Source organism: Pollicipes pollicipes, unplaced genomic scaffold (genome assembly GCF_011947565.3).
Source record: "Pollicipes pollicipes isolate AB1234 unplaced genomic scaffold, Ppol_2.1 Scaffold_7261;HRSCAF=8764_pilon_pilon_pilon, whole genome shotgun sequence".
Taxonomy (NCBI): domain Eukaryota; kingdom Metazoa; phylum Arthropoda; class Thecostraca; order Pollicipedomorpha; family Pollicipedidae; genus Pollicipes; species Pollicipes pollicipes.
In genome coordinates this window covers 37923905-38060583 of record NW_023597054.1, presented here as the reverse complement: position 1 = coordinate 38060583, position 136679 = coordinate 37923905, and the positions used below count along the sequence as shown (strand labels likewise).

At 47.8% G+C, this 136679-nt stretch overlaps 2 protein-coding genes across 3 annotated transcripts; one reads left to right on the top strand and one right to left on the bottom strand.

The window, feature by feature from the left end:
- Window positions 1–9447: 9447 nt before the first annotated feature.
- LOC119112906 (lysM and putative peptidoglycan-binding domain-containing protein 2) lies at window positions 9448–31073 on the bottom strand. Its single transcript, XM_037237212.1, has 4 exons — window positions 30879–31073; window positions 17231–17420; window positions 15539–15833; window positions 9448–10570 (listed from the first exon to the last, which is right to left on the bottom strand). Exons 1-3 carry the CDS (start codon window positions 31025–31027, stop codon window positions 15549–15551), a joined length of 624 nt encoding a protein of 207 aa, XP_037093107.1. The 5' UTR covers window positions 31028–31073; the 3' UTR covers window positions 9448–10570; window positions 15539–15548.
- Window positions 31074–59995: 28922 nt separating this feature from the next.
- Window positions 59996–118683, top strand: LOC119113168 (putative G-protein coupled receptor No18). Of its 2 annotated transcripts, none has more exons than XR_005095839.1 (2): window positions 59996–60035; window positions 60250–60577. XR_005095839.1 is itself a non-coding variant. In XM_037237519.1 (2 exons), the coding sequence occupies exon 2, from the start codon at window positions 115521–115523 to the stop codon at window positions 116742–116744; it is 1224 nt and encodes a 407-aa protein (XP_037093414.1). In that variant the 5' UTR covers window positions 60001–60035; window positions 115494–115520; the 3' UTR covers window positions 116745–118683. The 2 variants fall into 2 exon arrangements, 1 of the variants encoding a protein (XP_037093414.1); XM_037237519.1 differs by lacking the exon at window positions 60250–60577 and adding an exon at window positions 115494–118683 and having other exon boundaries at window positions 60001–60035.
- Window positions 118684–136679: the final 17996 nt, after the last annotated feature.

Sequence of the window (136679 nt, the reverse complement as noted above, 5' to 3'; positions counted from 1 at the left end):
GAGGCTGGCCGTGCCCGGCTGTCATGGCTTGGGGCTACGTCCTGTCTGGGATCGGCCGCTAACAGCCGGTCGTGTGGCTGCAGCGTACGAGGAGGCGGCCGCGGACCCGTCCGCCTTCCTGGTGGAGAACGGCCGACCACCGCCGCGGCCGGCGCCCTGAGCCGGCCGTGCGCCGCTGTGATCCGAGAGACGGGGCGCCGCGGCGCGCCGAGAACGCCGCGCATCGGACGGCGTGCCACTCAGAGCTGTGCCCGTGGACGAGTGCCAGAGAGCGTGTAGGTATGTGTGCCGTTCGCCGCCGCGCGGGGCTCTGCGGTGATTGTGATCGAGGACGCCGGCCGTCGCGCAGTGCGTGGGATGGCGGGCGCACGCCGCCGCCGCCGTCCGCACGGGCCGTCGCGCGAGAGCGGCCTCCGTCGTTCCGTGGGCACCGGTCTCATCGTAGCGCCTCCCCGAGCGGCGGTCTGCCGGCACCACTCCCAGCCGGGCGCCTACCTGAAGTGAACACTCCCAGCCGGGCGCCGGTCTGGAGCGAACACTCCACCCGACTCGACTATCCAACCGCGCTTGTGTCCCAACGCGTGTCCAGTGTCGTCTTCACAGCCGGCACGTGGATCTTCTCCCCCCCCTCGTGGACTCGGCCCCCCCCGCCGCCGTCTCCTCTGTATACCCCCCCCCCCCCGGCGCCCTTCCCGTTGCACCGCCCCGCGCGCCCAGCCGTCCATCTCTACACCGGTTCTGGTCGTTCACCCGTTGTACATGGGCGCCCCATCCCGCTGTGCGCCGCTGCCTGAGCGCTGGGCTGCCGACTCGTTCTGTCGCGCTGCTGTCGGCATGGTCCAGGCGCCAGCACGGGGCCTGCCACCAGCAGCAACGCCCTCTCCTTCCCCATGGTCCATGACAGAACGCAGTCAGCTGGCGGAAGCCCAGGCTGGTCCCTAAATGTCCTCTGGTCCCTAAATGTGTTGTTTTTTGTACGTCCGCCGCCGGCCCGCCTAAGTTGTGTTCAGATGATGTGCACCAGTTTGGTTTTATGTTGCTTTTCTGAAATTTGGAACGTGAATAAATATCGCATAATGTTTGGTTTTGTCCGGCGGCATGTTTTTCGTCGCACGTCAATGCATGATAGGACAATGCAATGTCCCAGGTTATGTAGGACGCCATCTACCGATACATGCACAATATTCTCATGAAATCCCTATTTCAAGACTCTAGGATTTCCAGAAAGTTTAACAAGATATTGTTTATATATCACCGGATAGTTACAAGAAGTAAAACCGTGACGACCAGGACAGCAGTCGCTATCATCCGTCAGTCACGTTAATCCGTCATTGTCTCGATACCATTGTTGAGGTATCAGGACACGTCCTTACACGATGGAACAAGGCTACGTTTAACAAACATGGTATGGTATATTACCTACATCGTTCATGGCGAGGAAGTTAATGGACATGGTTAACACAATCCAGCACAAGCACATCTCCCTGTGCAGACAGGTCAGTTTAAAAAAGATAACGAGACGAAAGATGTTTTAGACTGGATAAAAAAGCTTTCATATAATTGTAGGGGATATGCAGACCCCATGATATTCAATGGCGACTTTTGGTAAATATGAAGTGTATCTGAAGTCCTAAGACCGCGAAAGATGACGCATCGCCCTAACGTGGAAAACATTTCAATGTGAAAGCGAGTATCGCAGGCAGATGAATGGTTTCGGAGAGGAAAGAGCTGGGTTAGAAAGCATGTCACCTGTACGGTCAGACCTTCCCCAATGTTGCTGGACCCTGCGGTGCAGACCGTGCAGGGCTAAGGTCAGGTACGGCGCTCCACGCGAAGCGGAGATACGGATATGTTTATCCAGGCACCTCCATTCGATCGGTTATGTGGTGTCTACGTCAACTCATGATAGCACAATACAATGTCTTTGATGTGTTTATAATACATGGTAGGCAACGCATGACATTTAAAGCGCATACGAGAAAAATATTACGGCTACCTATCCACACACAATGCAAAGAAAACACAACACAATGTAATGCTAATACATATCACCTGAACCCTCGCTCGCTAAACAATGTGAAGCGAGTCTGCTGCGTTACTTCCGATGACAGGTTACTCCAAGCAATCGCGGCCCGGTAGAGATTACGACGGGGGAATTCTGACCGTACCCTGGGTAGCTGCAGCCGGCCACCCTCTGAAGCACGTGTGCGGCGGGCGGACGCGTCAGAGCGCCGGCCAGCCACGCGCGCAACAATTCGGATGAACAGGGGTCAGTGGCGAGATGCCGCATGGTGACATCACGATCGGTGAGTTTTTCCCGGATGTAGACCACCCTAGTCCTTATGGCGGTGTATTCACACTGTCACGCCAGTTATCGTCAGTCACAGTAGGGATGCCGCCCTCTTGCTTTCTGAACGCGCTGTGTTCGCGTTGGCGTGCGATTTCCCCACACGGATGTACGGCGACGCTTGCGAGAAAAGACGAGACTTCCACAGGAAACAGCCTGGTACACAACGGCTGTTTGTGGCGGAAGTCTGGGAGGTGCCGCCAATTACACAATAACACCGCTCGAACACCGGAGGCTATACGTACATTCTGCGCTGGTGGAGTCGATGGCGACTGCCAGGACCGTGGACGCTCTGTGAGGATGAGATGGATAGGGAATTTAACATAGAAGTTTTGGCGCCGAGAGACTAGATGACAAGTTCAGTCTTAGATAGATTAATTGTCAGTCTGTTCTGAGGCGAACCACTGCAATGCCACGCGGAAGGGGACATTGGACACGAGTTTTTGGGAGTCTGGACGTTGTTCAACATTCGGCACCGAGTCACTGGGCCGTCGTTTGCGTACATTACAATCTTGCCATGTGGCGATGTGGTGGGCTGCGTCATTGGGGAAGATTAGGAATGGCATTAGCCCCAGGATGGATCCTTGGACCACTTCGTGCGCCACATCCAGTGCACACAACCCACTCCACACAGTCTGGGCACGTCCCCGCGTCACGCTGAGAACCAATCCGAATAGATGCCATACGAGCCGAGCTTGTCCAGGAAACAGGAGCATGTTAATCTCCTCCTTGGATCGCTCATGAGGTTTAGTGTCATGAAGGGACACCAAGTTATCGTGGTGAAAGGTTACCAAGGCCTTTATTTCGGGACACCATGGCCTACGTTTTCAAGAATTTCTGCGCCTCTCACCCTGACGAAATTCCTAATCGGCTCGTTCTTCGCGAACTTACGAGACGGTTTCTGCTACCACTACCAATAGGTCAATGTTCGTGGCATGCCATGTTATTTGGGTGGTATTACGACTTAGACATCGTGTGCAAGTTATGGTGCTTACGTTTAACCATTCGCTGCGTGGTTCGATTCTCGCAGTAGCCACCGTTTTTGCCAAGATGGTAGGCAGGCGTCGCTATAGCCTCAGTAGCTTCGTAAAGCTGTAATGATGCTGAACCATTCACTGTTATGTCGGCGATCCAGGTAAGGCAGCTCCCTGCTGATTTCGTTGTACATAAATTGACATTAGCCACGGCGCGCAACAATCGTCTAAACGTCTGAACCTACGCGAGTATGCCAACGCGCCTCCGTCTCGTCAATTTAGATAGATTGGCAGCTCTTGGCTTCAAAATAAATTGGGCAGAATTCATGCACTGTCAGGGGTTTTTGCTTCCTGCCATAGCTTGTAGGTGACGGCACAAGATCTGTCATCACTGTAGATGACCATCACACCATAACACCGTGGATGGCGGCACAAGGCAGCCCGATTCCTAGATGGCATCACTCTTCGGAGCGACATAACAAAATCCTGAAATGATGAATTGGGAGGCGACTATCATGCAGCGTAGCATTTACAAAAAAGTGATCTATCCCAAAATAATAAGATTAAGATGGAGTAAAGTAGATTACCCCAGAGGATACCATACAACAGTTATAGGACTCGCCCCGATCCTGCATACCGTGGCTTTGCCATGGAATTGCGAAACGTGGTATTGTTTGCAGCACCAGTAGTCCAGCTGCTGTTTACATTTTGAGGCCATTTTCTATTTGGTTGTCACGGTGATGGCAAATGTGACATATGACAATGTGTTAGGCATTCCCCCATTGGCGGCTATTTTTGACTCCGCTATTTTGGTCCGCCACCTCCTGACCCTCGGAGATGTTTGACCCCTGTTGGTGACGTCATGTAGCGTAGCGTCGTTTGGCTGACAGTAATAATTTCCATTGTTGCATTGCCCTCCCCGACTGTTGCTTGTTCACATGGCGCCTGGGCTGCTGCGGTGAGAAGACAGCGCACGATCTAGTGCCGCATTCTGATCTGATCTGATCAAATGCCGATCTAGTGACCGGCATTTGTGTGAGCCAGCCGCCGTGTGGGTTCAGTGACTGGTGCTGACCCACGCCTCGCTGGCAGGCGATCACCCCCAGAGACTGCCGCCGCCGCCGCCCTGCCCGCTCCGCCTGCGGAGAAGATCCGCCGCGGTGAGCATCACACAGGCCACAGTGCTACGGCCCGTCTGGGTCAGGTACACCGCCACCGTCCGACACGCCCCGGCCACGTGGCACCAGCCGACCGATGCACGCCCTCCACTGCCGACGCCACGTGTCGCCACGTGCCTGCCCGTGCATGCCGTGCGGCACGGCCGTGGTGTATCGGCACGCGCTGCAGCCGTGTGCTGCGAGCCGCAGCTGGCTGGGCGGAGGCGTGTTGATCAGCGTGTCTGTGCAGCGGGAGCTGTGCGGCAGTCAACTGCTGACAGGCGGCTCGATAGCGAGGTCTGACTGCGTCCCAGCCTGCCGCCGGTGGAGCGTCTGTACTGTGCCGTCCCAGGTTGGCGGGTGACGCTGAGGCTGGCTGGTGCTTGGCCTGGACGATGGTGTCACCGGCCCGACAGTGGTCTGCTGTCGCCTGTGCTGGTCTGCGGGCCACCTGTCAGTTGCACGCGCAGGGAAAGCGTGACGACTGATGACGGACGTGCCGGAGCTGTGATGGCCGCACATCACCGAGCATCGCACGCCTCCGTCCCGTCCGACGGCTGGCTGCCCGACACCACTGGTGCAGCCGTCGCACACATCTGACAATGCTGCAGTCACGGCTACGCAGCAATAGTATACACACGGCAATGCTGGGGCAGCGGCGAGACGAACCTACGACCCGCAGAGGGAAGCAACCAAACGCCCGAACAAACCTGTTGACAGCTCCATGCTCCGAGCCTATGACACAGATTGACACCAAACCTTCATAATTAAATGCTGCTTAGTCAACAACCTACTCTTTCCATAATATGGCGACCTTGTGGCAGGTCAAAGGTCACTTCAAATGCTAACAAACAGAAAAACAGGGCTGCAGATAACCCCATGTTCCGAGCCTATGGCACTGATCAGCATCAAACCTCCACCACTCAATGCGCCATAGTCGAAATCCTATCCTGTTCAAAACATGGTGACTTAAGATCAGGTCAAACGTCACCAAAAACTCCGAAAACCTCCAAAATTGGCTGTTGGCAACCCCATGCTTCGAGCCATTGACACCCATGCGCTTGACACCTTCACCAACCGATGCACTATAGTCGATAACCTAGCCTTTCCAGAACATGGTGACTTTAGATGAGGTCAAGCGTCAACAAAAACTCCAAAATTCCAAAATTTAACCAGCACCATAATTAAGCCACCACTAGGATTTGACTACCAGAAGGGTAGGATATCGGCTATGGCCCATCGACTGGTGGGAGTTTCATGCCGATCGGTGCCAAAGACTCAGGGCACGGGTTGTCTGCAGCCAATTTTGGTGGTTTGGGGCGTTTTTGTTGACGTTTTACCTGACCTAAGGTCACCATGTTCTGAAAAGGATGGGATATCGGCTATAGCGCACCGATCGGTGATGCTTCATGTCGATCGGTGCAATAGGCTAGGAGCATGGGGATATCTGCCCATGCTGTGATGATGGGGATGTCTGCATGCATGGGGATGTCTGCCAAAAGCCGTAGTTTAATCACGGCTTTTTCGAAAATGCCTGGAAGCATCCCGATAATAAACAGCTGTTGAAAAGATGAAGAATTGCTTTCAGTGTGACCCAATAAGATAACTTGAATATTTTTGCATTTATGTTGCCAACTCCAGCTCCGACATTGTTTAATTCATAGATAACAATAATCAATTCCTCCTCATTAGTGGGAGGGGGGGGGGGTGTAGTTCATTTCATTTTCTACGTTTGCGATGAGTTGGAGTAGATTGAATGATGATTTAGGAATCCTGTCCTTTAATTTGTATCCAATCTCAGGGAAGAAGTAATTGAATGATTCTGCGATATCCTGACCATCTGTGATAATTTTGTCGTTAGTCTCACTAATCCTGGTTGGATTTGCATACTTTTTTGCTTCGAATTGATGAGTGTGCAATGTTTTCCATGTTTCCTTGGAATTATCAAAATGTATAATGAATCTATCACCATAGTATTTCTTCTTGACCAGTCCAAGAGATGTAGTAAAGATGTTGCGGTAAGAAGTGTATTTTCCATTATTTTGGGGATTGGGGTGCTTCAATTTCTGTCCAAATAAGTAACTCGTATGTGTAGTTGAAAGAAGAAGTGGACGTAACACAAATAGTTCGCATGAACGCTTTTTTCAGTAAAGAATTCTAAAAACATAGATTGCCGACTAAGTGGCATCGAACGATGAAGGCTTGGTATCGACCGGTGCCATAGGCTTGGAGAAGGGACTGTCAACAGGTTTGTTCGGCCGTTTAGTTTCTCCCCGCAGTGCTATCGGCTTCTCCGAGGCTGTCGAACATTGGCTGTCGCGTTGCCATCGTCGACGCTCTGCGGGCTTCTCATTGGCCGACTAGCCAATGACGCCGGCCGTCTGGCTCGATCTCACTGGTTACTATTAATAGCCGGCTTTTATTGGCTGACCTTGGAAGCTTGGGAGGAGCCAACACACGTTTACATGGTCGGTATGTGGCCGCGGCAAGGCGTTTTGATGGCAACCGGACATCAAGTCAAAAGCCAAGAAGTCAGAGCACAAAAAGTGAAGTGAGATCAGGTCAAATGGAAAAAGTCAAAGAAGGCAAAAGTAAAATGGAAAAAGGCAGAGCCCAAAAATTAAAATGATTTAAGCGGATTGATAAAAAGTCAAATGGCAAACACTAGCAAACATAAAACTCCATCGCAAAAAGTGAAACATTCATCAAGCCAAAATAACAAAGGCCGAATGGGAAAAACTTAAAAGGACAACATATCAAACGAAAAAAGTTCAAATACTAAAAAATCCAGAGATAAAATGAAGTCTCTGTTTTGGATCAGGAAGATTTATCGTGTGTTGAGGCGGCCCTTTTCTGTCTCGAGACAACTAATTTGTATGTCATGTGACTTTTGTATGCATGCGATCTTTTATGTGTGCATGTCATATGATCGTCTTCATGTGACCCTTTTCTCAAAATGTTATGAATAAAAGTACTAGCGAGACAGACAAACGGCTTTTTAAAGCGTGTTAAACATGTCTGGAGCTGGTGCATATGAAAATTTTGTGACCACAGGTCAACGGGAAGCGGCATGACCTAAAACCCAAATCATAGGATATCGTTACCGCATCGGTCGCTAGACAAGGATGCATTTACCCCATAAAAGGTTATGATCTCCAAATTGGATTTACATTTACAACAGCTGCTTTCCGCTGCTTCAGCTGGCTCAGTCACAAAAATAGCTGCGCACCGTAACACGGTAGCGTTTACAAATTGTAATATGTGCCTTAGATGTCCATTTTTCCTTTGTCAGTTTCAGTGACCCAATACATGGGGTTGCCTATATCTTCTAAGAACACGAAATCACTGAGAAACGTGATGTTCCTCCACATTAGGGAGGTACGGTAATTTCTAGGAAGTTGGAACAGAGAATGGCGATAAAGTTGTTGCGTTGGCTCCCTTTTTCTGCCCGTCAAAGCTCAACAGACTCATTAGATAGTCTCAACCGGGAAGCCCCTCTGCGAGGAGACCCAATTTTGTCTAGTAGGCCCGAAACCACCTGAAAGGTTGTTCCCTTGCTCAAAATGCGTGGCACCGCTCATGAGAGGAATATTCCCTTATCGCTATGGCTTTCTGTGGTTGAAGGGATATAAAGCGGATAAGCCCTTATGACCTCTGACCGCTGACCACTCGCAGCAATCGAACGGCACAAATTGTCAACGTCGTTTTCGTCCGAGATCATGGAGAAAATTGTACTGCATGGCTATACACAAAGTTCAAATATTTCCTTCACTGTTCAAACATCCAAGTCCCTAACATTCGAAATTGGCCAAGCAGGGAAAATTTCCAAGCCTGTGAACCGTCATTATCGTTAATCGTTATATCTAGAACACAAGAAATCATGTTCCCGTTTCTGTTTCATTACCACGGTGTGCTCTACTATGAAGAGGGCGATTGACACACGTGTTTGCAGAGGTAAAACACCTTGACAATGACCGGGGCCCTGTTAGCGTGCTGAGTGATTCATTGGTAAGAGCCGTGGGGCCTTCCGCATTGGAGTTCCGCTCTTGCTATTCAATACGGCTCTCACCGTTGTCGGGCCCTTTGAACAAGTCAGTTTATTAAGACGCTCGATGCTCAGTGCCCCCCCCCCCCCCCCCCTGCACTGGTACAGGGCGATTCCCACTTACTGACAACTGCAGGGGACCACACGTTCCTATCGGAGGCACCGGAGGCACTATCTGACAGCTCGGACACCCCCGAGCCTGGGTGGATCCCAGTAACATCGGTCGCAGGCGCGTCATAATTTCAAGACCCTATATTACTGCCGGGAACTTACATGCTCACATGCAGTCTCATTTCTCGATCACACAAGGCCCTCCGCATTGGCTTTAGTATCTTTCTGTTTGGCCGAAAGGCACTGTGCCCCTGCCGGGGGTTGAATACATTTATCTACCGGGGCATCCCCGACCTTTCAGAAGCCCCCAGAATGGTCTTAAGTTATTCTCGCATGTTCAGAGGAATTTGCGCTGTCGACGGCGCAGACTACAGACCCTATATGTTCATCTGGCTCGATACCTTCGGCTCGTCTGTGCTGGACTTGGATCTTCCCGTTTTCTCAGAATCAGCCTACCCCTACACTGTTGACAGCGTTTCTGCTGCGGCTCACCGTGTGCAGTAGTCTCGGAAGAGGCACAAGGATGCACACACCGCCTTGGCGATTGTCAACTCGCGACCCAGACTACGGCACATGGTCATGGAACATCGGCGGAATGTCCACAGATGTCGTGACTGGCACGGTTCCTCAATGTGGTAGTGCGGTGGGGCAGTGACATCACTGCCCGAATGCGGCAACCAGTCAAATGTAAGGGTAACATCCATTGGCACACTTACGGTTAAAAGACATGGACCCGCTGCCTCATCCACAAACATCTTCGATGATTGTACTGTGCTACAGGGTACGGGGAGCACTGATCAAATGACGACCGTATTATGGGTAAAATATCGTTTATTGCCTTGGATATTCGCTTCTTAGCTTGACAACCGCCCAGGAGCGTTCAGGCCCCTTGAGGCGACCCGAACCACATGCTATAGTTGGCATGGCAGCATGCTGTCATATCCGTTAAGCTCAGCGCATCATCGCATTAGGATGCCCGGCATGTACACACAGCCTAACAACAGCCTTCCTCGACATCCACTTGCCTGAAAGCCGCAGGCACATGAACGTCGTGGACACGGATGTCCGTCACTTACCCGAATGTCAATGGTGACGAACTTAAACCATATGCCATCTCGGTTTGAAAGCCGGGCACGCGTGTGGGACATACCGGGCACGTGTGTGCTCGGCATGCCCCAATACAAGCGACGTGCATTCGTTTGCGGCAGTGGTATACATTTCGCGCACGGCAGCAATACGCGTTGCACATACCCTACAATGAAACGGGTTTCTTTAAACTTCTTTCAATTTTACAACGATTCCACTCAGTCTCCACCACCGACACGCTCGCTCGCTGATACGGATAGCACTTCCAGTCGTAACCATAGCAACGACACACTAGATGGCATGAGCATTGCATCCAAACAAACCAGATCCAGGATGTGCCACGCCCCGCTTGCGGCTGGATGTCTTAAATCACTAATAATGAAAACACCGCAGATGAGTAGGTTTCTAACACATTATTGCGTAAAATGATACTTTCCCAGCTAAATGCAAAGGTCGACACTGCATGAACGGCATATTATACCCACAGTAAGCGTCACGCGTGCATGAGCGGCGGCATCACCCGTTCAATCCATTATTCATTGAATGATAGCAAGCATACCACTCAGTGAAATATAATCTTCCTCTAAATCACGACAATGCATGCAGTGTTACGGCAAAATGTAATCCACCGGTCTACCATGCCGCACCCTTACAAACATGTATATGATATGCACAAATGCATACCGACTCCTGGATTTCTAGCCTGGGCTTCAGAGCAGACATACGGTATGCGCTGGGGCTTCTGCCATGTCTTCTCCCGTCCTGAAGCACTGGCGTTCTGCCCATCACGGGTGACCTCGCAGCCCACAGCTCATGAAGTAGCGTTGAATCCGTGGTGGTGCCCGCCATCCTGGAAATGGGGAAAGGAAGAGCGAATTACGCTCGCGATCACCTACAACAAAGCAATCACCTATACAACTAAGCAATACAATATAAGCGATACAACTAAGCAATCACCTGCAACACAAAACATGCAGGGCTGATTGTGAATGCATGTTACACCTGGGGTCACTGCCATCACCCATGGAAGGCAGGCGGGGCCAGCTGACGCAAGGGCCGCAATCTCCGTGCAGTGTGCATCAAACCGCTCGTGCAGTTTTATATCGTGCTCTACGCTCACTGCCGGGTTTGCTTGTACGGGTACGACAGTAGCGCAAGACTGGAAGGTCGCAGAATAAATGCGGGTGCAAAGCGGCAAGAAATGCGGGCGCTCAGTTCGTCAGTCATTATCATGCCGCGAACGGAGCCCCGTAGCGCTGAAAGACTTCACAAAGGTTGAACAAGTAATGCGGAAAGAAATGGGGGCGCTCAGTTCGTCAGCCATTATCATGCCGTGAACGGAGCCCCATAACGCTGAAAGATTTCACAAAGGTCGAACAACCAGGTGTGCCGTCAGCTGCGCGACATGGTGAACCAGCGCATACCATTTGGTGCGAAATTGCATTTCATCAAATGTCCAACCTATTTGCTCGAAACAATACAAACCTAGCCAGCGCCAGGGCATACAATAGAGCACTATCTCCCGAATGCTCAAATATGGTGGTACAAAGCACGGTTTCTCTGAAGTCGACATTGAAAAAGGAGGTTAATACATGTTTTGTGAGCAGTTAGTGGAAAAGTAGTCTAGTCAAAACGAATAGAGGTCTATAAAATAATCTCAACACAAGTGACCAGACTCAGAATTTCAGCGGACATGGAACCAAACATGGTACTAGACATGCAATTTTTCAACCCACCACCCCGCCACATTTGACCCGCAGGAACCCGCGGGCTTTTTGCCGGGTTATGGGCCAGACTTAGCAGCCTTTTGCGGGTCAAAGATATAAGCAAGCAAATAAATGTTTTTTTTTGTTAGTTCCTAGAGCCAATGTTCCACATTCACATGGGGTTTTGAACAAGGTAGTCGTTTTCATGACAATTCCCTGCAGTTCAACGCTATGTCCTATTTCAGACATCAGTTCGTCTCGTTTATAAGCTACATGCCGACATGGCTAGTCTGGCAACGGCTCTGACGGCATAGAAGCCTTCTATAACGCATTAAGACGATAACCCATTCGGGAGCATATTTACTAAATAGTGAAAGCGTGTTACTTAGAGCAATCTTTTGCGCTCAAAAACATTCCAAAAGTCGCAAATCAGCTTCCTCCATTCTACCTAATGCTTGCCTTACAGGGAGTGTTCCACATCTATATGGGGTTTTGAACTGAAATAGTCACCTTGAAGACTTTTCGGTGCTGCTCACAACCCTGCCATTCTCAAACCTAAGGCCTTTTAGTTTCTGGACCACACACCCGCGAAAATGAGGAAAGGCATATCGGAAAGAGCATGTCAAGGTCCCCTTGGCATTCATGACGTCATAATAACGTCACTGAAATCCTGTGATTTCATAAGCCATGCGGCGATCCACGCCAAGAAAAAAGTCATTGTCGTGGTGTTCATATCTGGCGTTGGTGGGCGAGATTTCCAGATATAACGGTCATCAACTGACTCTCAAGCAATGCTGTGTAAGGTACGACGACGTAATCAAATCATGACCCATTGAGAAGGACATTTACTTAACATAAAATTGTACTGTCCCACAGCAGTCTTTTCCACTTAAAAAGGATACCGTTAGTTATAAGTGAACTTGTCTATCATATCTGATTGATTCAATGTCCCCAAATGTGAAATATTCCCTTAAATATCTTCACATGTGGAACACTACCTATCCATGAGACCTGGATTGTGGCAAGAGGGAAATGTCACGTGGTGTTTATTCCGTTCTGTTCATGCACCTTCGTACGGATAAAAAGCACCACATAAGAGCCTGAGTTTGGTTTCTGAATACGAATAACACGAATATGGCTTTGTAGCTACTGCGACGCATTCAAATGCTGTACTGCAGGCAGTGAAAATGCAAATTGTGGTGACCGTGGCAGGTGACAAATGCATTCACTTTCCTAGAGCCGCATATTTATTGTGTCCATGTGGTGTAATGAACTGAGGAGGATTCCCACAGCTTGAAATGTACTGCATTTTTCCGTTTTGCCAGTGCAGTCATAAGCTCATTCAGGTAATTCAAGAAACCTAGCCTGCGACATACTGAAAAGAGGTACGATGAAGAAATCTCTGCATTTTAGATACATGCCATTGTAAAGAAGCGAAGTTCATAGACGGCAGAGCGAACAGTCAAAAACATGTCTCTGTGACTTTAGACGGCATTTTTCGATGCCATTTTCGGCCCGGGCTCTGATCTCTGCATCCTCACTGGTTATTCCATTCCATGTTATTTCGGCGTCGCCGAAGGCAAAGCCTCTTGATGAAACCAGTACGTATTTTGCTCCATGACGGACTATCTCTTGCATGTGGTCCGCGAGAGGCATCAGGCACGTCAGAAAATGTAGGATGTGCCTTGACCAACTGACGCATGCGTCGTTTTTGCTTTTTGTGTAACAACATCGGCACGTGATGGCGCACCATATACTTTGCCGTGTCCTGAGGCCGGGCGCTTGAATTTGTAATCGACGTATATGTCTGTAGCAAGGCTGCACCGTGCCGGAGCCGCCAGCGAGGTACATGACATCCTGCTGCCCAAGCAAATCCACGCATTTAGGCGTCGACAAAGGTTTTCATAGCTGGCAACGGAGTGGGTGAACAGACCTATTCGTGTCGGCTCGTCCTAAACATAGGTAATATTTCTGTCAGCACAACACCATTTCCGATCTCCCATGATCAATCACATCAGCACATAGACCCAGCGACAGCATGGTATAGAAGGTAAGCATTATTTGATGAAATTGCCACTGGCTTTAAATCTTGAGACGACTTAGGTTCAACAGAAAAACATCGACTTAGAGCAAATAAGAAACAGCCACGTTTATGCCTTGAGCGGAGGACCTAAGCTTTCTTTCCGTGACTTGTCGACCGGACTTGCGTCGCTACGTCGGACGAAAATGTCCCGGTCTGAACACTGTCAAACAGGTCATAGGGATCCGCCAGTCAGAGCTGAGGTCAACAGCTCCAGCTACCGTCTCTCGGTGACGTCGCCACTGGTAGGACTGCATTGGACGACACACATCTCATGCACTACTTCTGCAGCTGCCTTGCCGAGCGGCCCCGTGAAGGACTTCGATCCAGGTGTCACACTACCGGGCTCCGTAAACAGCTGTCGCAGACTGAGCTCGTTTGTACGCAGCTGGCGCAAATGAATCAGTGAGCAAGCTTCTTGTTGACGAGTTCAAACAGCCGGTAAATACCACCAAAGCGTGCAGGGTTTTGTGCTGTGCCATCACACCCACGAACAGTCACGTTTTCCGCTTTACTCGCAGGGTATTGCCTGGAGTTCACTGAACTGGTCCATTGCCTTCATACATTTAAGGGATTTAAGGGTCCGTTGTATTCTATGCCGGGCTCGGCTATCACAGCCACGTGCTCTTCTTGGTGCACATCTCCTCACTGGCATCGGTGAGATCCTTCCAACTGTCAAAGCACAGTTCAATTAGGCAGACGATTGGATTTAGTCTATGGTTATTCTAATATAACCTGGCTCAGGTAAGCCACAGATTTGTCATCCATTCCTCCGTTCGTTCCTACTACACTGATGGGACCGGTATCCATCCGAAAAGCATTATCCTCAGCTCTGAAATACCCAGCGTCTAATCCCCGTGCCGTGAGATTGGACGAAAAGAATGTGCGGCCGGCTCCTGATGCGAGGGTAGCCCTGCTCACCAACAACCAGGCGAGACGGGCATGAATGCCTAACTTTTCAACAACTCACGCTGCTAGCAACTGACTCTTGACAACAAATAATACGTAACTTGTCCTTCTCGCGACACCACAAAACTGGTTCGGCACAGATGAACATGTCGATGTTTCAACCCTTCCACCATTGCTGACCCCCTTCGTCTGTTTACACAGGACGGAAACGAAATGGAACGGTCCACAAAGTCCTAAAACGTGGTCTGAAGCGTCAAGGCGTCTTGATGTCCATTTAACAAAGAGAGGGGATTTTGAGACGTGTGGAACGTGAGTGTGTTCCGCAACTGTAAAATCTGGTGCGTTGTAATGTGCGGGTGAGTATTGTCAGGATCGTCATTTTGTATATTTAAGGTGGGCCAGGTCCGCGGTCATTCTACAAATTTAACAGCACGGCTTTGACAAAACATCGAAAATTTCACCTAAAATCGTGTGAGCCCCCAATCACTGTATAAAACCACACCCTTGCGTGATGCTCTCAATGGTCATCTTATAACAACGTGCTGCCCTATGACACCGGATAGAAGGGCGCATTTTCGAAGCATCGTTAAAGCTGTTAAGTCAAATTGCTAGAATTACTGCGGTGGGGATCTGGGCCGCGTGTAATATACAAAACAATAATCCTGCATTACACGTCCACACAGCGCAGCAACACACCAGATATGATCGTCGCGCGACAAACACACGTTTCGAAATCTCCTCAATTTGTTGTGGGACATCGAGACGCCGGACAAATGAGGCCTTCGAAGCTTCTTCTCACTAGTTTCGTCACACGGTTAAGGCCAATGCGACAAAACTAACCTTCTCAGCCGTGATAAGTTCTCACGGCTTTCAGCTGAATTTTCCTCGTGCTGCCAGGTGGCAGCAGCATCGCTAAGGTACGAGGAATAGGGACAACTGCAATCCATCTGGCGCAGGCCTAGCTACCATTGCTTTGAAAAATTTGTTCACTATCGTGTTCTTCTTGTTATGGCGCACCAAGTTATCACCGGCCCTGTGTTCTTAGAAAAGCATGTGTGGTATGGCACACCCTACAGGAAACACAAATGACTGACACCTTCTCAAGTCCCAAGCTCCAGCTTACCATTCCAGTGTTACTCCAGCTGCAGTCGTGAGACGTTTCTCCGACTGCTGGCGATGACGCTGTCCACCTGCTTCAGGAAGTCGGCGGCGGTGCGCGAAGGCGGAGCGGCGTCACTATCTGTTGGCGCTGCCCCAGAAACCAGACTGCGACAGTCGGACGAGGCAGGGCTGCTCACACTGTCGTCACTGTCTGACCAGACGGAGCTCGGCTCCAGCGGCACTGGCACTAGCAGCTGGCGACGCACGTGTAAGCTGTCATTTGTCCACAACTTGTTGGTCCGCTTCAGCTGTTCCATCTGCCAGACATTTAACAAGATCATAGTCCAGATGGGTCATATGATGTAGGGCTACCTGCTTCATTTGCCCCACCAGAATACACCAAAAATGCCTCAAATCTGCATGAATAATGTGGACAATTATGCAAATCTTGCTAACATCTGACCAAAAAGTGTGCAAACTCATTGTACCATGCGGTTGTGTTTTTAAGAAAACTCACACTAAGAAAGGGTGACAAATGTTGGCAAGCCTGGCAGTTCCAAAAACATTAAAAACCATTACCAACTTGAATTGAAAAAATGACCAGAAGATATCTTAAGCACCTTCACTGTTGTTGAAAAAGGGTCAGTCCCATGGGCTGAACCGGACGCAGGTCATAACAGAACCAACACCACCTACAACAAAACTTTGCCTGAATTTGACCATTCTGACACTTGTCCTAAGAAGGATAGCACGGGTCATAATCAAAATGGTGGCAACACACCAAGTTTGATGTCAGAGAATTCATATCTTATATACCTGGGATGCAGCACACATTTGTGTTCAGAAGTGCCACATTATGTAGCCACCACAAAATACATTAAACAATCAGTCTTTTAAAACATTTATAAATCCAAATGGTGGCCAAAAGGCACCTGGATCACCCAAAGCACACAGCAATCTGTTCTGCCCAAAGTTCAAAAGCCCAAAGTGGGTGACAATGCAAATAACTATGTAACAACTGGGTGACAAAATGAAGTGGAAACACTGGCCTGGGTGCAAACCCACTACTTTAATTCAAGCATGCCACTGACCATATTTTAGCTGTTGGGCCTGTAACCAGCCTCGCTTGATTTTGAGTACACAGAATATGTTCAGTGCCTTAGAAAATACTTCAAAATCACCTCCACAGCCATGAGTTCACAAATGCATGCTTGACATCACTTTAGGTTGTCATCCAAGGCAAGGAAAAAAACCAGAAGCATGTTTTTTATGAGGCAGCACCATCAACTAGCCGTGAATTTAACTCACATGTATGCAAAAGCTTTGCAGCCATCACATTACTCAGCCTCTAATGATGTTAGAAATAGCAATGCTGCTAACAACAAAAGCAAAGACCAAAGCGTAAAACCATCCACGAATCATACATTTAACAAAAACATTCAAGTCTACACATTTACTAGTGTGTAATATGCTAATAACTGATCAATTAAGCCACGCAAAATTGAGTTGTGGAAATTGCGATGGAGGTTCACAGCTTGGTCATCCACCACCACATGATTTAAATACTTGTTGCAACACAATACTTGTAATAATTGATCTTGGATACATTAATATCAAACTGCATCCTATGACAAATACCCCGTATGGTCACACACAACACTGGCATAACGCTGAAGACACACAAACCCACCGCGCCAGAACCGCCGCAACCTACCGTAACGTTGTGTTTCAAGGCAATGCCTTGCAGTGTGTCGTTGTCCTGCACGTCGTATCTAATAAGCCGCTCAGGCTTTAGGTTCGATGTAGTTCCATATTTTCGCTGGCTGCCGGAAGCTATCAACCACTGCTCCTCCCCGAACGAGCACGCCATACCCGGCGACCTCAATGTATCAAGTGGTATCAATCTGAAACAGCCAGGGAATTATCACGTTTACAAAAGAAAACTTCATCGCATGGAGTTTCTGCGCTGCCCAGCAGCAGTTCAAAATGACCTTACGCCATTGAGGAATTTCTTCGACTCATGGGGCACAGTTCAGTCAGCTAACATCCAAGATGAAAGGAATTTGTATATTCGCAAGGCCGTAAGCATAACGTGAGACGCGTGCAAATATTGGGCGGCCCGAGGAAGGCGTCAACACTCCAGGGGTGTTACTATCTTAAATCGGTTGGGACCTTAGAAGATAACGTTGATCTGACCTACCCACAAAGACTGATTTCTCCCCGGATTTCAACCATAACCAAATATTTCAGATGTTAGGTATGTTTGTAACCGACCGATATGATCTTTAATGAGAGTACTTTCCCATTTCAAACCCATGTGAACTCGCAGCTTTATAAAAAGCTTAGAATTATGTGCATTCTACCGCAACTTTCTAGGGAGACGGTCCTATATCATGACCGTCAAAAGGTGTTGTTTATTGTCCATGCAAAGTTATTAGAGGCACAAAAGGTTAATTTCACGCGGAATGACATGGCCTGACACATGAAAATAGAGCGGAATATGCACATCATACATTTTCTGTAGAGAGACGAGGAAAAATGCATCATGTCATGCGCACTGCCAGAAATTTCCTACACCTCAAAGTGAATGATGCGATAAGCTTTATCCACATGGGGGGATGAGACGCACGAAGCTTTGATAGGATGAACTAAAAAGCTCCGCGGTACGGGAATAGTCTAAGTCCTTCATGACTAGCACGGCCCCGTCACCACAACCAAGAATATGCGCCGCCGCCGCCATGGAAGAGTTTCTTCGCCGCCCTGAAGCGACTTTTAGAAGATTGCCCTTACTTTCCGATCAGAAGAGGCGCACACCCCCAGTACCGCTGCTCCTTCGCCCCCTCTATCCTCCCCTACATGACTGCTATGGTGCTAAGATGGAAAATATTTTTTCATGCTATAGAAACTAAAAAATGAATTGCCTTTCGTCAACATGAAATGGACTTCGTTCGTTGACAAAGGGCCATGATCGTCATGGCTGCTTAAATCGTCTGGCCCTCGGCACGGCCCCGGTTATCATTTACAAATATTTACAATCCCGCATAACCACCGTTCAAACTAATGGAACGTAAAACAGTCAGCTGGCTAAGGCAAGGGCTCCCTTTGCACTGATGTCATCAAATGTGGCGTAAGTGACGTCATACAAGCTTTTTTCCTTTTTCGATAGGCCAATGCAAGGCCCCTTTTTCCCTCGACGGACCCTAAATCAATTCCGCATTCACTTCCGGCATAATGCCAGGGAAAGATTACGCTAAACCGGTTTATGCTGTCCGGCGCAAAGCAAGGAAGCAAGGCACGACCTTGTAGAGCTGTGTGATATTACTGAGTCCTGGGAAGTCCTAACTAAGAAAACCAGGATTCCCAGGCAAAAGGGGAAAATCTGCAATCTCTGCCAAATTATGCAGGAAAAACCCTTTATTTAGATTAAATTATCTAATCTGCTGTATTGTGTAAAAACCCAAAGAGGAGACCGAGCAAATCAGGATAAGAATCACCGAGGAGAGAATGGAGGTTGAATGGAAGCCGATTAGCGTTGGTGTAATTGATGAGCGGTTGTCTTGATCGTTCGTATACCGGACAAACGAGGAGGAAGTGGTCTGCTGTGAATGGGATGTCGCAGCGATGACACAGCGGAGGAGGAGTGTGCTCGAAAAGGTGGTTGTGGGTGATTTTGGCGTGACCGATACCCAGTACGGCAAACAGCACTTCCTTGAGGCGATTATCTTCATTAATTGTCGGCAAGTGCTGAAGCACGGGTTTAATTGGGCCATGGTGTTGATGAGCGCGTTGATCCCATTCGGGTTGGACAAAGAGACGAAAATGTAAATTAATGACTGCAAGAATATCAGAAACGAGACAATGAAGATGAAAACATTCCAAAAACATGAGACTTCGTTTTGCTTCCTCGTCAGCAGAGCTGTTTCCATGAATATTTGCGTGTTCATGTATCCAGAGAAGTGTAACGTGAGTTTGTTGAGGAAGGGAGCAGAGCGTTCGTCGTACGCCGTCTAAAGCTAGGCGGGATCAATTATGAAGAGTGATAAGAGCTTGTAACGACGAATGAGAGTCGGTGCATATGACTGCCCTTTGTACGTTACCTTGCTTGATGTGGAGCAGGACTGTCAGGATTGCTGTTAGTTGAGCCATATGCACGGTATTATAATTTGGCAGGCGGTTTGATTTGTGGTAATCATGATGTACGAAGGCAGCCCCTATGCGGCCATCGCGTCGGGAGCCGTCAGTGCGAAGGAAGGTGCGCTGGTCTGTGCTCAAACTACCTCTCGTCTCACGCAGTTTGAAGTTGCGACTTTTGGAGTGTTAAAGTATGCTGCTGACATCCCCAGGTGCATCACTGCGTGAAATCTGGGGCCGAATCCGACGGACGCGATACCCTCGGTGCTCCATTGGTTTAACACGGGAAGCGCGAAAATTGCAGACTGCTAAAAATCGCCGAAACCCGAGTCGAGTCTCAGTTTGTAGCTTGAAAAGCGGGTGGTCAGGGCGAAAAAGGGATGAAAAACATTTCAACGCGAAAAAGAACAGAAGGGTAAAGTGACGCGCGATGATGCGCGCGGGCACGCGTGCGCAAATGGCAGATTAGACGGTTTGGGAGTGATTTTTCAGGGTTGGTGTCAGATCTCGCCCACCCGAGCGGATAGCGAAGTGAAGCAGACTGCACCGTGCAGGTGCGTGTACCGGCTGCAGATTATCCAGACAGCCCGACATCGTCAGACACATAGCGAAACCGCAAATCGACCGGAGAGCGGTCAACGTCGCATTTTTTGAAAACAGTCATAACAGCCAGTCGGCAGTCATCGATGTCTGTCATTCAAACAACATGAACAGATTTGGGATGTGCCCTTTTTGTCTGGATTTTTAGACTAGTAAAAAGCTATCGCCTTTTCAACGAAGTACTTGTGCAGACTGATTTTGAAAGCACTGAGCTCATGCTGGCAATCTTCACTGGGAAGCTTGTTCCAACGGCCCTTGTAACCTATTGACTTGCTGACGTAATAACAAATTGACCCTAATGTAGCGTTGCTGATCTGTCGCGTGACTCTGAACACGGCGAAATGCTCCAGTGGCATGGCCTTTAAGCCCCAAAGATTTAAAAGAACATCGCAACTTTCGTAAATCTCGTCTTAAAGGCAAATGCCTAAGCAAAGGGAAGTCAAAAAGGTCATTTCTTTGTCTGTTTGCATCCTCTTTCACGTCCAACAATACTTGTCATAATCTGAAACCCAAACTAGATACAGCAACTCAACTTTGACTTCACACATGTTTTATTATCATATGCACTGATACGTCTTAACACATCGACGAGACATAAAGCTATGCCGTCTCGTATAATTTCCATGTTATCTGCAAGCACGTAATTTTCGAACCGTGCTCTTCCTCAAGAACATGAGCAGAGCTCTTGACATATTAAATAACAAGCACATCTCTTGACTCCTGAGGGTGAGCACAGCTCAAAATGTTGAGTACCGTCCATAAAATCGTTATTTAACCCTACAATTTCGTTTATCTAGCACCTTCTGGCACATTGAAGATCGTTAACTTAACATGATAACTTTAAACTCACAGTGCCGAAAGCAGGTGATCTGAAGGCCTTTCATTTTAAATCAATAAGAGACATAAAAAGTCGGGCTTAAGAAGCTTAAGAACCAAGTCCCCTGCATCCCCCTGAAAGACATCTTGAAGTGGATGTTCAGAGATGTTAATACCACGCTTTAATGCCATCATGACAGCCAACACTACAAGGTGTCATCAAAATGCCGTTATGAAAGCCAGAATGGTGATATTTCATAACAGGTACCGTTCAGAAAATTCCGTGTGGTGGCTCAGCCGACCTTTTATGAAGTCTGGGCATTTCCAGGTGGTAGTTTTCCGCGAGTTTGGATCACCTTATATCACCGTCAATGAACCACTTTGACATTTAGATGTTATCGTTTTCATCATTTTGAGTTTTAAAATTTGAGAACGTTGTGGGAAATGACAAGAAGACATTAGCAGGCACTTCCCGGCTACGACATTTATATTCCAAGTCACTCCAATTAAACACCATTCGATTGCAGACTTGTTTTTAGTGATCGTTTTCATCACAATGGTGTTTTAAGTTGGAAGATGTCACTTTGCAGGTTCGGAGCTCGCCGGTAAGCTGGGTTTTGAGCTGACACAAAGTACTGCAATCCTACACGTACATACTTCACCGATATAAATCACGATGCCTGTAACCCCGCCAACCGCTGCATCACCGGACTTCTGGCGCTTCAGACGACACGCTCAGCGAATAAAGCACGAATATCTTTGGCTCAGCAAATGTGGCTGCATCGAGGTGGGGGAGAGGGGGAAGTGTGGCAAGAATGGCGGCGTTGAGGTGAGTCACGCTGTCCATCACCACTTGCTTCGACACGAGCAGGAGCTGGATATGGTTGTCTGGTTTGTGCGACTGATGCCTAAATATATCCTCGGACGGCATTATGTATAAGTCATCATGTCGACACCAGCATGGGTGGCCACGTCAACGCATTTGTGCGACCGTGTCTCTGGCGCCATCAGCTGTGCCTCTGGCGTCGTCAGCTTGGCGCCGTCGGCTGTACCTCTGGCGCCGTCAGCCGTGCCTCTGGCGCCGTCAGCCGTGCCTCTGGCGCCGTCAGCTAAGGCTCTGGCGCCGTCAGCTGTGGCTCTGGCGCCGTCAGCTGTGGCTCTGGCGCCGTCAGCTGTGCCTCTGACGCCGTCAGCTGTGCCTCTGACGCCGTCAGCCGTGCCTCTGGCGCCGTCAGCTGTGGCTCTGGCGCCGTCAGCTGTGCCTCTGACGCCGTCAGCTAAGGCTCTGGCGCCGTCAGCTGTGGCTCTGGCGCCGTCAGCTGTGCCTCTGACGCCGTCAGCTGTGCCTCTGACGCCGTCAGCCGTGCCTCTGGCGCCGTCAGCTGTGGCTCTGGCGCCGTCAGCTGTGCCTCTGGCGCCGTCAGCTAAGGCTCTGGCGCCGTCAGCTGTGCCTCTGACGCCGTCAGCTGTGCCTCTGACGCCGTCAGCCGTGCCTCTGGCGCCGTCAGCTGTGGCTCTGGCGCCGTCAGCTGTGCCTCTGACGCCGTCAGTCGTGCCTCTGGCGCCGTCAGCTGTGCCTCTGGAGCCGTCAGCTGTGCCTCTGGTGTCGTCAGCTGTGACTCTGGTGCCTTTACGGCGCGCTTGCCAGTTGTCGCAAGAAATGCTAGTCACAAGGCACTTAAGAGTCCGTCTGTCGGCTTGAGCCCATTGGGCTTTGCTTAGCCTTGGGCTACGACTTTGTTTAACATTATCCTGTGTCGCCTTCTGTGAATAAAAAAGTTTCGTTGAGAATTAGGTACTCTGATTTCCGGGAAAAGTTGTACCAGGAATGTACGCAAGATGCTGGGAATCTAAGTTGCGCGATGACAGGAGGAGCGGATATTCTGATGGAACAGCAGTGCGCGCTCGTACCTCCCGTAGGTTACAGACGGATGCAAAGTACGCCAAAATGAGTCCTAGTAAGTCCCTGAACTGCTATCTGTAATGTGATGGACATCTGCCGCCAATTTTCTGTGGAAAAATGTTTTCCACAAACCTCAACGCGTCGCCCGCCTGTCTGCCACTCAACATCTCATTCTCTAGTTTTGGTGGGAAATGGTCTAGTCTCTATTACGTGCAGAACAGTAGAGCAGTACCTATCGTTACCCAAGGCGATGTGGTCAATGACATATGCACAGACCATTGTAGAGCAAGCAAACAACAAATGCGATTAGCGGAAGCATGAACGTGGGAGCAGGGGGCCAGGGGGGCATGCCCCCCATTTTCCAAGGTGGGGGGGGGGCATGTTAACTGGCCTCCCACTTTTCAGGTTAAGATTTATCTGACTTATTTTCGCACTAAATTAAACATGCATGCCGATTTACCTAGTTCACCAGCCATCTCCCTTAAGATGCGTCATCTTTTTCGTTTGCTCATTGGCCATCGCTTAGTGTTCAGCCGCAAGGCCGACACCGCACGGCCTGGAGACTGCAGCGCCGGGCGTTGGGGCTGTTACTGCTACGACTTGCGAGCGAGCATGCTGAAGACCATATTACGTAGTTTTCTTATCAGTAGTCAGCTCTGACAGGATCTTGAGCATTTTGAGACGAACATGGGTTAGCCATGTTAATACAAATTAGGAACTCCATTTCATCTACAATCTACAGTCACGGAGAACTCAATATCCCTGAAGAACACAGAAAAACACGGAACTGAAGTCTATGCGACAACTATCGGACTACCTGCGGTGATCATGGATGTTGTTGCGTCAGTGAGGGTTACTGTGCCGATCCGGGGCCAACTGCGCGGGTCAGAAGGCCTCCTGTGTCAGGGAGAGGAACAATGTGAATATGATATATGTTTCCCATGACCTCCGGATGGACCAGGAGATCCCGCCCCGTGCCACCAGAATGACAGCCAGAAGACACTTGGCAATGGGACGGAATGGCCCTTCAGCCCTTGACCGGAAACGGTAATGTACCTGGCGTTCTACTCAAGAGGCCCCTTGCCCGGAAGGAAATGAGGGGTCTCATTATTGTTGGGTAAAGGGGTGTCTCATTATTGTTGAATAAGGTGGGTCGAAATGAGCTTAAAAAACAAGCAAGGTCATGCCGTGCTTGCCCGAGAACGTTCATTTTCTCAGAATGTATTATTGAAACAAATAACATAAAAAGGCTTGAACATGCCCGCCCGCAACCTCGAGAGCAAGGACAAGGATGGTCTGGGTTGCAACTGCCGTAAAAGCGAAAAGTTTCGGCCACTGCAAGTGTCACCAGACGGCGGGCGCCATGTCAATTTGTCTTCTGGATAGATAAATAGCTGCAAAAACACGACAAATAGAGATTTTGCCTTCACTCTTCCAGTTCAGCCACCAGGTTCAAGCTCCACTTCGCAGTGCTTTAAAGGCCAATCCGTTCTTTTCATCAATCCAAAAATTCACACGTGTAATATGCGCTCAGACTGCCTTCTAAACGTAAAATCTGATGCCATGAAGCGCTCAAGGATAATTTTTCACAAGCGTCGTCATTTTCGTCCATCCGTTGGCCACAACTTAATATTAGCTGCTGGCCACGCGGCTACGGAAACTGCAACGCCTGGGTTCGAGGCTTGTGCTCCTGAGATTTTCGAGTGCGCGTGCTTAAAATTAGGTCATACAACTTGTATTACTAGTCGATTAAAGCGTTTAAAAATAATCACTTCAGAAGCGTCGTCATTTTCGTCCACCGGTGGGCCACGGCCAAATATTAGCTACTGGGCTAACGCTCCGCGGACTTTGGAGATCGCAACGACTGGTGTCAAGGTTTTTGTTGCTAAGATTGGCGAGCGCGCATGTTAAAAAACAAGTTACACAAATTGTATCACTAATCGATTCTGACTGAATGGTGAACATTTCCAGACAAGCATGGCTAGGCCATGTAATGCACATTGGTGACCACTCGATCCGCAATCAAATTTTCATCTTCAAATCTGGACCAAACATATCGATCTACTACCTACCTTCGCGATGTCCTCAATGTCTGTACTGCCCAGATAAAAAAATTTGAGCAGGCATCTGAATTCTATCGGTTTTGAAAGAGTTAACCAACCATTGTAAATTAAGGGCGCCGGTGATTTCTTCTATGTAGTCGTTCAACGCCTGCTTTCTGCAGGTTATTGACCTCAAAATACAAAAGAGTTGAGCTCACGGCAACTCCTGGTTTCTGTTATTGTTACAAGGAAGCATAACAATGAAATGAAGAAAACCCTGCTACTTGTTAACGAGTAAGCTATATCCGGGGATCTTTTTCCGGGGGGGGGATCACTATAAGATGGGCTTTTGTCAACTTTGTGTTCCCCTTGGCAAGGCTCTGGCTACGCTCCTGCCTACACACAAAAGTAGATCAAGTCGTACACGTTGCCTGATGGTCATTGAAGTGTCCGTTGGGCCAATTCACATATAAGGCAGACAGCTTCTCGGAGGCTATTTTTCTGCGATGGTGTGGTGTGAGGGAAGATAATTCTGGAAAGCATACTGTTGCAGGTGTCCAACACATGTTTCATACACCATGTGGTAGTAACGCTTATCCAAAAGTATGCAACAAAGCAGCCATACGATCAGTTCGCAGTCAGTCATGCGGGAGACGCCCGGGCCCGGGCAGTGACCACAGACGGCGGACAGGAGCAGGGCCCAGATAGGGAACACATGACAGATGGGCCTTATTATGTGGCTTGATTCTTTAAAAAGAACCTCCAGTTTTATGGCCTTTGTCACATTGTTTCTAGCAATTTCAAACTACCGAATTTGTTTCCGCCTAAAATGATGTGACAAATCTTATCTCTTGAAAAGCAGCCAGCGAAATAAAGGCGCATGAAAAATATGTCTCGCTGTGTGACATCGATCCACTTTCAAAATTCTCAGCAGCCTATATCCAGGCCATATTTTGGCATCTACACTGTGGAGGCAGATGATTTCTCAATGACCCAAAATGCCTACCCGCTCGTGGAATTTCGTCTCTCGAAGAAAGACAATGTTAAAATGGACGAATAATGTAAGGAATCTGGATAGCCTTATTTGTCAAATGACAGATGAGTCGAGTAGGCAAGATTGTGCACGAGTGAGAAACAGCTCTAGATGCATGTCTAGCATAGCAGCCATGACACTTGAAAAAAGAGTGATGACAACCTCCATTCCTCCCTCCTCCTCCCCCCCCCCCCCCCCGGTCATCGGGCGCGCTTTTCAGAAAAAGTTCCTGAAGTACACCCTGAGCTTGCACCCCCCCCCCCCCACTTTTTGAAACGTTCCTACGCCCATGGGCCCAATATGTGAAGGAGTTGGAATGGCATAAGCACGTGAAGTATCTACAGGATATTTTGTGGTACGAAATCAAAATGAAGCAAAAATTGACGTCTTTAGGCAAATTACATGCTTAGTATAACATAATTTCAAGCAAATGTCCTATATTTCCTGCATCCATAAGTCCTTCTTCCCATATTCATTGGCATTGGGGGAAGGCGAGGGGAGGAGCACAGAGGTGCTCAGCTCAAGTCAGCATAGGGGCGCCCTACGAAAGTCTATACAGTGACGCCCCTGCCCCTAACCAGGTCATTCTTCGCTCGCATGACCATGCAAATGCCAATCTTGTTTTCAACATCAAACGTGCTGAATAGAAGAAAATCGGCGCAGCCTAATGAGGCTGGGGAATATCGTCTATCCACAGCAAGCATGGTCAGGTATGGTTGTACCGTTTGGCCCCGCTGCAGCTGGCTGGTGTCTGCGGACAGACTTGGAATGCATCGAGCGGGGAACGTCTGAATTCAGTTCGCTCCCATCACCGGGTCCATTGGCAAGTAGCCAAAGAGTGTCACGTCACACTTGGTCTGGCAGCCTGGTTCTCAGCGGGCACCCGACACACAAGGGCGCTGGCGTCGGCCGGTGTGGGGAACTAGGGCTCCCTCAGTTCCAACTCTGGTAGCGGGTGGACTCCGTAAGCTTTCATTTCAAGGTTTGGGGACCTTGCCGGTACGTGAGCCCCAGCTGCTTGCCCCTCCCGCTCCCCCCCCCCCCCCATCACCCGCCTTCTCGCATCCCGTTTTCTCACCCCTCCTCGATCCCGTTTTATGGGGGTTGCCGTGTCTCCTCGTCCGGATCCCCGGGCTCATCAGGTCTGGGTGGCTGAGGACCGCGCCGTGCGGGGCAGTCGCGGCCCGTCCTAACACTCCGCTGTCGCCAGAATATCCGGGGGCGCCGGGTCAGTAGGGGCGACACGGCTCCAGCGGCCTATCGACTGCGCTGCGGCTGCACACTCTTTGCGGATCTCCGCTCGGGGCGCCTGACCGACCCCAGCGGCGTAAGTGGTCAGGGAACGGCGGTGCTGAACCACGGTCAGGACAAGGAGGGGTGTCTCCGGTTACATCTGGCCGTGTGGGGTGTGGTTCGATCCGTATAGCGCCGAAGTAGCCCTAGCGGTGACCATCCCCGAGGGAGCATTGGACCGGCGCCCAATTGACCCCCGTGGTAGGAAAGGAGCCCTGAGTTGCTGAAATGAAAAGCGCATTGCATGGTGTCTTCCACAAAAATACTGATCCTCCGAAGGGGACCAGGCCTCACTGACTGCAAGGTGCAAAAGAGAACATGTTCTCCCCGGTCCAGGAATCCTAGTCTTTAGCAACGAAGAATTTAGGCTGTCATCTCTGTCAACGTTCCAACGACGGAGCAGCCACGACAGGTTTAGCAAGATCGATACGACAAGCTTCAGGATGGCAACATGGAAGTGGAGTATGCCAGTAGTTCAGCGGTAAGCCAGGTCGTCGCCGCGACAAAGTTTACTTACACTGTTCAGGTCGAGGAAAACAGGCGCGAGAAAACTGCGTCCATGCTTGCAACGACACACGGGACAAAACAACACCTCCACGGGCGTCGTGAACTGTTTTAAATTGCGCGATGTCTGTGGGGACGAGAAAACGGAGGAGGTCTCGGAGTTTGGCGTGACTTCCGCTCGCAGGATCGTTGTCAGGATGGGAGAGAGATGGAGCCCACCAACAACCTCATCCTCACGTCTAGTCGCCCCGACTTGTCCTCTGAAGGACGCATGGGTTACATCCGCGCCAAGATTCGCCTGTTTGTACCCAACGCGATGCGGAGCTACTAATGCCAACGATTGGTCACACGCAACCCCAATGTCGCAACCGCCTCGCATCAGATGACGTCACAAGCACGTCGCTGAGCTCGGCACCCACGTCAACTCGAGATACGGTCAATATGACGACATCTGCGCGACACTTCCCTCAGTGACAAGGTGACAAACATTTGGTAGAAGCTCGGTTCTGGCACACAAGTGCATACCCGACACATTTACAGCCATGCACTGAAAATAACGAGCTAAGCTTCGTGCATAAGCATTGGTATTCCGCCTTCAGTCACCTCCATTGCTCGGGTCCGAATGAAATGTAAATGACGAAGAAATTCGGGATGTGATGGTTAAATGCACAGCACCTTGATGAAACCATCTCACAAATCAATCAACTTAGATGTCAAAGGTGGATCGGCCATGCAGGCTTTTGAAAGGGACATCATACGCACGCTGAGGTTGTGGTTTCAAAGTCGAACATTCTGTCGATGTTGCTATAATGTCGAGAATGAGCCAGAGAGACAATCTATATGAGCCCACAACAAAACAGCGGGCGCATAAGGCCAAAGACGATTACGCATGGGGGCTTTCATGTCCTTGATGTCTGCCGACACTGGCAACTTTGCGGATAAAGAAGACAGCATTTAGGACAGTTAGAGCACTGACGTGATCACGTGGAAGAGCAGACCGCATTCGGGAGGGATGACAGCCATTCAGACGGGGTCTCATAACGCGGGAACGGTACTCACAAGGCGCTGTGGAAGATGCAACTCGGCAAAGTGGTCCCACGGGTTCCTTCAGATTGACATTAGAAAGGCAAGCAAGCCCTCCTCAGAGACAAGGACGGTACCTTGGCGATAACTAAGCCGGCGTAAGGATCCCAGCCATAACGTTCCTTTAGATTGGCATTAGAAAGGCAAGCAAGCCCTCCTCAGAGACAGGAACGGTAGCTTGGCGATAACTAAGGGTGAGAGTTACCCAGGATTTAAGACAGGATATCTTGCTACACGCTACCGCCCCTTAACCTGAATGGCACGGGACGCAAGTGTGAAGCGGCCTGGCTTGTCAATATAAGAGAATAGTAGCAATGCAAAGGCGGTCAAATACCCCAGTTTGGCAGTATATCGGGCAACGGTCTTCACTCCGACCCGCCGCGTGCCGCGTGAAGGGATTAAGAGGGGCAGCATTGTGGGGCTGAAGTTGATTAGGAATGCGATGAATAAATGCAGCGTATGGTGATCGTGAGACGAATGCGTGGGAACATGATGAAAGTCGGTAAATTATGAGAACGAGTGGAAGCAGCGGCTTCTCCGCATGGATTATAATTACAGCTCCAACCAACTAATGTCTAAAGCCGAAAACATGCTGGGGGGTAGTGGGCGAGATGGTCTGCAGGGCTTATCGTAACCCAGCTCATGTCAGGCGATTGTAGCAGGAGAGGAACCACTGCACGGTCTTCTCCTAATATCATGTTCCTGAATATCAACCTCAGCCTCCATCCCGAACAGTGAAGTTACCTATTTCGGTCACTTTGACTGAACAGTTGAGATGCCTATAAACCCTAGAACCACCCCTGTTATTTTCACGAGGAACAAGTGACTGCCCAGAGGGATTTTTTCGGAAAATTGCAACTATGCAAAACAGTTGAATATATTGTACGCTGCAAGCGCACATCGTTGCAACGCAAGCAGTAACACAGAGTCGCAATTTCTATATCAAAAGGCTCGCTGTGAATCCTTAGGTGTACTTTTCACTCATGAACGCATACAGTACAATGATCTGTTCAGCCTTGCGGAGCTGCTGTCGGCTTATTGGAACACCACGTAGGGTTTCTGAAGCACCCCGATAATATGCGGAATGATACGCCGCGGACATCGACATCGAGCAATACCTGTAACGTTTTGTCCCTCCCTGCCTTGGTGTCCTGATGTCAAGGTTTGACTTGCCGTTTATGAGACATGAAAAATCATGCAATAAGCAGACGCTCTTCTGGAATATGAATATGTGCTGTTAACCATTCCAGGTGGTCACACACTCCCTAATGGGCAGGATCACCAGTTCGTGCCCCCCCCCCCCCCTCTCCCGCCCGCCAACCTGTTTGACCCCTGAGCCTGATGTTGAGGCGGCCGAAATGATGCACGGCTCCATGAACATATCAGCGGTCTGGGAAGTGTGATGTTCACAGTTTGGCTGCTCCATTCCTGTGCCTATGCACTGCACGAAAAAGGCACCTGAGGTTCTTGCTTGGTAAAGTTACCAGTAAAAATCTGGTAGAAAGAATAAAACTGCCCCATCATGGCCGCGGTATAAGGCCTCTACGTAACTTTGACTGGAGGACCAGCTAATTATGTCAGACTCAAACATATCCCTGATTTGATGACTATGTCTTTGATCTGCTTAAAGACGATTTGTCATTTAAAAAATGCTTTCCGACGAGAAACCAACATTAATGACGTCTCATGTCAATTTCCTTCCATCCCCTACCCGCGACAGATTTTTCCATGACTGAAGGACTAGAAGCTGCCCCGTACCAGTTCACACGCTAGAGGAGCCCCTTCTACGGCGGTGAAAAAATAAACGAGGCGGTGGGTTCAATTAGGCCGCAACAGGTCGCCTTGAAGTTTTATCTCATATGCTGGTCGCTTGACACATAATAATTAAATTCACGATATTGATATTTATTCAAAAATGTAGTTGGTGCTCTTTTCAGCGTGCGAAAAATCCACCTACTGTGCATTGAAGACGTCCAGCTCCTCGCCGTCCGTGCAGCTGTCGCGTCGGCTGTCTGCCAAGTCCTCGAACTTCAAGCCGCGCACGGCTGCCAGTCGCAGCTGCCGCATCTCCACCTCGTCCTCGGCGTCCCCCTGCAGGCTCCCCATGTTCAGGCAACCGGACGCCAGGCGCACACCGAAGCAGGCCGAGAGCAACTCCAGGGCGGCGCGCTGGCGGCGGCGGTGGCGTCGCCTGGTGGTCAAGGCAGCCCGTCACGCGCCCGGTGCCCGCCGGCGGTGGAGAGAGGTGGGACGGGGGCCGGCCTCAGCCCCCGCGCTTTCGCGCCGGCCGGCCAGACAGGTATGGTATCTCGGCGGGGCCGCCGCCGGTCCGTCGCCGATAGCAGCAGGCGAACTTGAACCCCGCCCCGGTGCCGGTGGTCCGATCACGGGCGAGGGCGGACAGTGCCGAGCTGGCGCCGCTTGGCTGTGGACGAGTAGCGCCAAAGCCTGGCGGGTACAGTCGGGTCCGCTTTTTACGGCCGAGTGGCCGGCCGTCCGGATATTGCGACACGTCGGCTGGTGTGTGAGGTGACCATTGTTACAGACGCATCGGCCGCACTGTCCGCGGCGGCTGACTGGGCGCCGGCGGCGGCCGGTGTTGGCACCCGCCGTCGAAACGAATGTAATTCAAAATCCCGTACATCCTTCCGTGGCTGTTGCATGGAGGGACAAACGCAGCAGGCTTGATTCATTGGTGAACCAAGCCATTCCAATTATTCTAAGGAGCATTACTGCTCGCCTCGGAAGTCTTCCCACCCCTGAATGTGGTCCATACCAGCCTCCAGGCGAATCACGCCGCTTGAGGAGGGGTGAAAGTGACGGCGCTGTAGGCAGTGGCGGATCCAGGGAAGTGCAAAACGAGAACGCCCAAAGTGGCCCCATATTTGCGGCCGGATAAAGCCATATTGATCCGTCAGGGCCAACCGTAACCTAACCTAAAATAAAAAGCTCACCCCCCTTCGTATTGTGGGCGAACATCAACTCCGCCCGTTTTGTCAATTCCTTTCTTTCTGTGGCATTTTTTATTTTATCATTTCAAAGAAGTGATTTGGTATAGGCAGTACTGAGTCAGCATTAGGAGCTAAATTGCACCTCACGTGGGCAACCAAACGTTGAGGAGGCGGGCATGCAAGGCTTCAACTATAAGGAGCCATGGCTGAAAAAACGTGGAAAGACGTCGAGCAGCCGAAGCGGCCAGCGCGCGCCAGTGTTTGCAGTGCGCGGAGCTCTGTAATGAGAGAATCCCACGGGCGCACCAGCGTTTGCAGTGCGCAGTGTTCTGTGATGACAATCCCACGCGCGGTGAGTAATATTCCCTATTTCCACGGCGCGGTAAAAGTCGTATCAAGCACCCGCAGCGCTATTTGTGATATTTTAAGTTTTTGCTTGCTCTGCCACAACGCCAATTCTTGGCATTGATATACACATCGATGTTAGCCATGCGTTTGATTACATGGGCGTCCGCATTTCTCTTCCATTGCTGGAAGATGTTTGGGACTTGATCTGTGCCTCGCTCATTATGTGTTGAGATCCCACCTCTGACCATCCCAAAGTACGACAATCGGCGTTGCCATGCAGGCGACGAGAGCCAGGTGTTGTGGCGGAAGACTGACTTTTATTTTACCGTTGTATTGAAGCGCTTAGTTGGGCAGTTTTTCCGTGAGCAAAAGCATGCATTGCATTTGTGGATAAGTAGTCCTCCTGGGAGTGTTTATCCGGGCTAGCTCAGCTGGTAGAGTACTGGACTCGATATCAGAGGGCCCTGGTTCGAATCCCAACACACGCACACGCACGCTTCTCATGCATGGCGGTCCTTTTACTTTTTATTTTTTGGTTCTACCAGATCGGCATTTTAAGCGCAAATGCCATTCGATTCTTTCGCACCGCAGACTAAGAGAGGAAGCCCTCAATGACCAGCGAATGCCGCCAACTTATCTGTAATCGTAATAATGGTGTTCGATTACCATGCGGTGTCGATATCGATACCATGCGTCAGGAAATGACGTCACAGTATCAGGTGCCGCTCAAACGTAAAGGTTAGGCACCATAACCTGGCGGCAGGGGCGCAGCCAGTCTTTGTAAGAGGGGGGGGGGGAGCGCAGGGCTCACATAGGGCGCCTAATGGGATTCCCCTTACAAAATCCCTGGATTTGGTCGTCTTGATGTCGAGGGGACGCGGTTTCCCATATCCTAGCTATGTTTTTAATTTTTTGACTCAAAGAGAAGCGAGCAAATGTACCAGAAGACACAATTTTGTATTGGGAAGTCAATAAACTGAAAAAGCGGGGGCTAAAAACTGCATGAAACAAGCCGTCGTAACCATTTATTTTACAGCGGTTGAGTAAACTCCGTTTGAACTTGATAGAACTCAGAGGCTCTCTGAGATTTTTCTGAATTCTACAAAGATATTTAGGAACCCCGTGAACGTTTGGTCGACCCATGATTTCATCAATGGATTGTTTAGATTGATAATAGAACCGATTAGCATTTACAGCATCGCGAACCTGTGCTGGAATTTGTTGGTGGAATTGGAAGAGTGAATGCACATTCTGCTTGTTGTGTTGCTGTAACTGTTAATCTGTTCAAAGGGCATCCTCAAATCGCAAAGGTGAAATGTACGCCTCAGTCTTTTTTTGAACGGTACGAATTGATTCGGAAAAAAACTTTCGGAAGCATGATTTCACCACGACCGTTCCCGCGCACCCGGCGCCCCTCGCCTGGTGTTACCTTCAGTGGTAAATGCCGTTCGGTTTTGCGGAAAATGGAACGTCAGCCATAGCTGTTTTTGCTTCTAAGACTGCGAGGCAGGCTGCAGATAGGCTCGAAACGTTTAATTGTTTCCATATGTAATTTGTTTCACAAGTCGATTCTGAAAAAGGATGGATGTCCTCAGGAAAACATGAGCTCAGGGCCTCCTTCTCTTCATTTTTGGCCTCCTTTCCATTTACTCCATTGAACGCTAATGAAAGTCCCCTACCTTTTTCCAAGCAAGGGGTCCCTTTGAGTGAGAAGGTCACACCTTATCATTCCCGGTCGAGGGTTGAAGGGCCATTACATCCCAGCGCTGAGTGCTCACCGGCTGCCATTCTGGCGGCATTAGGTTGTAGTCCCGTGGTCGATCTGGAGGCCTCTCGAAAGATGCATCACACATAGTTCCCCCCCCCCCCCCCCTGACGCAGGGAGGACCATTGGGTGGACCGTTCGTTGGGTGAGTACAGTAGATGAGTTGGGTGCTGGGTGAGAAGTACGTCGGGCGGTGAAGCTGGAGGTCAGAATGACAAGAGGGCAGCATTTGGCGCAGTCGGTTGAACCTTCGAAGTCCTGAGGTACGCATCGGTAAGAGGGGTGGTCTGCCTATTGGACGCGTGACCCATGATATAGGAGCTGCGAGGCGCAGGGCGTTTGTCCGGTTTTGTTGTGCTGTGTGATATGCTGAGCGCTTAGTCAGTACTGTCTACCACGATGGTTTCTGCACTGATGTGTGTCAACATGAGCTATGATCCCTGTCACGGATGGTCAAGTTTTCGGGAAATGGAGAGTGGCCATGGCGGTTATGGGTTCGGTGCTTTGGGGTGCACGGCGGAGGACTTGGTGTGCACTACGTGCATATCGAGCAATGTATTTGCTGCAGGCATGACGTCAGAAGATTCGTTTCGATCGATGCTCAGGTCAATAACCAAATCACAATACACAACGCAAAAGCCCACGCCGATTGGTGGGATGACCGCCCCGTCCGCCGCGCGTGTCCGTCCAGGTGGCTCAGTTGGTTAGAGCGCCTGCCTTTCCGATCCACCCACCCGCGGCAGGGTGGGTTCGAGTCGCTTTGGGGTGCTCGCTACCTGCCCTTGACAGGTATGGCCTGCGGCCGGTGGCAGCGGTCGCGCTAAGGGTTAGTTGACGTCAGAGGGCAGGACGGGCCGTGCCGGCCATAGCGGGACGTTAAGCTCTCGCCACTAAATTCTGTCCGTTGCCTGAAATTGGGCGATCCGGATGGTGGATGTCAGGGCTCACACAACAAGCACTGCTTAGCGTGAGCGCTGCTCTCAGAAAACCATCCATCCAAAGGATTCGGATCAAATTTAAACAAAAAAAGACATCGCAAACCTACGGTTTCCATAGCGCATGGCCCGCCGACAGCACCACCGTGCAGCGCTTCACATCACTAACAGTGTACGCCCGTCGACACCAGATGTCTCTAATATTTGCCGTCGGCTTGTCATACACGCCAGCTACAATTCTACGCAATTGACTTATTTACGGCATACTGCCGTTTGCTTTGTGCCTCTGAAAGACATTGCCTACTGCAAGTGTCGTTGGTCGGGAGATGTTCACCCGGCTATGAAAAGCTGTACTTCTGCCAACGGAAGATCGTTACCGGGCTTTGGACGCCACGGGCCCATCGGTCAGGTCTGACAGCGGTTCGAGGTAGGCGAAGCCGTTGGAAGTTGCCTTTCCAGGTCTTTTTTACATCCTTAGCGTAATGGAGATAGCTGGGGATCTGACCAAACACTGTCATTTCTGTTTTGTGGCTATTTTCGATAAACTTGTTCAGGTTGTGAGTTTAAGCCCACCTTTGAGTCGGTTCATTGTCAATCTTAAAAAAAAACACGTTGACTTGTGACTTATATCAATACAAAAGAACGCAAAATATGCCAAGGAAATGACACTATCTTTCAATTACCATTCTTCATTGGGTGGCTGACATATAACTACATGCGTGCAACACACAACAAATGGCTACCGTAACATAAGGTACCTCAACACTTGACCTTTTCGAATTTACTGCGGGACATTTCCACACGGAAGGGCAAACCGACATGCACTGTGGGTACTTTCAGCACTTAAGTACACACTATGCAAAACCACAGAACCTTTGTGATGTTCATGTCATGTATACACATGACCAGACCCCTTGCTAACTAAAAAAAGGCGATGTCCCAAACAAAAATGGTGTCTCTAAGTTTTCGCTCAAGATGTTCATGACCATTACATCACATTTTGTTACAGTTAGTACCTCAGGAAGGACATCAAAATCGCTGTAAGCATGAAGGCGAGCCGAACAGGGTTGTTAAAGTTCTCGAAGGCAGCGCGATAACGGTCTCAGGATCGCTCCCTCACAAGGCGTATGTATTCCCCCCCCCCCCTCCCCCCCAACTGGCCCGCGCAGGTGACCGGGACGGCAGGCAGCTGACTTGATGTACTACGCTGTTGCACCCGCAGGTGGGATCAAAGCCCGACGCGCAGGGACCTCGCACTCGCGCACTTTCCTGGGACAGATTGGGGCCCCGCATCAGTGTGAACGAGGTGCTGTTTTGACGAGCCCTAGGATGTCCATGCTATTTCGCGGGCCACGCGCTTCTCCTCACCAATCGCTCCACCTTCCTACATAGTTTGTTGTCAACAAACGGGAGAGATGACTGTTACATCCGGTTTGCTTTGTTCTCTGCACTGTGTTCACTTGAAAGCTGTATCCTGATGTAATAAAGATCACAGATGTTGTGATTTTTTGTAAAGTGTATCTTAGTGTGTTTAGTGTCCACAGTATGTGAACAGATGAACAAACATTGCATTAAAATCATTGGGTTACTAAAGTCCAGGCTGTGGAATCCAGTAGAGAGCGCAAGTTTTAAAAATCGGGCTGCAATAATGAAATGAGTTTAGCATCGTTAGATTTGGACCGGTCGGTGCTTAGTAAATGCGAGGGGTCTAAGTGCAGGTCAAAGCAGGCTCGGTCATATAAACACTTTTAAATGTCATCTCTCGTCAATCCATCCGATTTAACCGGCCTTAGCTGTGCAAACAAGACTATCAGACGCGTTTTTGACACTTGCCCTATCGGGAGTTCTTAGTGATGACGAGTGGCCTAAGCAGCACGAAGCGACGCGTGATTTTTGCTACAGACGATACCAGAGTCCTATCAGGTATAAGACAAACCATGCGCTGGGGCAGCACCTCTGGCCTCCCTGGGCGCATCGCGCCTGCCGTGTGCACGAAAGCCGTGCGCGAACCCGACCACGCCTTTGAACACGGCTTCGACTGTGGACGGCCGCCTCATCCAGTGCGGGAGTGTTTGTCGACTCCTCCACCGAATCTCTGGGAGGCGGACTGTGCCGACGATGCGCGCCCAACAGACGCGGCCGGGTCTGGTGCGCCACGTGGCCACGAACAGCCCGCTGCGGCGACGCTGCGGGACGTTGGCCATGATAAGCCAGCATCATCCGTACCCCGTGGTGCTCCCTTCCGACTCGCTGGTCCGCCACGCTAGAAAATATTTCAGTCTCATCGAACTAGAGAGCCGACTGGAAAAGAAGGCTAGTGGTGCACACAGCATGTACACCAAATAAGGTTATGACTGTAAGGTCAGAAGTAGCGAAATAGTGGTGTGAAATCAATGATGTCAACGATGTAGAAACGGAAAATATCACGGGCTACAATGGGGGTTCTGCAACAATGTGACATTGCTGACCTGGTGATTTTCACATTGGCTTGGGAATTTTATAAAGTTTGAACATGCCAGGAAAAACAACTGGTTCTGAGCCAGGCCAAACTAAAGCAAATGTCTGTTTTGATTTCTGCATTCACAGTGCAGAAAGCATACGCCAGCGGGCAAAACGGTGACGCATAATGAAAAAGCCAAAGCAAGCATGGTTTGTTCTCAAAACTGAATTAATGACAAGTGTGTAGCCCAATAAATATCCAACACAATTGCAAGGTGCCTGCTGAGTGCCACAGAAAAGCATTAGCATGCTGGGCACGTTGTCAAAAGTACAAAGTTATTACTATCCCTGGTACATCTACCAACAAGAGCTAACTGTGGAAAACCTTGACATACGTTGATGTTGTTAGTTGTTGATAAATGTTGGAAGCCTGCTGAATCTGTTTTTGCTGCTCATCAAGCTAGCTCAAATGCGTGAACTCATGTTGTAGCAGTGCACCCCTGCACAAGAAAACAATTTCAACTTTATTCATTCTCACTTTAAGTCAATGGTTGACACCACAGAACACTTGTGTGTATTCACTTTATGTGTGCGACATCCATTTACTCACACTAAATGAATGTCACTTAAATCATTTTTATGATCGGTATAGCAACTGGTCTGCCGCTGCAAGACAAAAGCCCTATCTCCCAGTTTTGTTTAGCATGAAATTGTTCAGAAAGGCGAAAAGGGGTTTTCTGCCGTATTCTGGGGTGAAGTATGTGGAGGTAAGAACATCATGACCGCCTTGACATGGTGTATCCTAAGATATAATTTTGAGACGCTTAAGCCTGGGGTTTTAAATTAAGATGCAAAATGTTTTGCATTGAGGAAAGAGTCGTCATTGGTGGGAGAATCTGGCAGGCAAAAAGCCGTACGTGCCAGAAAGCCGTGCCTTGGAATTTCTCTATCGAACCGTGGGGCGGATTTTGCAGACAAAACGCCTTATCGCCTAACTTTGTACATATTTTCCATTGCGTGGGGGCAATCATGGCTCGAGATACAGGCGAAATAATGTTTCAGTGTCGAACCTAGAGATAAAAATCGCTGGGCCCAATGACCCGTACCCTGCACGACCCGGCCGGGTCGACCAGGAGTTTCGAGAAGTGATAAGTACCGAGTCCGGTGACCGTTCTCTTCATGCAATGCATTATGTGAGGTAATGCCACGTCCGGCGCTTGCAAGGGGTCGCACGTGGGACCCCGAATTCAAACGGAGTACTGCGTTGCGGGCGTGGGGTCTGTAAGTGCATGGATCTGAAAATTTCGCCGGATTGCCAGCTTCAGTGCAAGCTGTAGAGTTATTTGAGAGACTGTTTCATACCTATCCGATGTATTACCAACAGATGCAAACATTAAGCAAATGCAATGACACCGCAGATAGCCTGATGACAATAAGATGTATCACGCACCACCTTTCGGCCATTGAGCCTCAGGATGCTGGATTAAACGGAACCGCCTTCGTGCGTTCCGCTCATGAACTGAATACCCGACGAATGCTGATAGAGAAATCAACAAGTGATGTTACTTGTTAGTAACACGTCGTGTTACAGGAGCACAAAACCAGACACACAAACCACATCACACACATCCCGTCGCCGTCGCTGCACGTGTGCACTGAATGTGTCCCCCATTCGGCACATTCCTCTTTACCAGGTTTCGGGAACCCTATGCTCATTTCAGCCATGGTGCGACGATATCTTGTTTCTGAGCACATTCTGGTGCCATGCATTTCTTGAAAACATTTGAAGAGGATGGTTGTATTCAGATCCGGAGGCAGGTACCGCCGCTGCGGAGCGTGTAAATACCTATAATGAGGAGCACCTTGTTTTAGTGATATGATGCTCGATGCTCGGACCTGTTCAGCTCGTTCCTTGGGGTCTTCTTTCCTCTCCGATCCATGGGCCTGCTGGCTGGGGAGTGATACTAGTGAGGACTGGCTTGTCATTGCCGTTCTTTAAGCCTGAAGCTGCAAGGAAATATGTCTTGCAAACGGCAACAGCTTTCGGTGCCAGTTGGGAGATGCCACCGAAGAGCCCGTCTTCTTTTGTTTTCTCTTTGCTCATCTGATTTCGACCCGCTCATCCGATCCGTTACGTGGCGACGGTACTATTCACATCCACCCGACCACGACAGTGTGTTTACTGCAGCATTGATCTCTTCTCCCACACTTTCCGGAACTCTCAGAACACATTTAAGTTGACAGGTACCCACTTACCCACCACCACCCACAGGGCCCGCCGGCCCTGACAGGAGAAGATGTTTGGTTTTGAAACCCTCAATTTTGCTTTGAGGAGTTCGTGCCTTGTTTTAGGAGGAGGAGTTGCCTTGTTTTAACTTGCGTGTGGGCAGCGTTCCGGGCTTGCAGGTTTAGAAGGCCAGCGTCGTGACCTTGCATGTGTGGGAGGCCAGCGTATAGGGCTAGATCTGGGAGGCCAGTGTCTTGGGGTTGCAAGTCTAGGAAGTTATTGTCCAGGGCTTGCAGGCCTAGGAGGTGAGTGTCTGTTTGGTATGGATTGGTCCCGAACGCAGTGAAACATGTGGACTGGAAGTGACGGGAGAAAGGAAGTGGAGAGCCTCTTTATGATATGCGTTTGACGCAGAGATGGGAGCGTTCTGGCTGCCACTGGTGTTGCTTATGACAGAAAAGTCGACCAAATGATTCCTACCAAACAACATAGATATGCTACAAGTAAATCAGGATAGCTCACTCGAACCATTGCGACATCTGACGTAATGCTCATTTCAGAGCTCCGCGCAGTCACTGTGACAGTTGCTGGCAGAGTAGCCTCGGCAACCGCCAGAATCGCGGTGGCGGCAACCGGCAAGGTGGCGGCGGTGGTACCCGGCAGGATGGCGGTGGCGATAACCGGCGGGGTGGCGGCGGCGTTACCTGACAGCAGGATCACGGTAGTACCTGGCGGACTGCTGTCTCCAGTACGCGGTAGAGGGGCTACAGTAGCCGGCAGGGTGACCACAGGAGTTGGCAGGCTGGCAGCAGTGCCCGCTGGAGGGGCCCCAGTAGACGTACAGGCTGGAACGAGCCATGCTTTGGTATCAGGTATATTTGAAATGCGAAAACAATGGATGTTCAAGGCTGGATGCTGGTTCATCTCAACCAGGAAGTGAACACAAGAGGTTGGGAACAGCTGGCCGGTCGGGGGTGAACGAACACAGGCAAGCACCACGAAACAGTGGTGTGCGAACTGTTCAAGAACTGTCGGCAAACACAAAACCTCGGTTGTTAGAAAACTGATGCCAGTTTTAGCAGTTACGCAACAACCCAGCTTCCGTGACAGCACGGTCAAAACAACACGTGTAGTGCGACTTGAAGCATGTTCAAGAGCCGCATAGTTTAATACGTACCGGCCTAACTGACATGTGGGTTCTAGTTCTCCCCTCTCGGCGCTCAACAAAAGACAAAATATGTTGTTTCTCATGCATTATTCGTTAGTCTCTTCGCAAATGGACACGCTAAAGATAGTCGGAAATGCTCTGCAAATGTGAAAATAGTGCACACGAAACGCTACTCGTGGTTAGTTCATCATAGCTGTGAAATCAAATGAACTGCTTGGAAACGTAGTTAAACGAGTGGGTTTACACTAACAAAACAAGTTGGATCAATAATGTAAACGCGGGTACATTTAACTGGAAGCAGATGACATTTCCTCAAGAAAATTTTACAAATACCTTACGCTGAGCTTCACACCAGCTATTTCCCCAATTAACTATATCGCAGCCTTGTGCACGAACTGCTTACCAAAAGCCAGGGCAGGTTGAAGACTGAAGAGCTTAGCATGTAACAAGGCGCGAGAACTGAGCGGGGGAGGGGGGCAGGAGGAGAACGACCGAGCCCCAACCTTCTGAAAATGCATCATTGGACATGCGGCGTTGACTGACAAGTGACTATGAATGCACAAGTGACTTGCCAAGTCTGGCAAGTCCCCGCATTACTGCATTCTGGGTGGGCGGCGCTGTGACGTCACCATGGAACTAAATCATATGGCACCAGCGCTACGGCGGCATGACAACGCTGTTTTTTACGGGCTGGTTTAAAGATGAATATTTTCATAAACCGTGTTTTACGGCCTGGCATATTTAATGAAACACTTTCAGTCGGGAAATGGCTTTGCTTGCACTACACCTGCAAAATTAATGCTGAAATGCGCTTCCCATCCCCCGACAGAGGGATGGGGTAATCCATTTAGCAGGAATTTTTTCCGAATTTTTCTGGTCGGAAATGCTTAGAAACAGTTTGCGTAAAAGAGTACAACCTACAATAACAGCAACAACAACATAGGATCAAAATGAGATACGGCTGGCCAGACGGGCTCGCAGCACCCTGGTACGACATCGAGAAGTTGAAATGCACATGCTGTAGCCTTAGGAGAGGCGTTGTCATGGCGGATGCAGGGCTGGTCTACCCTAAGGGAGGTAGTGAGTGGTGAACCCCGGTAGGCGTAAATGCAGCGCCTGCCATTTCAGGTCAAGATAGCAAATTTCCCGTAAAATGGGACGATTTCTGGCAAGTTTTGCTACTTCTGCGAGTCAGGGTCGTGGCCATATTTCAGCACGGAAATAGTCTTGGGGATGTATTGGGGTAGTCGAGGTAATATTCCCTGCGCATCGTTTTCACCTAACCCATCCGCCGTTATGAATCTGCAAGTTAACCAACGCCTGGGAAGATCATAGCTCAGCAGTGGCAAAATCCTTGCACCTGCCCCGTCCACATTACCTTATTTCACATTTCCCTTCATATAAGTGCTGCAGTACAACGATAAATGGAAATAATTGCCCATTTATATCTTTTATATAAACGCTTATACACCATATGCTTTCATTTACGAATAGATATTCATTTTACCAAAGGCATTACATCTAAATATTCACACGGGTTGACTACCACGAATGTGGAGCGGATACTGGATCTAGAAAACGTCACCTAGTAGAAGCTATTTTTGGAAGCAGATCCAGGTATTGATCTGTCTTTAGAAGGGTTTAAATGCAACATATACTGTCTCATTTCACTTAACATTGAAGTAAATATTTAGACCAGGATTTTCATTCAGTCCACTGGCGAAATCTATGTTTTTAGACATGTTACTAGTATCTACCAATCTTTTCGTAGCATCAACCAACAACTACACTACGGGCTACTAAGTTTTAGCCCCATGGTGACGTCACATTGTGCAACCTTTTACTCTAGTAGCCTTGACATCTAGTAACGAACAAAAGACAGTTCATGCGATCATAGGCGTAGGAGCGTTTCAAAAAGTGGGGGGGGGGCAAGCTCAGGGTGTACTAACTTTTTCTGGAAAGTGAGCCCGATGACCGGGGGGCGGGGGGCGGTAGGGATGGGGGTTGTTATCGTTCTTTATTCAAATGTCATGGCTGCTATGCTAGATATGCATCTAGAGCTGTTTATCACTGGTGCACAAAGCCATTTGGCAAAAAAGCTATCAAGCTTCCTCAGATTATTCGTCCATTTTAACACTGTCTTTCCTGGGGAGGCGAAATTCCACGAGCGGGTAGGTATTTTGGGTCATTAAGGAAGCATCTGCCTCCACAGTGTAGATGCTCAAGTATGACCTGGATATAGGCTGTTGAGAATTCTGGAAGTGGATCGATGGCCCATATTGCGACACATTTTTAATCCGCCTTTATTTCGCTGGCTGCTTTTCAAGAGGTAAGACTTGTCGCAGCATTTTAGGCAGAAACAAATTCGGGAGCTTGAAAATGCTAGAAACAATGTGACGGAGGCATAAAACTGGAGATTCTCTTTTAAGAATCAAGCCACAAAGCAATGCTCATTTGTCATATGTTCCTTATCTGGTGCCCTGCTCCTGTCCGCCGTCGGTGGCCGCTGCCCTGGCTCGGAGGTCTCCCGCATGACTACTGCGAACTGGTCGTATGGCTGCTCTGTTGCATACTTTGGGACCAGCGTTACTACTTCATGGTGTATGAAATACGTGATGGACACCTGCAACAATATCTTTTTTCCGAATTATCTTCCCTCACACCACACCATTTCAGAAAATAGCCTCCGGGAAGCTGTCTGCCTTAGGTATGAAGTGGCCCAACGGACACTTCACTGCGCATTGCGCAACGTATACGACTTGATTTGCTTTTGTGTATAGGCGGGGGCGTAGCCAGAGCCTTGCCAAGGAGGAACACAAGGTTGACAAAAGCCCATCTTATGGTGATCCTCCCCCCGAAAAAATCCCCAGATATAACTTTCTTGTCATCAAGTGACACAGTTTTCTTCATTTTATTGTTGTTTTTACCTTGTAACCGGAACAGAAACCGGAGGCTACCTTGAGTTCAATTCTCTTTGCATTTTGAGGTCAATAAACTGCAGAAATCAGGCGTTGAACGACTGCATGGAAGAAATCACCGGCGCTCTTAATTTACAATGGTTAGTTGACTTTCTAAGCCGATAGAATTCAGAAGTTTTGTTAATTTGATATCTTGGTTCTACAACATTGAGGACATCGGGAAGGTAGATTGCAGATCGATATGTGTGATCCAAATCTAAAGATGAAAATTTGATTGTAGATCGAGTGGTGACCAATGTGTATTAACATGGCCAAGCCATGTTTGTCCGAAAATGTTCACCGTTCAGTCAGAATTAATTAGCGATACAATTTATGTAACGTGTTTTTTTAACATGCGCACTCGCAAATCTTAGGAACAAAAACCTCGACACCGGGTGTTGCAGTCTTCGTAGTCCGCGGTGCTTTAGCCCAGTAGCTTATATGTAGCCGTAGCCCACCGATGGCCGAAAATGATGACGCTCCTGAAATGATTACCTTTATACACTTAAATCGACTAGAATACAAGTTATGTGACGTAATTTTGAGCATGCGCACTCAAAAATTTTAGAAACACGAGCCTCGACCCCAGGCGTTGCAGTCTCCGTAGGCCGCGCATCGTCGGCGTAATAGCAAATATGTAATTGTGGCCAACGGGTGGACGAAAATGTTTGTGAAATAGTATCCTTGGACGCTTCATGACATCAGATCTTTTATTTAGAAGACAACCTGAGCGCATATTTCACGTGTGTGATTTTAAGACTGATGAAAAGAATGGATTGGCCCTTAAAGCACCACGAAATGGGGCTGGAATGTGGAGGTTGAACTGGAAGAGTAAAGGCAAAATCTCTATTTTACGTGTTTTCGCAGCTATTTGTCTGTCCAGAAGACATATTAACATGGCGCCCGCCGTCTGGTGGCATTTGCAGTGGCCGAAACTTTTCGCTTTTACGGAAGTTGCAACCCAGACCATCCTTGTTCCTGCGCTCCAGGTTGCGGGTGGGCATGTTCAAACATTTTTATGTAATTCGTTTCAATAATACATTCTGAAAAAATAAACGTTCTCGTGCAAACATGGCATGACGTTGCTCGTTTAAAAAAAAAAATAATTTCGACCCGCGTTATTCAACAGTTATGAGAGCCCTCCTCTACTCAACAATAATGAGACCCCTTATTTCCTTCCGAGCAAGGGGCCTCTTGAGCAGAACGCCAGGGGTACGTTATCGGTTCCGGTCAAGGGTTGAAGGGTCATTCCGTCCCATCGTGAAGTGTCTTCTGGCTATCATTCTGGTGGCACGGGGCGGGATCTCCTGGTCCATCCGGAGGCCATTAGAAGGATACATCATATCACATTGCTCCCATCCCTGACACGGCAGGCCATCTGACCCGCACAGTTCGCCCCGGATCACCACAGGAACCTTCATGGACGCGACAACATCCCTGATCACCGCAGGTAGTCCGATAGTTGTCACATAGACTTTAGTTCCGTGTTTTTCTGTGTTCCTTCAGAGATATTGAGTTCTCCGTGACTGTAGATTGTAGATGAAATGGGGTTCCTAATTTGTATTAACATGGCTAACCCATGTTCGTCTTAAAATGCTCAAGATCCTGTCAGAGCTAATTACTGATAAGGAAACTACGCAATATGGTCTTGAACATGCGTGCTCGCAATTCATAGCAATAACAGCCTCGACGCCCGGCGTTGCAGTCTCCAAGCCGTGCGGCGTCGGCTTTGCGGCTGTAACATTAAGCGATGGTCAATGAGCAAACGAAAAAGATGACGCATCTTAAGGGAGATGGCTAGTGAACTAGGTAGATCGGCATGCATGCTTAATGTAGTGCAAAAGTATACCAAATGCAACTTAAATCTGAAAAGTGGGGGGCCAGTCAACATTGCTGGCCCCCACCTTGAAAACTGGGGGGCCATGACCCCCTCGCCCCCCCCCCCCTCTGTTCCTATGCCAATGCATGTGATAAGCCAAAGGCGTAGCCAGGGTTTTTACGGGACCGGGACGAGGGCGATGCCCAGCGATGATCACGCTGATTTTAGCCCTGTGCAAGGAAAATCTTTGATCTGACAGGAACACGCAGGCCTGCTCTGGCCTCCTCCCCGAGCCCTGGCTGCGCCTCTGTAATTACACAAGTGTAACCGGCAGCATGCACAATCGCCACGCAACTCTAGTACTACTCCTGATAATGCGTGTTTTGTGCGATGGAAAATGCATTGTTATCGAGAGCACTTCTGGCAGGCAAAAAGCCGTATGTCTGTTCGGATGCGGGGTTTTGCCTGGCGGAAGACTTTTGTTGCCGCCAACACACAGTGGACAAAAGCCGTATGTGCCTTCTGTGGTGTGTACGACTTTTTGCCTGGCTGAAAACGTACTGGCGACGTTTGCCTCCCACACGCCATTGTCTGTTAGTGCGATGCATCTTTTTGACAGAGTATATACACCTATAATTCAAAACACAAAATGCGCGTAAGTTGACGCTCACCGCCATCAGATGCGTCTTTGCGAAAGCTTCGAAATGATAAAAACAAAAATTGATAAAAATCGAGTCACATCGAGTTTTTGCCTCGTGACGCCAGGGTTGTAGCATAATTGTCTTCAGCACATGATGTTTTTCATGTCAAAATAATTTTGATTCCCTTTACAGAAGTTACAATAAAGTCATTGCTAACATGGCGGCAGAGATAACCTTAAACGTTTTTCTGTCAGCCTGGGCAGGGAGAGGACAGACGGGGTCAAAAGCCAGTAGCAAAACATCAGCAGCAGTAGTTTTTTGCTGTCATTTTGTTGCAAGCCATCCGAATGCCAACAAGTTTTCAAGTTGAAGCATGACCTGGAGGCATAGTTCTAAACATAGAGCTCTAGAGCCTATAGAACACCATTATATGTGACGTTGACATCACAACGTAAAATATTTGTCGCCATCGTCCCAGCCGACAAGAATGGCACAGAATGCGGGGTGTGATATCATGAATGGTGTAAAAATACAATTGTTCTGGTACCGGACACCCTGAATACGCCGCTGAACATATCATCACATATGCAAAATAGTTATCATCTAATTTCCACTTTATTTAATCAATTTAATTTAATTTAGCTTAAACTTCGTTTAACGCAATGTACGCCAGGTTCAGGGTTACCTCGTTTGGCACCCATCATAATCCATTGTACCAGTGGATGATAATGTTCCCCTCAGACGCCCCAATCTGGCCGGACAACATCGTCGGAGAGTGCACGCGCAATCAGCTGATGTATGGCAGCTTGATCGTCCAGGCGAAGACGGTCAAGCTGCCAACTGTTTGGAACAAAAAGGTTCTTATTAAAAGAACCTTGAATGGTAGAACGAAGTATTTCAAGCTCCCAAAAGTGTTTCAGCGGGCTAAAATCCGCGACTTTCTGCCCCGATCACTTTATGTCATCTGAGCTTTCTGATGGGGTAGTTTGAGAGCAGCTCTTTGTTGGCATCTTGGAAAATTCCACCACTGAAACCTTTTTGTTCTCATCTGGCAACCGCACATTTACGCGGATAAACATGGCTACTATTCCCCCACAGATCCGGTCAACAATGCGGGCTGATCGGTCGGAGCGTCGGTCGGATCCACAGTCACCTCTCTGCTTAATGGTCGTGTTTGATTCGGCGGAGGAATTCCTGACCGTAGCCCGCTTGCTCGCTGTCTCCCCCCCCCCCCCCCCCCCCCCACCGCCGGGAGGCCCCCGATCCTGGACGGGTGATGGAGATAATGAAATAAATGTAGATGTATGCATGCACCGCCAGCACGCGTGCAAAATCTTATGACCTGTAGCTTGCATCTGTAGTTGAGTTGGGTGGGGGGGGGGGGGGGAGGATTTTGCGTCCGCCAACAGGCTGGGTATAGGCGAGGCGCGGTGGATGCCCGTGGCGACTGTTATGGCGGCATTTTAAATGGCTTTGAGTGTGCCAATTTTTTGCTAGAAATGACATAAATGATAAAGGCCGGCCAGTACGGATATTCATGGATAGTTAGGTGCTAAATAGATAGTCCTAGATCGGTTTGATCAGGGTGGTGTATGGGCGTAAGAGTGCAAGAGTGTACCACGTATAAATTTGTGTGTGCACGGTATGGGGCGCTGACATGTATGTTATTTTACCTGATGATGCAGCCGTTGTTTAGTAAAACGCGTCGCGAGCTATTGTAGCATCTATTTGCACACAATCACGCCCGCACGCACCCCCGCACCACGCACACACACACACACACACACGCATATATATACATATGTATATATATATATATATATATATATATATATATATATATATATATACATATACACACATCTACTACCACAAAATAAACCAGCTTTCTGGCCACCACAGCATTTGCGCCGCAGAGTTAGCCATAATTTATTCTTCATCACGTTATGTAAACGACAGAATCTAGGGCGAACGGTTATATGTCCATCTTTCCGTTCATCTATCCAAGTAATAGCCTCTATTCACAACACATTTCATCCCGTCATTGCACAAATCCGACTGACATTTCCTTTTTCTGCGTGATTGCATCATCTTCCTCAGGATATCAGTCCACATATGTATGCGGCGAAGTTATTTGGCGCATGCCGCCCAAAACAATCACTGCTATTCCACACTGGCAATCATCTTCCTTGCTCAATTCCTGATATGTTTACCGTACTCAACACCACTGATGAGCAATTACTTCAACGTGAATGGGACCAGCGCGCACTATCTATGTACAGCCTCGAATCACGACCCGAACGCTGGAACAGCACGGCGAAACCACATACCTGGAGGGGGCCCTGCTGCCGAGGCTTCTGGTAGGCCACCGCAAACTAACACTCCTATATATCTTTGAAGGGGCATCGCCTTTTCTATGTGATTCCTGCTGCACTCCATGCGCCGTCGAACACTTTTTGCTCGCATGCCCCGCTCACCGACGCGTACGACGACCACCCGTACACTTCACAAATACACATACGCACGCACGTACGCACGCACGCACGGACGCACGCACGGACGCACGGGCGCACGGACGCACGCACGCACGCGCGCGCGCACACACACACACACACACACACACACACACACACACACACACACACACACACACACACACACACACACACACACACACACACACACACACACACACACACACATATATATATATATATATATATATATATATATATATATATATATATATATATATATACAGTCAGGGGTCCTCCCACTGCGGCAACGAGGTCGGTCTGGTGGTGGCGATTTGGTGTTTAAGGGCGCGTCGGCATCGGGGCCATTTTGCGCCCAAATGACGTCGGTCTGAGGTCGGTCTGATCCATCGGCTGAACCCAGGGGAAATCAGTTGCGGCAATGTAGCGATACTGGTTTATGCGCTGTCCTGTCCTGTATTGCATGTTTATTTAGCTGTTGAAGTTGAAGTGTGCAAATATGCGAGCCCGCAGCGTTTCCGTTCATTTGCCTTTGCATCCGGATAAAGTTAGCAAGTTAACGCAACGTGGCCTACGCTATCACTAACTTAACGCCGGATGGCTCAAAAAAGTGCTCCATATTTGCATAGGATTTTTGATTGAAATAGCCATTTTAAACATCGTTCGATGCAGTTCAAAGCGCTACCCTTCTAAAGGCCTAAAACCCTCCAGTTCCTGAGCCACACTCGCGAAGATGTGCAAGCTTTTTTCGTTCAGGCTATTTTAAAGGGAATGTTCCATATTTGTATGGCGTTTTGAAATGAAACAGTCATCTTCATCCTGAGGACATTTTGATGCAATTCACGGATATGCCCTTTTTAAGACCCAGAACGCTCTGGTTCCTGAGTTACACACCCGCAAAGTACGAAAAGGCTTATTTTCAGTTATTTATTATTTCTCTAAGTATTTCACATATGTGTTGCGACAAGTTTAAATCTTGTTTTATTAATATATAGCAATAATATATATATATATATATATATATATATATATATATATATATATATATATATATATATATATATGTATATATATATATATATGTATATAATAGCAATTAATATATAACAACCAATAATATATATATATGTTAATTACATCAAGTTATAATTTATGAATGACGGGTAAAAACTTATTTAACAATGCCAAAGGACTGTCTACGACAAGAATGTCGTTGCACCACAATGGTTGTATCAGGGTTAACTATTAATTGCATGAGCAATGCTAAGCAAAAAAAAATCACAGTAGCAATAGCAATGCTTTGACAATTAATGCATGGCAACGTTACAAATTTATTAATTTTTGCATGACACTACAGTTCCAGTTACAAACAATAAAGAAAATGTTACAAATTTATTAATTTTGGCACGACACCCCATTTCCAGCCAAAAAGAATAAGGACAGTGACTACGGTACACGTTACATTATATCAATGTCATGACTACAGCAATGCGCGCAACGATGGGTCGACAACGAAGTATTGACAAAATCATCAACAGCAAAGCAGCAACAGCAGCAGCACAGCATGTCGTGCTTTGATATTGATAATCTGCCATAAAAGGTGGCGATCGCTACGTTGAGCATGTCAAACAGTCCACGAAAGTTTTTCCTACGGCCAGCACCAACATCAAAAATTCACAAATAACCCGCCCGCCAATCCGCCCCCCCCCCCTCCCCCCCCCCGACACAGGCCCGCAACGAGAATGGCCGGTGGGCGTCAGCTTTCGTGTGTTTCGAGGTATTCTTTAGGTCCGGCTGCTTGATGCTATCAGGTTTTTCTGTCGTCACAAACCCATTTCATGACGCCATCAAGCAATGACATAATGGGACCATTTTTACAAATTTTGAAATTTTGCTACTTAGCGTCGTTTTTGAACCTTTGAAAGCTTACCAATAGTTACAAGGAAGCATTTCCCATTATATCTGATGCCTAACTCAATATCTTCAAATGTGGAACATCCCCTTTAAGTTACTTGGTTACAAGTCTTATTTTCGTAATAACTAGAACCCATGTCCAGCTTCTTGCATTATGTCGCACAAAACGTAATTCGTGTTTGAAAATTGCATGGCCTGCTCAACATAGGTTGAGCGCCAATTGGCGTCAATAATACCTAGAAGCTGCTCTCACGATTGCTAGTCATGAACGGTCCGAACATTATATTTCTGTTTTTCTTGAGCGCCGCCGGCCAATAGAACGGAATAACTTGAATGGTGTTTCTAGGTCGTCTGGATGACCTTGAAATAGTCTGCATGAAATAGGCTGTACATCTTTGTAGGCGCGGAGCTCAGAACTAGAGGGTTTTAGCTCATCAAAAGGACAGGGACGTGACCTGTACTGAGCCATATGTGAAATGGTTATTTCAGTTCAAAACCCATACAATGTGAAATATTTTTCTTAATCAGAAAATTAAGTGAAATGCTGGCAATTTCCGCATTATCCACGACGATCGAATACCAGGCACTCTTTGGTCCCTGCCGCATTGGAAAGCAAACAAAATGAGCAACTCCCTGGCCTGCTCACATGACTTACGTGGCTTTTGAGCGAGCTTTTGGCCTTCAGTGCAATGCATTGCTTTTAATCGTTGACGTACAGCGGTTCTTAGTGCCTGTTGTTTGCTCCGATATTACCTTGATAACTATATGTGTCGCAAACAACGATGTTCTTCTTGTATCGCGAAGTCATTTTTCTATCTCTAAATTTGTGTTATGATTGGTGCTAGTTCCGAAACGAACTGGCCGGTGGCATAGATTAAGTTGCAACGTATGTTACATTTCTTACATATTTCAGGGACATGAACTGCGGTGCGCATTGCAAGTGAAAAACTACGTGTCATGTTCAAATGTCTGTTATTCGCGACTCCTGTTATCCACACAAACGCGTGTCTGTCCCCGATGTGAAGGAGGGGCAAAGGGAGGTAGGGACACTGGGATAGAGAGCGGAGCACTCCTGGTAACCTGTTCTTGGGTAACGTTATAGAAAAAATAAAAAGATGTAAGTGACCTGGGACATATAAATTGCCTGCAATGAACATGTTTTTTCTCAACAGATTTACATCAAGGACTGTATGCGTGGAGAACAATCTGCCGCGTATCTAGCTAGCAATAGTCGTTTCTTAGGCCCAAATTTTACACAAAGGTTGGTACAGACTGTGAAATTAACCGATGCATCGTACTCTAGATACATGGCGTCATTATTATTTCTTTGCACCGCGTTCATATCTCGTTGGCATTCCTGGCTTCCTTTCTTGTAATTGCGACTCGCTCAGGGCATTAAGTATTAAAATAAAATCCACATTCACACATTTGGGCACACGGCAACAATTTACATGCACGCGATAGGACTCCCCTCAGCCATCGCCGTAACGACAAAACCTCACTTGCAATGTGGCCTGCCAATGTCACTTCACCTCGTGACCCCGACCCGTAACCCTGGTGCGCGCGCGTATCCCCACCCTGCTCGTGGCAATCCCATCCCACCTTAGCAAGGTCCCTTAAAACTAGCAATTACATGGCAGAGTTTTCACGCTTAGTTCGCTTCTGACGAATGTTGTAGAGGAGTGGGGAAGGGGAATAGGGATGAGGGATGACAACAAAAGTAGGATGCGGTACTGCAGCTCTTCGTCTCAGTTTCTCCTCTCACATGTTGGTGACTGCAATCGTCGAGTGCAGAGCGTATCTGGGGCCACTGGGGCCCGCGGTGCCAGAGTGCCGCTTTTCTCTGAGTGGGTGCTGGTCCTCCTCGAATGTGACGCTCCCGCGGGTCTTGTTCCAAAAGTTCTCAGCCCCCTTTTTCTCAGCTTCCGGTCGTGTGGTTTGTTCGCTCCCAATTGGGCCCATTTCCAGGGCAGTTTTGCATGGGCTTTTTCTTGGGCTGTAATCGGCACAGAGTCTCGGATGGCGGGCGTTTGGCTTGCTCGGAGTGATGCCCGTCCTGGATATTTTTTCCGTCATGGCGGTTCGCTCCACACCGCTTGGCTCGGACTCGGGCTCGGGCTCGGACTCCGAGCCTGTCCGGGGGCTGGTGGTCGTGTTAGCTTGCTCTGCTCTGCTCTGCTCTGCTCTGCTCTGCTCTGCTCTGCTCTGCTCTGCTCTGCTCTGTTCTGGTCCTCTGCTCTGTTCTGCTCTGCTCTGATCTGCTCTGCTCTGCTTTGCTCCGCTCTGCTCTGCTCTGCTCCTCTGGTCTGCTCTGCTCTGCTCTGCTCTGCTCTGTTCTGGTCCTCTGCTCTGCTCTGCTCTGCTCCTCTGCTCTGCTCTGTTCTGCTCTGCTCTGATCTACTCTGCTCTGCTCTGCTTTGCTCTGCTCTGCTCTGCTCTGCTCTGTTCTGATCCTCTACTCTGCCCTGCTCTGCTCTGATCTGCATGGACCCTTCCTGACCGTCCTCTGGCGGTCCATTGACCACGTCGCGGCGCGAACGCGCGCGCCGTGGGTCACGGCTGAGCCGGATGCCTCGCTCTCCGGTTTTGTCCCTGCACCGGACATGCCTTTTAGCACTTCAGCGTCTGACGCAGCCTCGCTGGACCACCCGCTGCACTGCCGCCCACACGTCTCGCCCCTTATTAATCTCGTCGTCAGGCCCTCGGCTGCTCTTCCGCCGCGGCCTGCGCTCGCAGACGCCTTGCTCGGCCTGCTGACCCATCGCTGGCTGTCTGGCTTACAGACAGGGTACCAGTCGCTATAGAGTAGGAATTACAGCTGAGCAGGGAGGGTGGTGCAATAGGGACGATATTAGCGAAATAATATATAAACACGCGGTAGCGGTCAAAATGTCCGTCCCGGTGGCTCAGTTGGTTAGAGCGCCTGCCTCCCGATTCACCCACCCGTGGCGGGGTGGGTTCGAGTCGATTTAGGCGCTCTCTATTTGCCCTTGACAGGTATGGCCTGCGGCCGGTGGCAGCGGTCGCGCTAAAGATCAGTTGAGGTCAGGGGCAGGACGGACCGTGCCGACGGACCGTGCTGAGCATTGCGGCACGTTAAGCTTTCGCCACTAAATTCTGCCGTTGCCTGAAATTGCGCGATTGGATGGTAGGTTTCAGGGCTCACACAACAAGCACTGAGCGCTGATCCCAGAAATCCATACATTCAAAGGGTTCGGATCAAATTCATTATATATATATATATATATATATATATATATATATATATATATATATAGGCTCCGCCTTACAGCATCAGCAAACTACATTTGGTCCTCGACCAGCGTTCAGTGCAAGTTTCGCACACGAATAACGTTTTGGGCAGCATACTGCAGCAATTTGGACAGTCGTTCGAGTTATGACGGAAATAAGGCTTGGAGTCCAATGACTTAAAAATGGCGCCATGACGGAGTAAGCGTATGCTAGAAGACGATGTAAAGTCACGGGCAAACATGCAAGGACACCACGAGAAAGGGTCAAAGGGTCGAAACACGAGGACATAACAATACTCGGTTCAACGTACGCCTCCAGCACTGCCACACTTCGGCAACTAAAAGCACTGCGAGTGAGTCAGTCCGTCCGCTGCTCAACCGGCGAGTATGGCAGCGACATGCGTCATAAAGACGTTCAAATAAGTAATCAAATGCTGACGCTTTGAGAATCATATTAACACTGAAATTGGATTGTCTGGAGCAGGCTGCAACGCTGAAAGTGAATGTTTCGTGTTTGAAGATATTGAAGCAAGCACCACATATGATGAAATAAGCTCACTTTAACTGTTGTTTTATTTCTAAGTGGAAAAACCGCTCTAGACAGCACAATATCCCTCTTTAGTAAATGTACCACTCAGGACGTTTGATTGCGTCATCACGCCCTGCACAATACTGATTGGAACCCAACTGACGGTCGTTGTATATGGAAATCGTGCTTACGAGTATCCATATGAAAGACGTGACAATTACACATGTATTGGCCTTGATTGCCGCATTGCTAATAAAGTGGCAGGATTTGAATGACGTCATTATTATGACGTCGTGAATGCCTGGGTGACTTTGAAATAGTCTTCGCTAAGTGGTCTGGACATCCCCGTGAACGTGTCGGTCAGAAACTGCAGGCGTTTGGGCTTTAAGGGAAGGGCTGTGAACTGCACTAAATGATCTTCAAGATTGCTTTTCAGTTCAATATCTCATATCAATGTAGAGCAATCCCTTTGATAGCAAGTCAACAGTAAGTAATGAGCTTATTTCATCTTGTCTTATGGGTTCCTCAATGCCTTCAAAAGCGGAACATTCCCTTAAAACTCGTGCCGGCGAGAAAATATTTCGATCGCTACTTCCGCAGCGCACGTCTTGGAACTGTAAACAACGCAGGTCAAGGCCTACGCGTTGAGTTGTTCTTCGACAGTTAGCAATGCAATCGTTCTTCGCGTGTCTGTAAGTTTTGTGTCGTTCATACCTGGTCTGACTGTACCGATCGGGCGCCCAATCCCCGTGCACATGGTCACATCGCAGCGTCGAGAGAGCCCGCACGCCTGGAATGCACGAAAATCTCTAGACCCCGATCGCAGACATGCGTGTATACATTTACATATCTTCCTATAATCTCATAAACTCGACCTATCGATCCAGATGCCTGCATGTCTAGAGATCTGTATGTACAGATCGCACATTCACAGAGACAACCAACCGCAGGTCTATAGACTTGAAACAACAGCAGATTTAACGGCCAGTTTATGCCGTGTCTTTAGATCAGGAACAACGGCATCTCGTGCGAGTGTATGCCGGCACGGAACTGGTAGTTGAAAAAAGACGTGCTGGTCGTGATTTGTTGCGCAGAAGCTTTTTTTGCGTGGGAGAGGGACACTCCAGTGTAGGGTCAAACAATGATTGTGAAGGAGCATATATCATTGCCCTCATATGTTATACATTGTCAGTCACTAGCAATATCCCAGTGATACATCTCCATCAGACGTAAATATCATATATTCCGACAAGACACCTAGGGTGTTAATGGCCCCCTTGGTAGAAGACTACTAAACAGAACAGGTGCATAATCAAGACAGCATTCGATTTTTTTTATCAAACAATGTCAACTTTAAGAGTCCTCAAGAAAATGGCACGAAAATCAAGATGATTCCTGGGAAACGAGAGAGAAAATGTGGTTGAGAACCATCGCAAATTTCTGAAATTACCGTTCAGTGGGCAGTCTTAAGCGATGTACTGTTCCGTATCACAGGCGTTCAACGGAAAACCCTATTTCCTTGCCTGTAGTTATTTCCTGGTCTCGCATCCTTCAAAAACTTATACCAAAGAAATCGATGAGGATGGCTTGACGGTCACCTAGGCATCGGCAAAATACATGGTAAACTGTGTGGGAGTTATTATTGGTTTGTACCGAGGTACCGAGGTTCCGAGGCGTAGGCTCATTATTTGAAAACTTGCGTAGCCTGTAACATGCGACAGTTACGAGGAGAACGGTGCCCTCCCCAAAGCATGTATATTCCAAAATACCCTTCCGAAAGTATTTCCATATACACTTCTGGACCATTTTCGCATAACTATAATAGTAACCGGTACATTATTGACATATGGACATGCTTTCCGGATGACCTGTGTTGCTCGTTACCAAAGAAAAGTGTTCATCTGTGATACACATTCTTGTTGAGGATAGAATGCCGTCATGCCTGTCTCCGTGTGATTATATCAGACAGCAGGACTTCTGTAATGCATTTATTGAACAAATTCTCTCATTCTTCAACATCAAACATATTCACACCCCAGTGTACCATTCTCAGGGTGATGGAAAGCGTGAGAGGTAAAATATGTGCGAGAGATGAGATGTTGCATTCAAAACGATGTGCCAGCTTCACTTGTCTGCTATTCGCAAAGAGATTGTCGTACCAAAATTCCCACCATTCTTTCCACGTAAAGAACAGCGAAAAATGACAGCATAAAATTAGGTGCATTTTCCCTCATGTGTGGTCGCGATCCAGTCCTGCTCATGGACACTTGCATCTCTTCCGAGTTCAGATGTGAAGGCCATAGCTATTCCCTCGCAATGCTTGAAAACCTTCATCGCTCTTATTTCTAAGCTGTAATACTTAAGATCAACCCCAGCTGTAATCTTCCACCCCACCCCCTTCCCATGCCACTTGCCTTCAGAAGCCCAGAAATAATACAAATTGGACAATTTTTTTTGAAAGTTATGGGTCGCCTGTAAGGTAAACGACCCCGGTTCTGTCGGGCCAGGTAAATCTGGCTTGATGTATCAAAAATGATTAGGTGCACACTTTAAGGCAAAAAGCAAAGCGCTGAATGTAGGTCCTTTGTAGGACTTCTTCGAAATCTCTTGGCTGGCCGATACAGACTTGAGATTTGGGTGTAGAGAGCAGGGTGTCATCTTTTTTCAAAGTAAAGGAATGAGGGGAAAATGGCAGCTCTAATCGGCAAGCAGCGCCATCTAGCTCCACAGACCTAACAAGATTTAGGGACAGGGAAGTTAATTCATATATAATGCAGTACTGATAACTGCAGCTAGTCATTTTCCAACAATATAAGGGCTGCCTGGGTTAAGCACAGCAGCAACAAGGAGTTTCTAAGCCATGACATGTTATTTCATGAGTGCTTTGAAAATATCAACTGAACGTTGACTGGATGCAACGAATGAGGACCGCTGGGTACCTAACCTGCCACCATACCTGGAAGGTAAGTGAGATCCCTCGCGTCCAAATCCCCCTGGGACCGAACATGGCCAACTATTACCAAAGCAATGGGCGTGAAGGCTCTAGTGTACACCCCACGCTGCTTGAAGCAAACAAATAAAAGTCAGTGCAACATTTGAGGCATTAAAGAAGGGTTTGGAAGTGTAACATACACACCAGCCCCTCCCTCCGTATGGAATATCTTGGCAATGCCGCTGGCTATGATCAAATGCTAAGCTATGCTAATGGTGTGCCCCAAATGGCATGTGCGATGACATATTTCTTTACTTACACCAGTGCTAGAACTATAAGAGCATCTTCATCAAGTGTGTGCTGGGTCACACTTGACGTCAGGAACTATACAAGACGTATCAAGACGTACCTGACTGGCATTTGACAGGGTCCATATGCAGTTTCCTGTTCATTTGGGAGGCTTCGGTCACCCCACCCCCAATATTTGTCCGCTTTTAGCCAAAGCTTATTTTCCTGGCTGGACCTATTTAGAAAAAGCACTGTTAATTTCTTTGATGGCGGCTAGTTGACCCAAGGCCGGATCTAAATAAAGATGGATTTTTTTCCACAACCTGTGGTTTAACTCCCTAGACTTCAACCCCCTTCCAAATCTTTGCTTTTCATTATGTGGTGGTCGACGTGGCTACCATTTAAACGAACTTTTTTTCTTTGATGGCGGCTAGTTAACCCAAGGCCGGATCTAAATAAAGATGGATTTTTTCCCACAACCTGCGGTTTAACTCCCTAGACTTCAACCCCCTTCCAAATCTTTGCTTTTCATTATGTGGTGATCGACGTGGTTACCATTTAAACGAACTTTTAAAAAATAATCCGGGAAGCCCGGAGATTAGTTTTGAAACAATCAAAGAGCCTGCCGATCAGTTATAAAGCGGCAAAGTGCCTCGCTGCGGGGGAGACAACACAATTACGGTCTTAAACCAAAAGGATCTAGGACAATGTGACTAGGATTGACAGAGAAATTCGTAAATTGAAAAAAAAATAATGGAAAGACATCACTGATCCTGGGTGGAGACGTGCATTTCCTGAGAGAGGAGAGGAGAGGAGAGGAGAGGAGAGGAGAGGAGAGAAGAGAGGAGAGGAGAGGGCCTTTTTCCCCTGAGAAGAGAGAAGGCTCTGCAGAGACCAAAGAAAAGCTGTTGAGATCATCAAGGAGAAACTCAGCGTGGAAGTTACGTGTGGTATCGCGGCATGTCATAGCCTAGGAACAAAACGAGAGTCATCGTAATATTCTGACAAAGAAACAGTCTGTCAGACCGACTTTGAACAGAAGTGAGAGATCGTCAGAAGAGTCACGTCTTGGTTTTTCCGAACCACCCGAACGACTCGCCCATCGTCGCTGGATGGTCAGTTGCCCTACTTCATTTGAGACGAACCGTTGGTGTGTTCAGTGCCTAAAATTGTCTTAACTGTAGAGCATCGTGCAGCGAGTTTCGTGACCACGGCCACGACCTCTGATTCTTCGATGATAATGCGTAAGCTGGAGCTTTTCCTAGTGCCACCCTTAGGCCGCACCGTGCAGAGTGCGTGAATGATGACTGGTAAAATAGACAACAGCCACAAAAGTTGAGAATGAACATTGTGCGCGTTTGACACGATGACCGTTGACATAGGTCATAGTTAGTTTTTGCAAAGTAATCCAGCGGAGTTATCTTTTTGTGGTTTTATTCCACAAATCTTTACGACCTCCAAAGCGTATATGTTGATACAATTTTGTGTATTTTTATGGGTGCTAAGGACGCTAAAAGCAACATGGTCACCTCAAGTTCTAAAAGTGCCTCGGACATTTATCATTACCCATAGCTCAGCGGAACCTGGTGTTGTGCTAGGTGGATTCCACGCATCAGGTTTCGTCCAGACACCAATTTTCAGTAAAATCTGAGACATGATCGTGTAAGTCGTGTCGCGCGGATGGAAAGGCTATACGAAGTGATCCCGTAGAAACAGAGATGATCCTGCTCGACCAACCGCGTCTGTTGTTACCGCGCCGCCATTTCCTGCTTCGTCACAGATTGCATCTGGGTTGCAAGAAAACTGCGATAAGGTCAAAACCACCCTGGCGATAACTTCTGCTGACGTCAGGCGATGACGTATATCGGAGAACCGGCCTGCCAACTGAGGAATTCTTCAGATGCTCTCGATGGCAAACGGGTTAGTTCCAGTCAGCGGGTGACTCGTTACCTACGACGTTCGAAAGGAGGCGGTGGTTTCCCTGCAGAGCTTCGATGTTGTACCTGCATGCATGTCAGACGAACACTCGACGCCGAGCTAGCCCGTGGAATCACAACATTGAGGCCATGGTACCCAGTACCTTGCGTCCAGCGTAAATCAATGCCGTAGCCATGGTCCGGCGGTATCAAACAAACAGCCAGATGGGCCAGCTTCCTGTCTTCTAACGCAAACGCGGTCAACGTACGCATCGCCGGCGCGGAGGAAGAGAGCCTCTGCCTTGTGACGGACGTGGCACATGCCGGTGACGTCCAGGTCCGTCTCCAGCAGAGCCTGATCGCTGGCCATCGACCGCGCGGGAGGGTGCGGCCGGTTGCGCGGCAGGCCGGCGCTGGCCGCGCGGGACGAGGCCCGCCGCACCGGGGATCGCCGTGATCGCCGGCGCCCCTCCGATCGGTGCTCACTCCGCGCCGCGACCCGACGCAGCGCGTGTCGTCGTGCTTCGACGCCGGCGGAGGTGAGTGGCGCCGACGATCACGCCAGGCGTGCCGGCTGGGACGGTGTGTGGATTAAACGGTAGCGATTGTTACGGTTAAAAGATATATGGTTTTTGAAATGCTATGGAGAGGTTCGCCCGAGTGCCGGAGAAATGCTCGGGCCTGCTGGGAAATGTTTTGCAGATGATTTTGATAACAGATGAGCATTTTCCTGAAGCAACTTTTCGTTGCCAGCTGATGGATCGCAGAGGAAGAACTGTTGACGGAGCTGGAGGAGGGGCGTGGACGTCGTTAGGGAGAGTACGAGATGTCGCGTTCTTCCCGTTTTTGAGCATGGAACTCGATATTCCAGTGGTCTCCTTTGTTTAACTTTGTAACCAAGTGAGTAAGTTGCGGGCACTTGGCACAAGGCGAACATCTTATTTATGACAAGACCTATTCATTTAGTTTTGAAGTACTTCGAGGTCCAGTTTTCAAGAACGGCCACGGTTTGCGTTTTCTGGCTCATATTTATTGAACCTACGTGAGACGGAAAATGTTACGCCGTTTGTGCGAATGCGTACGGTCGTTGGGCTAAGTCGGTCGGCCCATGCCAATGAGAAAATAAAACAACCGACGCTCTATTCCCATCGTGGATTTATTCAGTGTACAAATACGCACCGAACAACGCAGCACATACCGTAGGGGAAGTACATGCCGGATGTTGTTAATACTCATCGCTGCAACAGGAGATACTATGCCATAGCCATTAAAACGCCTTCAGCTCAACTGATCAATTAAGACCAGCAGCGATGCACGCAGTTTCTTTTAACGTGAGTAAGATTTTTACATCAAATTTAATACAGCCGTTTTCAGGCAGGTTTCTGTTTGCTTATGGCTTCATAGAATTGCTGTGAAATTAAAAGGCAAGAAACAGAGTTACAAAATGAGTTGTTTCTGACTGTGCAAGGTGACGGCACAATTTATATCGCAATAGATACCGCATGCATTGCGAAATCATGATCGGGATATTATATGGTATAGTTTATAACGCATTATTGTTACATTGAAGATATGAGTAAGCACACACTACTGGAACAGAGCGCGGGGGGGAGGGTGGAAGAGAGCTTCTGAAACAAAGGACGACACTTGACAAAGAGCTATGAAACAGAGCATGGTAGAGGAAAGCATAGCGTGTGAAAAGCATAAAGCATAGCGAGAGCAAGTTTGTACGCCCCTCATTTACGTGCAATCCGCTCATTGGTTCATCATAGGGTTAGTTACAAACCATATGGCGTCGAGGGGTTGCAAAGTTAGATTTGGACATATTTGGGAAAATGATGGCTTAATGAAAGGCGTTTAGGGAAAAGCACGATGCCGAATTTCTCTCAATGTTCTAATTTATAGGAATAAGACCCACCATAAGAAATCAAACGTGCAACTCGTCCAATGCGTGATAGGAGACACGAATATGACAAAAATCATCACGGCATATGCATAACACATCTAGTCGTGCGCTGCATAAATGTTGTGCCGGTCAATATCTACTAATGTTGTTTTTCACTTTAAAACATTTCACTACATTAGCGAAGCAAGAAAATCAAACTTTGGTAGCGATTGGACACCAATATAATGATTATTCGTTAGGGAAAATTATGCTCAGCCTGCCCTATAGCCAACATTGCGTATTGACACTTTTTCTAGTCAACCATCTAGTACTTGTGTAATCCGGTGGGCTCCTGTATGCCTGCATGTCATTTTCGCAGCGTGTTTCTTGCCAACCACGACGTATCATTTCATACAAACTCTATACGAAATGCATGTAGTCGGAACTGCGTACAACGTGCTTACCGCTTAAGCTTCGAAGAGTTGCGTGTTTCTGTCGTATCATATGAAATATGAAGAACGGCGTCTTATGGTTGAGACTGTGGCTTGGAAGTGAGGTGGACGGGCCTATTTACCAGTAACAGTTTTCCAACGGCCACAGTCGTCTAGCATCAGCCTCGGGATGTGACGCGACAGGGAAAAGGCAGACCCCCTCCTCACTCATGAATCTGGGAGGATCAATATCTCCATTTGAGAGTGCATCTGTTCTGGACGACTTCCGTCTGCCGCGCTCCGTTAGGTCCCGAGATGCCGATGAACAGAGACTGTCCATTATGAGCAGAAACCCAGACAGCCCATCCGGGTGAAGCATCCACAGCCGGCGAATGAAACTACAGCGGAGTAAGCCGCGAAACGGACAAGAACAAAATTAAGGACATGCTTCCTTCGACAATGCTTCGTTCTTCACCTGTTTCCTGGTTGATATGAGCAGCGTCAAAAACGGCATGTGCAGAATAGGAAATCTTTATATCATTCGTGCATCAAACCACCCTCTGTTGATTATTTAGTGAGCTATGGCAATGATTTACGTGCAGACTTGCTTTTCCAAATTTATCAACATATCAAAATTCAGTGAGCATTGTGAAGACACCTGTTTTAGTCCCATCCAAAACGTAATGCTGCTGCTCCAGTTGTGCATATAGTTCACCATCGGTATTGCCGTGTAACACATGTCGCGATTCCTTTAGGCGAGATGATACAGCAATTCGGAGCAATCCGTTCCAAAAAATGCGGTTGAGTTTATATTTCACCATCCTAAGTGTAATATAACATCACCTGGGCATAGGAGTGGATTAAGTGCTACATCGTGCGCAAACTGTGTACCAACTGATCATTTTTGCCGTTTTTTCTCGCTGGTATTATTTTCACTCAGTAAATGCCGTGATCATAGATATGCAATACCACTACATCGGCGACACTTGTGCTAAAATACTAGCGGGCGTGCGTCAATGAAAATAATGGTAACAGGTGTAAAATGGCACAGACTCACAGGCCTATTGGACGAACTTGGGTAAACCGGGCGAGTCACGGGCAACCCAACCCGATGGTTTTCTTTTGTGAAACGCATGCGATTGGCATTGCCAACGCACGCGTTGATCAGCCCAAATCAACGCTTCGCTTGCGTCCGGGGTCCATCAAAGTTTATCGGGAAACCCCGCGGTGACGTCACCGCGGAGCGCCTGGGCAAGCCACAGCATTGTAAGCCCATAGGAAATGGTCTTTTTCAGACGCAGCCTTCGGGCAGATTGAGAAGGTACAGACGGCTGAAGCGCTTTCTGCACCAGGCAAAACGTATGTTCTCTGGTACGCCAGGTGTGCTTTTGAAGCTCAGCCCTGAATTGCAAGCCATTTGGCCAGACGTTGCAACGCTCACCCAGGTGGTGCGACTGGTACCAACACCTGGGCTATAGATGGTACTAGTACTGTTCGTGAGCTTATGATGCTCATCCAATTGTCCTACATCTTACTTCTTGAAGCGTTCTGCGTGATGGAATGCAAGCTGTGCTTGCTGGGCTTGAAATATCTCAACAACTTGCATGCAAATCCTTTTTTCGGTCACCAAAGCATATTTGGCGTAATTGTCTGTCATTCTAGTCTGAACGTCACATGACATTTGTAACTCTATGGGTCACCTACATGTGTCAACCCCCTAGAGGTTTCTTGGCATGATTGACACTTTCAACCCTTTCAAATTGGGCAAATATTGAGCGTCAGGCATCGACAAGCAACATTTAGAGATAGCCGTCAACATTAGGTGAGCAAGTTGATGGAAGAATAACTTCTCCCGCAAAACGATAATTCTGCCCATTTTTGAAATGCAGACCAAATGTAGAAAGATTGTAACCCGGAGCAAACGAATAATTTCAGTGCATATGTAGCGATGTACCGCCCGTAAAGCATATGTAACATAGAAATACCATACAGATATGCAGCACGATACCAGACAATGATATATTTACAAAATGTGCTGGAGGCGGACGACGAAGCAACAATACCTAAAGGGTCGTAGCATTAGACAAGCAAGGTGTCGTGTTGCCCGCATCGAAGCACACAGAAATGCATCGGATCCTTTGCGTCCAGGCTGACTGGTGGTAGCACGATGTAGTCGGGAATGCGTCACCTGCCTTCTGCGCATTAGAACCACGTGTCCAAGCATGACACTTACCAGCTCCAGGAAGCGTGCCTGGACGTGGAACCTGATAAGCCCCCCCCCCCCCTCTATCCAACCAGCGGAACAGTGAGGAAGTAGTTTGGTCGGCCCGAAACTGCTCCTGGTGGTCAAATGGGTACACATTTATTACTCGGTGGCGGCGCTTCTTTTGAGGCACTTTGGGCACCACCTTAACAAGTTGCAGAACCCACTGCAGTGTCTTCAAAAGAATGTCATTATTTCAGACGGTGATCAAGTGTCGTTTCTTACGATACATTTTAAACAGATGTAATGGCCTGAATTCAACTAGACCTCCAATCGCACATGCAATTGTCGAAATTTGTGCTTAATTTTTCATCATAGCACGCATATCCATTTTTGTAGTTCGGTAGCATTTTACTTTAACTTACCTCATTAGAAACATGGCCCGGCAGCGCGCCGAGAACTTGTCCGCTACGTGCCTACCTGACCCAGCCCAGTCCAAACCAAGTTTTCGGCCGTCTGTCAACCTAGCAGCAGTTCCATGTCAAGCTGTTCATCGATATTCAGGACTCATGATCTGGCTAAAAATTGGTAAGTTAATAACGTTGAGCCTATGGGTTTCAAAACCTGAAAAGGTGACGTGGGCATGCACAACTACCCGTAACGGTTTAGGTCGAAATTTAAGGTCAATCAGAGCGAATTGTTCAAGTAAAGCTCGACATGTGTGCTCGTAGACCACTGTTCAAGCTTTGTGAAAACGTTGAATTGGGGCAAATCATGTATCGCAAAATTTTGTATATCCAACGTAGATTTTCGTAGTTCGAGATGCATGGGACATGTCGTTATTCGCCCGTTAATTTTTAGCTAAATCGCAGCAGTCCAGCATATTGATCGACGGTATGATACAAATATGCCGTTAGCTTGACAGGTGCAGTTTTGTGCACCCGTATTGATTAGGGCCAACATTCCGCCAGCATCTCGTCCAGCTATTGACGTTTTGAGCCTAGTAATTTTGCAGTATCATTCGCACTTGAAATTGGTGCTTGTCAGTATTTTTGGCTCTAGACAAGTGAGCAGGGTACGCCTTTCATACACCTAAACGCAACTGCGAGCTCAACGTTCGCCCTGACCCACTGTTTTCCATAACACGAACTGATGGGGGTAGGGGGGGGGTGGTCGACGTGAACCACCCCGCGATAAGCTACCCACACGTGTGAACTGTTTCATTCTGAGCATACTGGCATCTTGTTTGGTATGTTTTGAGCATATATGCATGATGTAGGGCTCTTACTGTAACAGTTGACGTCCCCGCCGCTGGGAACGGCGGCTTTTCGGTTGCTGCTCGCCGCCCGCACCGGCCGGAGATCGCTGTGTATTGTTCCTAAAAAGGCCACTTTTGAAAAGCCAGGTGCTATCGACACACTTTTGCGTCCAAACACGCGTAATAAATGCTCCAGATGGTACAGAATACTTGGGCACGGTTGCACAACATGCCGGAAAGATATTCTCAAAAAAGCCTTATGAAGAGGGAGGGCGCATCGCCGGTATTCTTCACCTTATCGCCCCTCTTACCTCTGGAGGCCTTATTAGTTTAAGAGCACATGGAAGGAGAAGCGTGCATAAGCCACAGCTACGCATCTACCTGGATGGCCAGCCCCGCTTCAGCGCCTGAGCTACCCCAGGGAGCTGGCTTCGCCACAGGAAGTACTTTCTTTTGCTTTATTAAAGTCGAGTTTGTGCGCGGGGTTTGAATCTGGGTCCTTCGCGGGGTGGAGTAGCTGAAACTTCGAATCGCGTTCAGAAGCCTTTTGCAATAAAATGCTTCGAGTGAACCCTGGCAGATGAAATCTTGAACAGGCACTTTATGTCGACAGGTACGGAACCAGGCGTACTGCATGTCTTGCTTTGCTTTCATAGATGGCGGCGGCCGCCGTATTGCCGTTTGACGGGGCGACGCGGCACGAATCTGCGCAGGAAATCTTAAGCGACGTGAATTAGCTAAAAATAGCACATTTATGCGCTTCTTAAACTTTATTCCGAGAACTTATGCCATGCTACAAGTTTGTGGAGACCTGACACCATGATGACTACAACGACAATGAATTTTGTAGAGGTATCAAATTTAGCATTGCTGAAATGTTTGACATATAGAAAAAGCATCTACTGAATTGTTCAGTCTACCTTCGTTACTTACTTAAATTGCAAAAGTAATCAAGATCTCACAGCATACACCATGTTCTTGGATATTATTACATATTTCATAGCAGGCCATCTTATTGACGAAAACTGCATCAGCCCAGCGATCTAGTCGATAAGGCGCCGTATTTAGTACAAAATCTGGTCCCCGCGAGTACGTCACTGGTTGCCAGATTCGCCTAGCCTGTAGATCCAGTAACCGTGCTTGCGTCTTAGATGTCATCGTTACCCCGCCTTATGTTGTAGATGTCATCGTGCCAGTATACCTCGCATGATTATGCATTTGGGTTTAGTTTATTGCGAAATACAGTGCCTCTCTTTGCCGACCGCATAGTCAGGGCATAACTGCTTCCGATCTAGTGGTATCTGATATCTACGGTGGTGATGTACTGAGGCAAGATTACATAAAAAGGTAGAGCTGTCGGCTCCCAGAAATGTGGTTGAATGGTTGGCGCACCGAAGCTCCTAATGGGGCCAACGTGGCTTAAAACGTAATCCTCAGGAGCATAATGTAACGCGAAATAGAAACGTGGCCTAAACCTCAGGTCGCCCATGTGGTATCAGTCACTGTGCTGCAATATGACTTTGAGATCCATGCTGGAGCACATGCAGCGTTTGTCTTTGGTCTAGCCGCCAGCCTTCGGCACCAAAGTACAAGTACACCCACGATACTGACCTCGTGCCACGTCAAGTATTCTGTGTATGCAAACTCCTAAAATATATGCGAATCAGAAAACAAAGAAATAATGCAAATCAGTCTGGGATAAGATGCTTGCTTGCCAATTTCACAAATAGTCCGTTGTAATCTTCCGAAGTCCGGCGGATTTAGACCCCACAGCACCGGTCAAGGCGGGTGCCGCGACATACTCACATTTTCTGCTTTGCGGCAAGGCGGCAGTGATGCTGCTGCGTGACCCGTCGCTTTCATCATTTCACCGTAGCTGGAGCTAGCCCACATATTCTGAGGCTTAGGCATTGCTGAGTGCGCCATAAATCAGCCGAATATGTCTCTCCGACTCCTCTTGCTTCTCCGTATGCTTCTCGGCACATTCGCTATTCCACGTGTTGTCCTTGTAAACCCGCAAAGAGATTCATCAAACACACGTGCAAACATTTCGAACCAAGTCTGCGCACCTGCTGTCGTGTGACCCGTGGCGTGGCCTCGGATCTCACTGGTTCGGCTGAAAGATGGCTTCACCACATTGGCTTTTAATTGTTCACGCCATTCCAGAATAGGAAGTGCTTTGAAAGGCCCTTCGTGCCCGGGTAAGCCACGTTACACTCAGTGACAGCGCCCGGGCAAGCCACGTTATAGCGGCTGGGGACCCCGTGAGAAGTTTGAGGAGAGTTACACGCGAATTCTACCTCGAGTTCCTCCCTCGATACATTCGCGAGAGTTATACGCGAATTCTACCTCGGTTCCTCCCAAGCAACGTAAGGCGATATTTCTAACAGTTGTCCACACGCTGAGCTTCTGTCCGTCTGCTCTCCCCACCTCCGGAATCCCCGTCTCATCGCGTCAGAGAAACAGAGACCATCAGACGAACTCCGGCAAACACGGCCGCGGCCGTCTGACGTCGCGCAAATGGTTTGGAAATGCCGCCCCCGCGGTGGCTGCGGCATTATGATGATGAGCTGATGAGATGGGAGAGCCGCAGCGACTGCCTTGTCCCTCGGGAGCGCCTCGTAAATACTGATGGCGACCACGCTTATTGCGAGCTGTCCTACTATCATATTTGCACACCGCCCGTAGCAACTAAGTGCTATTCGTGGCTACGTCGAATATGCTGCACTAGTGGCCCGTCCACATGTGACGGGATATATTTTGAAACTGCGTCACATGTGACGTTTGATGGATTCGGCACAGTCGATGGATTCAGCTCATTTTGGTTACACCATTCGCCGTAGTAAAATCGTATATCAAGCTAGAATACACGTTGCATGTGCCGAACAAACTGACCATGAAATGAAACTAACCTTCCTGTTCATTTTTTTTGCTCGTTAGAAATGGCGATCATTCCCTTACACTGGTAAGAAAATGGCCCTCCCTTCAGCAGGTCGTGGCTGGCCCAATTTCCCAGGCTTTTACTGCGTTAACGCGCTCGGCTGGCCCTACCTGCCGGAATTAGTCGCGGAGGAAATCGGCTTCGTAGGTAAGAGATGCAAACTGACTGAAAACGCAGATAAGACAGTAATGGTACCCCCATTGCTCGAAAAAAAAAACAGGAGAATGGAGATGCATGTGTATTCTCCCGGTTTTTCTCCGAGGAATGAGACTATTTCTACCATCTTATCTACGTGAATAACGTTCTTCGCAAATGCATTTAACTTGCGTCACTGAAAAGTCCATAAATTTGTGGCGACTGTGATCGTTGCACTGGCGACGCGTCGTACATCTAACCCAAGAGATGACGACGCCTAGCACGCCTTACCCAAGCAATGACGGCGCTTCGCAAGTCCATTCCTTGCACTGACAGCGCCTCACATTCTAAACCTGGCGGCGACAAAGCACAGAGCCAGCTCCCACCTGGTGTGGGCCGATATCAGTCCTTTACCGCGAGCTCAGAACCGACAACAATGTAACGGCGCTCGATTGCCCCACTGATTCTGACCAATGGATCATGGTTACGCCTGGGGCCAAGTCCATGGGCATGTCAAGCATCGATCACTGTTATAGACGTTGATTCCATATGGTTGCGTCGGTGGCTGCAGGTTATGTGCACACGCTTACCGTATGTACCCACAGTGAGGATAATTTTGCCTGCGGTCTTCTAACCAGCCAGGAATTTTTCTTTTCATTTTTGAGACTATGCGACGCACGTCGTCAAGCCGCTTTTATGGTGCGCATCCGTTACCTACGGAACCGATTCTCTGTGGCTAACCCCGGGAAGCAGGGCCAGCCAAGCGCGTTAGCGCAGCACAAGCCTGGGGAAATTGGGCCAGTCGCGACCCGCTGAAGGGAAGGTAGTTTTGGTCATTCCCTTACCAGTGTAAAGTGTTCCTGAGCGGGAATGAGCACTGTTTCGAACGGGCAATAAAATTCATCAGGAGGGTTAGTTTCATTTCGTGGTCAGTTGGCTTTGCAACATGCATCGTCTGTTCCAGCTCGATGTTAATACCGTGCCATTGGCCATATTAACGCTCAGGAGCCATTGCACACCCGGGATTCGAATACGGGCCCGGCGCGGGAGCTCGACATGTTAACCGCTCGGCCACTATGCCGCCCAATCAGCAAGGACTGCGGAAGTTGCTGTGATCGGACGGTCCTGCGGCACGGCTGTGCCGGGGCAGGTTGACCCTCTCACAGTCGCCAGCTGGGCGTTTCAGGCCGCTCGAGCCCAACAATATGGTGGTGTCGGCGCAAGTCCAGTATCGCTGAACTGCAAGTCCGCCATCTTCGCCCTCGACCAGATTGGAGAACGGATGTTTCCTGATGCTGCGACGCGCACGCATTTAACCGGTGTTTTTAGCAAAAATGCTGCTTTGAGTCGCTTCACAGTAAATTGCACATCAGTCCCAAGAGATATACTTTTCTTTTGATGGTTCTTAAAGACAAAGGTGTGATACTGATGAGTAAACGTGATGCAAACCAATAACTTTCACTTCTAGTGCTTACAATAGTGGAGGCCGCAAATCGAGTTAGGACGATGACCTACGAGACCCGAGCTGCGGAAATCACACCCAATAGGAAGCGACATCGCCGAGTCTCTAAAGGTGGACGGCAAATTACAGTCCTGTTTTCAGGGACACATTACCAACGACTTGAACTAAATAAAACGTTAGGTTCAGGGGAGAGTTCCACATTTGTACGGAACTTCAAGCTGAAAGGGCCATTTTGGATATCATTTGGTGCAGTTCACAGCTCTGCCTTTGTAAGACATGAAACCGTCCAGCTTTTTTAGCGACACGCCCACGAAGACGTGCAGACTAAGCAGACTACTTCAAGGCCATTCAGGCATGCACGGCGCAACAGCAACGCGATTCAAATCATGCCGCCCCATAGGTCAGGAGGCGTGCAAGGCAGAAATCATATTATCGTCCTGCAGTTCAGATCTGTTGTCCGTGGGCGCAATTTCCAAATATAGCGGATGTCAGTTGGCTTTCAAACAATGTTGAACAGGCTGTCTAAGCTTCAATCACGAAGCACATTTTGTGCCAAATAATACAAGTTGGACATAGTGGTGAGCTCACGGGCTCTAGACCCAGAAACTCAGGGTTTGTGGAGCAACGATGTGTAGTGGGTTACTGAAAGATCTAGGTTGGAACAGTAGCCGTTTCCGAAACTATTCAGAAAAAATGCTATGGTAATTATAGGACAAGGAAAGAAATCATGGAAAGCGTGATCTGGGTTGATCTGACTGGGAAAGTTAAAGCAGATTTTGAGCAGGGCGCCGGTTGTTTTTAATTGAAGATTGTGAGCCGCTCACAGCATTGTTTTTGGGTAATACACCAATAACGTTTTGGCATATACTGATACATAATTTTTGTTCAGACCGTTCGTTCTGGGAGGTGTTGGAAGGGATGATACTTCGCCCAAAGTCTTCACTTTATAGTTTTTTCCACGAGGAAAAGCAAATTATGAACCTTAAGCGCGTGCCCAACGAACATAAATCCCCAAAACAGGGGAAATATGCGCCTTTCCCTAGACCGTAATACCACGTGTCAAAACATTGTCGGGTTGAAAGCAGATACGACTATCGCGTACTCGTCCCGGCTGAAGCTCGTATTGCAACCATGACGTGCCAACTGGAAAAAATCAAGATTTACGTCCTTCATTCAGACTTGCACAACCACAATGACTGCACCGCCAATTGACAAAGCTGACTGCCCACGACCCCAGTATCATCGTCGTCCAAGTACGGGATGTCACAAATGGTTTGTCTTTCTACACCGTTCTTACCACTTCTTGAGTCGCATGCCACGGTGACCTCTATCACCACAGGAGAGCCGTGCGGTCCCCCGGTGACCGCGCCCATCACACAGGTGACGGCTGAACATCGCGCCGTCCTCCTCAGCGACACGAGGGGTTCGGATGAGCGCCGCTGTCTGAGCCGTCACGCCTGGCCTGTCACCGTCCTTCTCAGTGGCACGAGGGGTTCGGATGAGCGCCGCAGTCTGAGCCGTCACGCCTGGCCTGTCGCGGTCCTTCTCAGTGGCACGAGGGGTTCTGATGAGCGCCGCAGTCTGAGCCGTCACGCCTGGCCTGTCACCGTCTTCCTCAGTGACACGAGGGGTTCGGATGAGTGCCGCAGTCTGAGCCGTCACGCCTGGCCTGTCACCGTCCTTCTCAGTGGCACGAGGGGTTCGGATGAGCGCCGCAGTCTGAGCCGTCACGCCTGGCCTGTCACCGTCTTCCTCAGTGACACGAGGGGTTCGGATGAGCGCCGCAGTCTGAGCCGTCACACCTGGCCTGTCACCGTCTTCCTCAGCGACACGAGGGGTTCGGATGAGCGCCGCAGTCTGAGCCGTCACACCTGGCCTGCCGCCGTAAGGACGTGCATGCATGTGTACCACCGAGGCCCAACCATCAGTTAGTGGTGGGCTCATGCGGTTGGACGTAGTCTACGTAGCCTGAAGGCATATAGAGCAAAGTACATTAATTCAGCTGGCCGGTATGATATTCTTTTGTTTGTTCGTGGGCCAAAATGTCAATGCGGATATCCCTGGCCAGTGCCTGGTCACAGCTGGTATTGTCTTTTCCAGTGTGCTTCAATTGCGTAAAACTATACAAATTACGCGCGGCTACCCCTCATCGTTCGGAAGTTATTCTGGAAAAGCCTCTCGGGCTCAATTTTACCTCCACCTCAGCGTATTTAAAGTCTGACTTAAGCAGAGCTACAGATCAAATTCTACCATGCCGATGTCTATGAACCTGACACCAAAAGGAAGGCTTTTTCATTAGCGTGCGCTGATACGTGGGCTATAACAGAGCGTCAAAATTCCGCGGTGCATGAGTTCATAGCTTTCATGGACGGTTTTCACGCCGCGAATGTTCTGACTTTAGAAGGGTGCCGACCGGGTTCAGGGGCGCAGTCATATCGTGACATGTCGGGTCCATCAGTGAAAACTCATGCCTTCGAGGCTGTATGGTTCAGAATTTTCTGCACCATTTACCTATGACATGCGTTGAAATGTGCTGAAAGCCGGTACATTCTATGGGTGTAACGCAGCAGTCAATTCTTTGACAATTTGAGGCAAAAATTCGGGGCATAACATGCATTTAAAGTTGAACACACTCATTATCTGTGCAACGTTCGCTACTTCAGATGCGGGCTGTCAAATTTTGAGGGAAATCAAATTCCAGCATTCGACTGAACATCTAGCAGATTTCTCGTGCTACGCTCAACTTCATCTACTGAAATTCGATGTACCCGGCATCTGTTGTCGAGCGTCTTCGCTAACGATTTTGCGGTAGATCGCGGACCTTGCGGTCGCCTCCGAGGGGGACGGGCGTCGTTCAGAGCTGGGTTCGTGTGTTTACCGTGCTGAGCGTGCTGCTAACGGCTTGACATCATCGCTTGGACGGAATCCTTCCTGTTGGGACTGTCTGCATTCAAAGGCGACCATGACGTTCGCACTCTACCGGAGCTGTCTTTCACACGCCGCGCAGTACGCTGGCTGCACGTGGGTGACAATATTTAACGAACAAAGAGGACACTCAACAGGCTTGTGACGCGAGGGCATTCGCATCGAACCATTTGTCCTCATACGCAAGGGCGTGTTGATCAGTTCTTGGGATGGGCGGGAGTTTCAGAATGGGAGGATGCTTGACAGATGCAATTACTTAGGTCTTGTGCATTGTGAGTGCAATGGTTGCGATTACGATGGTCTACAACGCCTGCTCTGGAAGATAAACGGTGCTACAACATCCTGACATTTCGCAACAACATTTCAACGTGATTCCTGAGGCGTTTCATGTTAACTTAAGCGGATCATGCCAATGCTTGGGTCTTTTTTATCTCCTGCCCGTATTTGTCATTTGCAAAGTTCTCTAAATATTGGCAATTATTTTACAGCCCGTTTCTTGGGTTTTGGCACCTTGTGAGATAGTTGATGATGTTCATTCTGTTCATTGGTTTCCCCTAGACCATTTGATTAATCCCCCGGGACATTTAACCACTGTTGTTGCCAACTGTTGGTTCGAACTTCCCGTGTTACAAAGCAAGCTTCGCTCAACAGCGTGCTGCATCCCGTGCTCCTTTCAGAACCAAATTCAGTTGTGAGGCCGGCCGATTTCTAGTGAAACATGTAGGTAACGTCACTGCTAAGGAAGGAAGCTGAGGTCTAAATAAGGACGTGACGACTTTTTGAGGAGTCCGCTGGGACCTGGGCTCCCATGCTGTAATCATCTAACATGAGTCGGGTGTTGGCGGCAGAGCGTCTCGCCTATCGCTCGCTTCCCGATGTATTATGCTTCAAGCATTAGGTGATTGGAATTAAAATACGAATTTGTCCACTCCTCTCTGATGCTGAGCTGCCGCTGCTCCCACACGGCCCTGTTATTTGCCAACTTTCATTCGATTCCACGTATTTTTTACATTCTCAACATAACTGCATTTATTGCTCATATACTTTATCAAGTTAGACCCCACAATTTCACCCCTCTAGTCAACTCCGTGGCACACGGTTGGTTTTATGTACTGCTGCCTATCATGCCACAACTTAGGATATTGAAAAACCTCAACCAAACGTCCCATGCTACTTTCTCTCCCCTTCGAAGCGTAAATTCCCGCCGGTGGTGACCCCCAAATAACTTGCAACCGTCATTAGCACGACCGGTGAAACACGCTAGCGAATCACGAGACTGGACAGACCACCGTGCGCCCGCCGTCTCGCACCAGAGCTGAGGAGAGGCGCGTCAGATGGTCTACCCGTTTGGTGAAATGAACACATTCTGCCCCATGCATGATATCACAATCCGATCGCACTACCCCGAGCTCGCAGCCGAGCACCGTCGGCTATGCACCACTAATAGGGGATGCTCCACGTTTTAAGATATTGAGGCAAGCAGCAGATATGACAGAATCAGCTCACTTGTAACCATCAGTTTGCTTATAACTGTTAAAGGCTGCTCTAGACAAAGAACTTCCACTATTTATGAAATGCACAATCCATTATCGTTTAATTACACCACGGAACTCCCTGTGACGCTCGAATCTCTGCTAGCCTAGCCGTGTCAGAATTGCCCCAGTAATTGACAGGCTGACACTTGTAGTACATTAACTAACCGAGCGGTAGGAGTGTTTACTGGGGCATGTTTGCTGAACCGCAATATCGTTATGTGCTCGTGTTTTGGCCCTTTCTCGTTGTGTTTCTGTTTTATTTTGGCCCGTGATTGTATTGTTGCTTGCAACCACATGCTCGGTTGTGGCGCTTTTCTTAAAAGGAGCGTCCCACCTTTGGGGCATACTCCAAAACACACTCTAGTGAAACCTCAGGATTAAATACGTCCCCTAATTGCAACTGGGTAGTGCTACCGCAGCACCGTCATAAAAAGATGTAAATTTTAATTATTTTCGAGTCCAAATTAAAATGCAAGCGCTTTGTAACAGCACTACGCTTCTTCCCTGCAGTCGGCATCACCGTCGTCATGACAACCGTCATGCGCACCTCCACTGCTGCGAATTAAAGAACGTTTGTGATTGGCCCAGCAAACAATGGCGTATTACCGAGAACCGCGTTGGTTCAAGTTTGAATCAGTGCGTCACATGGATCATGTGATGCTCCTATTCCCAAAGCCAAAGTACGCCTCGAAAAGAGCCATCGTGGTCCAACGCCAAAGAGGAGAAATCAAAAACATAGTTAACAGCTTCGTGGAATTTGCGCGGTAATCGCTTCATGTTTGCATATCCTTTTGTTTAAACAGAGTGTTCCGAGCGTTTATTTTCAGTAAGCTAGAATCGCTTTTGAACTAGGGTGGGAGTGAAAAATTCCATCGCAAAAAGACCATGCGGGAGTGAAAAATTCAATTTACAAAAAATGGAACTTATGAGCTCGTGACTGATGCTTCAGCAAACAAAGACATCTATTTCAAGTTGGCATGAACGTAATAGCACAAACCTGACAAAACTGTTCCTTTGTTAACATCTTAGGCCATTCAAGTGAAATAGAATACATTAAATCATAGCAATTTCCTGACAGTGAAATCGGCATACAAATTATTAGCATCAATAAGTCGATGCTGCACTTTGCACATCCCTTCCACAGCACTTTTAGCTCAAAACAAAGGAAAGGAATTCAATAACAAAATAACAACAGAAATTCAACAAGCATAAAGCACTCAAACAAAAAAACCTTGGACTCCCACACATCAGCCCGTCTCCAAGTCAAGCAAACTAGACATGCCTCTGGCTTCTCTTAAGATGGGGTCAGGGAAAACAAACATTTTGTCACTGTTTCTAACAAAATACCAATGCTTATTTCCATGAAAGTAGCCTAGCTATGCCTAACCTAAAGAGGCCTTACTTCATGTCATCCTGTCTGATCTGTTTGTATCAAAGCAGCAGTTGTGAGTAAGCAGCAGTTGTGAGTTACTGACTTGCACAATTCCTATTGCCACTTGCCATGCACTTAACCAACTTAACCTAGCTTAGAGTAGCCCATATGTTGAACATCATCTCAAACATCAATCTGTTGACAGCAGCACTTGTAATGAAAATATGATAAAGCTAATTTTTGGCTGGTTTCAATTTGCATTTTTATTCAGTTTATTTGTGTATGCTTGTTGACATCAGACAAACTTGAGAACACACAAATGAAAACACTTTAAACCACTTTGAACAACTTATTCTGATTGCCACGATTAACCTCTGTCGAGGGCAAGATTGGGTATGCTCCACAAAACAATGACTCTTCTCCAAAAGTAGCATAACTTTTAGATGATTATACCAGTTTTGCTGCTTGTCTTTCCAGCTGCAGCAAAGGCATCTATTTAGGCTTGTTCATTCATATTTAGTGGCAAAGTTTGAGATGTTGGCTTCACATTTTAAATGGGATGGTCTATTTGCTACATACTGATATTTACCTCATGTTATAATTGCTATGCAGCTTAGAGTATCCCTGTGTCAAAAATATAGTGCATATATACAGTACAGTCATTTGCCAGTCAGCAAATCCTGACAATTGTAAACAAAACATCTGGTTAAAGCAACCATGAGTGAACACTTCATGAAATTTGGGACAAATAATCGAGAATTTGGATCAAAACGAGCCCGTTTCATGCCTTGTTGCATCCTAATTTGTCTTATGACAAAACTCGATGGATTAAAACAGAAAAAGGGTAACTCTAGTCACCAATCATGTGTTGAAGGCTGCTAGGTAAGCAATTTCTTGGTCCACAGGAGACTTACTGGCTTCTTGCTGTTCCTCTAAAACAAAAAGTCAGTACCTTTCGCATGGTCTGCTGACAGATAGTCAGGTGAGACAGGTGAGACAGGTGAGGTGACAGACAGGTGAGAGTCATCCCGCTCACCCCCCAAATATAAATATCAATCATGTCCACCAACCTACGAGATTAAGATGCGAAAGAAGTGAGAAGTGTGCATGATAAACATTTCTAGAGGGCAAAATTTCGCCATCAAACACTTCTGTATTAGCTGCGTCAGGTCTGTCCCAAAACTCTGTATGGCAGCATAAGGGTAACCTTGTCAGGTAGCCTGGTGAGATAAATACTCGGAAGACTTAGATTTATCCTTATCGAGCACCGCCATGAACCAAGAAAACGGTTAACCGAGGGTTTAACGGGGCAAAAATGGCGGTAAAGATAAGTTCCGTGCTTAAAATTCTCTCCTTCATTCCCTGTGAATTGTTCACTCTTGGGTGCATATCAAGCATGCTTGGGCGGTTGGCAAATTAATCCAATTTATGTATAACATGCGTGCTTTTTTGCAGTTGCAGGTTCTTGCAGAGAAATTGCTCAACATTTTAAATAACAGATGGTACCTCCAAAGGCAAATGGAAAGGAAGGAAGAATAAAGTGGCATCACACTCGTATGATACCAAGAAAAACAAAAGTAGTTAAACAGATATAGGGACTGATAGTTTTTGGCAAAATTTTGTAATCAGCTGATTTCACTTAAAATCTGCAACGTGAGTGCTCAAATGGTGATATTCATCTTGTAAATTTAATTCAGAAGACACTTTTTGAATTTTCACTCCTGCATTTTGGGAGTTATGCAATGTAGTGCCCAGGTTTCTTTGGGTAAAAGAAATACGTGGAGTACAATTTTCTACTAGGCCTTGTTGGTGTATACACCAGGCTTTGCTTTCGTGGTATGGTGGTGAGACCAAAAATATTGGGGATGTGTGAAAACCTTGCACTTGGCACGCAGCTGCCGATTGCGATGCGTTTTGTTAAGTAACCAAACTTGATGCGTGCAAGCGGCTGGAGTCGCTGGGGTTCTTGGGCTTGAAGGTATCTGGCGCTCTTGCTCTGTGCATACATAGACATGATTCAGATGTAGGTGAGGCAGGACATAGCCATAGGTGTCCAGGTTCTGTGGAGCCTTGTTTATGCTTGGTGGTTGCAAGTGAGCCCGTTTTTGGATGACATCTGAAAACCTCAGAAAGGGAAATATGAGTTAAGCTTGTATGGGGAAAAGGAGTGAAAGATTCCTCCTCATAGGGTGCTGCTTTACACCCATAGTTGGCAATTCTAGGACACTGACTTGTACAAGCGTGAATTGCCGCCAAAAGTTCCGGTATAGCAAGGCAGCATCCTGGGTTATACATACGCTTGACGGTATCCGGCTACCAGCCCCATCGAAGGCCAACTGTCGCTCGTTGATGTGACGAATCGTGCCGACGCACGCCAGTCACGAATACATCGACAGTCATATTTGTATCGATCTTGAGCGATGCATGGCTTATGAAGTGGCGGCATTTGTGTGATGTTTCTACGGCGTCATAGACGTCTGAGAGACCTTGAAATAGTCTGCACGAGATGGTCTGCACAAGGTTGCGGGTGTCAAGCTCATAAACAAAAGTGTTTTAAGGCCTTTAAAAGGACGTGACTATGAACTGCACTGAATGATCTCCGAAATGGCTATCTCAGCTAAGAATTGCACGCAAATGGGAACACCACTTTAAGCCCTCTCCTTACCGTACACGTCGGTGCCCGGCCGCGTCCGTTTACGTCCATCCCACCACGTCTACTAGCGCTGCAGTCGTTGTTTGGGGGTGGGGGGTGCTTTTCTACGTGTACGATGAGGACTGGGGAACGAGGGAGTGGAAGACGGGCGCCATTTTAACGTTCGTAAGTGGATTTGCAAAGCCCTAGTCCATACCGAGATTTTCGAACCACGTGCACGCATCTATCCGTCGGGTGAGATGTCTGTCGCAGGTGTACTGTTATTAAAAAACGATTTTTCGTCTTAAGGTTGTCGACTATACATTGTTTGGCTCTGACAATGTCCTGTTCAGTAATATTAAGTTGCATTGAATGTTTCACTGGGTGGTTTGATCTTCACAAAGAAATATCATTCACCACCTATAAGTGCTTGCTAAGTTCTAATATCGATGGTTTGTAAACATAGAAATTATATATTCGTTGTTTGTCAAAACAATGATTATTCGGCAAAAGATAAATGTGGCGTCAGAAGTGAATGTGCCTGTCCAGTTATGGGAGGGGGTGGGACTCCAGCCCCCACCCATCTCATCGATTGTCAAGAAAGCGACCAAATGCGGCAAAAAAACAACACTTAGCTGACATTTTTGAGGAGGGGGAGGGGGGGGGGGTTGGAAGCTTGTGCCGTATGTCACTGCTCAGGGGTCTCGTTAAAAAAGACATCAGTAGATTGGTCTCAACGACATCTCGCGATTGGTAATGTCAGGTCCAAAAAAATGTTTCCGAAATCGTGCCACATCAACTTTACGTGCCAACTTTTGCGAAACCATGCCACGTAGTGGCATGAAACTTGTGCGGGCATATTCCTTGTTTGGGTCGGTCGGCCCGCCGTGCGATCGGCGGGTTTGTCGATCGCGAACCCGCGCCAAATATGGATCGCCGTGTGGTGTTCTTAAACAAAAGAAACGTCCCAGCTCGCACGCCACAAATGTTAGAGACAAGTTTGTGGTGTCAAAACACGCGTATAAAATGTCCCTGGATGGATGCCGAAAATTTTGGTGAGATTACACGACATGCCAAAGATTTATTCTCCGAAAACCTTGGGATGTATATATATAGCATCGACTCCTATCTGTCAGGCCGAAGGTTGAAGGTCATCGGCGCAGCCAACGGGAGTATCCGGCCCCACCCTTTGGCCCCACATTTTTCGCCTTTCCTGAGAGAAAGTTACAAATCGACGTGAAGCGTACTCACCCAGCTAGATGCCTCCCCATCCCCTCAAGAAAATGCGGGCCAATGCAGGAAAGGCGGACAGCAGCGCTCGCGCGCTCAAAATCGAGCTCGCCCGCGTTTTGGAGACGCACGTCAAGCGGAGTGGATGGCACGTGCGTGTGTGCGGTGAGGGCCGGGCTTAACGGTGGCCAGACCGCTGAAGCCCGCGCATGCTCGAGCGTCGCTCGCGTACCGGCCTGACCGCGACGCGCCGAACCGCACTGCCGCAGTCTGCGTTGGTCAACGGAAACGCCGGTCTGGTATTGACGCGACGTTCTGGGAACAGTGCGCTCCGTGCAGCGCTGCAGCCTTCCGAAAACAATAGGTCTTGTTTGCGTGCAACAAAGCATAAACAAGGCTCCACCAAGCATAAACAAGGCTCCACAGAATCTGGACACCTACGGCTGCTGATAGAGAAATACTGGTAGAGAATTTCGCTCTATGTACTTCTTTTACCCGAAGAAACCTCACCACTAGATTGCATCGCTCCCGAAATGCAGGAGTGAAAGATTCAAGAAATGTCTTCTAAATACAATTTACAAGATGACTATCACAATTTGAGCACTTTTTTAACAGATTTTAAGTCAAGTCAGCTGATGTCAAAATGTTTCCAAAAAAGTATCAGTTTTTATATTTATCTAACTACTTTTGTTTTTCTTGGCATCATGCAAGTGGAATACTACTTTATTCTTCCTTCCTTTCTCGATGTCTATAGGTACTATCTGTTGCTTAAAATGTTGAACAATTGCTCTGCAACATGCTCCAACTGCAAACTTGCACGTATTTTATACCTAACTTGGGTTAATTCGCCACCCGCCCAAACATGTTTGATATGTACCCAAGAGTGAACAATTCACAGGGAATAAAGCAGACAGTTTGAAGCACGAAACTTCTTTTTACCGCCATTTTTGCACTGTTAAACCCTCGGTTAGCCATTTCTTGGTTCATGGCAGTGCTCGATAAATATAAATATAAGCCTTTGGAGTGCCTAACTCACCAGGCTACCTGACAAAGCTATCGTTATGCTGCCATATATAGCTTTGGGACAGAGCTGACGCAGCTGATACAGAAGTGTTTGATGGCAAAATTCTGCCCTCCGAAAATGTCAATCATGCACACCTCTTTCTTGTTTCGCAATTTTAATCCCGTAGGTTGGTGGACGCGATTGCTGTTAATATTCGGGGGAGGGGGGGGGGGGGGGATGACTGGGATGACTTGTGAGTGGGATGACTTGTCTGTCAGCAAACTGTGCAAGATGTGGTACTAGCCTTTTGCTTTGCCATAACCAGGAATAAGTGTGCCCTAAAAAAGGCAGTAAGTCTCCTGTGGACCAAGTAATTGTTTACCTTACCTGCTTTCACACATGATTTGTAACCAGAGCTACCCATTTTCTGTTTTAATCCATCAAGTTTTGTCTGACACAAATTATGATGCCACAAGGCATGCAATGGGCTTATTTTGTTCCATATTCTCGATCATTTGTCCCAAATTTCTTGAAGTGGTCCCTCATGGCTGCTTTAACCAGATGTTTTCCATAGTTGTCATGGTGTGGTGACAGGCAGATGACTGTACTGTAGATATGCACCATATTTTTTAATACTGGCGCACCCTAATCTGCATAGCAATTATAATATGAGGTAAATATCAGCATTAAGCAAATAGTCAGACTATCCCATTTAAAATATGAAGCCAACATGGTAAACTATGTCATTAAATATGAATTAACAAGTCTAAATAGCTGCCTTTGGTACAGCTGAAAAGGCAAGCAGCAAAACTGGCATGGTCATCTAAAAGTTATGTTACTTTTGGAGAAGAGTGATTGTTTTATGGATCATACCCATTATTACCCTTGACAGAGGTTAACCATGGCAATCAGAATAAATTGTTCAAAGCGATTTAAAATGTTTTCATTTGTGTGTTGTCAACTTTGTCTGATGTCAACAAGCACACACACATGAGGTTAATAAAAATGCAAATTGAAACCAGCCAAAAAATGAGCTTTATCATGTTTTATCGTAAGTGCTGCTGTCAACACAGGTGAGTTGAGATAATGTTCAACATATAGGCTACTCTAAGTTAGGTTAAGTTGTTTAGGTACATGGCAGGTGACAATAGGAATTGTGCAAGAATCAGTAACTCACAACTGCTGCTGTGATACCAAGAGGTAGGACAGGATGAGATGAAGTAAGGCCTCTTTCGGTTAGGCATAGTTAGGTTACTTTCATGGAAATAAGCATTGGTATTTTGTAAGAAACAGTGATAAAATGTTTGTTTTCCCTGACCCCATCTTAACGGAAGCCAGAGGTATGTGTATTGTGCTTGACTTGGTGATGAGTTGACGTGTAGAAGTCCTGGTCTTTTTGTTTGAGCGCTTTATCTTTGTTGAATTTTCTGTTGTTATTTTGTTGTTGAATTCCTTCGCTTTGCTGCGTGTTAAACATGCTGTGGAAGGGAAGTGCGAGGTGCAGCATCAAATTATTGCTATTACTGAATTTTTATGATTTAATGCTATGCCTTAATGTATTCTGTTTCTATTTAATGGCCTAATATGTTAAGAAACAACGCAGTTTTGTCAGGTTTATGATATTACATCCATGCCAACTTGAAATAGATGACTGTTTGCTGTCATCAAAGCATCAGTCGCTAGCTCATAAGTTCCATCTTTTGTAAATTGAATTTTTCACTTCCGGACGGTCTTTTTGCGATGTAATTTTTCACTCCCACCCTAGTTAAAAAGCAACTCTAGCTCACTGGTTTTTGGTTTTATAGAAAAATGTTAGTTGCTGAACTGCGAAATACCTGTCGAGTGATGAGTTCTGGCCATGGGTTTTAGAGAACACCAGTCGTAAATGTTATCAGAGCGCGATAAGCCACTGGATACACAAGTCAGTAGTGCCAGCGGGCAGCTGATGATCGTCAGGCGCCTTGAGCCCATGCGGCTTTTTATTTTTATCTATCTGGAAGTTGACACGCGTAGCGTACCCGAAGAGGGCTTCAGAAACGACGTTGAACAGTGTGAAATCGTGAGGGTCACTAAAAGAACTTTTCCGAGGTCGGGATGAGTATTTTCCGTTGTGAAATTCAGTTTTGAGGCCACTCGACCTGCTTTAAGTTTTGGTTGGAGGCTGGTAAAGTGCCCGAGTCGCGCTTCTGCCGATCGCGCTGATGGAGAGGGGAGCGGGAGTGCAATGCGATCTACCGTAAGACTGTCTCCAAATCCTCCTGCCAGGCCATGCGATCCAAAATTTGGAGCGTCTTCTTGGCCATTCATTTTCTGTTTTTTGACGTCAACATTTTTTTTTGTTTCTGAGTGGTGACGTTTATTAAGAACACTGCACGACGATCTACCCGCTGCCGGCGCGGGCGGCCGCCGACCGACGAATCCCCGATCGCGGGCGGCGGTGCGGCATCCATGTTTACGTAGCCCTACATCCGCCATATTCACTCAAAACTCACTTAAACATCTTCCAACAGCAAAACTTGAACACAGAGCACGCCCGTATATACTTCATTTTGCGACCTCGCATGGTTCCCTTTAAAGTGGCACGTAAACTGGGGATGATGCAATTTCGTAAAACTTCGTAGTAAATGTACCACAAACAGATGACATAACTATGCGATTTCGGAACGTGTAACGGTTTCCAAGAAAAAAAGCTGGTAAGACAGTGACCTGTATATCCAACTGCACGAATGGAAACACCCATCCCGATCTCGGAACGTGGTTTGGGCTTGCACGCTGTCCTACTCGCCGAGCGGTTACCATCGCCATGGAGCGGGCCGTAGGACGGCGACGCGCCACGTGTTCCCGTGTGACGGACGGCGGCCTGGTGACAGCACGTTATCCGGAATGCGTATTGATTGGCGGTCGGCAGCGGTGTCGATGATCTGTGCCGGCGGCGTCGGGGCCCCAGGCCTGACCGTAGCGCCGGCATTAGTCGGGCCGCGGGCTGCCGCCATCAATCAGCGGCCTACCGCCGTAGAAACTCGCCACGGCGCGTTCGTACACAGGACGGTGGCCAGCGCCCTGACCTACACTAAGCCAGTGCGGTTCCGCCACTTTTGCCGATGCACCAGGAGCCTGCGACTTGTTCGACTGAGCGGGGCATGGTAAAGCGTGTGGCACACGCACACCAGCGAGCTGACGCAAACGCGCGCGCTAGCTGCACGTTCATTATTCGACGATATTGTCTCAATTACAACCACCCGATTTGCCCTCTTTATACAGTCTGTACAAATCAGACACGTCATGTTCTATCGCATGTGCTGTTAGGCGATTGCACACACATTCACGCACACCACGCACGCACACACACACACCAACACCAACACCAAACACAAACACAAACACAAACACAAACACAAACACACACACACACACATACACACACACGCACACACACACACCAACACCAACACCAACACCAAACACAAACACAAACACAAACACAAACACAAACACACACACACACACTATATATATATATATATATATATATATATATATATATATATATATATATATATATCGGTGTGTGGTTTTCACCTTTATACTGCGGCGAGAAACATTAAGATGGTCATTGCTTTGAGAAGTGTGTCACTTCCTTTATCACTTAAAGTTGCCTGCAGTTACTATCAGGTAAGTACCAACGAGCGCCCCGGTGAGGGTCAATTTGAACTCCTGGAAGCTTTGCCGGAATGGTTTCCGAACGGCACAACATAGCGGAGCCAAATTTTGCTTAGCTGTAGACAATTGAATAGCGGACCGTTTGAAATAAAAAAAAGTTAGATACACCTTGCAAGGTCCTTACCCTGCGGAAGGCCAAAGTCAGGCCAAAGATTCAGCAGACCATTTCTAGGGAACAGCTCAATCTGATGCAACAACCGAGTGTCAGGCGAAAGCGCACATCTCTGAGAGTTTCTTAGGGCCACAACTATTGAATAAACAATTTCATCTTACCTGGGTCATGCATGAAGGTTAAGCCAAGGTCAAACCAACCTGGTCTTTTACTCTAGAGCACGCTGTCTGGGGTAGTGTCTGGTGCTCATTTCGAATTTATTGATAACAGGAACTGTATTATACTTCTTCCATGGACTTCTTAAAGGACATAGAAGGTTACTGACCTAAAATGACCCAGGACAGCATTTTGGTTTTAGGAACATACTGCTTAACGTTATCTTTGACGCTTATCCAAATTCAAAACTCAAAGCAGTCTTTTATGATTTTGCTCACCATAAGATGCTTAAGGTTAAGAAAGATCGCTGACCTTAAACGAGCTCCATTGATCTTTTGCTTAGAACAGGTGTCTAGGTTCTCAGGGCACTTTGGAAAGCAATCTGCGCTCTGACCTTGTTGACCGCATTTGGCCCAAAAGTCATGACCAAGGAATATCAAATCTTGACACATTTTCACATGCAGTTTAATATAACCCGTGAAATTGCTGTTTCCAGCTCGCCTTGTTTTCGGAGATCTAAGGGGGGGGGGGAGAGTCAGATTGACCCTCACGCGAGGGTATTCAACCAGGCGCCTGGGTGCGTGTTAACCATTCGTTTGCTCCCAATGTCCATATTGCGTTGGACGCCAAATATATTTAAAAACGAAGTACGCATGCTTTCTAAACAGTTTCCACAAACTCCAGGAAAGATCAAGTTTTCAGCGCGAATGTGTATCATCTCCTTTCAGACTGACATCTGAATTACGGGGAGAGCTCTGTACCTTATCGGATCTTTTAAGGAGGAAAGCGGTGTAGCAAAGAGCGGGTACGTCGGGAATTCTCAGTCTTAGTATCATAATTCATAATGACAGGTGAGTTTTTGTACGATTCTGCTCAAAGTCGCTACGAAATCGTCTGCATGTTAAATTAACTCTACAATTGTGCAGCTGTCTTTGGCAGCCCATTGGCTATGCCATATTTACGCTATATTTGGCACATACAGGCCATTTTAACATTCGGGGGATGGCAAGGCTTCTGAGAAATAGTGATCAGTGATCGCATTAAACTGTTGATCCGCGCAGGTTTGCTCAGTTCAACGATCGATCTACGGCCGATGAATCGAAATGACGTGAACCTCTTCATTAACGCGTCACAAGCATGTGAACAAATTTTTTTAGTTTACCGATTTACCCCATTCTAAGAGAGCATTTCTGCTCAGAAACTAGCTATCATCAATAAACTATCTACATCTAAATATAATATATAAACTATCTATCTAAAGCTATCATCAATAAACTCGACTATTTGCTTGAATGTCACAGTTTTTAAACCACGTTAGGTGTCGTTTCCGCTGACGAAATTGAACCCTTTCATGACCGCATCGAGGCACATTGTAATCATTTTTTTTTATTCAAGTCGCTAATAACTCAATCATTGCTCCAGAATGCATATGAGAATGCACTTCCATTGTGCATTGTGCTCGTAGCAAACGTAAGCGCCAGTAATGGCATTCCCGCCGAACACGTCATTAATGGGAGCATTGTGAAGTTCCCAGCACGGGAACCGTGGGAAATTACATTTACTAATACCTGCCAAGCGCTGAAAAGGGATGTGATAATCGAAAAGTCCCCTCACAGCACCAGCGTAAGAAGGAAAATACCTCGCTCTGGCACGACGGCGCGAGCACTGCTGTAACGACCGCGAGCTTGAGCGGTACAAGCCGTTCGTCACTGCTCCTCAAGCGCGTCGGTCGAAGGCGCCCTCGTGTCCTCCTATCGATAAAACGAGCTCGCCACTGCGGTGTTAACACTGCATCGACGTGCTCCCACTCTCCGTTCTGCAGACGACGGATATGGAAGTTGTTAGGGCTGCTAATCCTCAAGGGCTGTCAGTGCTGACGCTTGCCGTGTTCCGGATCGCTTACTTCTGTGAGCGGTCCGGGTGCTGTGTTTGATCGCCATGGACAGCTAACGACCCGTACAGGAAGTTGTTTACGTGAGTTATAGCGGGGTAGTCCCCAGGCGGGTACTAAAATGATGCACCTGTGCCTTGCTGTTATCGCCCAACGGCCAGCATTTCGCACCCCCGTGGGCAAGGCACAGGGGTTTTCAAGCTGTGGTTTAGAACTTCGAAGAGAATGCGCTCAAACTGCAATTAGGAAGCCATACCTTCTGATGAAAACTCTGATGAAAACTCGAGTGTTGTTAGATGTCAAGAAATTGAGTACCAGACTCGGGCCTGGTAAACTCGGACCATGGCGTCAGAGGCCGACGTCGGAGACGCGCGGGTTATGTCACTGACCACAAGCTGGCTGGTCTCCGGCGGCGTTGAATGACGCGGTACGTCAAGAGTGATCGCAGGAGCTGCTGTGTCGCCGGCAGGGAAGAGGAGACAGGTGGTGGCATCAGATATTAACCCGCGCCCGACCGGGGGTCTGGGACAACCGCTCCCGGCCGGGAGAAGTTAACTTTCCCCCTGGGATCTCCAACTTCCAGACACCATATGAGAAAACAGAGACAGCGTTTTAAAGGTCTCGTCAGATCATAGCAGATGCGCCCAAAATTTTTGACCTGCGGTCAAACGTGAAGCCACCAGAGGCCACGAAGGTTCAAAAACGGCTGGTCCAATGGATGCAGTCAAAACCTATGTTAACATGTCAAGACGGCTATCGAGAGCGCGGAAATAAGCATAAAGGCTGTGGGAAGTTCGTTTCGACCCTTTCTGTTCTCTCACATGGGTCAGTTCAGATTATGTCACCGGTCAAAATGTTGGTAAGTGTTGGTAGTGCAAGTTATTAAAAATAGAAAAAACAGAATAGAATAGAAGCTGTTGAGTGACAATATCTATATTTCTCTGACTCACGAGAAGGACTGTCATGAGCGATATCCTCACTGGTCTAAATACGACACCAGCAGTAAGAAATCTGCTACACCATTGGCATGTTCTAGCCATCATAGCGTTGTAGCTGATGCACGGGATATCATCAACGAATTTATTGTCGAGATTGTCAAGACTCGTGAATAAAGCGTACCTGAAAATGGACCTAGTTTGCTTCGGCAAAGTGGCCTCGTGACCTGGTTCAAAAGTAATTGTTTTAACTTTCCATCATGTCCGTTCTGACCTTGTTATTCTGCAGATAATATCTTTCGTATGTTGTCTTACCCTAACCAAAAATGATATTCGATGGTACAAGTGCCTAAATATTCTTCCATGGCTCAATATGTATTCATTTCCATTCATTTTAGCATTCAGACGTCACTGAAATGGGACGTCCATCTCCTTACTGTCATGCGGCTTTAATGCATCAAAAACCATTTATTTGGTTACAAATTTACATCAGGGCTATCTGATGCGTGTTATACACCAAGCGCAGTTTCAGCTCAGTTTCAGTTCTGCCTTTGCCAAGAGCAGTTTCAGCTCTACCTTTGCCGAGCGTAGTTTCAGCTCGGTCTGACTCATGGGTAACGCCTCATATAGCCCGAGGCTATTCGTGGGACCTAACGTAACGTTAATATGAGCTGACCTTCACAGCGCTAACGAGGATACAAAAGCCTCATATTATTAAGTGGTTGTATCGTGATGCTACTGGCGTGCGCCTGAGTCCGCCCCTGCTCGCGCAGCCAGTGCTGCTGTAATTCGGAACGCCGCTGCCCCGACCGGCGTTGTACTGCCTGGGGCGCCGCCCGCCGGGGTCGGCGCCGCCTACTCGTCTCGCGTGTTAAGACAGTTACCGTCTCGCAGCGCTCGTGTCTGGTCTGAGTGACCGTGGTCTGACTGAAGGCAGCGCGAGCAGATAAAACACGTAAGACTTGAATAATGATTAAAGGATATTGTTGAAGGATCATATTATTAATGGATATATATAAAGGATATAAAGGAAAGATATATTATTAGAGGATACAACAGCCTTATGAAATCAAGTCCGGCTGGTTGTGCAGCGTAACAATGTAGTGCCGGTAACGAGCCTCAGTCGCCGGGTATGCGCGACCCTCGTCGTTACGGTCATCGCACGTTAGTTGGCCTGTGCCAGACTTCCGTGAGGCGCGCGTTCACCGGCTTCAGCAAACCTTGGACACTCTAGGCACAGGCAGTTGACGCTGGATGAGGTTACTGGTGGGTTGCACAAGCGTGATACTAGTGAGAAGCAATACAAATAAAATAGCTATGAATGAATGAAAAGGCGTTGCACTCAAGCCTATTTTTGAACGTAATGCAAGAACCGAGGCGCTAATAAAGGACTCAGGAGATAAGCTATTTCGGGACGATTGGTCACGTTTTACGCCAAAGAAGCGCTCGGCGTAAGGACCAGTTTATGATTTCGGAAGCACCAGGTGAACTCAAGACTGCATCCCCCAATAATTTATTTATCTACATCCCCCAATAATAAGTAACCAATAATTTAACGTATCACAACTGCCGCCCTCAGCGGAACTTACCCCAAGCCAATCCATGCAACTTCTGGCCGCCAGTTGGCGTGTGGATTCAGCCCCGGTTTGGCAGATCATCCGACAGGGCAAAATGGTCGCAAGCGTTTAGCCTAGGGCGTTGTACCGGAGCGAGTACGGGCGTATCTCCCGCCTTACTGGCTGAGATATCTTTGAGGAGCGGTCGGGTATAGCAGCGCAAGGAGCTTATAAGGTGCCCCAAGCTCCTAGACCGGGGCTTCCGACCCGGACCTGACCGGGCACATTCGCGCAGCTCCATCTAACCGGAACAGTGAAGTCAATGCACACTGGGGCTTAGTCATTCACCAGAGCTGGGCCTTGACGGCTGTTAATTTCATAGGGCAAGAGGTATCGCCGCTTTGCTCCACCTTTGCGTGGCATATACTGGATGAGACTTGCGTGATCCTAAAACCACATGCAGTCGAAGACCGCATCACAACCCACGTTCATAAGCCTATGGCTATTCATATTGAATGCAGCGGATGAACTAACAACGATTATTCTTGCTTCACAATAGGCTTTAGTAATGCTACCGCCGACTATGCAATGTCATCTCGCTGACGCAGAAGCAGGATCACATGCACTTCAGCACTCCAGAACCATGGTCTCCACCGCCGGTTTCAGCATCTGGAGGATGCCGGCATCATTAATGATGTCAGCATCAAGCTGGAACTTGGAAGCCACGCATCTACTTTGATAGCGTGCTGTTTGAAGGCAGGGGATGTTCATGACATGCTGAGCGAATGCAAAGATCTTCCGGCTGATGGAGCGCGATGCGACAGCATTAGCGGCATCCGATCTTTCATCGACCCTTGACCAGTCGATGCTCGCTGAGTTGCCAAGTTAAGTGACTGCGTTGCTGCTGGTTGGAGTTGCCCTGGGTCTGGACGTGCCGCAGGTCCCGAGCATTCTAAAGGAGCTGGCACGCCTGGTGCAGTGGGCGAGCGATCACCGAGGCCAATTCAGCTCCAACCGTGAAAAACGCACAGCGCGGGATACCTGGCTGTTGGGGACCCAAACAGCGCGCAGGGTTTTCCACCCGCCGCATTCGGTATTTTTTAAATACCCAACATATGCCCCAGAGGCGTAGCCAAGCCTTCCCCCTTTCAATGCGGATTAATCGAACTACACCACTTATTTTAGAGTTGAACTGGCTCAGATTAAGGCCAAGTGCTCAAACGCTGGTATGAGTAAGTTTGATTTAAGCTCTCAAAGTACCCCCAACTTGTGCGGTCTTAAAATGAAACTTCCAGAGCGCTAACATGTGACTTATGCTGCTGCTGACATGAGCGAAACTTTCAGAACATCTAGACGTACCTAACAGACACAAAATAAAGCTAAGTGGAAGCTGAAGGCACATTATGTTGTTGCTTCGACCAACACAAAAGGCCGTCTGGCATCGGTGTCCCGTGACTCTCCCTGTTCAGCAAATGTTCCCCTGACCGACTCGGGGTCCCTTGTCGACACGGGACCCCCTCCTTGGCACTGCTGGCCTCTGATGGACACTCTTTATTTCAGCGACCCTGACTAATGCAAATCATGGTCCCGGCCTTGCTCGTGCTTGGAAAATAGACCACCGGAGCTCAGGACGACTTGGAACCGACTGTTCGTTGTCGGAGGTATCTGGTCGAAAAATGTCCGCACTGTCCCACGGATACCCAATCAATGCATTGGCCTTCTGACTGGGCTTTGTGGCTATGGCCCAGCGGGCTGGGGCATCCTCGTCGTGGCATACAGCGAGTCTTTAGGGTCTTCAGCCTCTCCAGCCTTCCAATTGGGCCGTTGATCTTTGGTCCCGAGAGGCCTTTCGGCTATTCGTCGGGCCTCCTCAAACAAAGTAGGTGACGGACCCGGAAACACTTGCCGATACGTGGGCCCCTGTTAGACACCATGGACCCATGACAGACACAGGGGCCCAATCATTGTGTCAGGGACCCAGGGCAACGCAAGTCGTGGGTCCCGGCCTTGCCCTTGCTCGGAAATGGGATCCCAGGGCTCAAACCAATACGGAGCTAATTGTTCGGTGTTGATGGTCTCTAGCCAGCATGGGCGCTTACGATGTGTCAGAGGGTCCTCAATTGGCATAAGAGGCCCTTTGTCTGGTGTGACAGTTTTCAGCCCTACGTGCCGTGATCTTTTGTGTAACATACAGCCAGCTCTCCTGCGCTCCAATCAGGTTTTTGATTGTCGGTTTCTTGGAGCCTCCCTTGGTCGACTCAGGACCCCTCGCCGACACAGAGCTTTCTGCTGGGCGCAACAGATGCAGATGCAGATGATGACAGATACACAGATGTTTTACCATCAAATAACTTGGGCCTTCAATGCACGTGGGGTGTGGGCGTAATCATAAAAGTTCACTAACTACTAATTTAAGCTAGCAATGTCAGGTCCAGAGCACCGTAGTCCAAAGCAAGCTTCTTTCTGGCGAAAACGTTCAGCTTGTCAACGACCTCTTGACCAATGTCTTTCAAACCTGGAAGAACAGTAGGAAGGCCCAGCTTGGCTCAGCGAGTAGGCCATCCTGGCCGCCACAATTCTTTTGTACTGGTGATATGAACTCAAAGGTTCTGGAAAAGTAGCGTGCACCGAGAAAAAATACGCCCCCAAAGCCACTGTGCAGGGTCGGCTAAACCATTTCCCTGCAGAGTATCTTTTAGAAAGGGCATCATATCCATTTTAAGGAGCATCCAGGCGTCTTTTAACACCATAATGTTAAAGTTGTAGTTACAGTTAATTTAATGGAGGCGCATCCTCGTGGTGGCCTAGTCGTACAAGGAAAAACCCACACACAGTACACATATTCACATATACGCACAGATGGAAGCAGTTTCAGTCAATGAGTCAGCGATTTCAGCCAGTCAAAAATGCCCGGAGCGAGGGGGCGCGGACGGCCGCTGCAGGCAGCCGTGTTCAGGCGGCGGCGGCGCGGTGCGGAGAATGCCGCCGGGTGGCGGCCAGTCGGACGCGCGGCATGATGCAGCGAGCCTACATCGCCAGAAACGGCCCGTGTTTGACATTGAGAAGGCATGGCGCGCGTAAAAGAATAGAGCACTCAGTGCGCTGGGGGATTTGACGACGTGCGACACCGTGTACACATTCAGGCAGTCCCGGAGGCGCACAAGATCCGAGACGCTACGTCAGCCGATCGCTTTTAGAACGGCTGAAATATGATTGCTGCGGCGGACACCACTCAATAGCCTGGCTGCGTAGTGCACCACGCTTTGCACCGTGTCTAGATGACGTTTGGCCGCTCCACCCCAGATGGACAGGCAGGAGAGGATGTGGGGTGAGATATGAACTCGGACAAGGATGAAGCATCAAGGAGCTTCAAAACCTCAGGGGTGAAGCTCCTTGTTGTCAGATTTTGAAAAGGGATACGAGGACTGGACACTGATAAAAAAGAGGTAACGGAGTCAAGGAGTTCGGCGTAGGATAGCAGGCGAACGTGGGATAGGAAGCTGGGTAGGTCGTTGAAGATGAGAAACAGTATTAGGCCGAGAAGGAATCCCTGGGCCACCTCGCGGGGTAGCGATAGGATTACCGAACTGCCACTAACTTCCTGCTTCCGACCGCTCAGGTAGTCCCGGAACCATTCCGAGGACACCCCGGCTCCATTCCATTCCAGGCGGCTCAGGAGGATGCCGTGATCAGCGCTGTCAAAAGCTTTGCTCAGACCATTCGTCGTTATCAATGAGATATGGTTGTTAACGACAGCCCTTGCCAGCCATCCAACAGCGTAGATCAGGGCGTCCCCTTTCGAGTGACGTGGATGGTAAGCATGTTGCAATGGCGTCATTACATGGCTGTGGAGAAGGTGAGGAATAAGCTGCTAGTTGACAATCTTCTCCCCAATTCTTAACAACATAGATGGATAGAAATGAGCCGGAAGTTGCAGATGTCAGATCGATCGCCCGACTGGGGTGACGCATGCGATCTCCCAGGCAGACGGAAAATGGTGACGCCGACCGCTCTCGACGCGCTCATCTTTCCGATAACTACGGAGAGCTCCGGTCTACTGGCTGGTCGCCAGGGAAACGCCGAGAGCGCCCATTCGATCGGTCGACCGGGCGCATCGATACCACTGGCGGCTTAAGTTGTTTTAGTCTCGAGAAAACTCAGCTGTCTCCATGTCTCGCTCGTTAGGAGTTGACCAAGCTGACTCGTTGAGATTTTCTTTAGGAAATGGAGCTTGCTTTCTTGAAGAAGCGTTAAAAGGCCCCGTTATTCATTCCGGACGGCTACAGACTAATCGGTACCCCCATGTCTCGTCGTTCAGATCACACAGGTCGTTCACTGAATCCCACCACCGACTGTGCTTTTGCTAAACACTTCAGGGCGAAGAGGCATTAGGACAGAACAAACAGGAGGAGCGCCTTAACCCTAGCCTCGTACAGCGCCAACGTCAGCGCCATCCATTAAAAGCATACTCTGGGTCGTGCGAACAAAGGTACGGCCGAGATGGATCTCCGTCCTCTAGTACGACGTCGCTCCACGCGCCGTCCATGCACCCGCAGGAACGCTTCCAGTGATCTCCCTGAGACACATGATATTTTTTTAGTACCAGCCATTCCGTAACGATAACATATATTGCGTACGTCACTAAAATCCCAGACTTAATTCGTACATGGTTGTTGTAAGGAATGCTCCATATCTGAAGATAATTGATGGAGCATGATATATGGTGAAATAATCTCACTTATTGCTTCACTTTTAAGAGGAAAAGACTGCTGCAAAGAATACAGATGCTTTACTTAGTAAATATGTTCTTCCATCCGGCATTATTTAATTGCGCCTTTAAATGTTGAATGACGATGAGACTCTGACAAACTGGCCGTGTCACACTGGCATTCTTACACTCACCTGTAATACTTCAAACCCACAGAGATATGGCAGAACAGCGCTGAAATTGTGCTATGAGCTGGTATCGTCATGCGGTCGTGTTTTGGCCCTTTCTCAATGTATTTTCGCAAAAGTATTCTTAAGTGTAAGAAGTTTGCATGTTTTCACCTACTCGGTCATGGCGTTGTTGAATGGAGTGCTTCAGGTCTGCATGAGGTGTTGAACTGAAATAGTCATTTAAAAAAACATTCGGTGCAATTCACAGACCTGCTTTTCTTAACACACAAAACCCTCTAGTTTCTGAGCTACATGTCCGCGAATATGTGCAGACTATTTTGTTAATCCCTTTTCCCAGGCGATTCTGGCATGTCTAACGTCATAGCAACGTCATTGGGTTTCGCCACCCCATAAGCCATGCGGTATTGAAGGCCAAAATGATATTTTCTTCAGGTCGCTCAGATCTGACGTCCTTGAACACATTTTCCAAATAGTATGGACGTCTGTCGGCTTTTCATGAAAATTGAGCAGTTTGTGGAAATTTCAATCACGAATTGCAATTTTGTGCTGCACAAGATAAAATGGCACCTATATAGGAATACAAGAAATCACCTTAAGCTCACGGACAACTATGCAAGAACACCACGAGAAAGCGCCAACACACGAGCACCTGATGATGTGTGGTTAAGCACGCATCCCGCACCACCGCGGATCGCCTTTTGGGAGAATGAAGGAATACAACTGAGTGCTGTCATGCAAATTTTCCATGACACGACGTGTTTAGGAGCATATTTACTAAATCAGTAATTATGTTGTATAGAGCCGTCTTGTCCGCTTCAAAGTTTGCTGTTCGTTAGAAGTGACCTGAACTCAATGGTGGAGAAGGGTGGAGAGATTACACGAACCTCTTTGTAGAGTTAATATCAAATTAAGGTCACAAACTGACCAAGCACTCCCCTGATATGCTGTTTCTAGCATCATTGTTACGCCTTTTAGAGGGTTACTACCTGAAAAAACTGGGAAGCAATTTATTATTAGTGTGGAGAAACACAGGTGTGCAAGCCCGTAGACACTGCCGCAGACACTGCCTAGACCAGGAAGAGGCTGCGAAATACCCTTTGAAGCTTTTCAGTAGTCTGGGGCCATCAGGATTTACACATGATTTACTGTCATTACACAATCTGGTGCTCGATCAAAGCACCTCCATCATGCGCTTATGAATCCTGGATCCAAAAGTTATGAAATGGCGGCCATTTTGACAGACATGTACTTGCTGAAAGGCTGGCCCACTAGTTGTAAAAGTGTAGAAAAATCCTCACCAAATGGGAAGGCCCGGGGGCTACTTCTGACCCAAGGCATTTACCGATTGAATAGCAACGTGACCTGACTTGGCAAATCCGATTGCACGGGTTACACTTCCGTCACCCAATTTTTACCGCGTGATACGCTTCCTTTCTGCCCCTCACGTCGGGAAATGGCGCGATGTTACCAGCTGCAGCGCGCCGCCGGTGGGCGGTAATGGCGTGCCGAATGAGAAAGGTAATGTGGCGCCCCGACCCGGCATCTCACCCCATCTGGCACCCGCGCTGCCAACGGGGGCCGATGCGTCTTTTTTATCGGTGGGCGCCATGAAGCCGCACCGGACCAAAGCGACGGATACGTCCTTTTGGCGCGGCGGTGGGTGTTGGGCATGCATGTGTAATTATGGGCGCGCGCCGCATTGATCCCTGCGCGGCCATTGTTCTCCTGAGCACGCCATGGACGAGGGCTATCAAAGTGCCCCAGCAAATGCTTGGCTCTCTTATTGCTCCCAAGGTCAGGCTGGGGAGAGTCTGTGTCGGCGGTGGCCTCGTCTAAGATCGCCAGACGTTAGCCTACTTGCGGGTAAGCGGATGGGGAGGGCGAGGGGCGGAAATCGATATGGGCGTGATAATCGGTGTCGATTCGATATGAGCGGCGATCCCCTGCGTGGCTTAACGGCGACAATGTGATCAATTACACTGATGCACGCACGACAAGCGCCGAAGTCGCTAATAACGTTTCAGTCGAACATAGATTGAGAATATTATTTTAAACCGGGGACGCTATTAGATCGGTGGCCGAAGGGTCCTTGATGTCCCTCAGTTTCTCAATTCAGCCAATATATAGCCAATTAAAGCACGCTGTTTTCATATCGTAGTGAAACTACATCTTCGCATGATTTTCTCACACCCACCAAAAGCGAATACAGCGTTTCCCTTAACAACAAACATGGTATGCTTTAGGTATGGTACATTTTGGCAAATAACGTCACCTGAGTTTACCCTTGATCTGTTTTGTCTTTTAAATCACCTTAAGACATCAATAACCAGTTGCCAAACGGCTCAAGCTCACGACAAACCTTGTTTTGGTATGTAAGAACTATGTGTATAGTTTTGTATGCAGCATGCTTCGACCTGTTTAACATGCGCCTGATGGGCCGGTTGATCATGATACCGCCTGTGTGTAAGCGGATTAATTGAACCACTGATATCTCAAAAACTGAAAGCTAGAAACATTAAATTCACAGGATAGATAGGCCCATATGTGAAACCACTCGTGTCAAATTGTGAGGCTTCCTTGTCATGACCGTCGCGTGGAATAGGGCCTAACAATGTCAAACTCAAGATAGGTGTCGAAGTTCCTTCAAACCTCCTTATGCAAAAATTTTGAATATGAGTACCTCTACTAAGCGGGTTGTCTTCTGGTGTTCATTTCATGCTAGTGACATTAACTGACGCCCAGAAAGTCTTAGCAGCCAAAAACCTGCCAGGTTGTTTTGATGTTTGAATTTCAATAAGCGCCAATCTGGGAACGACAAGGAGTCACATGGAACCCCTCCATCAGTCCGCGTTATTCAAAACGGCGAGTCAGGGCGATATTTATTATCTGGTTTTCAGTTTTGCCCAGAGCGTATCGCCATCCGCCAAGCAATAACGGAGATACTCGAAGACGGTGGCGCAATCCCGCCAACGCGCTGAGCTAAGCCAGATATTCAATAAACCACTGGCCTCCGACAACAACATTGATGTCGCTGATGGTTTGCGAAGTGCTTCTAAATTGTTGCTTAACTGTTGACAGGGATCAAGGCTATGTGATAACCCGGCAGATTTGATCTCAACCTGGCTCCATGAGGGATGAGTACGGTATAAATTGCGGTACATCCGTTGGGGAAGTGTTTGGCAAAGATGATGCGCATAAGTTGACATATGCCATGAGTTCGGGATTTGCTGGGGGCAGCCCCAGAAGGAGGGGTACCCTTAAGCCGAAGAGGTACCACGATCTTGTGGTGCACTGAGAAAGGCAAAATACGCCCGAAAAACCCATGTTCAGGGCCGACCAAATGGCATTCCCACGCGGTGTCGTTTTAGGGAGTGGTGTCATATTCATTTACATGATTTTTTGACGCCGTGTTTGGCATACATCTGGCCTGCTGATGATACCCAGAGATTAAAACCCTCTGTACATGGGGTCGCTTACTTCACATCGCATTCCCTAAATGCATGTCGCCAACCGACCGTCACACTCCTACAGCTTGCATTCCTTTTAATCAGACATACACAAAATGTGAACGGATCATGGTGTATTTTGACATTAAAACGTTCAAAACATGGAGGATCAGTCACGCCGACGTAGAGCCACGCTGACCCCAACAAACTGTCCGGCGTCAGCAAACGGACCGCGTCGACCACAGGGTCGAACAGGCTTGCCACAGATGAAAACTCGGCAAAACTCGCCATACTGGCTCGACAAAAGACCTGAAACGCGACAAAAATGAACTATGGGGACCTGCTCATATGAACATGCGATCTGAGACATCAGCTGGCAATTATCCAAACCGATTGATATTACCAGCCACGGACAGACCGCAGGAGACCTTAAACACTACAGCTGAACACATAACAATTAACCTGGACCGGGCAGCTACCACCCAAGAAAAGAACAGATGTTCGTGCCGGAGACGGAAACAACGTCAATCCAGATGCATTAGCCACTCTCTTAGCGTGGGTAAACCCACCTGGTATGTCAGTTGCCTTGTCCACTAAACCAGCCTCTTCAACAGCTCCTAGGCTCTCTTCAGGACTCTTGGAGACTGCCGGATCTCACATACGGCCCGTTCATAGAATACCACCACTGACTGTGTTTTTGTCAAGCACTTCAGGGTGAAGATGCACTGGGGCAGAACAAACAGGAAGAACGCCCCCTCCTCGTCTCGTGCAGTGCACACGTCAGTGCCCTTCATAACTACGCCAGACTGCGGGTCGTCCAAGCAAAGGCATGGCCGAGATACATGTCCGTCCTCCACCATGACGTCGCTCCACGCACCGTCCAAGTACCCCGGCAGCGCTCCCAGTGATCTCTTTGAAACACATCATATTTCTGTAGTACGAGCCGTACCATGGTGATATCGTATATTTCAGCCACTATGACACTTCCCACGGATTTAATTCTTAAATGACTGTTAAAGGAAATACGCCACCTTTGAAGACATTGAAGATGCCAGATATGATTCACTTTGTTAGTCAATATGGTCCTCAATATGTCGTTGTTTGATTATGTCATCGCATCTGAGAAGCATTTAATGAGAGCCAATTGACGCCAGTTACACCCGTGAGGCGTGCTAACGAACGCCATATATGAACGACTCGCCAGTTATATTTTCTTGGTCTTGATCGTGGTACGGCCAATCGAATAAGAGGATTTCAAAAATGTTTTTGTTGCGTCATGAATACCAGGGTGACCTTGAAATAGTCTTCACGTCTTTGCGAGCGTGCAGCTCAGAAACTAGAGGGGTTTAGAGCCTAAGAAGGACAGGACTGTGAAATGCACCGAATGATCTTGGAGATAACTTTCTCTGTCAAAAACCCCATAGAAATGCGGAACATTTCCAGGGGCATCAAGATCCAGGGTGCACCACAGTGAAGTGTGTCCTTTCCCTTGACGAAATCCTGGATCCGTCCGTGGTTGCGGGTTGAGAAACGCGCGTTGGATGCATCTTATTCGTTCTACGTATCTTAAATAAAAAAGTGGCTAGGCCCAGTTCTCTTCAACTCCATGCCACGCTGTAAAGCTGGCGTCTTTCACCTCCGCTGAGTTGTGATTGTGGGAACGCGGTTTCTTAGGTGTACTCTTTACGCCTAAGTTGAGAGAAGTTTCTTAAGGTCACCCGGCACCTGAGGTATATTTTATTCCAATTCAAATAAAGCAAACAATGGTAACAACCACGGTTCACTATCACACTGAGCACATACAGTCTTCACTGGACAGTGGATGGTGACGGGGCCTGGAGTTAAGAAATAATTGTACTAAAGCCGGATACCAAACCAGCAGGGCGGTGAGTGCTGTCTGAAAGAGAGGAAAGAATAACAAGCAATTAGTCAGCAGTCAAAGGTAGTGTGCCCCGTTTTGTTGTGTTAAACAAGTCGGGAATGACATAATTTCCTTGCCTCCCTGTACATAGTGACCTCACCCCTCCACTCAAGTTTTACGCAAGTGAAAAATAATTTCAGTAGACTGCTGTTCGGAGCCTCCACCACAGTGCCAGCCGACGCCACCGTCACTGTCACTGCCACCGCCTTCGCTTCACGCCATAGCTGTAATGCTCTAATGATATAGTCATAGAGGAACATCGCGAGCACTGGACCGCCCCACACATCAAAGGGAGTGTTCCACATTTGTATGGAGTTTTGACCTGAACTAGCCATCTTGAAGGTCATTCCATGCACTTTACAGCACTGCTCTTCCCACTTAAGACTCCTTAGTAAGACCCTCTATATCCCTCTAGTTTCTGAGCTACACGCCAGCGAAGATGTACAGACTTTTTCTGGGAAACCGTTTCAAGGTTACCCAGACATTCACAACGCCAGTCATTCAAATCCTGTTATTCCATCAGCCATGCGGTGATCAACGCTGAGAAAAGGTATAATGGCCGAGTCGTTCACATCTGGCGTTCGTGTGCACGATTCTTAAATATAGCTGCCGTCCGTGGGCTCTCAATCGGTGTTGTGCAAGGTACGATGACATAAGCTGGCAATGACGTATTGAGGGGTATATTTACTAAACAGAGAAATTATGCTGTCTAAAGCAGTCTTTTCTCTTAAAAGTATACCGATAGGTAGATGTGAGCTTATTGCATCAGACAGGATGTTTGCTTTATTTTATTCAAATGTGGAACATTCCGTTTAATGCTTGTTTGGTTTGGTGTACGAAAATTGACAGAAACAAGGACTCAGCATTTACTTGGCGGCCTAAAAAAAACATTCCGTCTGAGGCGTGGAAAAATGGACAGAATGGATGAGACGATGTTTCATCCTCCTTTTTTCAATCCTCAGATCTGTGATGTCGACCGCCACCTGTTTGCTTGTGTGTATGTCTGTCCGTAAAATTTCAAATGGTGAGTGTCAATGAGCATAACGAACATGAAAATCATGATGAAGAAAGATGACAATAAGGCGAATAACATAAAATGAAACAATGATGTGAACGGATTTTTGATTATGACCTACTGTACGACACGCTTATGCAAATAACGGCTGGGTTATGCGTTTCACAGGCCGTGCCATGACATACTCTAGGTAAGCATGTTCTATCTCACCGCAATTCCGAGGCAAAGCCATTAGTGGTGGCCAATTACATCTTTAAAAGCCATTCCGGGAATAAACTGCTTCCATAAGACTACGGGAGAGATTCTTCGGTTGCCAGACGACGCTTTTCCCGAGCGTTGGCTCATATGACCTGCGTGACCACGCGGCGTTGTCTGTGCAGTCCTGTAGCTCTCGCAACTGGTTACAGTGGTCCGCTGGGCGGCAGCCTCTGATCTGGCTGCGTCCCAATGCCCGTCCCGCGGCCGGTCAGTGGCGGAGGAATCCAAGGCGCTAGGTGGTCATTATCGCCTCTGGCTGTGTCAGATGCTGATGCGAACGATGCCTGGCGAGCGGTCGGCCGGTGGGGTGATGGGAGAGGTCGCCTGTCCGGAAAGAGCGTGGCAGTCCCGGACCGCCCACGTGGCCCGGGACTAACGTGACCACGTGGCCCGGGGCAACGCTGAGAACATGAGAGCGTTGCGTCTGCGCGTGCCCTGGTGCTTTACACGCCTCTTCGCGTATCATGACACTGAATAGTTTGGCTCTTTGCGTCCCATGGTGCGTTGTAGAGTTGCATGGGATTGCCGGAGTAGAAACTCCTTCCACGACATACTGTTCAAATATAGACAATGCTCTCTTGCGCACTAGATGTAAATGTACTGGGTGACCTGATGTTACTTAGTAATTTAACGTTTCATTGCGACAATTATGCAGTTCATGCTTGGTGTTTTGTGCCTAATGCAAGATTGGTTGTGTAAAACCTGCGGTCACATCTGCGCAGCTCATGCAGAATTTACTAAAATCTGTCATGCCGCATTGTATGCCAATTAGAGCACATTGAATGAACCCAGGCATGCATGCTCTAACACGAAACATCGAAACGCTTTAATATTGATTCCGTCAATACACAACTGATATCGCTTGACCTTAAGCCCGTAATACGCAGTCATCTATCTCGCTTGGGGCAGAGTCCTGATTCATATTCGCACGCATTCATATAATTCGTGGTCGGTCAGGATAGCTGCTGCCGCTAGCAATACAGGCACGCCAGCCCTGCAATACGAGATAATCCGATCATGTAAGCGGTCTTCCTCCCTAGCAATTTTCCGAGGCTAAGGTTAAAAGGGGGTGCTCCATATTTAGATGAAGTTTTAAACTAAAATGGTCAGTTTCGAGGCCATGTCCTGCAGTTCGCAGTCGTGTCATTTGCGAGACAATCCTCTGGTTTCTGAGCTAGGCACGCACTGAGTTATCGTGTTCAAGGTCAAGAGAAATATGGCCACTGACGTAATCGTGTCAGAAATACGTAAGCACAAATTGTGACGGCAACAGACACCAGTTGGCTTTCAAACAGCTTACTTGTTGAATGCAAGTATTGATCACGAACAGCGTTCTGCGAAACATGATGCAAGCATTTGTGCGGTTCTTCTAGTTATGGCGGACAGGAGGTTGGGAATGGAATAACAAGAGCACCATGCCTGAGAACACAAATACGAGCAAAAAGCATGCCATCACGGAAAATATACAAGAACGCCACGAAAAGGGGCTAAAACACGCGCAGATAACGAGAATCACATTTTTGATTAGGCATATATTAGCAAGCCGCCCCAAGTGAGTCAGCCGGACCACAAGCTTGGTAATTCTGGCACTGCCCGCCTGGCAGCGAGTCGGACGTCATAAAAACGCTCCATAGTGCGGTCAAACGGAGACGTATTGGGGAACGTTTTGACTAACTGCTAAAATTGCCGTGATGAAGCATTGTTCTGCACTGAAAACCATGCCAATAGTTACAAGTGGGCTTTTTCCATCCATCATATCCGATGGTTGCCTCAATAGCTTGAAATGAGGAGCATTCGCCGTCAAAGTTTAACCTACGGTTGTTGAGGCTTAGAACTGAAATAATCATTTCCAAGGTTGTGATTCACATTTATGCCCCTCGCAAAGCTTCAAATCCCCTCGTTTCCGAGCTAAGAAAACAGGGCCTGAAATGACAAAAGATCCCGACAATCGGGGTGACTGTTTAACTTAGCAGAATGCGAACCAGTCGCGGACGGCGCTGGGTAGTAAGTCTCATATTCGGGTCTCTTCAAGACCGTGTTCCCTACGAAAACTCTGAGCGCCCCTTGTACACTTCGAGCCTAGCCCCCAACCATCATCATACTCGCAGCCAGAATGTCTCCTGGGTGGCAGAAGGGGCCTCTGGGCGGGGTAAAGACGCTGAGTGTCCAAAGGGTTGTAAAGATATATTTCTTGTCCTTAGATGCTCTGGCGACCAAATAAGTCACGGAGCGGTCCATCCGCCAGGAACAACCGAATGAGTACTTAGGTGGCTAGAATGGCCCACGAGCGATCAAAGGTTTCCCTTCATGCGCAGAGGGGCTCGGGCGAGCAGTTAAGCCATCGAGCGTCCAGAAGGAGCCCCACCGATTAGAGGCTGCTCAGAAGCGGAGCGCCCTCAGCACCTTCAGCTAAAACGGCCCGTGAGCGGCCAGAGGAGGCTCTGAGCACCTGGGAGGACGGAGAGGTCGGTGCCCCTGAGCGGTTGTTGCCATGGTTTTTTACGACACACTCAGCTGCTGAGGCTATATGACGTCGCCTGCCTCTCACCTTGGCAGAAAGGGAAAACCGCTGCGGAAAACCGAACCCCGTGTTTCTCACTTCCCAAACCGGCATCTTTACCGCTATACCAGAACAGCCAAAGACGCTGGGTAGTTTCGGGGCTTCTTTGTTTGAAAGAGACTTCAAAATACTCGAGGGGCCCTAGATAGCTGTTAAGTTCCTAAAACGGCCAGAGTACGGACTTGGCGTGTTTTGGGCGTGTTTTGGTCCTTCCCGTGGCGTTCTCTTATATTGGTTGGGGGTTTTGTTTTTTAATGGCATTCACTTACCCTGTCATGGTGCTATTCTGAAGTCATTCGATTCTTACTTACTTCTGTTGTTACTTGGATCACTGTCAAAATTTTTTTCTGTAGCACAAAACGTGATTCGTGATCTAAACATGCACTGAACGCAAAAAGATTGGATGAGGAACGATTTATGCATCGTAAGGCCACGAATCGTGCTGACGTACGCCAGACGTGAGTAATTCGATGATGACATTTTTCTTGTCCTTAAGCACTTTCTAACGAGTGAGGTGGTGGTGTGCGCGTGACGTTTACATGTTTAGATGTCGGTATGTTTGCATGGGTGGCCTTGGAATTGCCTTCACGAAACAGATAGCACAAGTTTGCTGACGTCAAGCTCAGCAACAACAGGATTTTAAGTCGTAAAAATGGCATGGCCGTAAACTGCTATGAATTATCTTCATATTGGTTATCTCAGCGCAAAACCCCACGCAAATGTTGAGCATTAACTTAAAGAAGATCTAAGTGGGCCGAGGGCTTTGAAGATGGCAAAATGTTTCTGGCAACCAAAGAGACTACATAATTTCCATTCAACCCTGAGCAGCCAGAGCGGTGCTTAGGTGGCCAAGTGATCCCGTGGATCAGAGGTGCCCATTAGAGCACTTCACGGACTGGATCAATCCGCAGTTTGTGGATCCGTCCGCGGGCCTGCTTGGACCAAATCGGAAATTTTCGCCAAAACATGGACGGGAACGGGACCTGGTAATCACATTTGCCACCCCACACGGATGGAACGGATTGAAAGTCAATCAAATGAAAGCATCATTATGTAGTCCTTCAAACGCTGAATGGAGACATCAACTCAGAAAAGAACCTTACCATCAATAAAATACAGAAGTTTTGGTTCCAAGCAATGCACAAACAGGTTACATGGTGTTTGTCTGAGCCTCATATTCTGCAAACAAAATTTTCTGATTAACGGATCACATGGATTCCTTGATGGGAATGAGTGACCCCCATATATTAGGCCATGGGGAACTAGAGCTTTCATGCTTTCCTAGACAGCAAACATATCTAAGAGTCTACTAACTTTTATTATTGTAACATAAATGCCATTTCTTCTGGTATTGCCAGTACTCCTATTTAACCGTATTGTGCGGCATTGCATTTCAGTGTTGAAAAATTGGAAAGCAGTATGTTTTGTTGGCAGAAAGCACCAAGAGGGTTCTGAAATCCGAGCTCCTGACTAAGAAAATTGAAAGGATTATCTCCATAGTAACACTATAATGTCTGGTTGCTTAGTCAGTCAATCAAATTTATGAGTTTAACACCAGCTTGAAATTAAGTGGACTGTTTCAACTGATCCATTTCCAGGTGTCTGCTAGAACACGGATTATGACAGCCTTACATATTAGTTTTTTACCCACTCTCCCGCCCACAATTAATGTATCCAAAAAATGAGCATGTTTTACTCAGCAACCAGGCACCACGGGTGGGGCCAACAATGATGATGGGGCCAACAACACACAACAATGATGATTGGGTTCTGTCACGGCTCAGCCCCGCTCCCATGCCCAATGCTTTTGTTGGAAAGTTACAAAAATTGTGGTAAGAGTTAACTTTAGCACACAACTTAGCAGTCGTGATCATTATGCGTTTTCAATGGCATCCATGGTGGTCAAATTATTTTTTATTATAAAATACCCCTTAAGCACCATCTTGTCAATGTCCTTATTCAAAAGTAGACTAGATATGACAAAAACACATACTTAGGGGAGAGGTGGCTGTCACACCCTTTGTTCCACCTCCCAATCATTCACAAAGTTTGATACCCGTTGCATGGTGCCTCCACGAGACAAATCATGTTGGTTTTTGCTGCCAATGCGAGCTGCCTTTGGAAGTGTAGCTCTCCGTCAGAACTTGGATAAATAGCTTTTTAAAAGTATGTGTCATCTTGTTCATTACTGAAACGGGCTATTAACAGTCAGGAACAAATAGCGAGTGTCTAAAGCAACTCGAATCCCGGCAAAAGGTGGGTGAATCGGAATGCAGGGCCTTTACAAAAGTGCTATCGGGACGAGAAAGTAGCAAGGGCTTTAGGGCTACCAGGCGGGCTTTTCAGTCTCGGTCATGCATTGCCAAGGTAAATGCTGGGCTTCAAGAAAAAAGTTGGGCATGGTACACTCCCAGCTTATGATGTGTCGTGCCCGTAACGACCAAAAACGGCAAAGAATTCCCAAGACCCCTGCTTTGGTGGTAGTTGCCATTTTGTTGATAAAGGGCCTTGTAGCGTCAAAGGTATAACCGATCGCTGGCGCCTAGATACGGATGTATTGTTCCCAGCCACCCATGCCACTACGGAACGCCGAATCCCAACGCAGAATGTTCTTCGTAATGTCTATACGGCTACGGCCAGAATTGATCAAAACATTCTAACTGGTGGCAGCTTTGTTGCGCCACCCTGCACACATACCACAGCACGCGTTGTCATGAAGATAAAGTAAACTGAGAACAGCTCCATTTGCTGAGAAGAGTCTTTCAGCTCCCTTTCAGCAACATAATGGAGACATAATGGAGAGTATCTTATCTGACTGTTCATACCTCGATATATCGTCGCTGTGCACGAACATTTATTATCGGTCATCCCGCTGGGACGCGGTTCGATCGCCAGGTTTTTGTCTTGTTGCCGCCCTTTATGTCGCATATCCGGCGGGTCGGGCGCCATCACTGACTCGGATGTCGTATATGCGGGGCCCGGGTCTTCCCAAACGTTTGCCTGGTTATCTGGTGAGAGCGGGTGGCAGGCTGGCGAGAGGGGTGGGGGCTTGTTTGTGCCGCGGGGAGGGTGGAGATACGGTGCTGGCACCCCGGCACGTGGCTATTGATGGACGCGATGGAGCATGCGGCCGCTGTCAGGCGCAATATATTACGCGTTCGCTCCCACAATCTGCGGCGGCCGCAGTCCGTCCCTTGCCTGCTTAGCTGCACGCAGTTGGCGGCATGGTCAGGATCAGTGTCATTGTATGCTGTGTCCAGCAACGTTTTGGCCACCGCGGTCATCTAAAAACGAATGTACATCGACATGTATGGCTGTCGTTCGGTCTTCGTATTTATGGCGATGGTTTTTATATGTTGAGCAATAGTTCTCTGAAGAAGGAGCCCTCTTCCTCACGCATGGAAGTCTTCGAATTCAACACAGTATTTAGCAACGCAGCGTATTACTTTCCTAGTGAACATGAAGATCTATTTGTCATTTGCGAGCAATCCACTTATCCAGCACCGAGTAAAACAATCTACCGTGCACTGCGCTCTTGTTCAGGTATCTAAAAATATTAGATCTAAAATAAAAATATCTAAAAACGAACCAAGCTGCTGGCAGATAATGCACAGTTCTGCTCTTGTGCCGTGCAAATAAGCTTGGTCGTTAGGTAAAGCGTTATGGATTATAATGCGATTACCGATGAAATTTCATGAGTTCTCAGCGATTCGTCATCTCTAATTAGATGCATATGTCCTGTGCGTATCAGCGGAAAAATGCTACGACGCCACATATGCTCCACACGTTTCGTTCCCATCGTCTGGCCACTACCTCTGGGCAGACATGTGTTTGGTTCCTAATATTGGTTCCTGGTTCCCACTGGTTCTTTCGACAAAACAAGATGCTGGATCCTGGCTCCCACTGGTTCTTTTGATAAAACAGGACCCTGAATACTGGTTCCCACTGGATCTTTCGACAAAGTAAAACCCTGGATCTTGGTTCCCATTGGTTCTTTCGACAAAACAAGACCCTGGATCTTGGTTCTCACTAATTCTTTCAACAAAACAAGACCCTGGATCCTGGTTCTCACTGGTCCTTTCGACAAAACAAAACCCTAGATCCTGGTCTCCAGTGGATCTTTCGACAAAGCTCTATGCTGCATCCTGGTTCCCATTGGTTTTTGTACAAAACAAAACCCTGGATCTTGGTTCCCACTGTTTCTTTTAACAACACGAGACCTGTATCTCGGTTCCCATTAGCTATCTTGTAAGCACTGGCTTCAGCTCCCGGTTTCCCTTGTTTTTCTGTCAATACCAGCTCCAGGTTCCCATGAGCTCTTTGGCAAGCCACAGAAATACCAACAGGCCATGAATACTGAGCACCACGTTTCACAGTTCACACTAGTATTTTACCAACATTAGACTCCTGAGGTCAGAATATGGAGTACTCTGACAGTCTTGGGACCTTGGAAAAATTTGCCTAAAAAGGTCATCCTGCATAACCCAAATAATTTGCTCTAAAAAAGCATATCAGTACATCACAGACAAGCCAAAATAAACGGCATGCCCTGACTCTGTAACAACAATACAGCTCTTCCAGAAGCCTGAGCACAAGGCTCAGGCAGATATCGATTCATTGTGTGCATGGTAAAGCAGTATCAATGTGAGACTAACTTTGGTGTGCAGGTGGGCTGGGCATTTGTAAAAAATTATTGCTGAGCTTTGATGGTAATCCATGATATTGGAATGGTTTTCTAGTATTATATATATATATATATATATATATGTATATATGTATATATATATATATGTATATATGTATATGTATATATATACAGTCACTTAACGCAACGAAGCAACTTGCTTGCCTCTTGGTAATCCATGTTATAAGTACCTATGGCTGAGCCAGAGCTGACTAACATTCTTTAGCTCCATTGCTTGCTAATGCCGGGCCCTGGTTCCAATAACTTTTGACACAACCACAGACCCTGGTAACATCCAGCCGGTTCCTTGTTCTCGCGGGTTTTTCAGGAAGAACACTTGCAACTCCTTTGTTTGTCAAATCTCCATACCATTAGTCCCATAAGTTTATTTGTCAGACACGCTCCTGCAGAATATGGTGGTAACTGGTAGATGGACAGAGAGAGCATTCTACGCTATTGACGCAAGTTAAAATCGGACGTAATTTCATCTCGCCTCCCCCAGACCGCAGATTTCACACGTCACACCAACCGCACACTAGCAGTGCGTCGCCGTTCCACATTGCCATGGAAACCGCGCCAGCTGAGCTGTATCTTCGGAAAAACACAGAGTTATCAGCTGATCAATATTTGTTCCATACCACTACTAGATGGCTCTATGTATATATATATATATATATATATATATATATATATATATATATATATATATATATACGTATGTATGTATATATATATATATATATATATATATATATACAAAGTTATATATATATATACGTATGTATATACATATATATATATATATATATATATATATATATATATATATATATATATGTATATGTGTGTGTATATATACATATATAATTCATTATTTCCGTGATATCCGCACGAAGGGCCTGTCCTTTCAGGATAACATTAGGCAACTAACACCCCAGTTGCAGGCCTAGCAGGTCTGCATCATACCTGTGTCTTGACAAGTTATTGATGTGTTCCTCTGAATTTGTGGTGTTATTAACATTGAAGAACAGCAAATTTGTTTTATGGTATATGAGGAACAGCCTGAACAGATAACCAGCAATGTTCATATACTTAATTTCATTAATTTACATTGAGAGCAGTATACATTGCTGGACCTGAAAAGGTGGGGAGTGTAAGCAGCAACTGCTGTGAAGAAATCTTGGTAAGATTCTGGCTCTTGCTGGCTCCTGAACATAATTTTAGAATGGATCTTGGTTCTTGCTGAAATTGAATCCCCATCTTAAGCCTGAGCTGGATCTTGGTTCTTGCTGGATCACTATGCATGTTCCAGGCTGAGTCTTGGTTCTTGCTGGATCCCTCAACATAATTCCAGGCTGGATTTTGGTTCTTGCTGAAATTAAATCCCCATCTTAAGCCTGAGCTGGATCTGGTTCTTGCTGGATCACTATGCATGTTCCAGGCTGAGTCTTGGTTCTTGCTGGATCCCTCAACATAATTCCAGGCTGGATCTTGGTTCTTGTTGGGTCCCTATGTTCGATCCAAGCTGGATCTTGGTTCTTGCTGGATCTTTCGTCTGCATGTCAAGCTGGATCTTGGTTCTTGTTGGATCTTTTGGCTTATTGTCAGGCTGGATCCTTGTTCGTGCTGGATCTTTCTACTTATTGTCAAGCTGGATCCTGGTTCTTGCCGGATCTTTCGGCTTATTGCCAGACCGGTTCCTGGGTTCTTCCTGGTTCCGGAACCAGGAACCAGGAACCGGTTCCCGGGAAGAAATCTTGGGAACCAGGCACAAGTCTGCCTCTGGGCTACCGCTCGCCATTCTCGTTGTCATGCAAAAGCTGGCTTTCTTCCGGCGCCGCCGCCGGCTGACGTCCATCCGCTTGTCTCGGCCGCCACTGCGGACGCCCCGCGGCGATCAACGCTTGGTCGATTCAGTAACGCTCGATTGGAGCGGTGCCGCCGGGTCACACAACTGGTCACGCCGGGTCACGCAGTCGGTCACGCCGAGTCACACGGCCGGTCACGCCGGGTCACGCGGCCGGTCATGCCGGGTCGCACGGCCGGTCACGCCGGGTCACGCGGCCGGTCACGCCGGGTCACACGGCCGGTCATACCGGGTCATACGGCCGGTCACGCCGGTCACGCCGGGTCACACGGCTAGTCACGCCGGGTCGCATGGCCGGTCATACCGGCTCGCGCGGCCGGTCACGCCGGGTCCCACGGCCGGTCACGCCGGGTCACATGGCCAGTCACACCGAGTCACACGGCCGGTCACACCGGGTCACACGGCCGGTCATGCCGGGTCGCACGTCCGATCACGCTGGGTCACGCGGCCGGTCACACCGGGTCACACGGCCTGTCACGCCGGGTCACACGGCCGGTCACGCCGGTCACGCCGGGTCACACGGCTAGTCACGCCGGGTCGCACGGCCGGTCACGCCGGGTCACGCGGCCGGTCACGCCGGGTCACGCGGCCGGTCACGCCGGGTCACATGGCCGGTCACACCGGGTTACATAAGTCACGCTGGCGTTCAGCGGGCGAAGAGATGGGCGAAATACGGCCGCGCCTTCTTCCTTTTACAAAAACTGGGGCAGTGGACTCCTCCTCTTGGGTGGAGCCGTGCTGAATGGTGCGTGATGGCCAGCAGTGTGCTGAAAGAACACGATAATCAGGAAGCTGTGTTATCCTCCGCCTGATACGATAGCTGCTGCCAGCGGCGTCGTGTCACGCGAGATGAACCATGCGGCTCGATTCAGGAGCTGTTCTTTTCGCTCGCAGGATAATCCCATATTGTTTTGTGACGATTTGTAACTTGGTGTAAATGAACGCCGTCATTTCTGCTCCAAGTAACAGTCTTTGAAAACGTAACGTAGGTCGAATTGTATTTCGGCCGAACGATAAAGTTTTGCAGAATGCTTTCGAGCAAGACCCCAGATTGAGCAAATATTACTGGAAGTGGATGCCTGGTAGTAGGCAGGTGCCTGGCTCCCAATATTTCTTCACGGGATCCAGTCCTGGTTCCTTGTTGCAGAATTAGTAAGAACCCAGAGGCTGGTCTGGAATTAGGCCAGTTGGACCAGCAAGAACCAAGATCCGGCCTGGTATTATGTCGAGAGATCCAGAGGGAACGAATAGCCAAGCGCACATTATATCACAAGATCCAGTGAGAACCAAGACTCAATCTGAAACCTGCCGATATCCAGTGTGAACTAGGATAAAGCACATGATTAAGCTGAGATCTATCAAGAACCATTATCTAATATGGAGGGAGTGATGGCAAATGAAGCAGCAAGAGCCAAAGTCTTAGCTGTGATTTTAGACGCATTGATTTTCTAGGTTCAGCAACGTGTTTCTCAGAGACATTTTTTCAGAACCATATGGGAGGCCGAGCAGGGAAATAGGTAAACCTGCTGCAAAGAGATGTAAATAAATTATCTCTCCCCAAATTTTTCACATCATCTTCCTTCGGCTGGAAGGACTGGGTTCACCCAGTTGGATATTAAAACTACACCTCTAGCGTTCCTTATTTGCAGTTACAATTGTAACAGTTACAGTTACAGTCATGCGATCTGCCATAGCTTGCAGAATGGAACATACCGAGTCCACTCATGTGAATTGGGCCATTTACTGCATACAGGTGGTCTTGTATCTATGGCTGAAAGTATTTACTTTTGGCACCTGCAGCGTAAGATTTGACCCAAGGCTGGTTAGGGGAACGTGCTGCCAACAAGCCCGGTGTTTACCGGTGTTTTTGGCTCCTCTCTATTCCAGCAATTCTCTCAGCAACTCCAAGCACAGGTGAATGCCAGCTTCCATGACTATCTCAGCGAAAAGACCAGACAGCTTTTATTATAACACACGCAATAATGTCGGTATTTGACCAAACGTCTTACTAACTGATCTTTTCCCCTTTGTTGGCGAGTTATTTTGTAACTAACTAGTCATTTGTTGAGCAAATGTTGTGATTATCAGAATTCATCGGTATAGAATCAAGCATAAATGGGATTGGCGACTAAGATTATAAGGAAAGACTTAGTGCCCTGGACTGTATCCACTGAAATATCGTAGACTTGAGTGGATCTGATAGAGGCATACAAGATTATGAAAGGGAGAGACGATGTAGATCTGCATGGAACATTGGAAATTAGGCCGAGGCATGGAGGAAACTATTTTCATTTAGCAAAAGGTAGAAGTAGAACTAGGAAGAGGCAAATGTGATTTAGTCAGAGTAGTGAACCACTGGAATGGATTGGCAAACGAAGTTGTAGGAAGTTCCCCTCTAGTAGCATTCAAAAACCGTTTGAACAAGTTCTGTCGGTCCACATATTTCAGTTGTAGTTAAACGCATGCAGGCCAGGTGGTAAGATTAGTTTCGGTGTGTACGAACTTGAGATAGGATAATATCGATGGGACATTGTGGCTCTTTGTTGGCCAGATGCCTTTATGACTGCATGTCTAAGTATGACTATCTGCAAAGGAAATTACCATACCGTTGCTGCACATTCGTCAGTTGACATTGTCATCTGATGGTTGGTTGGCATTTGCTTGGAGCCTGTAGGTTGTTGGACATGGGAATGGAGGGCAAATGATTAGCTGACCCGATCCACACTGGCCGCACCAATCCGGTTCCGCCAGTACCACATCTTTGACCTCTTCGTGTTTTACACGGCCCTGATTTCTGACGCAGGTTGGTGAGTGTCTCTAAACTGTCAACGTGGGCACATCTTGAGTAATATCACATCATTTCTGAATCTTTGGATTGTGACCGTTTCCGTCTGAAAACGGTATATAAGGTGAGTCGTTTGTTATCGTATGTGCCCATTAGATGTGAGAGATCACCAGAGCACGAGATCGCTGTTGAATATGCGGGTGGACTCTGTGGTGTGGAGTGGGTATTGGCATTTGCTCCACTCGCGAGAAGGACCGGCACGAGTTAGGTCGTCACTAGTACCAATATCACGCAAACAGAGCTCTGTTGCATAGTGTGATGCAAAGAATCATTAAGGTGAAGAAATGTGGTGCGAAGAACCGCGTTTATAAAGAAAATGAATACGAATAAATGAAAGATGAGGAAATATGCGATAAATAAATGCGTCATGAGAAAATGCGTAGAATGCACGTAGTTGGCTGTCGGATCAGTTGAAATAGAGAGAGAAAGAGAGAGAGAGAGAGAGAGAGAGAGAGAGAGAGAGAGAGAGAGAGAGAGAGAGAGAGAGAGAGAGAGAGAGAGAGAGAGAGAGAGAGAGAGAGGGAGTAGAGAGAGAGAGAGAGAGAGAGAAGAGAGAGGAGAGAGAGAGAGAGAGAGAAGAGAGAGAGAGAAGAGAGAGAGAGAGAAGAGAGCGAGAGAGAGAGAGAGAGAGAGATGAGAGAGAAGAGGGAGAGAGGAGAGAAGAGAGAGAGAGATGAGAGAGAGAATAGAGAGATTGAAAAGAGAGACGAGAGAATACAGGACGCATCGACCGGTTATATGACCTTTAGCAGGTCAATGTGGCCAAAAGCGCACAAGACAGCTTTTTTGTATTCGAATAAGCGGCAAGACTTACGCTAGGTGGTACGCTCCTGAGAAGAAAATGTTGACGTGGATCATGTAAGGTCAGCGACCTATTCTCACCTTTAAGAAGCCCATGGACGGTGTCTGATGCGGGTCTTGTTATTAACAGGCGCCGGGTGGCCAGTTGAATACCCTTGCCTTTGGTGGGGTGGGGTCAATTTGAGGCCCCGAGATTTTAAAAACCAAGCCATGCTTCTCCAAGATTTTCTCTTAGGCAACACGACAACTAAATGAACTAATTTCATGGACCTATGGTCCAATATTAAGGTCAGACCAAGACCAAAACCAACCTACTTTTTACTCCAGCGTTCGCTGTTTGGGATAGTTTTTGGTGCTCATGTCAAATTTATTGATAAGAGGAACCGCATTATGCATCTTACATAGACGTCTTTAAGTTCAGAATAGGCCTCTGACCTAGAATGAGCCGGGTTAACCTTTTGTTTTTAGGAGCATACTGCCTAGCGTAATTTTTGTCGCTTAATCAAATGCAAACCTCGAAGCAGTCTTGTATTATTTTTGTCACCATGACCTTAAAAAGGTCAAATAAGGTCACTGACCTTAAATGATCATGTGACCTTTACTAAAACCAGACATCTAGGTTCTGAGGACACTTAGGAGACCAACCTGGAGTTTGACCCTGTCTGACGTTATTTCAGTTGAAGGTCATGACCTAGGAACCTTACTTGTTTACCGAAGTGAGTCCCACTTACAGGCCAACACACCCTGTGAATTTGGTGTCTCTAGCTCTCTAACTTTCTGAGATCTCAGAGGTCAAATTGAACCTTCCGAGCGAAGGGTACCCAACCGACCACCCGGGGGCGTGTTAAGGCTGTTTGACTGAAACCAGTTTTGAAAGGCACTGAATGGGCTCCTTGACACGGACTTTCGGCTGAACAGGCCGGTAACATCGCGGGCGACGGAGTCAAGGAGTTTGAGGCCATTGGCGTAGGACAGAAGGTGGTCGTGGCGAAGGAAGTTGGATAGGTCGTTGATAAATATACAAAGCAGCATTGGGTCGACGGGAGATCCCTGGGCCATTGTGACAGAAACACCATTAACCACTTGCTTCCGACCATTCAGATAGTCCCGAAACCAATTCGAGGATACCCCACACTATTCCAGCTTACTTTGGGAACACGCCGTGTACAGCGCTGTCAAAAACCTTGTCAAGGTCAACCGTCATTATCGACGCGGCATAGCCGTCGTCGACAGTCCCTGCCAGCCACCCTACAGCGCCGACCAGGCTGTCCTGCGTCGTGTGACGTGGACGGTGAGCATGTTGTGGTAGCGTCAGTACATGGTTGTCAAGAATGGACGAATTGAACTGCGAGCGGACGACCTGCTCTGTAATTTTTGAAAGTATGCAGGGGATATAAATGGGCGGTAAGTTGTTCAGGTCTAATCGGTCGCCCAACTGGAACAACGCGAGCAATTTTCCATGTTGACGGAAAACTGCGTGATGTGATATAAAAGTTGAGTTGATGTAAAAGATGAGCGGCGGTGACAGAAAACTCTCCCTTTGCGTAGGGAGGCGCGTCATCGACGCCGACAGCCATTGATGCGCTTATCTTGATTTTATACATTCATATATCAGACCTGTTATACCTCTATCATACCTGTTGAAACGACGTGCGAATTTTGCGAAACGAAGCGACTTGTGACTCGACTTTTGATTGGCATGTTTGAAACGGCCCATTTCACTTCGTTGCGAAATTATGTTTAGGTGATATTTCCTTATTTGCGCGGTGTCCGCTGTCAAGGAGTTGGTGAATCAGCTTCAACAAACATGTACATCCTTCATCATTATTCAGGACGTAAATGCGTTTCAGTCGGAATAGGCACCGTCTAAAAACTCGCTGCGAGGATTGCGTTGTTATCTTCGAGGGGCATCATTTCACAGCCCAAGGAAAGCAAAGTCAAATGGACTGTCAGGAATACGCAGCGGTCCCGTTGCTGTGCCTAGTCAATGAATGGAGCACCCGACGAGCGGCCCATTTTGGTCGCACACGCAGCCCGCTAGGTCCTACGTCGGCACACTGACGGCTGTCATTGGGCATTGACCCTGGCGCGCGCATGCGTTTAGCCCGCGTCGGTGCGAGACTGGCCTTACCGCCACTGGTACGCGGGGTAGGCCAGCGGGGTGTCCATGCCCGACTGACGGCTGTCATTGGGCATTGGCCCTGGCGCGCGCATGCGTTTAGCCCGCGTCGATGCGAGACTGGCCTTACCGCCACTGGTACGCGGGGTAGGCCAGCGGGGCGTCCCTGCGCGACTGACGACCGTCATTTCTTTCGTCAGGAGCGTGGCTGTCCGCGCCCAGTCACCATGTCCGCCGATGACCCGGCCGCCGGCGGGACGGCCCACCCCGGCCTGCTCGTGACGGGCAACGGGACGGGCGAGGCGACAGCCGGTGACGACACGCGCCAATTCTGGGAGACGCTAGCAGTCACCGCGCTGCACGTGATCATCATTCTGGCCACCATCGTCGGCAACTCGCTCGTCATCATCTCAGTATTCAGCTACCGGCCGCTGCGTTCGGTGCAAAACTTCTTCGTGGTGTCGCTGGCGGTGGCTGACCTGACGGTGGCGCTGTTTGTGCTGCCGTTGAACGTGGCCTACAGTCTGCTCGAGCTCTGGGTGCTGGGCCGCTACGTGTGCCAGCTGTGGCTCACCTGCGACATCCTCTGCTGTACGTCGTCCATCCTCAACCTATGCGTGATCGCGCTCGACCGCTACTGGGCAATCACCGACCCCATCAACTACGCCAACAAGCGCACCATTCGCCGAGTGAACACCATGATCGCCATGGTGTGGGTGTTGAGCGTCCTCATCAGTGTGCCGCCGCTGCTCGGTTGGAACGACTGGCCCGACCAATTCAGCGAGGAGACGCCCTGCACGCTGACGCAAGAGCGCCTCTTCGTCGTCTACTCGTCCTGCGGCAGCTTCTTCATCCCTCTGGTCATTATGTCCGTGGTGTACGCCAAGATCTACTTCGCCACCCGGCGACGACTGCGCGAGCGGACGCGTAAGCTCGGCACGCTCGCTGTCTCGCTGAACGTATCGCGGGACGGCCGCGAGGAGCAAACCCCGCGTGACGTGGCCGAGCTCGAGTCATCAAACAGTCACGAGGACGAGCCTGGGTCGGACCCGAAGCGGGACGGCGGGGCGGCGACCTCGGCGAGGACCACCTCTAGCGACCAGGCTGTCAGCAGCGGCGGACGCAGCTCACTGAAGCCAGCCAATGGCGTCAGCGTGCACCAGTTCATCGAGGAGAAGCAGCGCATCTCGCTCTCCAAAGAACGAAAGGCGGCTCGCGTCCTCGGCGTCATCATGGGCGTATTCGTGGTCTGCTGGCTGCCCTTCTTTCTCATGTACGCCATCGTGCCGTTCTGCACGTCCTGTCCCGCACCCAGCCGCAGGGTGACAGAGCTTGTCACCTGGCTTGGCTACGTCAACTCAAGCCTCAACCCTATCATCTACACCATCTACAACGAGGACTTCAGAAGTGCATTCGGTAAGCTGTTGCGATGCGACAAGCGAATGTGCTGAGCCGCCCCGTGCGTTTTGGCACAGTGTGCACGAACCGTTGCGGCGCGAGTAACGCGAGGCCACGAGTGTGCGCCTGTAACTGACGGTCGTGGATGCATTTTGGGAGGCAGGGCTTAGCGTGAAGTGACGGTTGAACCGATTTGCCCTGTGATGACTACAGAGAGCCGTGTGCTGTGAGGACTTGAACCACTTGCGTTTTCCTGCGAATGTGTATGTTATGTATGAGGCACGTCGCTTATGTGTGCGGTGGCTGGACGCCGGTGCGCTTCACAGATGGACGCCGCCGTGCTATGACAGATGGAAGCAGATGTGTTCTGTGGGACCTGAGAACGCACGCGGTTTGTGACAGACAATGACTGTTATTTTGGAACAGCTGGAAGATAGTCTTTCTTGGTAGACTTTCCGCCGTGATAGGCCTTCTATGATTGCGTGCAGTGTAGTCGGTGTGGATACCGAGAAAAACTTGCAACAAACACGAGGCCAGACGTGGCTCGCTGCTACTGAACAGCGCCTCGTTATTTTGCAGTTCGCAAGCCCATCGCATGCCAACATGGTGGACCCGTGCAAGCATGCACCCGCAAATGAACATGCTCAGTAATAAAACCAGTATTGGCACCTACATACAACCCAAGTACCTCGGAGAACAGCGTTGGTTATGTGCGTAGTACCTCGGAGAACAGCGCTGGTTATGTACGTAGCCAATACCCGTGGCGTGATCTGGCGCCGTACAAACAATCGCCTCCTTGCATGCGTGTACGTAGACATCTCCCTGAAATACCAGCATGCATGCATAACTGGATGACTGCATTCAGGGCAAGTGTTCTGCAAATCTGTAATATTGCTCCCATTTGTGCCGTCGTAAAGCATTTTACTGAGCAGCGTGAATAAGGGAGCTTGACAGTATCTTTCAGCTTCTCACTCGCAGTATACAAAGGTTCGACAAATGGCTGTTTTGAAGAAACGAGCTCACTTTCTGGATGTATTGTTATGGCAATCCATTACGGTGTACAGCAACTGGTTTCCAGTTTTGATGTCGCTATTTCCTATTTATTACAGCCCCCAGCTTACATAGCATCCGATATGTGCCGGGTGGTGCGTGTCCACAGATCACGATATTACAAAATCCTAAAATTTGTCCGTAAACAGAATGAACTAAACGCATCCCAGTAAAAGTGGATCTTTCAACAATAATCATTGCATGCCAACAAATGTGTTCGAACGCAAAAGTGAGTTGTTACCACACCGTTAAAATCGCCAGCCAACATATTCCAAAGCTCCGTTCTGAAGCCATGAGATACCGTGATAGGAGAGCATGATACGTTCACGGCCTTGCAAAGGTTTTACTGGATTGCTTGTTACGGTAACCTAGGCGATAACACAGATTGCACCTCGAAACCAGGGGATTATGTTCTGAGCCCTTCAAGGCCCTAAGGCAATCGATGTAACAATCAGTTTTCTTGGGATCTTGCTGTTACCTTGAGGATGATGGACGTAACCTTATTATCAGCTGTGTGAGTTGAGGTTCCTCCACTTTTCTCAAGGAAAAATAATTACCCCTGGTTACGACGTGAAATTGTGTTGTTTTCAAGTTCTGTGACCCCCATATTAAAATGCCAAATAGTTGTTTCCACATAATACCAGAACAGGGATATGGTATCATTGTAGTGTTATTTTTAATGAAAATGGTGTCGTGATGAACAAAGTGACGGCATTGCTTCATGCGGTGGGTTTTTGGGGCGTTAAACTGTGACCTAATGCACTTGAAATGTTCACGTATAGCTGTATTTATGTCAATCGTTTTCATGTTTAAGAATGTCTATTTTTGTTGTGTAGCTTTGTAGTTCAGTGTATGTGTCATATACGAAACCGGAGTGGTGCGTATGATGTAGGACGGAAACACATCGGCACGACTTTGCGTATTTTGTGTCAGCATGCTCTGTAAGTGTAATAAATTACCCAAAACTACGCTATTTGTACCACTGGAGTACCATCCCACTGAATGACATGACACTACATGTTGGCTGGGCCAGGTCCACGTCTTTACGTGATTCCGCCCCGGCGTTATTGACCTCGACCGACCGGGGGAGGGGGGGGGGGGGGGGTAAATGCTCTGATGGATGGCCAACGGGTCTTACATGCGGAGCATTCTTGCTATAGCGCATGAACGGCCCAAGCGGTGACCAATAACCTTCTAGCCCTTGATTACAGCACATATTTCGCTGCCTGGAACCGCAAGTATTGGCAAGCACATGACGCTAACCCGCGTACGGGTGTCACGCTCCTTGGCCAAAAATAGGAGGGCTGTGATCCACTATGGAAGAAAGAGACTACACAAAAATGCCGTGATTTACAACCGTGTGAGCACAAGCGTGAGCAGTTCAGGCGTTGTAGAAATGCTGTGAAGAGTCTCCAATACAAAGTTTGCTCGGAGTACTTCAAAGCGACTCTGAAGAACATCTGATGAATATGCCTGGCCTTACATCCGACGCTTCATCACGGCAGGCACGAATGCACCCAAAAAAGCTGCTAATCCTGCTGATAAAGCACCTAATTGGACAGACAAATTAAATGCTTACTGCACCTCAGTGGCCCACATCGTCAGTGCTTTTGGTGTAAATCAGCATCTTCCTACAAATGGGGATGCAAAGATTCGCCACTGGTCGCGCAGCAAAATAGAGTCGACGGCTTGATAATCGCTCAGCTTGGTTCACGCATGCGTTAAAAGCAACCCTATCGCCTTAAGAATGGGTCTTCCCACCAACGCAAAACGCCAATCAATCTCCGTAGGACGTCGTCTAACCACATGCACACACCTCATGCTTGTATATGTGTGCTGTGAAAATGTTAGGATCTCGCTGCTCTGTTTAACCTGCACACGGATTAAAAACCAAAAGATGACAGATAGGTAGAGAGGCATACAGACAGACGCACATTAACGCTGATGGGATGTTTCATGACAGCCTTGTTTGAATACGGAGCGAGTACAGAAATTCTGTGTGCTTTCATATTTGTAGCCGACCTCATCCTGCAGTCCGGGGCTAAACTTGCTTCTCACGAAGGGCAGTTGATTCTAAAAAAAGACTGGAACATGAATGTTGTGTTTGCAGCTGTCGTCATGATAGCGGTTTCACTTTAGTACGCAAATTTCGTTACGTGTCACCCGGACACAAATCCCCCTCTCTTAACATAGGCCCTGCCAGTGCCTCCTCAACGAATAGAAACCACATCCTTACATTCCAATCCATTAGCCCCACGAGAGCATTCTAAGCACTTAAACTCAAAACCAGACATCTCGACGCATCGATGTTCCCCTTCGCTTTCGTCGCCTTCCTTTCCGTAGCTCGGCGAAACGGCCGCGTAAAGGTCAGGTAACGTAAGAGGATTGGGAATGTGCCGATTTACGACACGTCAAGCAGTCACGTCACGGAAAAGGTCATGTAACGTGCTGAGACTTGCGATTCGTCAGGCTTTCCACGCAAAGTTCTGTCCTTGACCCGGTTTTTTCGAGGGGGGGGGGACAAGCAAATCCAGCTTGATATTGAACAGAAAAGTTGAGCATCTAATTCGCCATCTAATTTCTACACTGTTCCGTACACATTCTTTACAAATCCTCTGGACTTCTTATGTCTTATCTTAAAGAGAGTATTTCACATTTCTACGGGGTTTTGAGCTGAGATCGCCATCTTGAAGATCGTTCGGCGCAGTGCACAGTCCTGTCCTTAGATCCAAACCTCTCTCCATGGGTGCCGCTTTTTCAAAATGATCGGGGGGCCAAAGTCGTGGTAGTCGCCAAAATAGGACAGGTATGATGAAGTTCTCGGATTGCATTCACTATATATATATATATATATATATATATATATATATATATATATATATATATATAACACATTTACTACGCGTTTTTACAGCTTAAGTGTGCTTATTCACAACAATCACGTATGGAAGCCTGAGTCTGAATCATCTGTTTAGAAGTACGCCACTTTTGTGTAAAAGAGGTCGCACCTCCCTTTTGTATACGGACATGTGAAATATATGTATATCTAATTGTGAACTCAAGTAAGTTGTTAATTATTGATCTATGTATTGACAAAAGTGAACTGTCCATAATATGCGTTTCTATCGCAACCACTTTGCACGGACCTTCTCGACAAATCCAAATGTTATCGGCAAAATGTATGCATTTCAGGTAATGTACAACCAAACATAAGTACCCCTCCACGCACTATGTAAGACATGGTCCTCAACTATGCCGTAAATTTGCTCAGGCAATTTCGCTTCTCTTTGAAATACATTTTTTCTCGTTTGTTTCACTGAGCACGCATTGTGAACCTGCTATACTCCTGGAGTGATCTACTCCAAGCCGTTGCGCCTGTGAAGGGAAAGCGACCCTCCCGATCCCACCACAATTTGAACGTATGGCAAACGAAACGCCGGTTATGTGAATACCATGCGCAATGCAGTTTGATTGAAACAGCGGTACTGCTTGAGCTGGTTCTTAAATGATCACGTGGTTACAATGTTGCATGCCTACTCGGTGCTCAATGAGCTCACCCACGCTCAGCCAGCCTAACCAACACTGGACGGCACTCACAATGATGGTTCATTCGAAGATCCGTTTTCACTCCGGCCGAAAAAATCTCAAACACAGCACTCGTTCAGCGCCCGTTGGCCTTCAGCGGCGAGCATATATTTTCTCGTGCATGCGTTTCTAGGCAACCCATGTAAACAACGTGAGGACTAGTGCTGACCGGTTCCCGCTGGTTCGTCATGTTTCGCCACATTTCTGGCGCACAAGTATTAAAAACGCGTTTCTATAACCTAGGTTGGGCTTTGGCATCATAGCATTACTGTGGGACTTGGGGGTTATCTGCATTTTGTGTGGGTCTTCCTTTGGATTTAGTTGTGCTGCTAATGACTGATCATCCCTGCATGGGGCAGACCTTGCAGTCTGATCATGCTCACAGAGGTAAGTTTTGGGTGTAATCGGGTAGATTGGGTCTGGTTTTAAACAGCTATTGTGTGTCATAACATTTGTATTGGCCATGTGTATAGCCGCCCGGAATTCTAAGTGCGTACCCAGTAATTTTCCTTATACCATATGGTACATTATATTGTAATATCCAACAGTGTTCCTTTTTCTTGGCATACTGCTGTTTTGATGGAAAATTGACTATTCTAATTAATCTGCTAGTAAATTTAGCAAATAATTGTACAAAGTGACAAAGTACAAAGTGTACAGTGATAGGAAGTGATGCAAAGGTTTACTGACTGAAGTCATCATAGCACAAAATGTCTGCATACAGTCAGAAAAAAATAATCTGTTTCGCCGGACACCTACAAGACATCCATGCTTGGATCTACACATTGGGATGTGAAACTCTAGCCAGGCCGAATCACATTGAATTTTCAAATTATTGGTGTGTAAAAATATGTTTTGGCATTTGTCTTCCTGAAACTACCTTGGTGACATCATAATTCCTTGAAACATTGACTCTCTTGCCATTGGAGTTGGTGGCACCTGTGTGCTAAATTATGAGCTCTTGGATTTAGAGGGTATGTGCTGAAATTGTTCCCATGATGTCACTGCTTTGCTGTACATAATCTATCCTTACCCCTGACATGCCAAATGCTATGTGTGTTTTATGCAATCTGGGCTTATATTAATGTTATCATCTGTCACATTTAAATGATTTTCTCTCAGAAATAACTAGTTGAATACATGTGCAATAAGATAGAACATAACAGGACTATTTTCCAACATCTATATTTTTCAAGAAACATAATGCATTGAGTTTTTGCTGATCATTTTAAATGTGTACGAGCAGTGATGACGTCTAGACTTAATAATTTTGATCTGTGTGCTTGAATAATCAAATATCACTGACTGCTATGAAATAGTGTTCCGGCTTTGGTTCACAAAAACTCAAGTTTAACATGCTCATGGCTCCAGCATGCTTTTAACATCCTTTCAAATGAGTACTTGTGGTCTCACATGCCTATTTACAACATAGATGTAACCATTGACTTGTAGACAGTAAAAAAGGGAACTTTCCAAATCTGTGCAGACCCTGACAATAGACACCGAAAATAAACAATCATTCCAGCTCCCACATTATAATGCCTGATGCCTGGTACTAAAGGTTATGACCACAGGAGATACAGATTGCTAAGCCAAAAGCTCTTGATGACCACAACCAAACATGGGGTTAGAAATACATGCCCCAGGAGCATCAGCACAGTAGTACATCTCGCTACTGCATCCTAGCACCGGATACCCCGTGCGTGGAAAGGGTTGCCCAAAGTATGACCACTAGAATGAAAGGTTTTGAAGTTCTATGCAGAGTGTGAGGTTTCAAGGTGATTTGCTACAGGAAATCAGCACTCTGGTCATTGTTCCACCGTCCGTGTGCTTCACATAAGCTGCACTACGTTTTGCAAAGAATACTTGCAGCGGGTGTTTATGATAGGTCAAAACATGTTGAGAAACCGTGGGAGACTTAAACGTTTTCAGGGCATTCAAATTTAGAAAATGGCATAGCTTACAAACAGGATCACGCTGAAATAATTGGTCAGACACCAAGTCAGCCATGATAAAGTCAGTCGTCTCTGTAGATTGCACATAATTTTGGGATGACGCGCATTACGTTCTTCCAACGACATCAGCTGATTTTCAAAGGATCATTGGACTGTTATTTCTTGGCAGGACAACGTGATACACCATCTGGATGGTTTGCCACCCTGAAGGCGGAGGCCAGCTCCGCCATAGAGCCGACGCCAGGACCGTCCAGGAAGGTCGCCGAGACCCCAGCCCTTCAGCCCTTCACGGAGAACCCAAGGGACCGAGTCGATGACGACAGCGATGGCGATGACTTTGTAGATCCCCGTCACGTCAGATCGTTTGACCTGTCGGCGCCCGCGGTGGTCCGCAGCGCCCCCCCACCCCCACCCCCACCCCCCACCGCCTGTGGCTAACTCAACGGCTGGTGCGCACATCATGTCGGATCTCCTGGGCAAGATGCAGAAGTTCATTCTTCAAGATCTGGACTATCACGCTAAGCATGACCCGACATGGCACAAGGCGCTGTCAGCATTCATAACTGACAGGTGCGCCGCCACGTCCTCCGTTGCCCCCCCCCCCCCCCCCCCTCCTGTCAGAGCCAGCTCTATGCGCAGCGTCAACTAGGTTAGTGGAAAAGCGTGGCCGCCACATCCCTGTCCCCCGGCCGGAGAGGCGGAAAGCCTGTCCACTTCGTGGACGATAGCGTGTGTTCGCTGGTCGTCCTCCGAAGACCGTAAGGGATAATCACCCGTATCAGCGGTATTTGGGACAGCGTCGTGCCGCAGCGCCGCACAGTCCGCAGGACTGAGTCGAGCAAAATCGAGCGCTGGGTCGCAGAACATGTCATGTCAAGTTGAGGTCATGGAAGGGCAAGTTGGGTAGTTAAACAGACAACGCACCACAGGAATGTTCTCATGCAGGCTGTTTTCTTTCATTTCAGTGTTATGATAATTGCATGTTCATCAGATGCCTTTTCCTGGAAATATCCGGGCCTTTCAGTAAATGCCTATAGCTACAGGCTCAGGCTTAGTGGGGATTTGCTGTCTGATGCCTTTATAGTCGTTCCAAATGTAGGGTTTGAGGTGATGGTACGCATTCAAGTCTTAATGTGTTTGGGAAAGTGGGCAGCGTATCTGGTGCTTACATGCATTGAGGAATAAATGTGGTGCGCAAAGGAACCTGCAGTGCTTGTCTTGGGACACCCAGCCAGCCGCTCGCTACATGCCTGTCCCGGCGTTTAGGAGAAGTCCTTTAGACGGAATGTGTTATGTCTAGTTTAGGCGGAGTGTGCCTAAACTGTCGTCGTTTCCTGCCTGCTGTGTTCTGTCGATTTGAATACACTTGCATGGCATGTTGAAGCTGATGATCCCGTTCACATAACCATACACGATGTGTAGGTCTTCGAGTGTTTAGCCGGGATTATTGTACGAGGACCATTGTACCAATGCCAGAAGAAGTCGATGACGTCCGGTACAGTGCACCATCTCATTTAAAGGCTATGCCATTAAAAGAGTACAGCCGACGGTGTTCCAAGAAATGATGGGAGGTGTCAGTTGACGTAGCGCGAGACCTGTCTGCTCCAGTTCGGATCCCGTGCATTGGGTATTCTCGTGGGATCATCCGGGATTCCGGTTTTGCGTAATTTTTTTATACAAGTTACGACATGGAATAAACTAGCAATCTAGGCACCTGTATAATGAACATGGTTTAGGTCCCGTTGCTTTCAGAACGGATATCCAGGAGCGTGTGCAATTACCAATAATGTTTAGTGGTCATAGATTCCTATCAGGGCTCTAGTTTTGCCGAATTTGTTGAGGAAAGCATTGAGCACAGAATTGACCGACCTGGGGTACGGTAAACACCGGGTTTGAATGTACCAATTGAATGCAATTGAGTCTAAGTCTGGGTCTAAATGTTCATTTCCTCGATTACTACATTGCATGCTCATTCTCTCCTTATGTGGGTGCCTTAGGTACAGTTACAAGAGTACATTTAGGTTGCTATGCTTTTATGTTTTCCTTTGGCATCTGAGGACTGAGTGGCAAAGCGAGTCAGAAATTGGATATGAGATCGAAGATACTGCATCGTCCAAAATCCTTCAAAGAGGACTGCATTCCGCAGGATTTTCATCAGCATAACGTGCTATTTTGTAAGGATCCACGTCTTTACGGCAGAGTAAGGGTGGAAGTGGGAGAAAGAGTAGGGGCGGGGCATAAGATCGTTAGCTCAGTTGCAATTTGTCCACGGCCCGAGAAGTCGAGGCCCTCAACGAAATGTGATCTTACGGCCCTGGATCACGTGGCGATCTTATGACCATTGAACGGCTCGGTTGACGTCTAAACTGCTTACAAAAAAGAATACATAGAAATAAAAAAAATAAGGAAACACAAAATAGTTGGGAAGCTTTGCTGCATTTCCATCGCTTTCAACCAATATATGCTCGACAATGTAGGTTTTGGTAGCCTCGGTTTTCCTGCTCCAAAACCTTGTTTCTCGTTGCTCTTGAAAGCTAGTTGTTGAGCTACAGTAAATATAAATGGATATACAACATTATTTTATAAATCTATTTCTCATCACCTCTGATATTTGGTTAGGCAAAACATTTTTGCCAGAACATCGATAGCTGGGCTATTTCGCTCAGCACTGTTCCTAACACCGCTGTTAGCGGTTGCTAGGATACGCATTTACGAAAAAATATATGCTAGCGGCGATGCAGCAGGACACATTTGGCAGCGCTGGTGATTGCAATGTTTGACGCATGAGGTTCTTTGGAATTAAGTGAAGATGTAAAGCACAACTGTAATCCCTGTGCACATATGTCCAAGTCTGTAAAGTTGTGGTGTCGAAGACAAGGCTTCAAAAAGCAAAATAGCGCCTGGTTACTGCATCTCTTTCAGGTAGTGTTGGTTCAGAGGGGGATTGAGTTAACGCCCGCTCATTAAGTAAGATCATCGGATGTGTTCCTGTTTGCTTTTTTTTTTTACCTACCTAGACTTCGGCAAAAGCCGGTAGCCACTGTGAGATTCAGTTCTGTCTGTATCTTTAGGTCAAGAAACTGAAGGAACCAGCTGTTGAATAACCACGCTTAATACAACTTTTTCAGTATACTAAGATGATTGCCTTACAATGGTTCAGCTGTTTCTTTTGCCAACTGATAGCACTCAGGGCTTTCACCGAATTTTTTTCCTTTGGCTCTTCAGCAAAAGGCAGTGAGGACTCGGCGAAGGTAGATTGTGGATCGAAACGGGGCCAGAATTGTGTGTTTACATTGCCAACCCACATTCGTCTGGGAATGCTCAAATTACGTCCAGAATCAAATTGTAAAAAAGACAGGATAGTAACTATCATGCTATAACTGTTTGGACATGCGCGCTTGCAAGTTTAAAACAAAACCCGATGTCCGGCGTTGCAGTCTCCGTAGGCCTAACGTTGCCTTCCCCCCCCCCCCCCTCACCCCTCTCTCCGGCTAACATAAGATGGTGGCCAACGGGTGGACGAAAGCGAAGACGCGCCTGAAAGTGTCTTTGATTGCTTCATAACACCAATTAGTACATGTAGAAGGCTGTTCAAGCAAATACTATACTTGCACGATTTTTAGATTGCCAAGAACAAATTAGCATTCACAGCACTGCGAAATCGTGCTGGAATCCGTTGGATGATTGGAAATGTAAGGGTTAAATTTTTATTTTCATGTTGTTGTAATCTTTAAGCTGTCCAGAGGTTCACCTCAGAATTATACAGCTGAAATATCCATTCCAGTCTAATCTTTGAACGATACGAATAAGCCAAATGTAATGGCCTTATTCCTCATTTTAAAAAAAACACAGGAGAATGGGGAGATAGATGCATTGATATTCCGGCAAAACGCCTTTATCGAAACAAATGTAAGTAGCAGATCCAAAATTGCCTGCCGACCCTACTCAGCCTTTCAGTTGTTTTTTTTATTGTTGAAACAGCGAGCCACAGTTTTTACAAGTTACCAACATTCAGCGGATCAAACAAGGGGCAATTGCTAGCCATTACTACGGTGCAGCGCATATCTAAGAATTAAAATGCGCGAAAAGTACTTGTACGTGCAAACAAATTAAAACAAACAGGCATCACGCACCACGCCTTACTCAAAGCATGCAGGCTATTCCAAGCAAACAGGCATTACGCATAGCGCATCAATGATACATGTGAACGATTTCAATAAGCAGGTTTTTATATAAGTTATAATAAGACCTTCGGAAGAGCTATTTCGCAACAGTCGTTTTCGCGCATCCGGTGGCCGCCGTCTGGTGTTATCTGCTGCGGCCAACGGCACTCGCTTCGATGGAAACTGCAGCCCCAGCCAATCAGTGTTTTTGCTTATAAGACCGCGAGCGCAGGCTCAAAGGCTTCCATGCATTTTGTTTCAGTGGTCGATGCTGGAGAAGGATGGGCGTTCACAGGCGACGTGGGTTGGCTTTTTTGTTTCTTACCTCACTTTCATTTACTCTTTTTCATGCTGTTGAGACCATCACCTTTATCTGGGCAAAACAAAACTGCTATAATGTGCTTGATGTTCTTTTGTCTCTTCTGCCTGCATGACACACGTTCTGGCGTTCTGGCATTTGAACATGGTATCCATATATTTGAATTTTTCGCCCTGAAAATACAGTTTTCGGATTTAGATGTTAGGAACATAACTGGTCCCAAATCTGAGATTGCAGCTCCTAAAGGGAATGTTCCACATTTGAAGATATTGAGATATGCACCAGTTATGATAGCTTAAGCTTACTTGCAACTATTGGTAAGCTTTCAATGTTCTGAAACGAGGCTATGTAACACAATTTCGAAGTTTTTAAAAGTGCTTCCTATTACGTCATTGTTTGATGGCGTCATGGAATGGTTTTGGGACGACAGCAATACCTGGCAGCATCTGGCACCCACACCTAAAGCCTTGCCTCGAAAAGCCTCTAAAGCCTCTAAAGCCTAATGCCTCGAAACGCACGAAAGCTGACGCCAACTGGCCACTCTCGTCGCGGGCGGTACGGTGCGTGGCGGGTTAGTAGTAAATGGCTTGTTTGTAGACTTTTGTCTTGCTAGTAGTCGTGAAAAAATATTTAGGTGGGCTGTTTGACATACGCAACGCAGTGATTATGGCTGATTATAAGTATCAGGGCACGATATGCTGTGAAGACTGTCGTAGAAAGTCATCAATCACTTACCTGAAACCTGCTGAGGACAGTTGAGGATGTCAACACTGTATTGTCGACTTATATTTGCCTGCAAGGCTGTAGTCCTGACATTGATATCATGTGATATGCACAGTAATTACCTTCGTGATTATTTGTAACTGGAAATGCAGTTGCATGCAAAATTTAATAAATCCGCAGCATTGCTATGAATTGATTGCCAAAACATTGCTATTTCTGTGGCGAAGATGGTAAGGCTGAGCTACCAAGAATGTTTTTCGTGCTTAGCACTATTTGTGCAATTACTAGTTAACCCTGATATGACCATTGTGGTGCGGCAACACTCTTGCTGGTGATTGTCCTTTGGTGTTGTTAAATCAGTTGTTCAAGTCATTCATAAATTATGAGCTGTAATCTCATGGGCTTGACATGGAGTAATCAATCAATGTGGTACATTGTATAATGGCATGGGCCAACAGTGTCATCGTGGCACTACCTCAGTGCTGTACTGTGACATGACATAATGAACAATAATATGGTTTTTGTACCGCAATCCCTTCTGCTTTCATAATCAGTCCCATCATGAAAAGATGGGTCAATCATACATTCTTGTATTAACTCCACATCTGACATATGACTGACCAAACCCGCTTGTTACCGAATCCAAATCACTTTCAGCAAAGCACACAATCAATAAGTGACATCACTTTGCTCAGCCTGTTTTGGGAATCCACAACACATCAGTGACAAAGATGCAAACCCGTCTTCTGCTTCCACAGCCATGCAACATGCTGCAGGCATCAGGCTGCTTCACTCAAAAATATTGTTATCACAAGTAATAACACATGTATAACAAGACACATTGCAATGGAACTGCAAACCTGGTGACCTCGCACAAGGCTGGAGACATGACGATTGCATGTAGCCATGGTTAGACGGGCAAAATGCAAGGAAGTGATGAAGTTGCCGCACAGCACACAGCACACAACACACAAGGTTCACCAGAAAAGTATTATTAATTGCTGTCCAAGACATTAACAGCAATGCTTTTCCACCTTTCCCAGCACCGAGCATCGCCTACAAGTTGCAGTGACTATGACATGAATGACAGGCAATACTTGCCTGCATACAAAACTTGTTCAGACAGTGGTATGTGCATCTATAATAATGCAGCACCATACTTTCAGAATTCTTAAGTGAAGGATAATTTTGCAGAGCCATATCATGCGAGCTTATGCCAAACATGTGCATTGATGAGCTGCACGGAGATGAACCTACTGCCAAAATGAGTTGTTAATTTAATGACATGAAATAGTTTAATTACACGCTGTAATACCTTAAAGGTTCAAAATGCTGACAAGATCATAATTGAGTAGTAAATTGCCTTTGAACGCCCCTGCAGCATGGGTGCTGGTGCCTTTTTCAGTGTGCCGACATTTGTAACTTGCTTTGTTCAAACGCAAACCTTAAGACAGGCAGGTATCAGTATATAACATTTTATTGGGATTCATTAGATTTAAAGAATACCAAAACAATGTTATCTCTCAGAAGTACAAACCTGACACGCACTCTCCCCATCACCTTCAGGTCAATACAAGCCACTGGCACGCACCACCAGTGATCACACCCATTCCAAGCGCCTGATTCACACTCAAATGGTATAATAATAAAGGTAAAAACATTAAATAAGTGTGATCCCACACTTACACAACCCACGGGCCTATCAAATTGCAATTTACTCGCAATTTCCGCACAGTTTTTTTGGTTATAACACCGCATTTCACCGTGAGCTCCCTTCAAAACAAGGTCCCAAGGTCAAGGTAATACAACTCAACAGGTTGCACTTGTCGGTCACATTTCTTCGTTCAAGATTTACATTTGTCCTACAGTATGTGTTAAGTATTCAGTAATATACCTGTACCTAAAATCACTGTAATATTTCTCCAACTTCATAACGCCTTGCTAGCCCATAAACCCGGCAAAGTTCTTTGCTCCGGTACACAAGGCACCAACCGAGCTGTCTGTGAGAAATACGCCAGCATAAGAAAAAAAGCCAGTGGGAGAAAAAGGCAGACATGCCGTTGCGTTTTCTTTTTTATAGCATGTGGGAGAGTGCTGTTTTTTCGTTGCTTTTTTGCAGACGGTGGCGTTCTCTTTCTATAACATTGACCTATGTTCTGGAAATAAGGGAAAATGCCCCGTTGGCGACGAGCGCCGCACAACCCGAAAGTATCCACGCTTACGTTCGCGACATGCATTCAGCAGCGAAATCTTACTAACAGCCAATCACCTTCCGCGGATTACATCATACGTGCCACATCATCGTTCTTGCGCATGTATCAGCGGCCATGCTGTTTTGACCGTAAGCAGAAAACAGACTGTAATATAACGGCAATTGTATGACGTTTCTATGGCGACATCAATGCCAAGGTGACTTTGGGTAGCCTCCCAATAATCCTTTTCACACTTTTGCGGGCATATAACTCAGACACCGGAGCGTTTTGGGTCTTATAAAGGGATGACCGTGAACTGCATCAAAAGGTCCTCCAGATGGCTATTTCAGCATAAAATCCCACATAAAGGTGGACATTCCCTTTAACACGCGCCCGATTGGCCGGCTGGATATTCTTTCGCTCGGGTGGGGGGGGGGGGGGCAATTTGACCCGACTGAGATATCGAGAACTAAGAAAGCTAGAGACACCAAATCTACAGGGGTATTAACCTGTACGTGAACTCACTTAGATCAAAGTTTGAGATTTCTGGGTCGTGACCTCCGGGTCAAATTAGGTCACAAAAGGTCAAATTTCAGGTTGGTCTCCAAAGTGCCCCTAGGACCTAGATAACTGTCTCTAAGCAAAGATTCACATGTTAATTTCAGGTCGATGACCTTGTTTGGCCTTTTGAAGGTCATGGTGACCAAAATCATGCAAGACTGCTCTGAATTTTGCATTTGAATAAGCGACGAAGATTACGCCAGGCAGTATGTTTCTAAAAGCAAATTGGTCAGTGGTCAGTGGTCCTGAGTCATTTACGGTCGATGATCTATTCGGACTACTAAGAAGTCCACGGGAAATGTATGATGCGGTTCCTGCTATCAATAAATTCGAAGTGAGCACCAGAAACTATCCCATACAGCAGGCTCGGGAGTAAAAAAACAGGTTGGTTTTGACCTTGGTCTGGCCTTTGTGCATTACCTAAGGTCAACGTTATTTGCTCATTTAACATTAATGTTGCCTAAGAAAGTATTTCAGAGATGTATGGCTCCGTCAAGCACTCAGTTGTCACATCAGATTGAGTGATCCCCAAGAAATCGACTTCGCTGAAATTATGGTCTGGATTTGACCTGCCATAGGTCAGCGACCTTACAAGGTACATCTAAATTTTGCATGTCAAACGATCCGCCATTCAATTATCTACAGCTATGCAAAATTTGGCGCGGCTACGCCACGCCGTTCGGAAACCATTCTGGAAAAACCTTCGGGGGAGGTCAATTTGACCGCTACCCGAGCGCGTGTTAAAGGTTGCCACCGAAAACCCCCGCGGGTAGCCGCAAGACGGACTTCAGGTTGCAATGCAGCACTCACGTTGAGCAAGCGCCAAGTGATTGCCGCTGAAGATGTAGTCGCGTGCTTTCGATCGTCAGGTTTACGTAACCGTTTCATGGAACATTCACGTCGAAGTGGGGTTCGGCAAATTTTAAGAGTTCTTCCGAGCGTAGCAGTCAGCAAATTCATCACGTTTTCGGGTGCTTATTTGACACCAATTTTGGCGAAACATGGGCCTGGGTGGCCGGTTGAATACCCTTCGCTCGGATGGGGGAGAGGGTCAGTTTGACCTTCTGAAGTTAACAAACTCAGAAAACTTGAAGCACAAGGTTTACATGGTGGGTCGCCTTGCACGTGAACTCAGTTGTGTCAAAATGAGAAGTTCCTTCATTTGGACTTTCGCGTCAAATGTGGTCAAACAACGTCAAAGTTAAGACTGGTGCCCAAAGTAGTCCCAGGTCCATTTATTTAACCGTCGTAAGTCTAAATACCTCTTCTAAGCAAATGGCCAATGGCGTTAATTTAAGGTCAGTGACCTTGTTTGACCGTTAGGTCGCGGTAACCAAAATCTTGAAGATTGTTTTTATTTTTGCATTTAAATAAGCGTCAATGATTATGCTAGCAGGCTGCTACTAAAAATAAAATGTTTGCCTGGGTTATTTAGGGTCACTGGTGCCCAAAGTAGTCCCAGGTCCACTTATTTAACCGTCGTAAGTCTAAATACCTCTTCTAAGCAAATGGCCAATGGCGTTAATTTAAGGTCAGTGACCTTGTTTGACCGTTAGGTCACGGTAACCAAAATCTTGAAGATTGTTTTTATTTTTGCATTTAAATAAGCGTCAACTGATTATGCTAGCAGGCTGCTGCTAAAAATAAAATGTTTGCCTGGGTTATTTAGGGTCACTTACCTACTCTGACATTCAAAGGAAGAAGCCAACACTCAGCGTTTCAAAATTCATCCAGTAGGGTGTGCAAGATTTAAATATAAATTCATGTTACCGGAATCCTGACTCCTCGGCGGTCCCCGCACGCAATTCGTTGGCGCTAATCCGTTGCCTTTTGACCCGATCCAGACATCTGACCCACTCAACCCACTTGTCAAGCCTGAGGCGCGAAGGTACTGATTTGACAGCCGCCTTGTTCGATGCTGATTGGCTGATTTTGAGCGAGGGGAGGGGCCACAGGCAGTGGGCCCAAAGCCAGAGTATTATAGCATGAAAAAATGTCGACAACCTTGCCACCCAAGTGGCCGAATATAGGAACAATTACCACTCTTGAATGGGGTTTTGAACTGAAATAGTCATTTTGAGGATCATGCGGTGCAGTTCACAGCCCTGCCTTTCTTAAAACCTACACCCCCAGTTTCTGAACTAAACGTCTGCGAAGATATGCAGCTTTTGCGGGGAGACTATTTCAACGTCACCTAGGCATCCATGACGCCATTATGATGTCATTCATATCCTCCCATTCCATTTGCCTTGCGATGGTTAAGTCAATAAAAATGCAGTTGTTGGGTCGTTTATATCTAGTGTTCTTGAGCACGATTTTCAGAAAGAACGGCCGTCACTTGGCTGTCAATCAGTACCGTGCAAGTTACGAAGACGTAATCTATGATGCATCGGGAGGCATATTTAGTAAACAGAGGACAGTCTTTTGTGCTAAAAGCATAGTAATACCTATAAGTGAGCTTGCTTAAACATATCTGATCCTTACTTCAATGGTTCTAAATGCAAAGCATTCACCTTGAAATGACAAACAGTCGTTAAGATAATTTTCATTGGCTGCTTTTTGACTTGTAAGGCGCTATGGTTTTGACGTGGTCTGAGCTGCAAGTTATTTTCGTATAACTGTGCGGCGCCAACCCAAGGGAGGGTCATGGAGAATGTAGCTTCAGGCGCGCTGTGGGACATCCGGACTGGTCCAATAGAAGCTAGTTGACCGGCGATGTCTAACCCTCAGCTTGCCCCAAGGAGCAAAAATAATGCAGAAGACAAACAGCTGTCTTATTAACTCAAATCGTGATAATCATTAGGCCCACCATTCACATATTTAAAGGAGGCATGCGGCTTTTCATTTTCACGTATTGTTTGATCAGACGTGTCCAATTTGATCAGGACTAGCAGTGTTCTTGAAATCCTTCTGAAAAGCTCAGAACTTTGATGTGAAGCATATCAGGGGTAATTAACGCTGCGAAAGCTTGAAACAATCTGTTTCGAGAGACAGGTATGAAAACAAGAGGCTACTATCCCGCGAATTCAACGAAACGTTATACAATAACCTTGGTTTCTTCCCTACGACGTCTAACACAAAGGCTCATTTCGAAGCGCACTTTGGATGTGCAAAACTGGGTATCACATGGTCTGTAGTCACGTACTGGTTCAAACTTCAACTGATGCCCCTCCCCATACTTGGCCCTTGCCGCCCGCTGTGCTAATCACAAGCGTTCAATTGTACTGACGTCATTTATACCAGCAGAGGTGGCACTTAGCCCCTACACCCGCGATGTGCAGGTCAAAACAGCTCAAAATTAGTGCCTCTAATCCGGAATAGATGAAAACGGCCCTTGGCAAACTCTGCCGCCGTCATCACGACTGTGGCCGCGCCAACTGCAGTAGTGACGCACGTGGGATGCAATCCGGGCTACCAGGAAAGGGAGAAGGGAGGCTCTTACAATGCGTTGACAGCATAATATGGACTCGAAGATAAACATGATTTATATCATTATTAACTTTTTATGCTGCTGTAGTGGCACTGCCCGGTGGTATTATTACACTTGATGGCCATGAGGGTTCACCAGAGTCTGTTTTCTAAATATGCCAAAAGCTGGTATATTCCCTTTAAGATAGAAACGATGAGCAATGTTAAGCAGGCGGGTCAGTTAGTAAGTAATGATGGCTGTCCCCATGTGTGCGGGCTGAGACTCTGCCTGCGATACACCTAGAAACATACATTTATATGAAAGTGTCAAACTGAAAAAGAAACGCGTCCAAAACATACAAATATCACGCACCCGTGATCTCTAAAACAGACGGCAACGAACATAACAACGCCGCGCTGACCAAAACGGATGTACAATGGCGGGACAGAAGTCCCTCCGGGTCTCCGATTCAGTTTTGATATCCTTAAAACGTAGACAGCCGCTAAGAATGGCGCACCTCGGCAGTATGAGACGCCACCACCAGACTGGTCTCACGATTAGAGCGCTGAATGCAGCACAGGCAACACTACGAGAACGCCGCCACTTGGTGACAAGACGCCGCTGCCACCACTGGAGTTCAGAGGTCAGGTAGTCAGGCGTCAGCGCAGTTAGATCAGATGACAGGAGAGCCGGGGCCGGTGCCGAATCGGTCACGCGACCAGACCGCCGCCTCCAGCACGACTCGGTCAGGTGACAGGACCACCGCAGCAGGTGCAGCCCGATCACCCGACCAGGAACAGTGCATGACCCTAAAACATTGCTGTGAGGTTATCACAAGGCGTGTAAGGCCGTTTAACAGATGTAAAAGCATCCGGTGATTATCGCCTCCTCTTTGCTTAATTCTAGCGTGACGCCAATAATGCCCAGATTTCAATGCGCTGCAGGCCTTTAATGTCGCACGCGTTGCTGAAGGGGCAACCGGCAAATCGAAATATTTGTTTTGATGGTGCGAAACCCTTGAGCAAAAGGTACAGGTGACCTGCGAGTCGATAAGGTACGACTTTGTAAAGAATGTAATGGTGCACTTTGAAAGCCTACGCAGCAACCATGAAATGCAATCAAATAAAAAGTGAAGACGTACACACGGGACTTAGCCGCAATAAGGCGGCAGGAATATCGGGCTGTCTTCGTCCACATAACGAACAAATTGTCAGTGGTAGATGCATAAAGCTAGTAAGCCGGTTGCGTAAACTTCAATGGAATGCTTTTCATTTGTATGGGGTTTTGAACTGAAAAAGACTTCTTGAAGATCATTCGGTGCAGTTCACAGCCCTGCCATTCTTAAGACCTAAGACCTCTAGTTAATGAGCTACACGCCGGCGAAGATGTACAGACTTTTTCGAGGAGACCATGTTGGGGGCCACCCAGGCATCCATGAGGCCATAATGACGCCATTCAAAACCCCACCCTTCCATTGGTCTTGCGGCGGTCAAGGCCAACAAACATGCAGTTGTCAAGTCTAGCGTTCGTAAGATATTTAATTTATAAAATATTAGCTGGCATTGATTCTCCAAACAAACCATTAAGTCTCCCGGCACTCGGAACAGCAGATCACAACGCTGTAGTGTGGATCGATTGTGACAAGAAAAAAGAGACCGGCCAAATTCTTTCCGTAAGGCCACTTACGGATTCATCTATTGGACAGCCTGGCAGATGGATTTGCTCCCAGGACTGGTAAGATGTCACCGACATGCAATATATGGACAATGCTGCTGAGATGCTTGAGAACAAACTCCAGTCGGCTTATGAGGAGTATTGCCCCGAGATTACGTACCAGTGCAGAATTAATGAGCTCCCTTGAATGACAAGACGACTCAAGAACCTCATAAACCACCGAAACAGGGCACACAGCCTGTCACCAGATTTAAAAACGAAAGAAATTGAAAGCAGATGTACGTCAAGGGATTTACGTGGCAAAGACCAGTTGGTACAAGCGACGGATGGCACAAATTGGTAGTGACGGAAATGGGT

Excerpts from the sequence above, each read along its gene's own strand:
- LOC119112906 (XM_037237212.1), bottom strand. The coding sequence starts at position 31,027 with ATGGGGAGCCTGCAGGGGGACGCCGAGGACGAGGTGGAGATGCGGCAG. Across the intron at positions 17,421-30,878 it reads CTGGACGTCTTCAATGCACA|ATTGATACCACTTGATACAT; the intron begins GTAGGTGGATTT and ends TGGCTGTTTCAG. Across the intron at positions 15,834-17,230 it reads CCTTGAAACACAACGTTACG|ATGGAACAGCTGAAGCGGAC; the intron begins GTAGGTTGCGGC and ends AATGTCTGGCAG.
- LOC119113168 (XM_037237519.1), top strand. The coding sequence starts at position 115,521 with ATGTCCGCCGATGACCCGGCCGCCGGCGGGACGGCCCACCCCGGCCTG.